The sequence below is a fragment of the Lycium ferocissimum genome, chromosome 4 (assembly GCF_029784015.1).
Source record: "Lycium ferocissimum isolate CSIRO_LF1 chromosome 4, AGI_CSIRO_Lferr_CH_V1, whole genome shotgun sequence".
Lineage (NCBI taxonomy): Eukaryota > Viridiplantae > Streptophyta > Magnoliopsida > Solanales > Solanaceae > Lycium > Lycium ferocissimum.
In genome coordinates, this window is record NC_081345.1 from 34,542,846 (window position 1) to 34,685,075 (window position 142,230).

General features: G+C 34.1%; 16 protein-coding genes, 1 long non-coding RNA gene and 1 pseudogene across 25 annotated transcripts in view; 14 read left to right on the top strand and 4 right to left on the bottom strand.

Moving 5' to 3' along the window:
• Positions 1–2,346: 2,346 nt before the first annotated feature.
• Positions 2,347–6,068, bottom strand: LOC132052502 (uncharacterized). The gene is made up of 6 exons (XM_059444070.1): positions 5,966–6,068; positions 5,810–5,880; positions 3,600–3,648; positions 3,377–3,484; positions 3,037–3,109; positions 2,347–2,838 (listed from the first exon to the last, which is right to left on the bottom strand). Exons 1-6 carry the CDS (start codon positions 6,012–6,014, stop codon positions 2,592–2,594), a joined length of 597 nt encoding a protein of 198 aa, XP_059300053.1. The 5' UTR covers positions 6,015–6,068; the 3' UTR covers positions 2,347–2,591.
• Positions 6,069–8,686: 2,618 nt separating this feature from the next.
• On the top strand, positions 8,687–15,659 carry LOC132052500 (phytochrome-associated serine/threonine-protein phosphatase 3-like). The gene is made up of 10 exons (XM_059444069.1): positions 8,687–9,040; positions 10,793–10,939; positions 11,061–11,128; positions 11,670–11,727; positions 13,187–13,297; positions 13,381–13,431; positions 13,682–13,825; positions 13,897–13,992; positions 14,103–14,174; positions 15,105–15,659. The coding sequence occupies exons 1-10, from the start codon at positions 8,960–8,962 to the stop codon at positions 15,186–15,188; spliced, it is 912 nt and encodes a 303-aa protein (XP_059300052.1). The 5' UTR covers positions 8,687–8,959; the 3' UTR covers positions 15,189–15,659.
• A 743-nt stretch (positions 15,660–16,402) lies between these two features.
• On the top strand, positions 16,403–20,178 carry LOC132052494 (uncharacterized). 3 transcript variants are annotated; one of them, XM_059444064.1, is made up of 4 exons: positions 16,403–16,755; positions 17,459–17,586; positions 18,705–19,040; positions 20,115–20,178. In XM_059444064.1, exons 2-4 carry the CDS (start codon positions 17,475–17,477, stop codon positions 20,132–20,134), a joined length of 468 nt encoding a protein of 155 aa, XP_059300047.1. In that variant the 5' UTR covers positions 16,403–16,755; positions 17,459–17,474; the 3' UTR covers positions 20,135–20,178. The 3 variants fall into 3 exon arrangements, with proteins under 3 accessions (XP_059300047.1, XP_059300046.1, XP_059300045.1); XM_059444063.1 differs by having other exon boundaries at positions 16,403–16,851; positions 18,705–20,178; XM_059444062.1 differs by having other exon boundaries at positions 18,705–20,178.
• Positions 20,179–20,591: 413 nt separating this feature from the next.
• On the top strand, positions 20,592–36,562 carry LOC132052493 (uncharacterized). 2 transcript variants are annotated; one of them, XM_059444061.1, is made up of 5 exons: positions 20,592–20,725; positions 24,881–24,920; positions 25,611–26,151; positions 33,232–33,587; positions 33,737–36,562. In XM_059444061.1, the coding sequence occupies exons 3-5, from the start codon at positions 25,681–25,683 to the stop codon at positions 36,039–36,041; spliced, it is 3,132 nt and encodes a 1,043-aa protein (XP_059300044.1). In that variant the 5' UTR covers positions 20,592–20,725; positions 24,881–24,920; positions 25,611–25,680; the 3' UTR covers positions 36,042–36,562. The 2 variants fall into 2 exon arrangements, with proteins under 2 accessions (XP_059300044.1, XP_059300043.1); XM_059444060.1 differs by having other exon boundaries at positions 24,881–26,151.
• Positions 36,563–37,188: 626 nt separating this feature from the next.
• LOC132052496 (alcohol dehydrogenase-like 6) lies at positions 37,189–41,511 on the top strand. Of its 2 annotated transcripts, none has more exons than XR_009413995.1 (10): positions 37,189–37,483; positions 37,593–37,729; positions 38,291–38,337; positions 38,530–38,852; positions 39,619–39,701; positions 39,810–39,885; positions 39,987–40,048; positions 40,741–40,840; positions 40,936–41,097; positions 41,201–41,511. XR_009413995.1 is itself a non-coding variant. In XM_059444065.1 (10 exons), exons 1-10 carry the CDS (start codon positions 37,429–37,431, stop codon positions 41,309–41,311), a joined length of 1,152 nt encoding a protein of 383 aa, XP_059300048.1. In that variant the 5' UTR covers positions 37,189–37,428; the 3' UTR covers positions 41,312–41,511. The 2 variants fall into 2 exon arrangements, 1 of the variants encoding a protein (XP_059300048.1); XM_059444065.1 differs by having other exon boundaries at positions 40,741–40,836.
• A 2,413-nt stretch (positions 41,512–43,924) lies between these two features.
• On the top strand, positions 43,925–50,619 carry LOC132052498 (uncharacterized). The gene is made up of 4 exons (XM_059444067.1): positions 43,925–44,114; positions 45,078–45,210; positions 45,322–45,436; positions 50,381–50,619. The coding sequence occupies exons 1-4, from the start codon at positions 43,957–43,959 to the stop codon at positions 50,437–50,439; spliced, it is 465 nt and encodes a 154-aa protein (XP_059300050.1). The 5' UTR covers positions 43,925–43,956; the 3' UTR covers positions 50,440–50,619.
• Positions 50,620–50,937: 318 nt separating this feature from the next.
• Positions 50,938–51,812, top strand: LOC132052497 (miraculin-like). The gene has a single exon (XM_059444066.1). It carries the CDS (start codon positions 51,012–51,014, stop codon positions 51,621–51,623), a length of 612 nt encoding a protein of 203 aa, XP_059300049.1. The 5' UTR covers positions 50,938–51,011; the 3' UTR covers positions 51,624–51,812.
• Positions 51,813–52,205: 393 nt separating this feature from the next.
• Positions 52,206–54,907, top strand: LOC132052499 (uncharacterized). Of its 2 annotated transcripts, none has more exons than XR_009413996.1 (2): positions 52,206–52,869; positions 54,512–54,907. It is a non-coding gene; the product is annotated as an uncharacterized LOC132052499 (long non-coding RNA). The 2 variants fall into 2 exon arrangements; XR_009413997.1 differs by having other exon boundaries at positions 52,206–52,856.
• A 1,636-nt stretch (positions 54,908–56,543) lies between these two features.
• LOC132053976 (kunitz trypsin inhibitor 5-like) lies at positions 56,544–57,254 on the bottom strand. Its single transcript, XM_059446061.1, has 2 exons — positions 57,028–57,254; positions 56,544–56,992 (listed from the first exon to the last, which is right to left on the bottom strand). The coding sequence occupies exons 1-2, from the start codon at positions 57,252–57,254 to the stop codon at positions 56,695–56,697; spliced, it is 525 nt and encodes a 174-aa protein (XP_059302044.1). The 3' UTR covers positions 56,544–56,694.
• Positions 57,255–66,230: 8,976 nt separating this feature from the next.
• LOC132052501 (kunitz trypsin inhibitor 5-like) lies at positions 66,231–67,033 on the top strand (annotated as a pseudogene).
• Positions 67,034–69,746: 2,713 nt separating this feature from the next.
• On the top strand, positions 69,747–70,419 carry LOC132053977 (kunitz trypsin inhibitor 5-like; the record flags this gene model as incomplete). Its single annotated transcript, XM_059446062.1, has 1 exon — positions 69,747–70,419. A coding segment is annotated over one exon (540 nt), but the record flags the coding sequence as incomplete, so codon positions are not given.
• A 4,103-nt stretch (positions 70,420–74,522) lies between these two features.
• LOC132054630 (kunitz trypsin inhibitor 5-like) lies at positions 74,523–75,275 on the top strand. Its single transcript, XM_059446606.1, has one exon. The coding sequence runs from the start codon at positions 74,615–74,617 to the stop codon at positions 75,269–75,271; it is 657 nt and encodes a 218-aa protein (XP_059302589.1). The 5' UTR covers positions 74,523–74,614; the 3' UTR covers positions 75,272–75,275.
• Positions 75,276–77,698: 2,423 nt separating this feature from the next.
• LOC132052503 (kunitz trypsin inhibitor 5-like) lies at positions 77,699–87,701 on the top strand. Of its 3 annotated transcripts, none has more exons than XM_059444072.1 (2): positions 77,699–78,251; positions 80,553–80,796. In XM_059444072.1, exons 1-2 carry the CDS (start codon positions 77,757–77,759, stop codon positions 80,658–80,660), a joined length of 603 nt encoding a protein of 200 aa, XP_059300055.1. In that variant the 5' UTR covers positions 77,699–77,756; the 3' UTR covers positions 80,661–80,796. The 3 variants fall into 3 exon arrangements, 2 of the variants coding, with proteins under 2 accessions (XP_059300055.1, XP_059300054.1); XM_059444071.1 differs by having other exon boundaries at positions 77,703–78,380; positions 80,687–80,796; XR_009413998.1 differs by lacking the exon at positions 80,553–80,796 and adding an exon at positions 87,658–87,701 and having other exon boundaries at positions 77,707–78,559.
• Positions 86,752–87,621, top strand: LOC132052504 (kunitz trypsin inhibitor 5-like). Its single transcript, XM_059444073.1, has one exon. The coding sequence runs from the start codon at positions 86,824–86,826 to the stop codon at positions 87,427–87,429; it is 606 nt and encodes a 201-aa protein (XP_059300056.1). The 5' UTR covers positions 86,752–86,823; the 3' UTR covers positions 87,430–87,621.
• Positions 87,702–89,381: 1,680 nt separating the features above from the next.
• On the top strand, positions 89,382–94,220 carry LOC132052506 (18S rRNA (guanine-N(7))-methyltransferase RID2). Its single transcript, XM_059444074.1, has 10 exons — positions 89,382–89,530; positions 89,647–89,722; positions 90,631–90,714; positions 90,802–90,857; positions 91,846–91,902; positions 92,275–92,324; positions 92,464–92,616; positions 93,422–93,557; positions 93,717–94,051; positions 94,085–94,220. Exons 1-9 carry the CDS (start codon positions 89,435–89,437, stop codon positions 93,879–93,881), a joined length of 873 nt encoding a protein of 290 aa, XP_059300057.1. The 5' UTR covers positions 89,382–89,434; the 3' UTR covers positions 93,882–94,051; positions 94,085–94,220.
• A 9,571-nt stretch (positions 94,221–103,791) lies between these two features.
• On the top strand, positions 103,792–108,383 carry LOC132054632 (uncharacterized). The gene is made up of 4 exons (XM_059446607.1): positions 103,792–105,354; positions 106,037–106,141; positions 106,864–107,038; positions 107,979–108,383. The coding sequence occupies exons 1-4, from the start codon at positions 103,943–103,945 to the stop codon at positions 108,195–108,197; spliced, it is 1,911 nt and encodes a 636-aa protein (XP_059302590.1). The 5' UTR covers positions 103,792–103,942; the 3' UTR covers positions 108,198–108,383.
• A 15,568-nt stretch (positions 108,384–123,951) lies between these two features.
• On the bottom strand, positions 123,952–125,395 carry LOC132052507 (E3 ubiquitin-protein ligase RING1-like). Its single transcript, XM_059444075.1, has one exon. It carries the CDS (start codon positions 125,277–125,279, stop codon positions 124,149–124,151), a length of 1,131 nt encoding a protein of 376 aa, XP_059300058.1. The 5' UTR covers positions 125,280–125,395; the 3' UTR covers positions 123,952–124,148.
• Positions 125,396–135,507: 10,112 nt separating this feature from the next.
• Positions 135,508–142,230, bottom strand: part of LOC132052508 (uncharacterized) — an 8,378-nt gene continuing 1,655 nt past the window's right edge. For both annotated transcript variants that reach the window (XM_059444079.1, XM_059444076.1), the window contains exons 2-10: positions 141,157–142,230; positions 140,714–141,062; positions 139,864–139,948; positions 139,682–139,738; positions 139,221–139,280; positions 138,920–139,138; positions 137,982–138,256; positions 136,679–137,861; positions 135,508–136,234 (exon numbers count right to left, since the gene is read on the bottom strand). The exon at positions 141,157–142,230 is cut by the window's right edge. In XM_059444079.1, coding sequence (XP_059300062.1) covers positions 135,770–136,234; positions 136,679–137,861; positions 137,982–138,256; positions 138,920–139,138; positions 139,221–139,280; positions 139,682–139,738; positions 139,864–139,948; positions 140,714–141,062; positions 141,157–142,230 — 3,767 coding nt within the window. In that variant the 3' untranslated portion in view covers positions 135,508–135,769. The remainder of the gene's footprint in view (positions 136,235–136,678; positions 137,862–137,981; positions 138,257–138,919; positions 139,139–139,220; positions 139,281–139,681; positions 139,739–139,863; positions 139,949–140,713; positions 141,063–141,156) is intronic.

Genomic DNA, 142,230 nt, shown 5'->3' on the forward strand with positions numbered 1-142,230 from the left:
CGCTTAATATCAAGAAAATATGATTCTTATTCTCACATATTATCCAGAAAGTTTAATTAAGTAGTATATATGGAGAATTTAATTTGTAGTATATGTAATAAAATAGCTTAGAAGGTAGCAATTACAATTTCTTTTATAACAACCGATAACCTATGATCTCTCTTATAAAAAAAGATGGTGTGAGCTGTTCCAGCAGGTAAATAAGTATACAGTGTGTTAAAAAAAAAATTATACATGTATGTATACAACTTAGTGAAACCTATCATCTATCGTCAATTATAGCGCCTTTTGCATCCGATCGACCAAAATCAAATGGCCCCATCCCATAAGCTTGTGGCTATATGTGTACAACACTTTGAAGATTGTGGCTATATGTGTACAACACTTTGGGAATGCTCCAACTTCTTTATCCGATAACTGACATCCCAGAGTTACACTTCAAATTGGCATCTCATTTTTCATTATATCAAGCATACTCTGTTGTCCAAATTGTATATCGTTTTTTGTCCTGGAATTTATTTATCTTTGTAGAGAACTATAAAGAAGCTTACTAGTAAATAAAAATTCAGTTAAACGTGTTTCACCAAGATGTAGGAAGTCGAGAAACGTAAACATACAAATAATGTCATAACAAAATATTAAGTTCTACAAAAAAAAAAAAAAAAAAAAATTGTCTACACTTAGGCCTGTTTGGAAAGCCACCAGGTAATTGAAATTGGGTGTAATTGAGTGTAATTATACAGTTTGACATATTTATTTGATCAAGTAATTAGTTGGTTAGGTGAGAATTGAGTGTAATTGAGAGGGTGTAACTATACTATCCAATTCTCAAGGGGGTTGAAAATTTGGTGTAATTACACCCTATAATTACAGAGATCCTTTTTAATTTTTTTTTTTAATTTTAATTTCTTTTCTTTTATAATTCATTTTTATTTCTATTATTTAATTTCTTTTTTATTTTCACTTTTAAATTATTTTTCTTTTTATATTATTTATCTTTCATTTCCTTTCTTCTCATTCCCAACACTTACTTCTTGTGGTTTCATGTAATTGCTTGTATTTTTTAATATTATTAAATTCTTTTAGCATAACTGTGTTATTATTCTAATTTTTTTAAACTACACCTCTTAATAATAAAAAGAATGAATTATTAACAAACTTGGCATATAATAAGTGGTGTTATTAAAGTACAATTTCGTTGTGAATAAGGTTATAGACTTATATTTTCCCTTTTTTTTGAATTATATTTACTTTAAGTTACGTTGGAACTTACTTATGTTATGTTGGAATTGACATAAGAGTATTATGTTAAACTTTTTCTTTTGGATTTTGAATTTAGATTATATTTTCGATTTTAATTTATTTGCATTAATATTATTGACTTGTTATTTCACATTCCATACTGTTTATTTTTCACTTACAATTGATAAATTTTTTTGGTCAAATATTTGATTAATGTTATGGCATTATATTTATAAAAATTAATTTTTTTTTGTCAAACATCCAATCCATGATGTTCTCACAAAAAAGTCTGCTTTTAATTTTTATAATTAATTAAAATTAAAATATAATTAATTTTACAAAAAATATATCAATTATTTTTTACAATATTAATTGCAAATATACGATTATTAATTATTATATTTTCAAGAAACAACGTGTCGTTAAATACCTAATTTAATATCATTTATAAAGGCACATAATTTTTCAAATATTAATTTTTATTTTTAAATTAAACTAATCGTAATTACACTTGTGCAACCAAATAGCACGCTTGTAATTACACTGTAATTACGTTATGACAAACAAACAGGTCGTTGCACTTACAATACAATAATTACCGGGTGGCTTTCCAAACAGACATATTTTTCATAAAGCAAAGATTGTACTATACCTCCGTAACAAAAATATCATTTGACCAACCACATTCCATGGTTAGATTATTTCACCCCGCTAACTTTCCAGAGATCATTTCCAGGAAAATAATCCCAAAGCTGCAGATACCTGCTTTACCGGTTAGCTTCTTCCCTCGACATAACTCTGCAGATCCATCCGCATCAAATTTCCTTGAAATCAGTAATCCTAGAAGCTCTTCGTGTAAAGTTTTGAGATATTTCCATATCTCTTCGGAAATCTATCGGCAGATGTTATGTTTCAGATCGAAGCTTCTTCTTGACAGGATACCACACTGATAACGATCAACGTTTTTCAATCAAATGATCCTTGAAAATTAATCCTGTAGCTTCATTTTGGATACTTCAGGAGTTCAATGTAGCTGATCAATGGAATTGATCTAAAAGTCCGTTGCGTGAAAGAAAACAGATTCTATGTGACTGAGAACTGATAGGTCAGCAATAATTCCATGCAAATTTTGGGCAAAACACTAACATCTCACGTCTCAACTACGACAAATTACAACATACAGTTTGTCGAAATTCACTCGTCAGCTAATTTATGGTAAGAAAATTTAGGCCTCTATGCGCCTGCTCAAAAGATCCTTGATCAAAATGGCCACATAACAAGTAATAGGATATTCGTTGATTTAAACACTATGATCTAAGCATCAGATGTAAATAAAAATCCATACAAAATCAATCTTCATCATCTGAACTCTCATATGCTGCTACCAAGCTTTTTATCGGATTATCTGCCTTTGTTTCATTTCCCATGTCATTTGATCTAGCTGGCAAGACCTCTTTCTGCTCCTCCTGATTGGAATCAGAGTTGCTACTTAGAGCACCCTGTGTACTTGCAGGGGAATTACTCCCATCAGACCTTGAAGAAACTTTCTGCTTCTTAGGTTTGACTTCTAAAACCCTTTTTAGTAAATCTTGCTGCCTGTAGACCAGTAAATATCTTAGTTTGACAGATTGCATATTTGGATACAAAAAAGATTACCAAGATGTAAAGATGACTCCCCTTGATTATTTGGGCACAAAACCAAATAGGTTTAGAAAAATTAAAAAAAAAAAGATGGAAACAAATAAGGAGGAATGCATGGAAGAATGGAAGTGTCTAAAAGTAAGTAAATTGTACCTGATCCCACTTTTTGGCTTGGGCTCAACACGAAGTGGCAGGGGAGATGCAGGTGAAGAATCAGCAACAGCTTTGTTTAAAATGGTTAAGCAATACATAGAAGATGTAAATGGTTATAAATTGTCCTTTTTGGGGGTTAAGTTATATGTGTCCTGTGCTTTTGCAAGCCATGACACATCCTCTCTGCTGGCAAAGCTAAAATCCATGAGGTAAATCATCAAATAACCCTTTGTAATAATTCTCTGTGTTAATGAGTTCAGTTGACATCAATTAGCACTAACAGTCACCATATAATATCATATGGAGGTAATATCAAATGAAGGAACAAACAAAAAGGATATCTTGAATGCTTGAAATGCACGTTTTTCAGTACGTCGCAGAAGGCGTTCAGCATCCTCCTCGGCTTCCATCTGCTCCTTGAGATAAAGCAAGTCATCGCTGTCCAAGGCTGCATTATTTTAACTTAAACAGGGATCAAGAAACTATTCCGCACTTCCATTATATGGACAGATTAATGTACCAAGAAAAAAGAGAAAGCAATTATTTTGAGCAAGAATCTATACCGCCTCTTCCATGAAGGTAACCTCCACGTTCTCCAGCAACCTCTTGCATCTGAACATATCAAGCACCCAGTAGGAAAAGCCAAGTTCCCTGCCAGGGCATGTTATCAGAAATTGGGGCATTTTATAATGGATATATTATAACATGATCTAACACTGAAATGACTTCAGATACATGCTTTTAAGACTTTTTTTTTTTTAAATCAACACATGCTTTTCAGACATATTTGAACTTAAAACCATCAAAAAATTTATTGTAGTAGTTAGTGGGCTAAACTTGTCCTCAATGTCTTTCTACATCCAAATATACTGCAAGGACCTCTTTTATCTAATGCTAATAGTTGGATAGAATATATCCTTTACTTCACTCCATAACTCTTTAAGTGTTTAAACATGATCTACTGACTTCATAACTCTTTAAGTGTTTACTTAAAACTTTTCTTGTAGGAATAATCAAAGTCACATCCCCCTTAACTAAATAGTTGGATAGAATATATCAACATTTTTTAATCAAGTCCCCCTTAACTAAAACTTTTTTAGTTTTACAAAACAAATCTGTAACTTAATGTTCAGTAGCAATAAGAGGAAGGACAGTGGAGTAAATATAAAGAGCAATAAATATAAAATGGAGTGGTTACAGATCCAGTCTGTTTTCTCAACCCTTCCAGAATTCGAAGAGGGGAAGTTTTTCTTTTCCTGTTTTCCATTAGATAGCTAGGGCAGGAGGAAGTATATTATTATATTAACTATTTCGTCGACAGGGTAAACATCAAGGCGGGAGCTAGGAGCGCAAGAGGGTTCATCCAAACCCGCTTCACCAGAAAATTACACTGTACATACAAGGGCATTTTTTTTTTCTGTATATGTCGTATATGTTTAATACCTTAGCTTCTTCGTGGATTTACTTTTTTATATAGTTTGAACAATTGCTCAGACTCTCCAAATTTGTTGCCACATCAGTGTCGGATCCTCCAAAAATACAATATTTTTGGAGGATCTGACACGCACCCGGCGGCATCTTCGGAGAGTCCGGGCAGCATAGAGTTTGAATGCCCTTAGTGAAAATCATGGCTCCGACACGGGTAAAAAGAACCCCCAACTATTCTCTACCCAAATGTCTGCACTTCCGCACTTTGCTCCTTGGTGACTCAAACTTCCAACCTCTTGGTTGGAGTGGAGTGCTGTCACCTCTGGAGCAACCACACTTATCATGAGACTAAGCAAATCCTATTTTAGCCTTGTGGAAGTAAGTTATCTAGTAGTCCCATCATTTCACAAACGAAGAAATTGAAAAGAGACTTGAAGTTGATTCAAGCAAATGGACAAATTCACAGACTATCTCTTCAAAATCAGATTGGCTGAAAATATGTTGGGCCAACAAAAGGTGCTTCAACATCATCCAGCATAGGACGTGGCGATTATTCTAACACACCCCTAATTTCAAAACTACAGTATCTTACACCCCATCTTCTCTAGAGTTCTTCAATCCACTACTATCATCTTCCCAAGATATCATTTATTTCCTATGCGGATGAAAAGTCATATACAGCTAATGGCCAAGTTTATGAGAAAATAAATAACGTCCGAACAAAAGAAATTAGAACCTCAAAAGAAGTCTTCCAAAATTGTAGGCATGAGGACAATTGAAAGATATGCTCTGCTGGAATTATAAACTTTTACTACAACAACAACAACAACAACAAACCCAGGGTAATCCCACAAATGGGGTCTAGGGAGGGCAGTGTGTACGCAGACCTTACCCCTACCTGGGGAGGTAGAGAGGTTGTTTCCGATCGACCCTCGGCTCAAGAAAAGCAATTCAAAGCAGTTCAATTAAAAGAAAAACAGAAGTGAAGAAGCCATAGCAAATAATAAGAAAAACATGATCCGAAAAAGGAACAATAACAACAACAAAATAATACAATAAGCGAAGTACAAGAAACAGCAGATATGGAATTATAAACTGTTGCAGAATTAGAATAAATAAGTAAATATGTCTCCTCCCCGACAACTTAAGTTTCTAAACAAAGCGCAACACAACATGAAATAGCTTAAGCATTTAAATGAGGTGGTTCACAATTCAACAGAAACTAAAAGTTTCTAAAAGCAGAGGGAAGTCAAATCAGAAGCACAATTAGTTCACTTGTATAACAAATTCAACATTGTGTTGTGTGTTATAAAGATATAAAGTTGGAGAAACGGGATTCGCTAACCTTGGAAACCATGCGTTGGAAAGTGACCTCCTCATCATCAATCTTGTCCTTTCCTTTCCCAAATTTCTTATCTGCAATAATTTATTTGCATTTACATGTTATAACCCTAAAGAGCAAATGAAACACCAAAAAACTAACATATGTATGACCAGTTACCTTTAGGATCGGTGAGATTGGTGTATTCTCGAACTTCTCTTCCAGCCATGGCTATTCAATTATGGTGATTGGAAATTGATGATACAAACCAGAAATTATTGTGCTTCTCGGTTTAGGGCTTTTGCATTCGGGTCTTTTTCTTTTTTATCCTCTTTCTAGATGCGGAGGAGATCAACAGTCAGCCGAGGAAGTTTATACTATGTCTCGCACAACCAACACTAGTTGTATGAGACCCTCTTGATTTTGACAAATCAAAGGTGCGCTCCGAACGATTACTTTTGATAAATACTCCTCGTCCCAAATTATTAGGGCCGGTTTGGCCACGAATTTTTTTCACTTTTTTCCGGAAGATATTTTCACTTTATTTGAAAACCAACATTTAGCCGTAAAAATTTTAAGTTGTATTTGAAATTTAAAAAATACCAAAAAATTTATTTTCACTTTTCTTCACATTCAAATAACCAAATATCTTTTGCAAAAACTATAACCAAACACAACTCCATCTTCAACTCCAATGTGAGGAACAAATACATGCAATGTGTAGTTTAGTAAATTATTCCCATTTATTAGATGCTTTTGGAAAATTGAACAATATTAAAAGAACTACTTCTTTGATAAGGGTATAGTTAGAAACACTAATTTCTGAGACAAATTTTTTTTTGCTAGGATGACACTTATTTTGAGGGGATGAAAAGTTTGCATTAGGTCTCACGCAATCAACGTCAGTAGTATAAAATTGAAATGATTAGTATCAGTCTGATTTACATAATGCACCAATATAAACTAAACTGAAGTTAAACTATTAGTTTCATATAAAAACTATATTAAAATTTTAAATTGTAAATTGTTAAGTGATTGTGAAAAGAAAGTTAAATAAGTATATTGCTATTATTAGTCAAATATAGAATTTTTTTTTGGATGTTTCAGTATATAGTTTTTTATAAATTAGGACGGATAAAATATTTAATGTCTTATTATTAGCAATAGTGTATTGATTTGGTTATTTATTTTCATTCCTCCGTGAGAGATGAGAATTTTTAATTTTAGAAACTGTCATTTCAACTAATGAAAATCATAATATTTACAACTATTCACAAAGACAATTGAGGCGGTCAAAGCTAATCACACTACGTGGATAATTTTGTATGATATTGAAGCTTTATTTATTTTTATTGAAATTAAGATGTTTGAATTTGAATATATATTTGATTATTAAAATGTGCATTAAGATTGGGATGTTTGAATATAAGTAATTAAATACACACTTGAATATTAAGTTATTGCATTAAAAATTTAATTTTTAAATAATTAAGATTGTTTGTTTTCTGAATATCTGAAATGTAGAGCCTTATTTATTTTAAAAGTGTCTCAATAAAAGAAAACACTAAAGTAATCTAATGCTATATTAATAAAATATTTTAAAACAAATATATGATGGTTGGTGACGATCATGGCTAGTACTGGTGGTTATCAGTATCGATTTGGGATCGTGTTGGTGGTGGATATTAGCTAATGGGGACGGTAGTTGACACTTGACAGTAGTGATTGACGTAGTGATAGTTAGCGGTGCCTGATAATTATAATGGATGATAGTAATAGCTAATGATGATGGTGGTTGTGCACTATGTTGTGTGATTGTTGGGTAATGATGGTTGGAGCCATCATTGTAAATGGTGGCTAAAGATGATGACGTTGGGACTGTGTGCTAATTGACAAAGGCGATGATTATGGTTAAAGACGATTGTTGATATTTACAAATTACTTAAACTGCCACTATAAATTACTCTATCTGTCACATTTTATGTTAATACACTTTTCTTTTTAGTCTGTCCCAAAAAGAATGATACATTTCCTTATTTGACCATAATTTAACTTTAAATTTTACCTTTTAAGCTTAATGAGATGATCTATAACCATACAAATGTCTTTGAATTGTTTTAGACCACAATATTCAAAAGTCTTTCTTTATTTCTTAAATTCCGTGTCCAGTCAAATTATATTACATAAATTGGGACGGAGAGAGGACAATAATTAATACTTAAAAGTATCTAAATAACATTTTTACAAAATTATAATTAGAGATAAATTCTTTGAAGATTTAAATATTAGTAGTATGATGAGATGAGTATATATCTTTTTATACCACTAAAAATTGAGATGAGATGATATCCATTCATTGTTAATTAGAGATTTCAAATTTGAGCTCTGAATATATAATTGTCTTTGATTCGGAGCAGCGACGATCCAGCCTTAATGTTATGAGTTCGGTAGAATTTAGTAGTTCTTACTCAAAATCTGTATTTTGTTTAAATTTTTTATTTAATTTACATAATAATTTATTCAGAACGTGATTTAAAACTCATAAACAAAAAACATACCTTCAACTCTGATTGAAAACACGTTAGCTTAAAAATGAAACTTTTCAAAATCAATGATTCATAGGTCACAGATTCGAGCCGTGTAAGCAGTCACTAATACTTACATTAAAATAGACAATGTAATTATATCCCATGCGTTACGGTCATTTCCCAAATCCTGTTAATACGAAATACTCTGTGCACTGAATTTCCCTTTCAGATGCACATATAGGTTAATCGTTACCCTAAAGTAGGAAAATACCAATAACAAAAAGAAAAATGCCTTTATATTCTGGCCACAACATCCACAAGTGGAAAAAAACTAATCGCACTCGTGGGATTTCTAAAAAAGGGTTAGGGATGAAAGGGTAAAACAGTCCCATCAATTTCTGGCCAAAATACCACTGTACGTAAAGTCTCACTTGGCCAGGGTTTCAAAATCAACTCCACCCGAAGGGATCAGAAAACTCTGTTTTCTCCGATTGGGGTTTTTGGGCAGAAGTATCCAATCAATCACGTAACGAAAGCTGAATCAATCGTCTCTTCCACATTACATTTCAGAAAAATCCTTACATTTATATACAACTGGTAGTTTTAATTGCAAGGAAGACGGAAGACTAGATTTAGAAGAAGGGAGATGGATTTGGACCAGTGGATAGCGAAGGTTAAAGAGGGACAACATCTGGCTGAGGACGAGCTTCAGCTCCTCTGTGAATACGTATGTTATTATACTATTATCCTTAAAAATCACATTACAAGTATTTTCCATGAAAGTAGTCGGAAAAATAGATGTAGAGGATTCCCATAGCTCAGCCTAAATAGGTAAGGTTTGAGAGGTTCATTGATTGATTTGTTGACACATGTCTAACTAGTTGTGTACTGTTTTTTTTGTAAAGTTATTTAATTCCTAGTAATAATACAAGTTATATTGATCTACTCCACAAAGGCAGGGGTAAGGTATGCGTACATCCTACCCTCCCCATACCCCAATTGTGGGACTACACTGGGTATGTTGTTGTTGTAATAGAAGTTATAGTGATCTTTCCACTTGGTTCATTACCCACGGGAAAGCCGTGATTTTTGTTTTTGGATTTTAGCTGGTAGATATTGTTGATATTGTTTTTAGGCTTGTGTGGACGGGAGAAATGTATGGGGATATTTATGTAGAGTGGCATTCAGAAGATTAGTCCCACTGTCACTTGCACAAGTTAATGGTTTTCTTAGGTGAGCTGCAAGTGGTTCTTTGGAGCTTGATTTAGCGAGTGTTTGCTCCTGTTCCGGGAAATTTCTGTTAAGAATTTTACTCATAAAATATCTACTAACTGTTCTTGTTTTTCTCATATCTCCATTTAGTAGACGTGTTTTATAGGAATCACATTTGCATGTTAACAAGACGTGTCCCCCACTAATTTCAAAAGAACAAAGTTCATTAAGTTTTGCCGGTAAAAACTTCATGTTGGTTGATTTTTTTTGGGGGGGGGGGGGGGGTGGGGGGGGGGTTGTAATACCGGTAAAGATGGCATCCAGAAGGAAAAAGTTTCACAGGCACTAATATGGTAGTACAAAATAAGTGAGAAATAGGTTATAAAGCATAATTAGTTTGTCACAGGAATCAATTTTGACTTACACAGCATTGGTTTAGGACCGACCTTTCACTGAAAATAAGAAATCATTCTCATTTTAGTGCACCAGCTAAGCTCTAAAATTCTGTCCAATCAAGAAATGCTGATTTGCGGATACTAATATGAATAGCGTAGGAAGGGCAGAACATCTACAGAGCAATATCATATAGGACAGCTGGGTGAGCCAAAATAATCGGCAATGGAGGATGAAGTTCTTACTGCAGGGAGGAACAAAGCCAGGAAAGAACAAAGAATAAGAAGAGAAATTTATTATTACATTTTATCTTCCTTGTTTATCTCGCATCTCCTCACCCTCCTTTTTGCCTTCTTCCTCAGCTGGATTATATTCGCATATAGCTTATAAATACTGGTTTTTGCAGAAGTGTGGGTTGTATCTCCTCCTCTCAAGTAGTCTTCTGACAAAGATTATTGCAACCTGACTTCGTGTGTTAATAATCAATCCAGCATAACATGAGCTTGTCTTCTTTTGATATGCATGATCGAGAGTCAAGAATAAAAAGAATGACTATCTGCAGTATGGCACATTACACAAATAAGCGTAGGTCTAAATTGCTTCTTCTATAGATATTATTCAGAGATGTGTTAGATTGCATATGGCACAAGATACTGATGGTGCATTAGTTTGGTATCTTCTTCCTGCACATCAGTCAGTCACATTAACAATAGTTATTGGAGTTAAAGGTTGTAGTAGGAGGATATCATGATTTGTCTTTTTTTGCGTTTGATCAATAATGTTTACTGCCTGCACTTCAGCATCACTTCTAGTTTCACTTGAGAGCATGAATTGTATTTCATTTGTGTCTAAAACATGTGACACTTTTTCACAGGTTAAGGAGATCCTGATTGAGGAGTCAAATGTGCAACCTGTCAATAGTCCAGTTACTGTTTGTGGGGATATACACGGCCAATTTCATGATCTAATGAAACTTTTCCACACTGGAGGTCATGTGCCAGAGACAAATTACATCTTTATGGTAAAATTCATATAGTTTATTCCTAGTCCATAGATGGACTTTTACGGATTATCTTGTTAAAAAATTTATGCCAGGATTCTAGTTCAGCCCTTCTGTTGTAAGATCTCTCATATTTGGGCAGGGAGATTTTGTTGATCGTGGATACAATAGTCTCGAAGTTTTCACAATTTTGTTGCTCCTTAAAGCAAGGTATGGTAAGAAAATTTTGTATAGAATTTGTATCACTTGTCTACTTTTTTTTTTTTTTTTTTAGATGACAATGGAACATGAACAAGGGAGACTTGTCTGCTTTTAGAAAAATGGCATCACTGCGTATCCATTACTGTAGTAGGATGAAGCATTGGCTTGACAAAATTGTTAATTGCCCTGTGAACTTTGTGATATGGACACGTATATTTTCATAAACGTTGTATTTATCTTTTCAGTGAAATTACTTTGAGTAATGTTTTCTTTTAAAAATCAATTTTGGTGCTCTCGGGAAGTGTTGAGCTTTTATCATATTCATGCTTTTGCCTATATGTTATAATGGTTCCCCTTCTCTTGTTCTCTATCTTTCCACTTTACCCAATATCTTCATCTTTAATGATTGACTCATTATCTTCTTTGCTTTAGTTGAACAAATTTGAATTTTGTATGGCACTGGTATCTGTTGATTTTCCTGCTAGTCTTTTGAAAGGTGATAGGGCATTCATTCTTATTTATCGACATTGTGTTTTTTATTTGCTATCAGATATCCTGCCAACATTACTCTTCTACGCGGGAATCATGAGAGCAGACAGCTAACTCAGGTATTAGATGTTATGAAATTCACAGATAATAGCTAGTTAAGAAGTGGGTGTTAGACGCAAGTAGCATAGATGTGCTTGGGTTTCTTTATTTTAATGATTATTTTGAAGGGAGCCATTCTTGCCCCCCTCTTCTTCCTCTTTCCTTCTTAAAGTAGCAATTGGTTTGTTGCTGTTATTGCAAAGGCCTTTGGGAGTCTGACTAATTATGGGGAAAAGCAACATTTTTCTGTTTTGTAGTACAATTATATATACCTAATTTGCATTTCCGGTGTAAGAGCTGTTTGCTAGAGTGTCCAGCTCAACTTTGGAATTCTTGGATTCTCTAATGATGTAATATAGGAAAGAGACTGCTACCCGACTTTTTAGTTTATGGAAGTACCAGCTTGGTACCATTATATCAATTAAACTACCTTACCTTATCCCCCCCCCAAAAAAAAAAAAAAAAAAAAAAAAAAAAAAAAAAGAAGAAGAAGAAGAAGAAGAAGAAAAAGAAAGAAGGCTCCCAAGGCCTTTGATCAGTATCAGTGGTAAGAATGCAAGGGGATGTGTGGGTAGGGCGCATGCCACATGTTCGAACCCTGGTGGTGGTGGTGGAAATCCTAGGCTTTAACTACTAAGTGGAAGCAAGACAAAGGGTCAATTCTTATCTGATCCTTTTTGTCATGTTTTTTCTTGAGCCGGGGGTCTTTTGGAAACAGCCTCTCTACATCCCAAGGTAGTGGTAAGGTCTGCGTACACTCTACCCTCCCCAGACCCCACTTGTGGGATTATGTTGTTGCAAGATAAAAGGTCAGACCTTACTCCGCCTAGTTTTTGAACTTGTGGGCCAATTGCAGTTGGGCCAGCTAATGCATGGTATTTCTCAATTATATATAAAAAAGATAAAGAGAAAATGAGCTGGCCATTATTCTCTGCGAGGGTTTCTTTTCTTGAACTCACGTCTGGACAATGTGTAATAAATTTTACTTTCTTGTGTTCTTAATGATTACTTGTCATTGCATTGTATGCTCATGGTAGTGTTGTGGGTTCTAGCCTTGAAATATCAGTAAGGCGGCTCATGATGACTGTTTTGCAAAGAGCTAACTGGAGTAGCAGTTAATGTTGACACTTTGTGGAGGGAGCTTACTTTGTGATCTTGCTCCTATAGACCTTATAAGAAAAAACATGCTCCTATAGAATGGAAAGATTTCTCTCGGCTCGATCTATCAGAGAAGTGATTATCAATATTTGCAGGAATAGATGTTTTGAATACATAACTTGAGTTTTATTCAATATTTGTTTATTAATTTTATTATTGTTGCTGCTGCGCTTATTTTTGTTGATACCTTCGGCTTCGTTCTGTTGTCACTTAGATCTCTTTGAAAATTTGCTTCTTAGGATGGATTTATGCATGGTATGCAAAGGACAAGATCTCCTAGACATGCTCTGATCTTCAATTTCTACCTTTTTTTGGTAATAGGTCTATGGATTCTATGATGAATGCCAAAGAAAGTATGGAAATGCGAATGCTTGGCGGTATTGCACTGATGTATTTGACTATCTTACCCTCTCGGCAATTATAGATGGAACAGTATGTTCTGTTACTCTTCATAAGACTATAATTGTTTGCCCATCTCTTTTGTATCCTATTAATCTGCCGATGTTGCATTGCAGGTACTATGTGTCCACGGTGGCCTTTCTCCGGATGTTAGGACTATTGATCAGGTAGGTGACTTGATTGTTGACGTGTTTGGGGTTCTGTTTGGGGTTCTTACTGTAACAAGTTTCAGATTGTTTAAGTGTCTGGATGTGATATATCTTCAGTTAGACAATGAAATCAATATGTGGGATCATAGAGAGCTAATGTTGCTTCTTGGTTGTCCACTGAGTTTGAAGCTAGAATATCGGATTTCTCGGTTAACCGAAAAAAAGAAAAAAGGAACTAATGTAGCTTCTTTTTTGTTATGACATGCAGATTAGGGTCATTGACCGTAATTGTGAAATTCCCCATGAAGGGCCTTTTTGCGATCTTATGTGGAGTGACCCTGAAGATATTGAAACATGGGCAGTAAGTCCTCGAGGAGCAGGTTGGCTGTTTGGATCCAGGGTTACCACAGAGGTATGTGGGTTAAAGATGTTAGATTTCGCTACAAATCCCTTTCTAACAATATTCTAATGCCATGTTTGCAGTTTAATCACATCAATAAGTTGGATCTAGTTTGCCGGGCTCACCAACTTGTCCAGGAAGGTCTGAAGTACATGTTCCAGGACAAAGGACTCGTTACTGTGAGTACTGAGTAATATATTTTTTATTGCATGTTTAACAGACGTTCTTTTAAACATGTAGTAGTAGTAGTATATATCTATTGTGTCACTCTTTCTTTTGAACTATGAAGGTTTGGTCTGCTCCCAACTACTGTTATCGCTGTGGAAATGTTGCTTCAATATTGAGCTTCAATGAGAATATGGTACAGTTGCTCTCTTTTTCATGCTTATTCAACTCCTAGTTAGCCTTTCTGAAATAAAGGGATTAGCTAGTAATGCCTTTCTGTTTGATTGTTGTTGTTGATCTTGCAATTCACTCGTTTCAACATGTTGTGCATTGCAATACATTTATATATATGTGTTACAATAGATTAATTGAAGTTTGCCTATCGTATTTAGATCATAGAAGGGTGTTCATCTCTAGGACTTCATTGCTAACTTTGTTTTCTTATTAGTGAATAGTTGATGGAATGTGGCAAAGCAATTGTTAAATACTTAAATCAAAATAGATCCTCTTAATTTTTCATGATCTAGGACGTATCACGTTCCAGTATAAAAGATTGGGAAATGTGATGCGAGATAATGATGCTGACTGTTCCTCTGTAAAGCTCTTCGTGGAACTGCTTTGTTGCTCTCGCTTGGTGAATCGTATTAGATTTAGAAGATGTCATAAGATTTGTCTACCACTACACACTAGAATTATAGATATACGAATCAACTGGACTTGTGCTTGCATGGACTTCAATCACTTCATAGAAGAGTTGATGGTTCATTATCAATGGATTGAATGGGGGATAGAAATTAAATAAAAGTATTAAGCAGGGAGTGGAACTGCAGAGTTGTACTGGCTTAAGCTATGTCGTTGGAAGATGGAGAAAACATTAAGTATTTTAGGCAGTTTCTCTTTAGAGCCTCCTCCCCTGGCACTTGTTCTATGATCTAAACTCCAGTCTTTTGGAACGTCTAGTGTTAGCTTTGCATCTCTTTGTATCTGTTTTTTTTAATTTATGTCCTTTATATAAGTTTCATTTCCCTCCTCTTTCCCAACAACATTTTTTAATATGGAATTTTTGCTGTCAGTTACTGTGTTCGGTAGAATCTTTTTTATTCTTATTTTTGTTTTGTTTTATCAGGAGAGAGAGGTCAAGTTCTTCACTGAAACTGAAGAAAACAACCAGATGCGAGGACCCAGGACAGGAGTACCTTATTTCTTATGAGTGGGTACTTACCTTCTTAATTGATATTATTTCTGCACTCCGTGCTGTCCCTTATTAGAGGGAAATTGAAGCAGAAACTGTCTAATTGGTGGGAACCAGATTGCTGTGTGGCTTGCTGCTCTCACAAGATGGCAATACACACCCTAGCTTGTTGGGCTGATCCTGCTTTTGAATAGTTTGTGCTATGTATTTACAATGGCCTTTAATGTTTGTTCCCTCTGTTCCATAATTATTCTTCCCTGTGTTATATTTTGAATTCTACCACAGATCCAATTACCAGATCTTAGATTTCTTCTTGCAATGCTAGAGTACACTTTTCTTGTCCTGTCAGTCTTCACTTGAAATATGAGTCCATTTACACTCAAAATGGGAGTATTAGAAATTAGTGCACCTGGTAGTTGTTAAGTATGGTAGTTGCAGCATCTGAGGTCAAGAATCAAGATTTGAGATTGACTTTTGTTTTGCTTCTCAAAGGAGACTTCATTTTTTCCTCGAGAAAGTTTTAATACGTTGCAGCTTCAGTGTACCAAAAACGTAGTAGTTGTTTGTGCAGCAACTTTTCACCATTATTTAACATCGTAACTGCTGTTGGTCTCCACTCTTCAGTTTTCAAATGCTCATTCGTTCCACCATTTCCGGAAGCAGGGAGAACGTAATAAACTTCTGGTTTCATTTATTTGAATTTACTGTGTAACAGTACGAGCAAGAGTTTGGGTGCTTATTTCTTGGTGGTTTAAGTAAAACTTTATCTTTGCCTTTGTTTCTTGTGTACGGTGTTTTCTTTTAGCCTTTTCTTTTTTGCTTTTGATATGATGGGTTTGGCAGTGAGAGTCTTAGTTCCTCTATATGCTATATTGAGGACATATCCGGGATATCATGTAGTAGATTGATAAGAGCATCAATTGTGCTGTTTGGGTCCAATTTTAGCGGGAAAGTAAATTGAGCTGATAAATGAGTCATGACTTCGTTCAAAATTTAGTTGAGTCCATGTGGATTGAGTTAAGATGGATTGGATAACAGGTCAAACTACAATCCTTCCAACTTGACCTATTTACTATTCAAAGCATCAGCAGTTCATCCTTCTGTGGGCAGCTCTATACTCTTATGGGACGGTTCACATATGAGTTATGCACGGATTAGAATACATGAATTGCTTAATAATGAAAAAATGTACAAGATTATAATGCATGATCCATAACCATTTCAAACTTGTGATCCCTAACTCTAAAAAAATCAGATCCAGCTACCTTATGTTTCGAGTACGTGTGTGTTTGAGAGAGAGAGAGTTCTAAGTTTCGAAAAAGTGCTACTGTATTACTTGTTCACAAAAGAAATTCGTCCAAGCAGGGCATAGTTGTCATTGTGCACGTGTCCTCTCACTACATTATCCTTCAGTAAAAATAGTTAGTAGGATTTTGATTAGAATTTTGAACATTTTATCTTTCTTAATAATACCCGCTATTTTTTTTTTTTAACCTTGTCAACACTATTTTGGAGAAAAGATTGGTGTAGGAATTCTCAGCTTTTGCCCTACAATCCCGCTTAGAACTCCGCAAATTGGATAAAGGTTAGTGATTGCGTTGTTTACTTTTGCGGCCTATAAATGTACTCTCTCGGCGCTTTCCTCATAGCCTTCTCTTTATTTGGTGAAATCCAATTGAAGGTACTACATTTTGTTGAATTGAATTCATTAGTAATTCTTAATGAAATAAATATTTGAATAATTCAAAATTAGATCAATATTGAAGTTGTGACTGGTTTACAAGTTAATCACTTTTAATCATTTGCTTGAATGTAAATAAAAGCACGAGAAAAAGGTGTTTCTAGTAAAAAGTAACTGTATATGCATTTCAATTCCTCATCAATATATGCAATTTTTTTTTTCCTCATTTCAATGTGATGAGTATTTTCGTTATAATAGATGGAAAGAACTATATTATTATAATGAAAATGAGACAGTACTGTATACATAATTGGATTAATATCTGATAACCAAACTTGGATAATTGCATAATTGCAGAAAGTTATTTTCTCACACTTTTCCAACAATCAAACACTAGACATAATTGAAATATGAAGTTTCATATTAGTAGATTCTACAGATAATTTATAGTGATAGTGAATTAGTATTACAAGGTTATCAAGTTTCAAGAGATACCACGTGTAGATATGTAGCTTTTATTACCGTAACTACAGCAAATTATAGTTATAAAAAGATTGTAGTCGTTGCGAAAGAAAACAAAAAGTTAATGAGAGAAAAATGTTCGCAGAAGAATTCTCCAAGCAATGCCCAAAAGGAGAGGAAGACCTCCCAAAAAGAGTCAAAAAATCACGAAGAATGCTAATCAGGAGACACATCAAGTGGAAAATGAAGATGATATATTACTCAAGCAGGAAGGTACTATTTTCTTGTGCATTTTGTTCTACTTAACTTGTGGATAATTATTATGTCAGTTATCTCTGAACTATGCTTAAAAGTAAAAAATGAACACAAAAAGAGTATCACGTACCTTTGAAAATCAAAATATGCTGAAAGCAAGAAAAAGGTAACAGTTTAATTTATTTTGAGGCACTGAACTACTCCTGGAGCAGAAACTGCCATGTTACCTGTTTGCCATTTCTGAAGTTATATTCCAAGTCGCGTGTTTTCTTCTCCATTTGTGTTTGTGCTTTGTGTTCATGCCATGAAAGAAATGCCTGCAGCTACTTGGTTCTTCCATTTCTTTCTTGTTGGATGCTGTGCCAGAAAGTAGAAAAAATTATTCATTTGGTAGTCTTGTATCTATGAGGCTCCTTTGATGTCAAGAAGTTATGGGAACAATTCTCCTAAGAAAAGCTATACGTAGGACAAGGAAAATATTTTGGTGTGTGTTGTTTGAACGGAGACTTTAAGATAAGAAGAATGCGGACTTAGGACCGACTATAGCGAGCTCGTGAATTCAATAACATGAAACAGTAAGCTCTCTGCACTATTTGCTTGTATCTAGAAACTTGTTTGGGTAAATTTTTTATTTCTTTTCTTCCTAGTTTAATGAGATATTGGGGGTTGGAGAGTGGAGAGTGGAGAGCTTGCTATTCCAAGCATCCTTCCAGAATTTTGCTTTTTCCCCATCTGCTACTTTCATCTGCAAGTTCCTTTCGTCTTGGTTACCTAATTATTGTTTAGTTTAACAGGGTTTTTAGCTACTGCCCATACATTCTGGAGTCTAACTATTCCTGTTTGGATGCAATTTCTCTCAAAATATCAAACAAGTACCATCTATTTTTCTCCCCAAACGATGTATTTCCTTTGTATACCGTAGGGATGGATGGTCCATTAGGAATCAGCCACTCTATTGAGTGTTCTTCTATGTCTGTCCGGCATGATAAATGACTGCTTAACTGCTATAAAGGCACATTTAGTCTAATTTTTGCTTTATCCTTTCTGTCCCTATTTTTTGGATTTTCATAAATTCAGCGCGATTGAATCTCTGAGATTATCTAGTACGACTCAATTGTTCTGCCATCTTTTTCCAGTTGAATGTCAAAGTGCTGCAGTGAGGGCCATTTGTAATTTGGAGATTAAAGAAGTACTATCTCTCCTGCGCTTGCTTCGGTCTAAATTCAATGACGAACAACTGCACATTCCGGTAATGCAATTCTTTATGGAAAACCTTCCAAAACTGGCAATTGTTAGAAATGAGGATGGCACTCATGAAGTGAAAAAGAAAGAGGCTGATGGTAATTTTAGCATGGACCAATTTGATGGAGGAAATCTACATGCTTCTCTTCTACGACGGCTGTCCATGGCTTACCCTGATTGCTCCAATGCCATCCCATCATTTGGTGGATTTGAATTTTCAAGCAAATCCGGTATCTTTAAGTCTCTCCTCTGGCATCCTTTTTCTGAAAATTCAAGGAGCTCAAGTTTATTTTCTCTGACTTGCTTCACCTAAATGTTGACAGTGAAAACAACTCTCTTTGGTGCTGAAAGCATGCAGATCAAGCAATTCGTATGTTATGCTGTTCATTTACTATTTGCTATATAATGGTCAATTGTCATGCCATTGATCTTGCAATACCATATTTCAAGTTGCTTTGGTTGAATACACGCTCTTCCATTTGGTTGATTATTTCTAGCTTTTAACTTGTAAGAAAACTAGTCGGTACATCTGGAAACCTTTTCTTCAATGAATTCTTTTCTTCTAAATTTTCTGGTGGAGGTGAGGGGAGGTTTAAAGTCATTTGTGGCCTTTGCACTGGCTTATCTCCTGGCTTTTATAGAGGTTTTCAGTTGTGGATCTTCCTAATTTTTCTTTGATTGATCAGCTGATGTGACCTTCTGACATATGATATATTTATCTTCTGGCTTCTTCTTCTTCTTATTTTAAGGACCCGTTTGGCCTTGAGAATTATGCATTTTTTTTTCCGGAATAATTTCTCACTGTATTTCAAAATCAATGTTTGGCCATGAAAATTCCAAATCCAACTCGAAATTGGATTTTAAATTTGAAAAACAGCTTATAACCTGTTTTCCAATTCCATCTTCATAATTCAAAATAAATTGCTCTCTTCTCTCCTTTGCAAAAATTATAACCAGACACAATTCCATCTTCAACTCCAACTTCATAAATTTTCAAATAAAGTGAAAAATATTTGGAATTATGGCCAAACGCCTAGTTAATAAACGTGGTAATGGGCCATCTTACGTGCACCTTGACTAATTCCACGGGTACCTGCTACCTCCCACCAACACAAGTATACAAGTAACTTTGTCCGCCAAAGCTTGGACAGAAGGTAGAAATCACCTAGGTTTTTTGCCTCCGCAGGGATTTGAACTTGGACCTCATCGTTCTCAACCCATTTCATTAACCGCTATGTCACACCCTTGTGTGCTTTTAATGCTTTCTTTCTTCTTATTCCTTCTTTGTCATGTTGCATTTGTAGGTTTTAGAGGAGCCATCTGACACTCAGATGTTTGAGCAGCAGGATACTCTACAGACTCCTGGTGTATGTAGCTTCAAAATACTTTTGCACAGTTCATATAGTTAATACCTTTTTGCTGTATCTTTTTTTCCTGTATTTATAGCTGAATTTGTCATTCAGTACTATCTAATAGGCATTTGGATAGAATCGTTAATATAACATGTATACTGAGAAGGCTAGAAGCATGAAGCATTGTCTTTCTTTTTGTTTTTTCTGCACCTGGACAACTGGACCAGTGGGTAGTATTTTAGATATGCCATCAGACTTCACTAGCATGTAGTTTTACGGAAAAAATGCTAGTAGCTAATATTAGGACTGCAGGTCACGGAGGATGCTTTCCGTGAGAAAAATGTCTGCAAACCTAACAATGAAACCAAGTTGTTGATATGTTGACTAGCATATATACCAGCATCCGCACTCTTACTATTTTGTAATTACAGGTGAATAACACCGGTTATCTGTTGGGATGACAACCAAAACTCTACGGCTTCCTAAGACTGGAGAAATGCTTCTATCGGTGCATGGCTCTCCTCTTGGTGTTTTCAAGGAGGACAGCATGGAACCAATACATGGTATGGTTCTCTTCTAACTTGATATTTTGAAGGATGAGTTTGTTGATAAGAATTTAAGTGCGTTTCATTTACCTAACTAGTTTGCTTTTTAACTACTTTGAGAGGTGAAAGACATATTTCTCTTATCTTTATCAAATTCCTTCCTGCCACATTTTCATTTCACAGTATTGTACTTGTGTTTCTTATATGTGCTTTTATTTTGCGCTACGGAGTCAGAAGATGCATGAATGGTGTGCAGTGGTTTTACCAGATTGGAGTAGAAGATGTAGTTCTTCAATGTAATGTTTTGTAACTCATCTTTAAGGTTCTGACACTTACTCTTAGTTCAATTTAGAGTGTCGTAAAAGCCATTTGCCAGCCGCCTCTTGACATTTCTTGGCCTCTTCTTTCTCTTCCCCCTTTTCCTTTTAGGCTAGAAATAGGATGGTATCTGACTACTTCCTGTGTAGGCTATGGGCTGGACAAGTCGCTTTTAATGTAAATAAATTTTAAGGCAGACAAGATTAATATTTTTGAGGTGTTGATCATGAAGATTTCACCTTATTGTGCTAAAACGCAGTATATCTGCATTCTTCTAGTTCTCTCTTTTCCTCCTTGTAGATTTAGTCTTCGTATTTGTTCATTCTGAATCATATAGTCAAATAAATGTCCTAGTAGAGTTGTTCGAGAAGATAGAACTGCAGATGACCATGATAGAAGCAAGAAAATGTATTAAGCTGGTAGACACTTGATTTGAGAGATCTTAGACAACCAGGAAGAGACAATAACAGAGCCTAAAAGTAGCCACATGCTTCCTATTGCCTATTATTGCCCATCTAAGTGAGCCTATAAGGTGCAATTTTGAGTGTCTTTGTCATGCACGTAAAAGGTTTTATCTTGTATGTTGTTTCACTTAATTATTAATTTTATAATCAACTTAGACAAAGGTATGGAATTAAAGTAGGGGAAAATAATTTATGTTTGTTTTTTTTCCCTTTTGCTATTAATTAGCAAGTTAAAAAAAAAAAAAAAAAAAAAAGATCAATAAGGAGATAGTGGTTCAGTTTTTTCATAAGGACGGACTAGGGACGATTGGCGAGAGACTCTTGGGATTAAGGGAATAGATTGTAGGCGGGTATAAATAGGCCGGGACGGGTAGGCGGGGATACAACAAAGCCTCCGGATAACACGTGGTTATCTTGGTCACTTTGGGTTGGAGGCGACGATCGACTGAGCGTGCTTTGGTAGCTCGTGATGGAGTACTCTGACAAACTTTGAATTTTAAGGGTAAAGTGCATTATTTTCAAAGTTAAGAATAATTAAATGAAAAATTATCGTTTTAAGTCGTATTTTCCCACCCATTTTCAATTATCATCGGATTTATCTTGAACTTCCACCCATTATAATGCGTTCCATTCACATAGGCAACTTATTTGCATTTTTATGTTTTACTACTATTCCATCCGTCTCCAATTATTTGTCGTGGTTACTAAAAATAGTTGTTTCAAATTATTTGTCGTTTTAGAAGTTCAAGACATAATTAATTTTTTTCTTCATTTTATCCTTAGTAGAATTTTGTCATTAATGGAGATTTGGAGCACTCTGATAGGCGTCGCGACTTTGGTTATTGTAGAAGTATAAAGGTTGAGGAGGTGAAGGGAGAGTGTTCGTAAGATGCGCGGGGGAAGAGCGAGGACTGACGAGATTCTGAAATTTTGGAAGAATGCGGGCGGGGTAGGCTTGGAGTGGTACGTTGGGTTGTTTAATGTCATTTTCAAGACAACGAAGATGCGGAAGAATGGAGGTGGAGTACGATGATTCCGTGTACGAAACAAGGAGACATTGCTACTGACAACTATAGAGGTATCAGCGCTAAGCCACCACTATGAAAGTGTGGGAAAGGGTGGTGGAAATGAGGGTGAGGAGAGGTGTGTCTATTTCGGAGAACTTAGGTTTGGATTCGTGCGGGGTGCTCGACTACGAAGCCATTCATATTGTAAGGAGATTGGCGGAGCGGCGTAGGGAGCGGAAGAGGGACTTGCGCGCCATATTTATTGACCTAGAAAAAGCCTACGACAAAGTGCCGAGAGAGGACTGTGGAGATGCTTGGAGGCTAAAGGTGTACTGTGGTGTACATTAGAGCGATAAAGGACATGTATGATGGAGCTAAGACCGAGGGTAAGGACGGTAGGAGGAGACTACGACAACTACTGTTCGATGGGGTTGCGTCGGGGATCGGCTCTTGCCGTTTCTTAGCCTTGGTGATGGATGAATTGACGCGACAAATACAAGGTGAGGTGCCTTGGTGTATGTTGTTCGCGGATGCATAGTCCACGATTGACGAGACTCGCGACGGAGTTAACGATAAAAGGCCCGGAGGGCGGGAGACGACGTTGGAGTCTAAAGGATTTAAATTGAGTAGGACCGAGACGGAATACTTGGAGTGCGGGTTCGGTGGCGTACCGCGTGGTGACGAGGAAGTGAGGGCACGGGTACCCGGAGCCGTTCAAAGAAAGGAAGTTTCGAAGTACCTTGGGTCTATTATACGGGGAGATGGGGATATCGACGACGATGTTTCACGTCGTATTGGTGCGAGGTAGATGAAATGGAGGCTCGCCTCGAGGAGTCTTTGTGTGATAAGAAAGTGCCACAAAAACTTTAAGGCAAGTTCTACAAAGTGGTGGTTAGACCGACTTTATTGTACGGAGCGGAGTGTTGGCCAGTCAAGAGATGTCATGTTCAGAAGATGAAAGTCGCGGAAATGCGAATGCTAAGGTGGATGTGTGGGCACGCTGGGAGGGATAGGGAGTGGGAATGAAGATATCCGAGACAAGGTGGGAGTGGCGTCGGTGGAGGACAAGATGCGGGAAGCGAGGTTGAGAGATGGTTTGGGCGTGAAGAGGAGAGAGACACGGATGCTCGGTGCGGAGGTGTAGAGGTTGGGGCGGACGGTTTCGCTTTCATGAGAGGTAAAGGGAGGCCGAAGAAGTATTGGAGAGGTGATTAGACGACGTGATATGGCACGGTTTCGGCACCACCGAGGACATGACCTTAGATAGGAGGTTGTGGAGGACTCGGTTAGGATAGAAGGTTAGGTGGCTTATCCTTTCACCATAGTAGTTGCAGTTTTGCTCATTTGTTTATTGCCATTTGATTTCTGCATTTGATTGTTGCTTATATTTTTTGGGCCGTTGCACTTTGATTATCTTATTTATCTATAGTAGTTAATACTCTTTTCTTTCCGGACTGTCCTACCATGACTTTCTCGCTTTTGTTATTCCTTGTTTTCATATTGTTTTCGATATGCTTGGCCCTATCTGACCTTTTGTCTTGTTTTCCTCTCTTGAGCCGAGAGTCTTTCGAAAACAGCCGCCCTACCTTTCAAGGTGGGGGTTAGGTCTACGTACACTCTACCCTCCCCAGACCCCACATGGTGAGATTATACTAGGCTTGTTGTTGTTGTTGTTATTGTTAGAGATGGTACATAAATAGAGTAAATATTTAATGGAGTGAGATTATAACTTAGACGTAAATAAGGATAAAATATGTCAAAATTCAAATAGCCCTCCTAATTAATATTTCTAAAGGGACGTGTAAAACAAAAAAACGATAAATAATTGGATAAATTATAATGTGTGTTAATTGGGGCCCAATTACAACCAAATGGGCCCATATTTGAGGTTCTTACCCCCAGTAGCCCACCTTCAGTTCAAAGTTAAATTTAGTTTTGTCTGTTAGCCCATTACACTTAAAAGATATTTTCAAACTCAGTTCCGTTACTTTTTCTTCTTTCTTCCTTCTTCTTCTTCACTGATTTCAACTTCAAAAGGTAAATCTCCATGGTCTATTACCTTCCCATTCTTCTTCTTTGTTGATCTATGTTTTCCTGTTTCGTCCATGTATATCCACTATCATATTTTTCCTCATTTTTTTTTATAGTAAATATAGTATTATTTTTGTTTGCTTTTTTGAGTTTTTTTTTGTTTCGATTTTAGTATGCATGTTCGTTTTTATCTTTTTTTTTTTTAATGGTTTGTTTGTGAATTTTGGTAGAATGTGGGTTGATTTTGGTTGTTTTCAATGGTTTGTTTCTAAACTTTGGTAGAATGTGGGTTGTTTCTTATGGTTTGTGTGCTGCATTTTGATGCCTAAATTTTTTAGTTCTTTTGATTGCAGAAGCAGTTTGCAAGGAAAGCTGGTTCGGGTACAATAACAGGTAAGTTTCAAAGTGTTCAAAACCATCCTCCTACAGACAGTTTTTTGTTTTTGAGTTTATTTACTCTTACTTGTTTGGGTGTTGGAATGAAATTAGCTAACCACAAATATTTTGAGATTGAAGTTTTATTATTGTATATGTAATGAATTGTTAACTGGTGCTCCCCTCCCATCCCCAAATTAGATGATACTAGAGATCCTTGAAAGGATGATGACGTAAATGATTTTGGCTGTGGCCTAAATGATGGCAGTAATTAGTAAATTTGATTTTGAAATAGTTTATTTCTCAATATGATTTTCCGAGTGGGTATGTGTTTGTGGTGTTAGTAGCAGTAATATTCGAGTGTCATGTGTGTTAGTGTAGATATGAAAACGCAACTCTAGTTTACAATATGAATTAACATTACTGAGACTTCTTGAAATTTGAGGCGAGATAGGGAGTTAATTAGGAAATCTGTAACATTCAGAAGTGGTTAAGCCGAAGTAAATACCCCTATGTTGTTTCTTAGTTCTATTATGTTGGAGAACTTTGATAGCCTTAAAGTCTATTTTGAGCCTCAGTTGTTCCCTTTTTTTTTTTTTTGGGTTTTCTTTGATGTTCTATTGCTATTACAGCTCTTGTTCATTATCATTATTATTGCTGCTATTAGACTTGATAGATTATTAAGGTCTTTGTGACTTCTGGTTTCAGTGTAGGTTCTATAGCAGGGAAGGTAGCGTAACCATGATCACTGGTCGAGGCCGCCCTCTAACTCTTGGTTATGGTCAAACTGGAACATATGCAACTCAGTTTTTTTCTAACTATAATGTTTACTTTTTCCCAAGTGAAAATGTATTCATCTAAAACTTGTGAGAAGATTGCTGGTAGAGGGATTAAATTCAATTCTGGCACATTGAGCAACTTGCCTTTGACCCTTGATCTTGCAAATGATGATGATTTCGAGTCCCCTATTGCTCCAACAATAAGTTGTCAACCAGAAAGCACTCGAATTATCCGCTCGCAAACAAAGAAGGTTGGTAACCTTGTTAAGAATATCAAGCCAAGGACTAAGAAATGTGGTCGACCTGAGAAAGCTAAAGTGGGGATGGAACTTGTTGATGAAGATGGTGCTGCCAAAAAGAATAAAAAGAGAGAGGTCGTTAATGTTGCTGAAGGTAGTTCTTTTACAGTATCAAAAGCACAAAGGATAGCTACTCGATGCAAATTTAAAGAAAGAAAATCTCGGTTGAAGGTATCCCTTCTAACACTTATTTGTCTAACATTTCCCTTATAACACTTATTTGTCTAACGTTTTTGTTTCATTTGATGTAACGTAATTTTAACTGGGGAATGAGTAGCAAGTAGTCAATTTGGTTTGCATATTTGATTTTAGTAATAACAAAAAGGTTTTATTAGTTAAAATTTGATGCGATTAGATAAAATGTGTTTTTGTATAGGCTTGTATAATTATGTATACGTACTTGGTTTTAGCAACAACAAAAAGGTTTTAGTAGTTAAAATCTGATGCGGTTAGATAAAATGTGTTTTTGTATAAGCTTTGTATAGGCTTGTGCAATTTTGTATATGTACTTGGTTTTAGTAACAACAAAAAGGTTTTAGTAGTTAAAATCTGATGCGATTAGATAAAATGTGTTTTTGTATGTATATGCTTTTTTGATATTTTCCTCAACTGTGTTTGTATCTCTTTTTGTTCACTTATTTCTTTATTCTCTTTTCTTTTTCATGGAGTTGGTGACTTTTATACAAGTCAATAACGATTTTCGACTAGGATTAGTTGTCATACCGAGACTAATATTATCGGCCTTTTGAGGGAATACTTGACTGATACGCAGCTTCAGATGTTCCGTGATAGTTACTTTGGATATTTCTTGGACATGCCTCCTTTTAAGATCCAGAACTAGCTTATACATTGCATGTTACTGAGGAGGTTGTCCCAGGTGTATATAGGTTGGATTAAACTCAATGGATGTTTATTGAGATTTGGTATTGGAGGAGTTCGATGTTATTACCGGTTTGAAGTCTGTTGAAGATGATGCAACAGTGTATGATAAACCAAGCGTCAATAAGTTGATGGAAACTTATTTTCTAGAAAACACATCAATAACGAGCTTTAATGATCGCTTTAAGGAAAGAATACGGAAGTGGGATGATGATGCGTTCAAGATATATGGCTCTGATGGTATTCATCCTCCATTTCTTATTCTCATATACCGATGATCACTATATCACCAAAGCAAATTTTGATATTATTGAAAGTGGTAAATATCAGAGTTATGCTTGGGGGAAAAATGTTTTGAAGAGATTCTCAAAACAACGAGGAATAAACAGTGTGAGTATTTGACAATGTACAGGCTTGGAGGGTTGCCGCACTACTGAACATGTGTTTTTCGAATCTTTGCTCTATAGTAGATAAAAAACTCGTTGTTCGTGTTGGCAATAATGTGCCACATATTCTTAACTAGAAAATGACTGATTCTCCGACGTATACGAGCTTGACTGACGGTGTGATCCTGCCTAGTATCGACAAAGTAAAATTCTGTACCTTTTTTTAGACTTCATTTATCCTTTTTCTTCAAACTCTCTGATCTTTTTCCATTTTTGTATAATCTTGTATATGATATACAAATTTAACCTATTTTTTTGTTTTGTAGTGAAGTACTGCAACATCTCTCCTACCAGTGAGGAAAAATCAAACTTGAACATTGCTGCATTTTTTGAAGATATCAATGCCAATTATGTTTCGTCACGGGGTTTGCCTGCTTTTCAAAATGATGATTCTAATATTTCATCCCCACCTCATCCTCGGAATATGGAGCAGCAGCCTAAACAACCTCATCCTCAGAATACGGAGCAACAACACATATTGAGACGTGATCTTTCCTGGAGCAGTGATGATTTGAAGGCTGAAGTTGATCAGTGGAGGGGTGACATTTCAAAGGTACTGCAACTTGATCTTTTTGTAGGTTGTCAGTTGTTTTTGTATACACATGGTTGTTAGTTTAATTTATGTCGTTTTTTCTTTTTCTAGCTTACTGATACAGTTGCGACACTCAACATTTACATCAAATCTTCCTTTGGAAAAATATTCGAGCATCTGAAAATTAAGCAAACTAGTGATGAGGTTCCTGGAATGTATATGAGTGCCGCAAAGGAAGATTTGAAAAAAATATTCGAGCATCAAATTTTCCTTTCAAAGATTTGCTTAATTTTCAGATGCTCGAATATTTTTCCAAAGGAAGATTTGATGTAACTGTTGAGTGCCGCAACTGTATGAGTAAGCTAGAAAAAAGAAAAAATGACATAAATTAAACTAACAAACATGTGTATACAAAAACATCTGACAACGTACAAAAATATCAAGATGCAGTACCTTTGAAATGTCACCCCTCAACAGATTAACTTCAGCTTTCAAATCATCACTGCTCCTGCTCCCGGAAAGATCACGTCTCAATATGTGTTGTTGCTCCGTATTCTGAGGATGAGGTTGTTTAGGCTGTTGCTCCATATTCGGAGGATGAGGATGAAATGTTAGAATCTTCATTCTGAAAAGCAGGCAAACCCCGTAAAGAAATATAGTCGGCATTGATATCTTCAAAAAGTGCAGCAGTATTCAAGTTTGATTTTTCCTCACTGGTAGGAGAAATGTTGCAGTACTTCATCTACAAAAACGAAAAAATAGGTTAAATTAGTATATCATATACAAGATTATACAAAAAATGGAAAAAGATTAGAGAGTCTGAAGAAAAAGGATAGATGAAGTCTAAAAAAAGGTACAAAATTTTACTTTGTCGATACTGGGCATGATCACACCGTCAAGCTCGTATACGTCGGAGAATCAGTCACTTTCCAGTTAAGAATACGTGGCACATTATTGCCAACACGAACAACGAGTTTTTTTATCAACTATAGAGCAGCATTCGAAAAACCATGTCTGTAGTGCAAGCGGCAACCCTCTAAGCCTGTACATTGTCAAATACTCACACTGTTTATTCCTCGTTGTTTTGAGAATCTCTTCAAAACATTTTTACCCCAAGCATAACTCTGATATTCACCACTTTCAATAATATCAAAATTTGCTTTGGTGATATAGTGATCATCGGTATATTAGAATAAGAAATGGTGGATGAATACCATCAGAGCCATCTTGAACGCATCATCATCCGACTTCCATTCTTTTTCCTTAAAGCGATTAAGTAACTGCTTCCTCGTTATTGATATGTTTTCTAGAAAATACGCTTCCATCAACTTATTGACGCTTGGTTTATCATACACAGTTGCATCATCTTCAACACATTTCAAATCGGTAATAACATCGAACTCTCCAATACCAAATCTCAATAAACATCCATTGAGTTTAATCCAAACTCTTGTAACACACCGGGGACAACCTCCCTCAGTAACATGCAATGTATAAGCTAGTTCTGGATCTTAAAAGGAGGCATGTCCAAGAAATATCCAAAGCAACTATCACGAAATATCTGAAGCTGCGTATCAGTCAAGTATTCCCTCAAAAGGCCGATAATATTAGTCTCGGTATGACAACTAATCCTAGTCCGAAAATGTTCATTCGGTTGTATATAAAAGTCACCAACCTCCACATGAGAAAAGAGAATAAAGAAATAAGTGAACAAAAAGAGATACAAACACAGTTGAGGAAAATATCAAAAAAGCATATACGCATACATAATTATACAAGCCTATACAAAAACACATTTTATCTAATCGCATCAAATTTTAACTAATAAAACCTTTTTGTTATTACTAAAATCAAATATGCAAACCAAATTGACTACTTGCTATTCATTCCCAGTTAAAATTACGTTACATCAAATGAAACAGCAATTTTAGACAAATAAGTGTTAAAAGGGATACCTTCAACTGAGATTTTCTTTCTTTAAATTTGCATCGAGTAGCTATCTTTGTGCCTTCGATACTGCAAAAGAATTACCTTCAAAGAACATTAACGACCTTTTTCTTTTTATTCTTTTTGGCAGCATCATCTTCATCCACAAGTTTCATCCCCACTCTTTCTTAGGTCGACCACATTTCTTAGTCTCTTGGCTTGATATTCTTAACAAAGTTATCAACCTTCTTTGTCTGCGAGCGGGTAATTCGAGTTCTTTCTGGTTGACAACTTTTTGTAGGAGCAATAGAGGACTTGAAATCATCATCATTTGCAAGATCAAGGGTCGAAGGCAAGTTGCTCAATGTGCCAGCATCGAATTTAATCCCTCTACCAGCAATCTTCTCACAAGTTTAGGGCCTATGATTTAAGACGGAGGGAATATGATTTTGTAGCCAAACAAATTTCATATTAAAAAAGTGTCACTTTTGGAGTTCAAGAAAGCATTAATTATTTTTTATTCAAATTTACCGTGCTCGAATAAGTGATTTTATGTACAATTTCCTGTAAATGCCTCTCAGCAATTATTAGGAGAGATGAATGATAATTTAGTCAACTAACGCTTGTTATTAATGTTATTGAATGATTTCTTAAATTATTATGCTAAACCCTCAGGAGATCCTTAAAATGAACCTAGGTTACAATGTAGTATTCTCTCCGTCTCAAATTATTTATCATTTTTTGGTGTTACACGTCCTTTAAAAAATATTAATTAGAAGATATATTTGACTAATTTTACCTTATTTATGTATGATCTCTCTCCATAAAATATTTATTCTATTTATTATCACCTACATTCAGTGACGAAGCCAGGATTTTCACCTAGAGAGTTTAAAAATATGAAGGAGTAAATACACGAAGAAGCGAAGGGGATTCCACATCTACTATACATACCTAAGAAAATAATTTTAACCTTATATATATATATAGTGTAATTTTTCGCCCCTGGAGCCTACCTAGCTCCGCCCTGCCTACATTATTGATATAATTCTACTAAGGGTAAAATGAATAACAAATAATTAAGGGAAAAGGGTCAAAAATACCCCTCTACTTTGGAAAAAGGGCTAAAAATATCCTCCGAACTTATTTTGGATCAAAAATACCCTCTCCATCCTTATATATATACGGAAATTATCCCACAAAATAATCCGAAATCATTTTTAAACCCGCCCATCATTTAAACCCCGACTCCAACTAAATAATAACCCATAGATCCCTTATTATCCCAATTCCCTCAAACTTCAAACCTACATATATTGGGGAATAAGGATCTACATTATTTAATGGATGATAGATGGGTTTAAAAAATGATTTCTGATTATTTTGGGCGGATAATTTCCATCAAGCGGTATATTTCAAAACTTTAAGATGAGTGACATCCAAAATAATGATATTTTTAGCCCTTTTTCCAAAGTAGAGAGGTATTTTTGACCCTTTTCCCAATAATTAATTGTGCCTTCAACTTCTAAAACGAAAAATAATTTGAGATAACTATTTTTAATAACCTCAACTAATAATTTGAAACAATTATTTTTACTAATTCGACAAATAATTCGATGGGAGTATTAGTTTGTTAAAAAATTGAAGGTTAACACTTTTTGCTTCTCCAGTAGAAAGTGAACATTTACTTTTGAGAAAAGATCAGAGTCCCGAGTTGGATTCGAGCATAAAAAAGATCCAGTAAATCTCGAACACCCACTTTCATGTACTTAATTAAATTTTCCATCTTGCCCCGCAAACTAATTTAACTTATCCATCTTGCCCCACAAACTAGTATTTCTTCCAGAAGATCCCCCCGTCTTTTGTTTTATCCCATCAACCATTCACTCTCCCATCTTAGGTGTAATTCAAAAACTACCCCCAATTCTAGGGTTTCTTTCACTTCTCAGTCCCGTCTTTCTTCTTCCCAATTTCCTTCCCCACTTCCATCTCCCTTCTTCTCAATTACACTTTCAGGTAAGTTTATCGCATTCTTTTAGCTCTCTATTATCAATTTAATTATGCACAATTATATATATAAATAAAATAATCTGCAGTATATTTTGGAATTGTTTTTTTTCTTGTTTTACTTGTCTTACATTGTCGGAAAATTCAAAGGGAACTGTCTACTTGAACGGAATCAGCTTGCTGCTTTTGAATTGTTTGTTTTATGTATTTGTATGAGCTATATGTATAAATTTCTATAGTTAAGGTGCCAAAAGTTTACTTTTTTTTAATTGATTTTCTTAGTCTTTTATTTTTTATGACAAGGAACCGCAGCCACTGCCCTTAGGTGCGCACAGGTTTGCGCACTGGTAAAACCCGCTCCTGTGCAACAGTATGCAAACCACACAGGAGAGATAACCCGCACTAGAATTGATTTTTTTTCAGTCTTGTCCTGTTTTCCTTCTTTCTGCCTTGAAAATGACAAACTAGACATTTAGATTATAGATTGAACTACATGCTAGGGGTAGTTTTATTTTTTTATTTTTTTATCAGCTGAATGGTGAATACAGTGAAATTTGCCTATAATTTATTTTTCTTGTAGGTGCATCATGAAATGGTAACATCATTTTCAAGCTTCCAAGTTCCAACTATTTAAAACTTAAAAGCAAAATGAAAAAAGTATAAAATTGTGACTGAATTTTCCTGAGATATCATTCCAGCTTGTATTTGTGTATTTGATGGGTTAAATTGAAACCCACGCTTTGACAGGAAAGTGGATAACTACAGATTTTTTTTTTCTTATAACCGTGGTGTCCGAGCCAGCTTGCGCGCACCTCAACTAATTCCATAGGGCTACCTAGAACTACTGATATTAATATATTATAATACCTCAGAATTTTTAGATTTGATTCTTTGTTAATTGGGTTATCCCTCTTAAACTCTTCTGTGCAATTATGTGAGTCGTGAGAAGCCTACTTCTCTAGATACGGAGTAAAGGAGATTCGTAATAATGTAAGATTATAATTTTGCGAAACTGTTTTTATTATAATGCCACTAAGGTTCTGCTTGATACTAACATCCTGATCATTCTAGATGTAATTAGTTTCTACAAGGAATGCCTGCATGCCAATTTTATTTTCAGCTTTCGCTGATTAAGTCACTCAAGGTTTCCACCAAATTCTTTTGGCTTTTGAGTACTTATTAAGAGATAAGTCTTTTGGTTTTTAAGTGGTTATCTGGATAAAGAGATAATAAGCAATATGTCTACAGACTTAAATTACATTGAATGTATGCGAATTCAAATGAGTTGAGCTCCTCATTTGAGTGCTGATGCATCATATTCTGTAGAATCATCCTTGCTTACACGGCATCTCACATGACGAACAAATAAGATATTTTTACTAGAGGACCATTTGATAGTGGCTCATTTTTAAGTTTTTTTTTTTCTTTTTTTCCTGACCCTTTTCCTGTTGGCCTTTGAAGATTTATGCCATGGTGAAGGGAAAGCTTATTTTAATTTGCCAGTCTGGTGGTGAATTTGTGAGTGATGCCGATGGAAACTTGTCATATAACGGAGGAGAGGCAAATGCTGTAACTATAAACCAAGACACTCCATATGATGATCTCAAGATAAAATTGGCAGAGATGTGTAATCTGGAGCTTAAAACAGTGTCAATTAAGTATTTTCTTCCAAGAAATAGGAAAACTCTTATTAATTTAAGGAGTGAAAAAGACTTCAAAAGAATGGTTGAGTTTCATGCTAATTCTGTTACAGCTGAGATTTTTGTCAGCGGGAAGGAAGGTTTTGATCGTGATGCATTGAACACGTACAATGACAGGTATTAACACAACCAGTTTTAATTATGTATTTACATTAGTTTTGGTTATTGATAAATGTGATTTAGTAACACGAGCCTGTTGCCAGCCACTCTATATAAATAAATAAAATCAACATTCTACTCTGTATCTCAATCAACTACACTTGCAGGACAATTGGCTTAAAACTGGCTGAGAACGTAAATCATCATGCCACACCTGATTCTGGTGGTCTGAGTACAACACCTTCTAAGGCTACCCCGTTAAGGACTGTTCGAACTGCTGCTGCCTCTCCTATAGCTATTCAAAGCGATTGTCTGGTCGATGTACATATCAGCTGCCAGGAACCTGATAGCCCCAGTCAAGCCACTTCTTCATCAAACTCTTCGTCTGGCCATTCTTCTGGCCATGTTGCTGAGGATGATTCTGTTGCTGAGGATGATTCTGATTACGCTCCACGCTCACGTGCTCAGAGCCCAATTAGCTTTGACTATGATGCTACCCCTGCTGAAACCGTGAAGAAGCGCAGGCGCACTGCTTCCTGGAAAATTGGTGCCAATGGTCCAACCATTGTTGTGACCGATAATGATTCTAAGGAGAAAATCTCACGAAAGAAGAAGAGTAGAAGTTCAACTGGTGTAATGGAGAGAAATGACTCGGTGGAGGATGAAGATAGTGTTCAATTACCTGATAATTTTGACAGTTCCTCTCCAATTGCTTTGCGTGATGAAGATCTGCCAGAGAAACTAGTTGCCACTTGGAAAGAAGGTATTACTGGTGTTGGTCAGGATTTTAAGAGTGTGAAAGAGTTCAGGGCTGTACTGCAAAAGTATGCTGTTGCTCATCGCTTTGTCTACAAGTTGAAGAAAAATGATGCTACCCGTGTAAGTGGCAGATGCGTGGTAGAGGGTTGTTCTTGGAAAATTCATGCATCTAGGGTCCCTTCGGATCAAATATTTAAGATCAGAAAGTTTAATGATTTGCATACATGTGAAGGCGAATCCTGGAAATCTGCTCATCGTACAAGGAATTGGTTGGTAAGTATCATCAAGGAAAGGTTACGAGATTCTCCAAATGACAAACCCAGGGAAATCGCTAAAAGCATTTTGCGTGACTTTGGGATTAAATTGAGATATTCACAAGTATGGCGAGGGATGGAAGATGCCAAGGAGCAACTTCAAGGTTCATACAGTAAGTCATATAACAGGTTGCCTTGGTTTTGCGAAAAGGTAGTAAATACGAATCCTGGTACTGTTGTTAAGCTTGTGCTAGACGATGAAAAAAGACTGCAGCGCTTCTTTTTCTCACTTCATGCCTCAATACATGGTTTCAAGCACGGTTGCCGACCCCTTATTTTCCTTGAAGCTACATCTCTAAGATCAAAGTACAAGGAGACTCTTATAACAGCAACTGCGGTTGATGCAGATGATGGTTTCTTTCCGGTTGCTTTTGCAGTAATAGATATTGAAAATGATGACAGTTGGCGTTGGTTTTTGGAGCAACTAAAATCTGCATTATCAACTTCTCAATCTATAACTTTTATTTCAGATCGAGAAAAGAATTTAAAGAACTCTGTGCTTGAGGTGTTTGAAAATGCTTCTCATGGCTATTCCATTTTTCATCTTTTGGAAAGCTTCAAGAGAAATATGAAGGGTCCATTCCATGGTGATGGGAGAGCTGTTTTACCTGAAATTTTCCTTGCTGCAGCTCATGCAGTCCGACTTAGTGGTTTTAAAAATTCGACCGAGCACATTAAACAGATTTGTTCACCTGCATATGATTGGTTGATCCAGATTGAGCCCGAGGGTTGGACGAGTTTGTCATTTAAGGGTCAGCATTATAATTATATCACAGAGAATGTTGCAGAACCGTACTCCAAGTTGATTGAGGATTCTCGAGGATCAACAATTATGCAAAAGATAGAAGCCTTAAAATGTATGCTTGGTGATCTAATAGATCACCGTAAATTGGAGTCAAATAATTGGTCCACCAAACTTACTCCATCAAAAGAGAGAAAGATACAGAAAGAAGCTGTTAAAGCCCATGGTCTAAAAGTTCTAATCTCGTCCGATGTCCTATTTGAAGTTCATGATGAGATGACTCACGTTGTGAATATTGAAAACCGTGAGTGCACGTGTTTGGAGTGGAAACAAAGCGGGCTGCCTTGCTGCCACGCGGTTGCTGTGTTCAACTATATTGGTAAATGTGTGTATGATTACTGCTCGAGTTACTTCACGGTTGAAAGTTACCGTTCTACATATTCTGAATCTGTAAACTCGACACCTGGGATTGGAACACCAGTTGAAGAAGATGGCGAGTCAGGTGCTGCTGATGTGTTACCCCCTTGTCCTCCAGAATCTCCGATAGAGGAAAAACCAGAGGAGACTAAAACTGTAGACCCAAATAAGAGAACAGTACTTTGCAGCAGGTGCAAGGAACCAGGACATAATAAAGCTTCATGCAAGGCCACCTTATAGGTCCTTTTTTTCATCTTGTACAGCTCTTATAATTTACATGGCAGTGACTTGTGATGTATTGCTCATCTTTGTAATTCGTTGCGCTCTGCATTTCTACTTCACAGAAAACAGTAACATTACTGATTTATTTCCATTTGGAAAGCCATAGTTTCCGAGTTTTGAACTCGGAAAGCAAGGTGTTAGAGGATGGTAATATTCGTGGTCTCAAGGGTAAGATGTTCCCGTAGCTTGTCTATTGCAAAAATGATTTTCATTCGGACTATGAATTGTTGGATCATTATGTTACATGACGTGTGATGGTGAATTCTCAGTTTTCTCGGATTTTGGACGACCGTTTTCTTGGTATTGTTTTGCTCAAGCATCTCATTCTTTAATGTGCTGAAGTTGAAAAGAGGGGCGGAACAAAAGAAAGTTGAGGGTTGGTTTACAATGGAATGCAGAGTGTCTTTCAAGATTTGTATATGTAAAAGAAAGATTTGAGTGAAAAGTTACGCAATTATGTAAATGAACGTTATTTGGTGTCTTTTATATGCTGATCCTAGCTGGGAAGAGTAGAAACATCTTGGATAGCGAATCTACTAAAGATTTCAGAAGTTAATTTCGTCGGAAAATCTTCTTTATTTTTTGGTTTAATCATTTGGTATTTGAATTGACTCGATTAATCCATATATGCGTCATGTAGGATCCATTTAAGGAGTAAGCATCCTCTCCACTAAGAATTTTTTCCTTTTTCAGGACTCGAGCTCGAATTGAAATTTTTGATTAAAAGTGAGAGAATTTTATCCATCCAACCACATCTCTAGAAAATCTTACCTCCAGGCTCCAAGTGCACTTCGCTTCTCTTCTTAGAAGTTAATAATGTCAAAGGGAAATCTTGTGACTCTTCTTTTCAAACTACTTGTCCTAGTAACAAGAAATGATAATGTTAAGCCAAAACTCAAACTCCATTAAATTATGCCTGAATTCTAAATTAATATTTATGCCTGAGTTCTAAATTAATAGGAATCAAGCAGCGAATTTTCTACAATTAGAACTATATTTTATTCAATTAAAAAATTATAATAATTTGACTATTTTACCGAAAAATTCAAGACTCGCCTCAAATAGTGCATTTGGAGATGGTCAGGAGGTGGAGAGACCTAACCAACCCAAAGTACAGTACCTAACTTCTCTGAAGAATATAAATTCACATAAAAAAAAAAATAGAAACCAGTTTTTGATTCATTACCTACCCACCCACCTACTCCCCCCTCCTTCACCTCTACTCTTTCTCCTTTCAAGTCTCACAACACAAAAACTAAGTCCAAATCTTTCATTTGCTCATTGCATTAATCAAAAGGGCTAAGGGATTGAGTCATTTCAGTACAAGTTGGGATTTTCAAAGAAAATGTCACTTACTGATTCAGTGCAAAACAAACAGCCAGGTGTCATCACCTGCAAAGGTTGTATTTTTGTCCATTTTCAATGCCCTTTATTTGCTTTTTCATTTCTTCTTTCCTAATCAAGAATCTGATTTTGAATGAACCCATTTATTTGTGTGTATTCATTCAGCTGCTGTGGCATGGGGACCAGGAGAACCAATGGTGATAGAAGAGGTGGAACTGAGTCCACCTCAGCCAATGGAGATTCGTGTTAAGGTTGTCTGTACGTCTCTCTGTCGTAGCGATGTCACTGCTTGGTCGTCACAGGTTTGATCTTTACTTCATCTTCTTTATTTTTTTCCTTTTGGGGTAGAAATTTTAGCTGTGCATATACTAGGTGTCACTTAAATGTCAAAAGAAAAATGCTGGATTGGAACTGTGTTAAGCTGTTGTTTTATGTACATAGGAGGAACTAATGGCTACTGAAATTTCAAAATTTGCTGATCATAATAAAGAGGAATCATTTTTACAAATGCAACATTGAATTATTAGGTGCTCAAAGTGTGCAATCTTGGACCAATTGGAGAGGGGCTTCTTTTTTCAGAGATATATGGTTTTTTAAGCATAAAAACCAGCAAGTTTTATGATATTGCAGTTTTATCTAATCTCATTTTGGGTTCTCCAAAGTAAAACCTTGGACATTTTACAGGGTGGAGGGTAGATGAGGACATATGAAACAGTACAAAAGGCTCAATCGTGGCCCCTTTTTGTTCCTTTATCTCGTCTTTTTTCTCATTTTGACTAGTTTTATTTTGAGGAATCTACCAGAATTACTTTCTTAGACCTTCAAATATTCACGCCAATTATGAAATTCTTATTCTTTTCCAGGCTCAGGCTTCTATATATCCACGGATATTTGGTCATGAAGCATCAGGGTCAGTTCTATTACCTCTTCCTTCTACTTGAAAGATAATGCTTTGGGTCTTTAATTTAAACATGTATGCTGCTGCTAATAGGAAGTTATCAAACACAACAACTACGCCTCAGTCCCAAACATGTTGACCGACTCAATATTTTCTCATTTCTGAACAGGGAATCAAGCTTCATTCTTGTTACTAATTTTGCAGGATTGTTGAGAGTGTTGGGCAAGGAGTGACTGAATTTGTAGAAGGAGACCATGTGCTTACCTTGTTTACTGGGGAATGCATGAGTTGCAGACACTGTACCTCAGGCAAAAGCAACATTTGCCAAGTTCTTGGATTGGAACGAAAAGGTGTTATGCATAGTGATCAGAAGACGCGGTTCTCTATAAAAGGGAAGCCGATTTATCATTATTGTGCAGTTTCAAGTTTTAGTGAATATACGGTTGTACACTCTGGTTGCGCGGTCAAGGTCACTCCAATTGCGCCTTTGGATAAAATCTGCCTCCTCAGTTGTGGAGCTGCAGCAGGTAATTTGTGGAGTACTGTTTAATTAAATCACTTTACTTCTTTACTACTACTGTTGAAATTTATGATTTCAAGACACAGATGTTTCTCTGTTTGGGAAAAAGATGTGATTTTAAGATTCTTTATTGTTAAAGACTCTTGAACTGATGATGAGGTTCGGCAACTTTTTTTATCTAAATGGTTTCCTCAATTTTATGCTTGTTATATATTCGCCCTTGTCATATAGAACTATAGGAGAGCTTGGAATGTTACTCCTCTTGCTTTAATGTAGGTCATTTGGAAGGAGAGAAATAGGAGAGCTTTTGAAGGGGTGGAGATGAGCTTTACTCATTTGAGTAGTCTCCGATCCCTTACTTTCTTTTGGTGCACCCACGTAGTTCATGTTTGTATAGAGGATTGGGTGTCTTTTGGAGAGAAACATATTTTGTAGGTTTCTCTTTTTTTGGTATACCACTTGTATACTGGCCAATGAAAAATTTTACCTGATCAAAAAAAGAAAAATTCACCATAGTCATATATGTATCATTTTACTAAACTGTAAAATGATAAACCTTTTCACATGGAAGAGGATTCTTTTGAGCTGAAAGATGATAGTACTCTAGCATACTTGATGGCATCGTAGACATTCTTTCATTTGAAATGTTTTCTTCAAATGGTTAAATCTCCTTCAGCTATTAGATGTTTCTTTCATTCTTAACCTATTTATCTTTGTATAGCTTAGAAACTAGCCATAATGTGGAGCCTTCACAATTGAAATGCAATTATCAGGTCTAGGTGCTGCTTGGAAGGTTGCAAATATCTCTGAAGGATCAAAAGTGGTCATTTTTGGTCTGGGGACTGTAGGGCTTTGTGTGAGTGCATTGATCCAAACTGAACAGCTAACATAATATGGGCTAACTGTTTTCCTGGAAAAACTTGACAATGATAATTAATAAGATGCTTAGATACTGTGTTAATAGGTTGCACAAGGTGCTAAAATGCGGGGAGCATCTCAAATTATTGGTGTTGATACGATGCAAGATAAATATGAAAAAGGTTTCACGTGATAAGACTTTTGATAACAGTTGAAAAGTTATCCTTGAACGTACAGTTGAAAAGTTTCCCTAACTTATTGTTGTTCTTCCATTATGGTGCAGCAAAGGCTTTTGGAGTGACGGACTTTTTGAACCCAAATGATACTGATGAACCCATTCCACAGGTGTTTTATATTTCATGAAATATACAACAAATCTTGTAAATTAGTTTCATTTTTCTCTCCCACCTAATTAGTCATCAGTCTTGCCAATCATGTTAGCTGTCTAAAACAACACATGAGCATTACAACAACTGCTACGTCTCAGTATCATGCTAGTTGGATCGGCTATATGAATTTTCAATATCCATTTTGCTGTATTTTGATCTGTTTCGTTGCAATATGCAATAATTAGGGGATTATCTAATACTATAGGTTTTCTTGTATGACCACATATCCATATAAACATCCGCTTTGTAAAATGCTCATCTTATGGAGGGTTGGGCATTAGAGACTCAACATTCACTCTTGTATAAATCACTGGGCTTACGTACAGATATTCTATAAAACTTGTCTCTCACTTTCATATGTACTTTCGCATTGCATAACACTTATGTAGTGATCCTCAATTTCAACATCATATTTTAATCTTATGTTTTATATCTTCGTCTATCATACCATTCACCTAGACCATTGAACTTATGTTTGAATTGTCTCAATTTATGCACTTTAATGCGGTCTAATCTCACCTCAATTTTACTCTTCTTATACTGGATAAATTTGCAGTTTACTTTGTAAATAGCATACAAATGGACTAGTTCTATTCATGCACAGACTATGTTCTCTTTTCATAAACTCCATATACTTTTTTGTTCCAGGTTATAAAACGCATAACTGATGGAGGTGCAGACTATTCATTTGAATGCATAGGAGATACAGGAATGATAACCACTGCTTTGCAATCTTGTTGTGATGTAAGTATTAAGACCCCATTTCAGTACTCTTCGGTATTCTCAGAAACACATCTCTCTTATTTATACCCCTAATTTTCTGTTTTCTCCTATTTGTATTAGGGATGGGGCTTGACTGTCACTCTTGGAGTGCCCAAACTGAAGCCGGAGGTAACAGCTCATTATGGACTTCTTCTTACCGGTAGAACATTGACAGGATCCTTATTTGGAGGATGGAAACCTAAGTCTGAAATTCCTTCATTAGTTGATATGTACCTAAAGAAGGTAGACTGTTACACTGTTTTTGCAACTTGATGAACCTTAAAACGTCGTGTTTATTTACTCCAAACGATTTCAATATTAAGCCATTGTGAGGTTTTGCTTGCAGGAAATCGAGATAGATGACTTGATCACACATAATCTGCCCTTTGAGGACATAAACACGGCTTTTGATCTGATGAAAAATGGGACTTGTTTGCGCATTCATACACATGCCTAAGTAGAAAGTTTTCCAATGGCTGGCAACTAGTTGAAATTATTTCACGCTTTCTATTACCGCGATGTGGAAACAGCCAATCACAGTGAACTGCCAGAAATTTTGATGTTGTAGTATAGTGTATGAACTCATTTGCTATCTTCTGTTGTTTTGAGAGAACAATTTGAACTTTTGTTCATAGAAGTGGAGTTTGCTATTGATAATTTTTTTTCATTATAAGGAAGAAACTTTGGATGGACAACTTTTCAAAGTGATTGATGTCTACAAGAATTGCCAAACACACGAACGAAGTCTGCAAATGTAATTCTCTAAGGATACCAAAAAAAAGGGTAAAAAGTTTGTGATGTTCTAGCAATTTTTTCCCACTTTCTAAAACAGGCAAAATTTCCCCTTTTTATTTCCAACTTATTGTATAGGGTAAAAAAAACTCGGCAGTTTGGTTATATTCTTAGTAAAAATAAAAACATGCCTAGTTGAGTACCCAATTAATAGTTGTATCTTTTTCCTACTTGAACTATCATAAAACATGCCTAGTTGAGTAGATGGTCATATTTTAGATAGAAAAAGCGAACACCTGATTGTTGGCTCGAGGTGTGTTTTTAATACAAACGACTTTCAAAAACAACGGATAGTCGGAGAGTAAAACTCGCGAAAAAATTATCCTTGAGCTTGTTTTTGACACATTAACTCTTTCTTAAAATAATTTTATATCTTTTATTATAGTTAATTAAAATTTACTTTCACTTTAATTTTTTACAAATTAAATCACTTTGGTTTTAAGTATTTTCTGTATTATTCGGATTGGGCTTTGGGATTAAAATTTTGGGAAGGGGGTAAAAAATGCCCCTTTACTTTGGGAAAAGGGCTAAAAATATCCTCTATTACACAATTTGGGTAAAAAATAGGTCTTCCAATGGCTATATATATCTTAAGGAAAATATTTTACGAAACGTCATAGCTTTTATATTTACAAAACATAAATTACAAATCCTATACAAAACAAGCTTTATATTTAAAAAAATAAAATATTTTTAAATTATTTTTTATTTTTTAAAAATCATTTTTTTAAAAATTATTTTTTTATTTTAAAAAAAAAAAAAAAATTTAATTTTTTTTTATTTTTTTTAAAAATTAATATTTTTTTTTTTGCTCAAAAACTGTATGAAAGTTGTATTGATAATTTTTTTTTCCTTAAAGGAAAATTTAGGATGAAAAATGTATGAAATGTGTATATCTCTAAGGCTTAAAAATCCGCTCAAAATTGTGTGTACGAAAACAATATGAAATTTGTATCTTGCTCGTATGTAAGGATTCCAAAAAAGGGTATAAAGTTCATGATGTTCTATAAAATTAATACAATTTTGTATATAACTTTGATAAAACAGGCAAAACTTAAAATAATCGCTTTTTTCCATGAAATGTGTATATCTTGCTCAAGGCTAAAAAAACTCGGCAGTTTGTTTGTTTTAATAAAAACGTAAAAATGTGTATATCTTGATCAAGGCTTAAACATTATGTTTAAAATTTTATGCATGAGAAAATAAATGTGTATATCTTTCCTTTCAATCAATAGAAAGCTCATTGTTTGTATATAAATTTCATATTAGGTTTAAGGAATTAATACAACTCGTAGCAGAACAATTTTCAAATTCAAGGCTAAAGTTTTCGGCAAAATTTTTGATATAAAAATTATATTAAAAATTTATCACTTGACATAAATTTTTTTTTTCTGAAAATATGAAATTTTTTAAAGGCAAAAATAAATAAATTAATATTTAAAAAAATATATATAAAAATTATTTTTTTTATAAAAAATATATATATTTTTCGGAAAAAAAAATAAAAAAGAAAAATATATATAGAAAATGTATGTTCCATTTGTAATATATATCGTTATGTTTTGTAAATAAGGAAAACTTAAATTCCGTTTCCAAATATTTCTCCTTAACGTATATATACGTAGTTTTCAAAAATATATTAAAATCGTGTAAAGTTTTTAAATATATCCCTAAATTGGGAAATTCCCAAATTCGTCAAAATAACATTTTTTTAAAACCTTTCGACCCAATTAAAAAAAAATGTATCGAAAACTTTTAGAGTCTAAATGAGTCACTATCACGAAAACATGCCCATATGGATTTTTTATTTAGATGGCCATTATCTTTGACTTTTGTTAAGACGTGTATTTAAAATACTTTAGGGGTGTTTTAATGGATACAAAAATAGTGATGGAATAAAAATTTAGTACGGATTTATCTTTTGTTTGGTTATTATAATAAGTTATGCAAAAAATAATGCGGGATAACTTATAGCTATCGGAGGGTGGAATATAATTTTTTAAAACGATAAAAATAGCCAAAAATTATATATATATTTTTTATAGTTAATTAAAATTTTTTTCACTTTAAATCAAATAATCAATAAAAAAATAATATCAAAATAACTAATCCCAATATAAATAATCCCAATATAATTAAGAGGAGAGGTATATTTTTGACCCTGTTCCCCTAAAATTTACAACTAAAAATACATATAAATAGGACCAAGCTGCTGAATGAATGTTGTGTCTTCTACTTTTCCGTCTCTTATACTTTCCGTAAATCACAGTTTCGAAAGAGCAAGCATTCGATTTTGAGTTGGAACTTTGAATGTCGACGGAGGAGGAAAACGCCATAGAGGCGGTGGCAGTGGCCCGTAGGGAGAGGCTGAGAGCCCTCAGAGAAGCTCAAGAACTTCTTCAAACCCCTGACAATGATGATGATGATAATAACAACAGCAACACTAACCAAGACGATGAAGACCAAAAGTATGCACTACCAATTTACTTTTTTATCCCCCTTCTTTTTAAAAGTTTATTTGAAGCATTGTAGCTTTACAATCCTTGCTCAAGTTTTTTGAATGTGTATTTTCCGTAAAAGACAAATCCTTTAGTATTGGAATGAAATAGGGCCCGAATAGGGGTTGAGGACTGAGTTCCGTTCCTTACATAGTTGAGGTGGAAGGTTCGTTACAAAGGCGAATCTAGTAGTTTTAGAATATGGGTGCACCACTAAAAAAAGGAAGGAAAAAATGTATTATGTGGGAATTGATTGCTAGTCCTCTAGGTAAATAATTCAACCTTCAACCAAGTACACCATTTAGCCTTCTTGTAGCATGAGTGCTGATAAATAATATCATACTAATTTTAGAAAATATATACATAAGCTACCTAGTTTTACATAGAGACCATGGGTTCTTGTGCCCCAAATTCGACATATAATCGCCTCTGGGTGGAAGGTTTAAACTATAACTTTCTGGTTCAGACGAACGCAATAACTTTGGTCCATACCATGTATTTGTCTTAAGAAATTCATTGAGTATGTTCAGTTAGAACCCAGATAGTTAAAAGGGCTAAAATACCAAACCCATAAGCTTAAAATTCCAAACCCATAAGCTTCAAATCCTGGCTCCCCCTCAGTTGTTTATTGATTTGTTTCCCCCTCCCCTGACGTAATTAAAAAAAAAAATCCGAATAGAGCAGAATAGAGAGTTTTCAAGTCCCTCGTGGCTTCCTATTTAGTGGTAAAAAGTGCAGTGCATAAGCTATTTTAGAGATAGGGGTGACAGACAAGCAGCCAGGTAAAAGATATTAAACCAGCTGACTAATAAGAGGAAAGAGGCAAGCCAAAACTGACTCCTAACAAGTAGCTGTCTTTTCATACACGCAGTTTACTAGATGACTGAACTGGACTAGTTTGGCATAGTATTGATTTATTGATATATATTTCAGTGATGTCCAAATGAAGTTCCGGAATTACCTGCCACATGACAAACAGCTTCAAGAAGGCAAAGTCGCTCCACCAGCACTCCCAAAGTTCGAAGACCCTATGGCCACTCTACCTCCACCCGAAGAGAAGAAAGAGGTGCTTGAGTGATTACATTATTTATTTCCTTGAATTTCGTTTTCTTCGTCATTTTGGATTTGTATTAGTTGTGTTCATTGTCATGACTTTTCTTTGGTTATATTTTACCAGGATCCGTTTTTAAATATCGTCCCCAAGAAGCCAAACTGGGACCTGCGAAGGGATGTGCAAAAGAAACTTGACAAGCTTGAGAAACGCACCATGAAGGCACTCGCTCAACTTATGGGTAAGTTATTTCTGTTTTCTGTTTATAATGTGTTTGTTGTTATTTGACTCTCAAGTATGTAATGGTCTTGTTCCATAGCTTGTTAAAAGTAATGGAAATAGAAAAAGAAAAACCACGGGATTACCTTTTGATATGTCTCTTGAAGTAAGTTTTAGCTGAGATTGTTCCCTGTACTTCTGCTGTAAGGAAGTGTTAGAACATCTGATGAAACAAATAGTTACTCCAAGATAATTTTTCCTTCATAAAAAGCTTTCATGAGTGGACCAATTTGTAATATCACCTGCAGTAGGTTGACTTGCAGTAGTTTGGACTTTGCTTAAGGAGGCTTTTAATTGCACCTCATGAAGGTAGATAAAATTGGTTGCACCACTTCAATGCTACTTTGTGAGTTTAGAAAACTGATCTGTGAAATTGTTTTGAAGTAAACTCTTAATGTTGTTTTCTGCCCTGCCATCTTCATCTGGTCTGGTCTCGTGAAAGTGATTACACTCACCTTTTCATTTTAGGGGGAAGAAGGTTAGTGATTGCCTCTTTACTTTTGTATGGATAAATATGGATGTGCAAGATGGTTCCCTTTTTAGGTTGAACAACAACACCACCACTCAATCCCGAACTAGTTTAAGTCAGCTACAGAAATACTCTATATCAACTCCATTTCATGTTAAGGTCAAGTTTCTGATTAGTTTTGTTTTTTTTTTTTTTGTTTTTTTGTTTTTTGTTTTTGAAACAGCTTTCTGACTAGTTTTCTTCAAAGCAAAAATGCAAAAACCGTGATGAAGGGCTAATTAGTAAAGTGAAACATTACATACACTAATAGATAAGGAATAAGAATGGCATGTACTTTGTTGGTACTAGTTATCAAATAAAATCCTTTATCTTGTCCCCCAAAAAAAAAAAAAGGAGAGACACGCTCTTATAGCCATAGGAGTGTCATGATATATTAATGACCACAAGTTCTAAGAATACTTTTGATACAATATATAGTCAGGTTATGTATCAAAAGTCTGTCTTTTCTTTCTTAAATTCCATGTTCAGTCAAACACCCGAAGGGAGTAGTACTTAGTAGGCCAGTTCCTTTTTTCTTTTTTTTTTAAATATATATAAAAAAAATTAATCATATCCTAATTATCTGGTGTGTTATAAGCTTATCCTGAAATCTAACCATCGGTTCAAGTAAGTCCGGTCGATAGGTTTGGTCAGTTTTTAATAATCTTTTAACGTCCCTAGCTACAGCTGCATATGGTTGCTCCTTATTTCCGATTTGTTTGGCTCCTTCGATGCTGGTCACTATGGATTCCTGCTTTATTGATGACACTTCTGTGTTGAACCTCTTTTTGATTTACCTCCATTGTGGTCAGCTATTTTCTGTCAGTGTCTATTATGTCAGCGTTTTGGGCTCCTGAACCCTGACAATAGGCTACATCTTTGGTCCCTCTTACTCTCCTTTGGAGCCCTTCTCTTCTAAGCCTGGTTGACCTTTCTAATCTTATCCTAGTTGTTTTAGGAAATTTTAGTTTCTACATAGATGGAATCTCATTTTTTGCATTTATAAGTGTATTAATCTATGTTCTTCTCAGGTTTATCAGCACCTTTTGAACCATGTTATCCCCAAACAGAGTAGTCAAATTCAAGCAGTGCACAAAAGTGCAAGTCTGTTGGAACTTTAAGCAAAAGCACAATTACAGAGTTGCCTTTAGCAAACAAAAGTGCTAATGGAAAAAAATAAATAAGTACAATTGTAATGCAAGAAAATATAACCAACATTTTTGATAAGTACAGGTAATTTATTAATAATAACTTAGCACCAACCTGGTAGTAAGCCAGTAAAAAATGGAAGCTGGATATAATGCTTCCATAGCTGCAAGGGTTCCAAAAAATCCAGCTTCGATGCAAGAAAATGTAACTATAAACACAAAAAGTATTCTTTTAAACAAAAGAATTAATGTATCACTTTGTTATTGATAGTCCTCGTATGCTAATTTCTTATTCATAATGTTTTCTTAATAATTAATGCATCACTTTGTTATTGTGGGATTGATTTTGTACTCCACGTCTGCCAATCGATACCCTTTTAGGCAATTTGCTGAGCAAGTCAACTTTGTAACTAAATCCTAGCAAGATTTGATCCTGATTGAAGTGCTTTAGGTGTATCAAATGAGAGTGCATGTCCAGTTGGAGACACTATTGACTTTAGAGATGCCATATGAAGCCAATATGGCCTTAACATTGTCTATCCAAATAATTCTGGACCACTCTCCGTTTTTCGGTATTTAAATCCTCTGTATATCAGAAGACCCTTATTTGTGCATTACACATTGCCAAAATCGTGCTAAAGACAAGAATATTAAAATCATCTTCGTACAAAAGAAAAGCATAGTAAAATCATCTTCGTGCATATGAAAGTCTAATCAACCAATGCAGCTGGTCTAGTCTTCCCACTGGAAAATAGCCTTTGAAAGGCTATTGTTGTAGGTCTCACACATCTTGCACCTTAGGTCTTGAATATGATTAAGAGAATTTACCCACAATGCCCAGTTTGCTTGTTGCTTTGTTATGTTTCTGCTAGTGTTTTAGTTTTGTTAGATATCTGTATGCTGGTAGAAAATATACAGAACTTCTAGTGCTTTTTTATTTTTATTTTGTATTAAATTGGATTGCGATGAGTTTAAATGGAGCGTCATGAACCGTGAGGATTCATATTGTCAGCCCCAACTTGTTTGGGACTAAGGCGTAGTTGGTTAGAGTTAAACTTGAAAATGAGGAACTTGTGAACACTGGAGGTGTATACTTAATGACAATATTCCTCTAGAGAGTATAGATTGGATGGGTTTGAGTTCCCTATCATGTTCCGGAACGTTTATTTATAGGATGGAGATATCCTTGCTTGTTAGACAAGGCTTTGGACCTACTACAATCTTAGCATGTTTTTATGGGTTGGATTTGCCTAGGATTCTGATGGGGTTGCATCAGAATCAGCTCTTACCCCGTTTCTATTCCCCTTGGTGATGGATGAATTGACGCGACAAATACAAGGTGAGGTGCCTTGGTGTATGTTGTTCGGATGATGACATATAACAACGATTGACGAGAGTCTTTCGCAGATCGGAGTTTTGTACTAATTTTTATTTTTATTTTGTATCGTAAAGTTGGATTTAAAATGTCTCTTAATTTTTAATTCAAAAGTAGTTCAAACGATTAATAAGAAATAACTTGAGTGGGCCTTAAAAATGAGGTGGCGTATATAAATTACATATATTGAACTTCATAACGTCGTTCATAAAGACTCTAAGGTATTCGGATTTCACTTACACAAGTCCTAGAGTTCAAACAATAACTATTCGCACAATTTTCACTTCAATTCTACTTAATGAAAATGGAGGAGGACGTTGAGGAGTAAGTCGCCCTCTAGCTCGTATCAAAGATCATACGACGTGCCAAGAAAAGAATATACCTTATATGCCCCTTACGCCTAGACTTCCCGTTTCGCCAAAAATGCGCGAATGGTCACATTGACGAAATTTATTCATGAGACTTACAATTTCCAAGCTTAACCAATATTGTTCTATAACAATTTTGGTGATAAAGATTTCCCCATAAATAGCATCCCCGAAAACTGAGGAACTACATTCTAACCTTAATGGCTGACATAATTCAACAACTTTAATATTCCAATAACTTACGGAGTACTTACATTCAAAGATGATTACAAACAATTCACAAAATTCTCCAAACAACTCAAACCATCTAGAGATTCTTATCTTCCAATGATTTACAACATTAATCCACATACTAACAATGCAATATTCATAAAGGTAAAAATTGCATAAAACTCACATAAATTCCCATCAACATAACATCATTCTAGTCAAACTTACATTTTTCCTTATAAAAATCAATAGACAATTTGTTCTTCAAGGCTACAGGAGGTGTGAGAGGATGATTTTCATTCTTTCTTCACACTACAACAACTAAAACATGCTAATTAACATTAATACATAGCTTAGACTGAGATACTCCATATGCTTGCATCCAACAACACATATAAACCATTTATAACACAAGAAAACAAGGTTGGACTCGTTTGAACAAACGACCTATCTTCCTTTCAATCTTTAGCATTTGTTTTTATTTTTTATATTTGTTGGGCCGAATAGTGTACTTTGTTTATTTTATTTATCTATAGTAGTCAATGCTCTTTCTCTGTTCCGTTCTTCCATGACTTTCTCGCTTTTGTTTATTCCTTTTTTCATATTGTTTTCAACTTTCCCAAAATGCTTACTAATTATGGAAAATTCCTTCAAGTGTTGTCTTGTTTTTCAAGACTTGTTTGCTCTCTTAAGTCTTTAAAACCACGAAGGTCTTCGGGATAGCCTTTGACCCTAACTTCTCATGGTTCACTCAAATTGTCCCGTTACTCAAAATACGGATACCTTCGAGGATTCATATTGTTAGTTGGTTAGAGTTAAACGTGAAAATGAGGAACTTGTGTATACTTAATGACAATATTCCTCTAGAGAGTATAGATTGGATGGGTTTGAGTTCCCTATCAATAGTTCTCAGGAAGCAGAATGGCTGGAGATATCCTTGCTTGTTAGACAAGGCTTTGGACCTACTACAATCTTAGCATGTTTTTATGGGTTGGATTTGCATAGGATCAAGCTAACTAAGCAGCTTGTAACATAGAGGCAAGGGTACTTTCCAAGTGTGATCAAGGAAAATACATCTTTGGCACATTGTGAAATAGTTCTCTTGAGAATCTAACTTTAACTGACGAGAATGCTTCTAATCTTATCTGGATCTTTTACCTAGTTTTGAATTTTTTGGCCTTCTTTTTTAATAAATAAATAGGATTGAAGCACGTTTATTTTACTAATTTTGAGGTAATCTGTTTCGTGTGTTAGTTTTGTGCCAGCTACTTGACTTGATTACATTGATCTTTTGTAGAGGAAGAAGAAAAGAAGAGGAAAATGGCTGAAGAGGATGCTGAAAATGGTGAAGAATAGATGGATCTGCACCAGTAATTCAAAACATTTGACGGAATTATAAATGTGGCTTTGCGGTTTTGGATAAGGCTGTATAACCATTACTTTTATGACATCTAGTCTTTGACTGTGAAACATTGTAGTGAGTGTTGTGAAGATTATGAATACAGGCATATATATCTGCTTGCTAATTGATGCTGAGGTAGTTGTTACTAACATCTTTTAAACACGAGAATTTGCAAAACAGAAGGACCTATATTCGTAGTATCTCTGTTAGATGACATCAAGTTGACATCTCTTGTGCCGCTGGTTTCTTATAGAATTATTATCGATCAAAACAATCAGCTAGGAACTCGTTGAATTGCTCATTGGATATTGAAAAAAGAAAAAGGTCAAAATCCTTTGAAAATACAAATGAATCTGGGGTCAAACACCGTCAACCTTCCAAGTCACCCCAAGTTTTAATTAAACCAAAATCCATGCAATGTGCTATTTTTCTTATATAAAACACTAATCGCATATGTCCCTAATATCCATACAATATTCCCCCTCACAAAACAAAAACAAAAAAAGACTGACAGTTTCACTGCAAAATGAAGGCGGCTTTGCTATTACTTCTTCTTTCTGTCATTACCACCTTCGCAAATTCTGCACCTTCACTTGAACCAGAACCAGTTCTTGATATAAATGGCAAAATTCTCCGAACACACACAACATATTTTGTAGTGCCAGTAAAACACGGAAAATATGAGGGGATTTCTTTAGAAAGCACTGGCAATGAGAAATGTCAACTTGGTGTCGTACAACAATTATACGGCGGGCACGGAAGTCCTGTGGCATTATTCCCAGTGAACCCTAAGAAAGGCGTAATACGCGTGTCTACTGATTTAAACATCGCGATGTTCAGCACCCACGAGTGTGATCAATCCACTGTGTGGCAACTTGAGAATTACGATTCGAAAACTGGCAAGTATTTTATTAAAGATGGTGGTGTTGAAGGAAATCCTGGTCCTCAAACTATAAGGAATTGGTTCAAGATTGAGAAGCATGGACGAAGTTATAAATTTGTTTATTGCCCATCAGTGTGCAGTTATTGTAAAGTCATTTGCAAAGATGTTGGCGTTTATATGGTCAACGGACAGAGACGTTTGGCACTCAGCGATGTCCCTCTTGTGTTCAACTTCAGAAAGGAAGTTACTCCTTAAGATCGAATAAATAACAAATAATAACAATAATAATTAGTATAAGGACAATAAGTAGTTCTATAAAAGAACAATGACGTAATAAGGATAGTTCTATAAAAGAACAATGATGTAATAAGGAGTGCCTAAGCTATGCTTTTATTTCTTCTTGGTGTTTTCATTGTCACTGAATAAAACATGTATTTTGCAATCCCTTTTGCCTTCAATTTGAGCTAGAATTATTACGAGCTTTGTTTGATGTACACGGGCTAAAATTCGAAAATAAAACCTATTGTGGTAAATGTTTTTTTAGATAGATTATAGTGTTATACTATACGCCCACGGTCTACCTCAAAAAAACATTTATAAAACTCTCTAGTCTTAAGAGTTAGGCTTGTCTTTGCAATAGTTCCATTAAACGCTTCCTATTTTTATAAAATCAAATGTCCCATGTGGCCATTGCAAGTCCAATTTTTTTTTTTTTTTGGTTGCTTCGGAAGCCATCATATCATATCATATATCATCTATCATATATATATATATAAAAAAGAGTGATCGCTTCTCCAAATGCAAGAATCATATTTATCTTTTTTTACTATTTTTTGACAAATTAATCTCCTATCAAGCGTGAAATAGAAACGGTGCGACATAAAAACACGACCCTTCGGCAACCTAAACTGTTAAAACCCCTTCGCTTCCATTCCTCTCCTCTCTGCCCTTTTCTTTCGTCATTGGCACTCTCATAAATCAACAGATATATTTTCATAATTCCATGGTTCTCCACCTTTTTCCTCTGATCAACATTCAATTATTAAATTTGAAAGAATAGGTTAAATTACCGCACGGCTGCCCCATAGTAATAGGAAAACAGAGAACGCAATCGTTTCACAATTCTCTTAAAATCGATTCAACTCAAGATTTTGACATCTTCAATTCCGATTACACCAAATACAAAGAAGACATCAACAGAGTAGAAGAATTCAACCCGACAACCGTTGATTTTCAATTCCTGTTTCACTCGAGGAGAAGAAGTTTATTGGTGAGATTTGAGAAAGGTCTAAAGGTACAAATATTTCTTCTCTCTCATCATTGCGCTTAATTATATTGGTTTTCCATAATGATCATCGGAGTGTACAGGTTCTCTACCGGTATTCAGATACCTAAAGTGGGAAAAAATTATAGGTTTTCTAATAACTTTAGAAGAAGAAATATATAACTCTACAATGGCCACGTCGAGGATGCTCTTACACTGCCAAAGTACGCTTCTGAAGTATGCGTTTTCTTTTTCTTTTTTGGTATTTTTATTATTACTTCATGATTTGTGCTGTAGTTTTGTCTTTGCTGTAATTGCTTTATATTTATTCTTAAAACATAATCCTTAAATTTTTGTGCGACAATCTTTTTGCTACTACACTATTCTGTTCTGTCAAACCTACTTTTTTTTTTTTTTTTAAAAAAGGTATCATTGTTACGCCATATTCTGGATCTCTACTTGATTTGTAGCAATAAAATTTTCATCTTTTGGTTATTTTGTCCTCCATTTCGTTAGATTTGATTAATCTTAAATGGGTATATCTATTATAATTTTATTTATTAAAACTTTTACACATATAAAATATCTATTTGTTCAATCAGCTTCTTGATCTCTGCTTGAATGTAAAAGTGCAAATGCTTGGATAGTGGAACATTAGATTGAGGTCATAAGATCAAGGTGTCCTTTCGGTTCTCACTTTAGATTGAGGTCATAAGTACGAAATTTAGTCGGAGCAATAGTGGAACATTTTGATTATTTATTTACATTAAAAGGAAGATACTTGAAGGGCTCTTTTAGTTAGATCTTTTTCCTATAATATGTTTATGTTGGATCTTGGAGTTTGTTCAGTCAATACCATTAGAACGGGAGAAGGCTATTTAGATATAGTAACTGTTTTGAGACAATTTTGAAGTGTTGCTACTAATAGTGAAGCAGCCACACCAGTGACAGTGATCAACTTCTATATATGAGATTAAATCAATTTACCTGCTAATAAGAACATGGGAATTCTAATAGTAAGTTTAGATATTGTCGATAATATTGTTTTCATTGTTCACCTCTAGATGTTCAAGAAAGCCATTTATCTTTTTTCTCTTTTTTTTTTTTTTTTTTTTTTTTTTTTTGCATTTTTCTTTCATTTCTTTTGAATTCTGCCTAATGCGTATTTATTTGCTATGTTAGAATCACGCCTGTTGAGTAGAAAACATCCTTTTCTGTCATCCTTGACCTTTTTTAACATAAATGTTAATAGTTGCCTTTGACTTTAATTTCTTAAGAACTATAACATCTTTTCCCAAATGGCAGCACATAATTGATAGTAACCACTATCGTTAATTATTATGGTGATTATTACTTACTTTATAAATATGCCCTTCAAATTTTCTATTAACCCCTAAATCAACCTCCGTTCCTTGACTAATTTTTCCTTCAAAATTTGGTTGCTGCAACATGCAAACCTTCTTTCCACAACACCTTTTCACCATCTTGCACTGATATGTATTTCCAGCATCTATGTAAGTATTGTTTTATCTAATTTTATAAAAGAAGATTGTCATCTGAAATTTTACAAAAATTAAATCTTTTTCAAGCTATTCCTTCATTTTACAGACTGCATGACTAAATTTCTTTAAATTATGATCTCTGTCAAAATTACCAAGTGTAAGATTATGAAAATTGCAAAAGGAACTTGGTGACGTACTATTTTTAGTTCATGTATTTGTCACCATCAAAATACATCTTTTTTCACTAGAATCTTTTAGTTGCTTCTTATTTGATGCCTACTTCAAAACTTACCACACTTATCACATCATCCATGCAGTAGTCGAATCATTATGAGTTGACAGAGTATTTTTACTATATATATTTGTCTCACTATCAGAGGAAAAGGATAGGTGATGGGTAAGGAGAAGCGACAAGAACGGAAAGGGAAAAAACAAAAGGGAAGGAAGAAATTGGAAGAAAATGAAGAACCTAAAACAATATTAGAACGAGGAGCAAGAACCAAATTGGAATCAACACACAAAAGTGTATTTGTTTCACAGACTGAGCACATATATTGTTATATTATCAATTAGATCCCTTTTAAAAACATTCAGAGGAATTTTTAAGAATAAGAAGCAAGAGCTATTTAAAGCTAACACGAGCTTATATTTATTTCCCTGTCTCAATTTTGGACAATTTTTTTAGAATGTTTTGCTGGAGATTTCAAAAAATAATTTGAGTTTGAATAGTTTAGGTTTTACCAAACAATAATGAATTTTATTTATTTGGAACGTTTCTTTCGATTTATGAAAATATTTTGGTTTCGTGGCCAATATTATAACAATTTTATGGTTTACAAGCATTTTCTTCTTGCTGGTCCTATCACCTAAAGGGAAGGACGCTTGCTTTTTTTTTCTTTTTTTTTTTGTGAAATAGCAGCAAATTATGTTTGAGTCAACGAGTAACGTATCGAAAACTTACTCAGAAATTATTCATTTGATAAAAAATATTGATTGCTTTTAATTGAAGTGCTAATACAACATTAATTTGATCCCAAAGGTTAAGACCAGGAAATTAAGAGATGTAATTAGTATCAAAATCTGCTTAAATGGATTTTTTTTTTAAATTATTTTTATCAAATACCATGTAGCTAATGAATTGAACTCATTTTGATTGAGGTGAAAAAGGAGGGATACTTTATGCCAAATAAATAAATAAATGGATTACCCCTTTATTTTTTCCATTTCTTTTTAAATCAGACATGGTGTGAAAGAATTAAAAAGTCCAAAATTAACTCTTCACTACATATTTTTGGCTTTTTAATCATTTGAATGTCAGAAAAAAATTGTTTTATAATTATAATGAGAATGTTTTATATCCGCGCGAAGCGCGGCAAGTTCACTAATTTTTTACATTATCTAAACATTACAATGAGTGATCCTTCTCCTCAATGTCTGATTTGAAAGATCATTTACATAACAGTCATAAACAAATGGAGGCAGAAAAATAAAGCGTAGTCCAAACTATTCTCTCGATGTAATTAACCAGCAAGTTGTATTCCAATGGATGGTTGCTATTTTTGTTTTTCTCTTTGCTTTATATCATTATAAATTTATAGATAATGTTTCTAAGTGTTACCGGTTTGCTATTCAAATGTATCCACCATATTTATGAGCATAGAGAACCTCTAATTAGAAGTATTGTTCAATAAACCAACCAATCAATTACGCCTTAATCTTTAATTAACTAAGATTTGTGAGAATCTGTACATATTCTGCTTTATTCAGACTTATATATTTCGTTCCACTGCTAGTACTCTAACCTGTGAACAAATTAATTAGAGGTTCTTAAAAATCTTTACACTTATCTCTACATGAACTTAACATAACGAGTAATAGATAACTACATCTTACTTAACCTCGATTCATCGAAGGAGGTAAAGAAAGAGAAGGAGGTTGGGACACTTTCAGATCAAGGCGAAAGGCTATGGGGAGATACCGTCTGTGATCCATGGATCTCCCATCGGGAAACCATATCCAAGCTTTGTGGCTAGTATAATGTGCCCTTTGAACTTCTCAAATTTACCGAACTGAGGACACTCCAACATTCATTTCAATTTTCCTTTTGTTTTTAAGTCTATTGGCCGACTTAATGATCTTTCCGTTTATTATTTGTTAAGTCTAATTGCTTTCTAGCTAGAGATTCTACAGACGAATTTCCTCCATGTAGTCAAATCTATCTTGATCTTTTTAACATTTTCAATCAACATAGTACCACAACATTAACTTTAATTTTGTATTAGTACCAAATTGGGAAAATAAAACCGGCCTTTGCAACTACTTGGATAAGTAATAAAATCGATGATAAATTTTTTCGTTCAATCAAATAAAAAAAAAAATAGTGGATACATGTAATAATTAGCAAAAAAAGAAGAAATAAAAAGCATAGTTTATTAGGAAATTAAGTGCCTGCATATTAGCAAACGGCACTCTTATTACATCATTATTATTTGAAGGACAAGTTCATTATCATCATCATTAGTACTATTATTTTGGTAGAATAAAATTAGTTCAAGTAATTTCAACGACCTATAAGAATTTCCTTCTTAAAGTTGAACACAAGAGGAACATCACTGAGCGCCAAACGCCTAACTCCCTTGACCATACGAACTCCAATATCTTTACAAATTACTTTGCAGTTATTGCACACTGGAGGACAATAAACGAACTTATAACCTTGCCCATACTTCTCAATTTTGAACCAATTCCTCGTACTCTTAGGACCAACATTAATAAAATACTTCCCTTTTTTCGAATCATACTTCTCAAGCTGCCACATTATCGATGGAAGACAATTTAAATCGCAGACACGTATTAACCTTTCTTTTATCAATATTTAAATCGTTCGACGTACACACGTATTACACCTTTCTTTTTATCAATTGGGATGAATTCAAGGGCATGTGGTTCGACGTAATTTTTTTGCAGGACACGAAGTTGACATGTCTCGTTGTCGATGTTTTCGACAGCAAGGGCACCGTATTTTTCGCCGTTTATTGGAATTATAAAATACGTTTTTTCTGTTCGGAGAATTTTGCCGTTTATGTCAAGAACTGGTTCAATACAACGGAAAAGGGTCATGTAAAAGTGAGAAGATATTTTAGCCTCAAAAAAAATTTATCCCTCAAAACTTCATTTTTGGATTTAGTTCACAAAGCCAAGAATTTGTGAAGATAGAAAAAAAGATGGAGAGAAGCAATACTCCCTCCATCCATTTCTCTTAATTAATACTACCGTTTAAGCTCAAAATAATTGTTTCAAAATAATTAGTTGTTTAGGAATTCAAGATTAAAGTTGGCAATTATTAATATATATATATATATATATATATATAAAAAATAAAAAATCCGAATAAAAAGTAGTTCTTTTTAATCGTGCCAAAATTGATAATTACATAACCGAAAATTGCGTGAATTCCCCAAATAAACATTTTATTTATTCATTTAATAAATAGGAATAATTTAATAATAATTATACATTATATTTATTTAGTTGTATTTCTTTATAATGGCAATTATTCTCAACGATATCCTTAAAATTGAAGAAGTAGTTCAATTCTCAAAAATATTTAATAAATAGGAATAATTTAATAAATTAAACCTTATATTTATTTACTAAACTATATCTAATAAAACTTGATTTGTTTGCTTAAAAAAGGACGAAGGAATTGGGGGAGAAAAAAGATTAGGGAGCTCTGGACCAAACAATTGATTTTGCAGGCTCAACGATATCTTCCGGATAGAGAGAGAAAGGAGAGTAATTTGGGTGTGGGTAAAAATGTAAGTCAGGCTAGTTTAGAGTTAAAAATGGGGTTGTTTTTTGGTTCAATAAGAGCATGACACTTGACGTTTTAAAGCAGAAAATGAAGTTTTAACAGGCGAGTGGTAAATATAGTCAATTTTAAAAGTGAGAAATAAATATAGCTCTAAAGTATGACTGTACGGCGAGTCATGTTTGAGAATTGCCCACTAATATCACTTTTGTTTCTTTTAAGACTAGAAGAATATCATCCAACTTGTTATAAAATAATAAAGCAAGCAAGAACAATATTGTAGACAAAAAGAGAAGAGAGGAATTCTTTTATTTCTCTTATTAGGTATGATATACAATGAAGAGAACATCTCTATTTATAGGAGAAAATTAACTTGGTGCCAAAGTTAAAAACCCTAAAGTTTCTCCTAAAGATAGACATCCATACTTAAATAATATTTATAACACTCCCCCTTGGATGTCTATTTGATAGATAATGTGCCCCGTTAAAACCTTACTAGAAAAAACCTAGTGGGAAAAAATCTAGTGAAGGAAAAAGAGTACACATTTATAATAATACGCTATTTGGTTGCCTCATTAAAAACTTTACAAGGAAAAACTCAATGGGAAAAAAACCTTGAAAGGGAAAAAGAGTACAACGCGTATTAACTCCTCCTGATGAGAACTTCAATCCAAAAACTTGAATCTTCACATCTTCATTCGAGAGTTGCAGTTGGTATAGACTTGGTGAGTAAAAATCAGCCATATTATCACTCGAACAATTTGTTGCACCTTGATATCACCATTCTTTGGAGCTCGTTTGGAAGAACAACTTTGGTGAAATAGAGCTTTGTCCTTTTATGAATCCACTTTTTTTAGTTGGACTATGTATGTCGCATCTTGCCTGGATAGAGTTGCATCGGCATATAATATTGTTCAAATCACTCCAAGTGCAATCCCGACTTGCTTTATAAACAGATGTTATCTTTATATGATTTGACTATCATGTAAAACCACATCGTATGGCCATAATCCCTCATAGTCATAGCAAAATATATAAATGCATCAATTGCATAAAGATATGGCACTTCAGGACCAAAAAAATTCTCAAGTTTCTCATTTCAACTTCTTTTAGTAGATAATCTATTTCTTTTGAAAACTCTTCAAGAGTTTCAATAATTCTCAAGTCATCAACTTGCACTAACAATATGACAGATTTTGATTTCCACAAAGACATAGGGATAAATAGACCCGTAGTCATTAAACATTCGTTAAGGTGATTAAATTACATTCACCTTTCTTGACTTAATTCATATAAGAATAATGAACATAACGTCTAGAACTTGTATATGCTTCAGGCATTCAAAATTCTTCAAGAATTTTCATATAAATTTTGTCAAGTGACAATATCCATTAATATTTAAAAGAGTGGCATTTTCTGTTGTCTGGATTGCAAGTCCAATAAGCTTGAAGCTTACCAAAATGCATCATTTCACTTGGTAATAATGTTTATGTTGGCATGCTTTATAGACATATATTTAGATCCTCACAATTTTTTTATAATATTGCGTCATATTGTCCCAAAGATATCGTCGACGATATATCATTTGTATCGATTCACAATGTGACATAACTTATACATAACTTATTGAGATTTCATCACTTTCATTATTTTAGGTACCTAAACCTCTCATTAGGTTTCATGAAGTGTTATGTCGTATGCTTTTCAAGAGCACATTGCCTCCTTATTATGACCATTTTGATCATTTGCTCCTCTCCATTTTTAAGGGTTACTTCATTTGGAACCGATTTATCTACCATGCTTCATGCATGTTGTATACTTTGTCCTTCAGGGACATTAATATTAATAGGAGCATTTTGCAGCTGAAATATGAAACTAGTTTTGCACCAAAGAATGCTTCTAGCATTTAACTTGAATTACCTTTTTGAATGAGGATCATTTTAATGGTAATTCAAGACATATTTCCAAGCTACTTATTCTCTCCCCCTTATGTTAGAAATACTAACATATATTTCATATCCTCTTTAGAGGAATCCATCTTTGTGCATCATGGTAGATTAATCAATCATATACCACACATAAAAATTGTTAGATGGAAATATCTGGTTCCTGACCTTGAACCAATCGTGGGGGGAGAATTTATCATAATTCTTTGGTCTGAAGCATATAAATGTTGTTGTATGCAATATATCATATTTCAGATCGACACATGAAGCTTTGTTATCATAAGCAATGGTTTAGCTATTTAGTGGAGGCATTTAACGCCAAACCAACTTGGATATAAACCAGCACTATCAAGATGGATTGTCTTGATTACATAATCTGAAAATTGTGCTTTCTACTCAATCATTTTGAGCAAGTAACTTTGCATATGTCAAACTGCAGGTTGACGATAAATGCACATGTTACTGTCTTATCAATGCATCTATTTAAGAAATCATATAACAAGTGAATTGGCCCATATTCACCTTTTATATATTTCCAGAATTTAGGGAATTCAATTCCAATATTGACCAGTATAATCAACTTATCATGAGAACAAGCAACACAATAAATTCTTGAAGAATCTTCTAGTTCTTCAATATGAATACTCAATCTGCACATCATATTTGAATCGGGATGGCCAAATTGCTCATGCCAATCGATAAAATTATTTATAATAGTAAACTTCAAGTTTACCATGCCATGTGCTATTTATTTTAGTAAACTTTTGATTTACTATGACATGAATTCTTTTTTTGTATCAAGAAACTTCTAGTTTACTGTGACATGTGATTTCATCATGCATATATATGTATAGTATAACTGGGGGAATAAAGAGGGTAATCTTTAACATGCATATTTCATACCCACTATGATTTTGAAGATGTTTAATCCTCCCATCATTTATAGCTTTAATTTGATAGCCATTTATCTTAGTAAACTTTGGGTTTACTATAACTTGTATTTCGATCATAACAACTTCATCTAATACAATCTCGAACGAATACCGTAATAGTATATAAGCTCTTCAAGAGTCTTTAATTTACTCTTCAGGAGTTTTTTTTTTCTACAAAGTGGTGGTTAGACCGACTATGTTGTATGGGGCGGAGTGTTGGCAAGCGATTAAGATCTCTCACGTTCAAATAAAAGTTGCCGAGATGAGAATGTTGAGATGGATGTGTGGCTTTAATAAGGATATTCGGGACAAGGTGCGAGTCCATAAAGACAAGATATTTTTTGGGCATGTGAAGAGAGAGACATAGATGCCCCGGTGCGGAGGTGTGAAAGGTTGGCCATGGATGGTTTCGATCGAGGTAGGGGTAGGCCGAAAAAGTATAAAGGTAATTAGACACGACATGGCGCGATTACGATACACGAAGGACATGACCTTAGATAGGAGGGTTTGGAGGACCCGTTTTTGTAGTCTCGTTATCAAATAGTATTATTGCGTATAATTTCTTTGCTCGATTTATGCTATTATCTTGTTATTTCGAATTATCCTATTTTATCTATGTCGCTTTCGTTATTTGCATTTCCATATCGCTTTGAATCTCTTAGCCTTATCCGACCTCTTTTTATGCTTTTTATCGAACCGAGGGTCTTTCGGAAACAGCCGTCCTACCTTGGTGTCATGAGATTTCAAACAAATATTTTTTAGACACTATTGGTGTCATAATCTTCTAGATAAATAATCATCTCTTCTGGAGCCCTTAATTGATTTTGTTCTTTCAAATATATTTTAGATACTGCTGGTATCATAAAAGAAATTTTAATTAAACGCTATTGGTGTCATGAGATAAACAATAATAGAGTTCAAAATTTGCCACTTCGAGAGCAGATTTCAGAGTTTACTACTTCAGGAGTAAATTTCAGTGTTTACTACTTCGGGAGTAAAGTATAGAGTACTTAGAATATTTCTTCTCCATTATTATATTTCTTCTAGAGTTGGGGTGTGGTATTTTCACAACAACAGAAAAAAACACGTATGTATTTATATTCTTTACTAAATATCATCACATTCACTTTAGGGAATGGATCTGTATTTGTAATATTTATCAAAAGTTCTCATTCTTCAGGAATGGAACAAAATCATCTTTACGTGTTCTGAGCATATCATGATAGCTTAATACCTCTTTTAAGATGTTGTTACTTTTGGAGCAAATCAAGGTATCCATATAACGTAGAGTATTTTTCTCTAATATATCTTCAATCATAATCACAACAAATCTATGAAAATATTTATCATTTTTGTTGATTATATGCATAAATAAATCTAGTCGTAACGTGACTTAAAAAAATATTGTCACTTCTGGTGATCACATATTTATTGTAAATTCTCACTCTTAGCCCTTCCACAATACTGTTCTTCAAGAACAAAGTTGAGACATGAACGACCCAGTGAACTAATTAAGTTACTCAGATCCGATAAAAAAAAAACGATACTGTTATTAGCAAAACAAAGTTATCATATATATATGAATGGAAGACTAAACTTTTAGCCAATCACGCAATTATATTACCTTCGTTCTTACTTTGCAAACATTAAAAGAAAATATAACGCAAAAAGAATGCCACTCCTCTGGCTAACGATACAATGATTTTTCTTTCTTTGGATCTTTTTAAAACAAGTGTTTAAAGAAATCAGTATAACATGTCAACCACTGGCATTAGACATAAAGAAGATGAACTATTAGTTTTCATCAATTAATTGATTGTGAAATTGTAATCTTTTCAATATAAACTAACAGCAAGAGTTTGAAAGCATACCAGATCACTCGAAAGTGAAAATAGAACTTATGGCATTGTCATCCATTGACCAATACAAACCAAACATTCGTGAAAGGACTGTCCAGACGTAGTAGCAATATATAACCTTTCAAGATAGTATAGTTTGTATACTTGAATCAGTGTATTGCTATTAAACATCGTTATAGAGACTCGTGCTGATAACATGTTATAAAATAATAAAGCAAGCAAGAACAATATTGTAGACAAAAGGAGAAGAGAGGAATTCTTTTATTTCTCTTATTAGGGATGATATACAATGAAGAGAACATCTCTATTTATAGGAGAAAATTAACTTCGTGCCAAAGTCACAAACCTAAAGTTTCCCCTAAAGATAGGCATCCATAATTAAATAATATTATAACACAACTACAATAGTTTTCTTCAAAATATACTAAACACACAAAATCTCCCTTCTCTCCTAGTTGACATGCCATGTCACATTAAAATTCTATTTTTTTAATAATAAATTTATTTAATCTCATCAAACTCATTTAACTCCATCTATTTAGGCATGACAGGGACTTGAAGTGAGAGTTTTGTATACTAAAGAATTTCATATTAAAAACGTGGTAATATTAATGTTATTTCCTGTGTGAAGAGCGAATCCATGTCTTCGTAATTATTGTAGCGGTTGTGATAAGGTACATTTTCTTGGCATTAGATTATCACTGTTTATGAATGTACACTCTTTGTGTGCTTCTCCTCTCTTCTTCATAGGCAACAAATACATAATGGTTCTATTTGACTGACAAGCATCCGGTGCTTGTCTGAATTGTGTTCATATGTTGTATTCTTGCAGATCATCCTTGTCACACATCCTAGAACTGGTGATCTAACGGAATCTTTGAAGTATATTTATAACTTGTATGTTGAATATGTGGTGAAGAATCCGCTCTACTCCACAGGTCCTCATATTAAGTGAGTGCTTAATCTATACAGGTCCGTTAAACCAATCAATGTGTGCTGGATTTGTTTGTCTTATTACTGCTAGAATATATTATTCTTGCAATAAATTAATTGCATTTTCTGCTTAAATAATGAACTGTTTGATTAAAGTGAGTTTGTTTCTGTAGTTCTTTTTTTTTTTTTAAAAGGGTATAAACCAAGGGTTGGGTTGGTTAAATTGATTTGAGTTGAATGGTTTTGATGAGTTCAATAAATTTATTTTTAAAAAATATAATTTTAATGTGACATGGCATGCCAACTAAGAGAGAAGGAGGGCTTTGTATGTTTAGTATATTTTGAGGAAAATAGTGATAGTTTAGTGATATTCCAGTCCTAAAAGAAACAAAAGTAATATTAATGAGCAATTCTCAAAACATGGGTGACTTTTAGGGAATTTACTCTTGTAGGGCTATATTTGTTGGAAAGTATAATCGCGGGAAAATATGTTTTATTTTTTTATTTTTTATTTTTATTTTATAGCAGGGGCAAATATGACCCTTTTCTATAGATGCAATTACACAAGTATTCTAAAATAGTACTAGTACTATTGTTTGGCCATACAATTACACTGATACTCGTACACATACCGTTCGTAAGGTATAAGTTTTTGTTTAACAATCTGATTCATTATTTCAAATTTTAATTTGAAAAAGAGGATTTGACGTTAGAAAAACAGTTTTAAAGAGTATTAAAAAGTTTTTTCTTCACAAAACTATAGGTTTTTTTTAATTCCAAGTAAAATTCGTGTTTAAATACAAACACAAAACTTTCAAATACTTTTTTCCAACTATAATTTAATTTCAAAAACTCTAATTTTTTTTTTTCGCTTAACATAAAATGTATCTGACGATTTTTTCATGCCTAATTAAGCTTTAATAGGAAAGTTACTCCATATTTGTGTTAGTAAGAGGTAGTAATTTTTCGTTAAAATACTCGAAGCGAAACTCAAATTCTTCACACTTATCGTTATTGAAAAAAAAAAAAAAAAGCAGATTGAATAATACTACTACAACTACTTATATATTAACAATAAAAATTAACCTTTTAATTTAAAATAGTAGTATAAAGTGCAAAGGCGAGAGTATGAGCCTAATAGCTGGCACGTTGGTCTTTATTAATTACCACTTAGCATGTCTCACCAGTTACCACCTTACCGACCATGTGCCAATACAAATTGAAATTGTCAAAAATTAAAATATTGAGAATTAAATAAAATCATGTGACTGTCACTCCATTCTGCAATTTCTCATGATTCAATAGGCAAATTGCGTTTAAATTATGTAACACAATTCATACGACAGTTTCATTACATATTTAATTAAAGAGATAGAAGAATTACTATGAATTTTTGAAACATATTTTGCCCGTAGAATTTTAGTAGCTCAATCGATTGACTATTTGAACTTTCACCTTGTTGATGACGGTTCAATTCCCCGCCTTTTAATTCCCTCCCCTACCCCCAATTTAAAGAAGAAAAAAAATCTTTTGCGCACTATAAAACTAACAGTTCCTATACTTTTATATGACATCTAAATAAATACTAATAACTTTAAACATTTAAACGTTAACAAGATTCGACCTTATCCGAATCCTTACTTTCATTATGTTTTTTTGTGAGTGTTATTCCCTATGCGAATGAACTCGTATCCTCGTAGTTATATTAAATGTTACCAGAATAGTAATAATTCATAAAACCGCATTCTCTTCTTCGCCACAACGTGTTGAACATAAAATAATTATATACTCCCTGTCAAAAGTAATAACTTTATACATTTAAACCTTAACAAGATTCGACCATATCCGAATCCCTACTTAAATAGGCTTTTTGGATTTGATCATATAATGACTCGATCCTACAGCAAGTTAATTAAAACCTTGTTTGCAACCGTGGACTCTACATTGTTGGTGGCACTTGATCTTCTTATATATATTGGAAAATTCTTACATTTATCTTTTGGCCATGAATTAGGTTCAATTTTATTTGTTATATTGTAATAGTTGAAATTTATATGTAATAAAATAATAATAATAATAAGGTACAAATAATTAACTAATATTATAATAGTATAGTCATACTGATGATAGGTTTTGTTTTTATAATGGTAAAATTTAATGATATTACTATGTGACATAGAATGAGCGAAATTTAGTTACATTAAATGAGAAAAGAAAATAGTTTTGTACTGTTAGTACTATTATCGAAAAAATTTAGCAAGTTGTATTATGTAATAGGCTATATAGTTACTTTAATAGAATAGAAAATAATTTTATATCAACATTTAGTGATTATACGTGAAATTAGCAATAAGTCACTAACTTAGATCTACTAATTAGAAATTATCTAACAGAGATAAATTGTCTTGGCCTCATAAACGATATGCTTCTCATACATAGTTTGCCTTAGCTTGTCGTGATATAAAAGAAATATTATAGTTTTTAATATTGTACAAATAAAGTTCAATTACATATTGTGGTAAAAATAATTTCATATGTTTAGTCTTAATTAACGTGAAAAAAATTGGAGACCCACGTGCAAGTCATCACCGTTCCCCTTTATAAATGGACTCCTACATCCCAATTCAACATACCAGGGTGCTTATTAATTCTAAACAAAAATGAAGAGTACTATCTTTTTCCTCTCATTTTTCCTTGTCCATTTTGCCTTTTCTACAGCAAATCCCTCAGAAATCTCTGCAGGTCCTTCACCATCTCCAGTTCTTGACATCAATGGCGATAAAGTCCGAGCTGGTTCGAACTACTTTGTATTACCAGTGATACGAGGAAGAGGGGGCGGGCTTTTCCCATCCAACGTTAAACAAAACAATACTTGTCCTAGGGACATTATCCAAGAGGCCAACGAGGTCCAACAAGGATTGCCTGTGGTTTTCACCCCAGTGGATCCCAAAAAAGGCGTAGTTCGTCTATCCACTGACCTTAATGTCAGGTTCTTTACTCCAACTATTTGTGCAAGAGAGACTATTTGGAAAGTTGGTGAGTATGATGATAAGTTGAAGCAGTACTTTGTGGTTACTGGTGGAGTTGAAGGGAATCCAGGGCCTCAAACTGTGAGCAATTGGTTCAAGATTGAGAAACTTGGATCGGATTATAAGTTTGTGTTCTGTCCAAGTGTGTGCACGTTTTGTAAGGTTATTTGCAAAGATGTTGGTATTTTCATTCAGGATAGTGTTAGGTTTTTGGCTCTCAGTGATACTCATTTAGGGTCATGTTCAAGAAGACTTTCTGATCCAATTTACCTTTCTGTGTTTTCAGTTTTATGGCGTGGTCATTTTCCTCTTATTTAGTTTCTGTTGTAATCTCGGTTGCTTTTCGGTTGGTGATGCAACTTAATTAGCTGTTTGATTTTCCACTCCAATAGTGTTTCTTCGTTCTCTTACACCTTTGTTGTTCCCACTAATGCATTTTTTTGCCCCTACTTATGCACCGCTAGCTTTCTTGAGCGGTTGGTCCATTGGGCTTTTTGCCCCTGCTTATGCACTTTATTACCTGAAGTGCAACTTCTTTCAATCATGCCAAGTTTGAGTCAATTTTTATGCCCAAAAAGATTTTGAAAATGTTGATGCCATGTGACTAATTTGGTGAAAACATTGTGGAGCACAGTATTCAGATTAATTTATTTTGTCTTTCTTTACAAATCAGCTTTGATCATTTTAATCATATATAAGAAACGCTTTATTAATTTGTATTAATGTAATAGCATGATTGTATATAATTAACATATTTAAATCAACATATAGACTGTCCATTTTTTAAAGATCATCTAAATTGATAAGTTGTCAAGAAAGGAAAAATAATGCAATTTTTCCAAAACTGAACATAAGAAATATATTTTAAATTTTAAGAAAAAAGTCATCCGATAGCATACATTTTTTTATGGAAAAATTAAGTTTAGATTTAGAAAAAGTTTGAAACAACATGTTTCACAGAGAATTTAATATTTTCACTCTTGAATGCTATCCTTATTTATAAATCATCTTTACTAATTTCATGTACAATAAATATATCGGATAACCATTTTTTTTTTATTTAAATTATGCATAAAAACAATGGAATTTATATTCTATACAAATCTTTTAAACTTAGAAATGTCTTTTTTTCAATAATTAACACAATATTATGAAACAAAGTCTGTTTGCAAAACACAGAGACATAATGCTATAACATATTGTTTTTAGTCTGATTCAATATGAAAAATAATTTCAAAAGAAAATTAGAAAAGGAAAATGGTTACCTTCGATTATTAGAAAAATGACTTACATTCGTGCCTCTAATTTCGCTAAAATAATAAAAGTTGGAGATAAATCGTTGAAAAAATGGTCATTGCACTAAGAAAATATAATTGGGGATAAATTATGCTCCATATTTATTGCGAAGTGACAAAAAAAAATACGAATTTGGAACAAATAAATTATTATATATGATTATGTAGCAAAAAAGAATTCTTCATTACGCAAATATACTTAAACTACATACACAATCAATGAAATTTAATTTGGAGTATGGAGTTAGTTACCGTTTTATCTTAGAAATTTATCCTTAATTTTTTTAACGTTTCTATTTAAATTACAAAATTCATTTAAATTTTCTTATTTATATCTGAAGTTATTATCTCTTTACATATATAATTATTAAAATATTGAGAATTAAATAAAATCAAATCAATTTATGTGTTAAAAATGTTTCACAGTTCACACTACGGTTTTATTACATATTTAAATAGATAAAAGAATTACTATGAATATTTTAAACATCTTTTACCCAGTTGGAAAAAAGAGTGAAATATGGTAAAACAAAAATAATTAATTTTAAAAGCTTTCTTTCTAATTTAACATTATTTATGTCTAAGTTATTATCTCTCTACATTAAATGTTCAAATCAATTTATGTGTTAATGAAGGAGTTTGTAGTCTTCAAGAAAAATTCTACTAAGAGTGAAATAGGAAAACAATAATTAATTTTGCCTTGAACTCCGATATTTTTTAGAATGATGAGATGGAGGGAGTATATATTAAACTAAAAATTACCAAGATTCGACCTTATCCGAATCCTATCGTACATTATGATTCTTTGCGAGTGTTATTCCCTATGGCTGTGGGAATGAACTTTTATCCTCATATTCAGCTACTATTTATCAAATTAAAACAAGAAATATTAATAATCTCATAAGCAACCGCATGGTCTCTTCTTCGCATTACACAACATGTTGAGTTTTACATCACGGGACTTTGTCCTTTTGTATAACAATTTTGTCTATCATAGATTGTTCAATAAGGGCACAAAATTCAACCAACATTTCTAAAATCTTTTGTCTTTTTAATATAATATGAATAGAAAATTAAATTTAATTCATGTACTAGTTTTTAGGGTAAAATTAGACTCAGTGCACATGATTTCTTATCACAATAGGCTAACTATGTTTGAGAAGCATATGTTTATGAGGCCAAGGATAATTTATCTTTGTTGAAGTAATTCTCAAATAATAGATCTAAATTAGTGAATTTTCCCTAATTTTACGTACGATCACTAAATTTTTAACATGAAATTATTTGTATCCTATTAAAGTAACTAAAATTTATTCACTACATTAATTGTACTTGCTCAATTTTCCCCATAATAATACTAACAATACAAAAATATGTTCTTGTCCCATTTAAAGTAACTAAATTTCACCTGCTATATATATCAGTATACAACAAAATCTACGGGCAGTATGACTACAGTACCATTATAATAATATTAGTAATTATATATTTATTTTATTATTATAGCATGTAAATTTCAATTATTATAATATAATAAAAGATTAATTATATAATCATAATATTATAATGAATAAAGTCCAATTATGTATTGTGGTAAAAATAATTTCATAATTTTAGCTCTAAAGTGAAAAAAACTGGAGACCCACGTGCAAGTCAACACCGCAGCCCTTTATAAATGGACTTTTACGTCCTCAATTCAACACACCAGTCATCAGGAGCTAATTAATTCTAAACAAAAATGAATATCCTTTGCTCTCATTTTGCCTTTTGTATAGTAAATCCCTCAGAAATCTCGGAAGGTCCTTGACCATCTCCAGTCCTTGATATTAACGGCGATAAAGTCCGAGCTGGTTTGAACTACTTCGTATTACCAGTGATACGAGGAAGAGGGGGCGGGTTTTTCCCATCCAACGTTAAACAAAACAATACTTGTCCTAGGGACATTATTCAAGACGCCAACGAGGTCCAACAAGGATTGCCTGTGGTTTTCACCCCAGTGGATCCAAAAAAAGGCGTAGTTCGTCTATCCACTGACCTTAATGTCAGGTTTTTTACTCAAACTATTTGTGCAAGAGAGACTATTTGGAAAGTTGGTGAGTATAATGATAAGTTGAAGCAGTACTTTGTGGTTACTGGTGGAGTTGAAGGGAATCCACGGCCTCAAACTGTGAGCAATTGGTTCAAGATTGAGAAACTTGGGTCGGATTATAAGTTTGTGCTCTGTCCTAGTGTGTGCACGTTTTGTAAGGTTATTTGCAAAGATGTTGGGATTTTCATTCAGGATGGTGTTAGGTTTTTGGCTCTCAGTGACACTCCATTTAGGGTCATGTTCAAGAAGACTTTCTGATCCAATGTACCTTTCTGTGTTTTCAGTTTTATGGCGTGTGGTCATTTTCCTCTAATTTAGTTTCTGTTGTAATCTCGGTTGCTTTTCGGTTTGTGATGCAACTTAATATTAGCTGTTTGATTTTCCGCTCCAATGGTGTTTCTTTGTTCTCTTACCCTTTGCTGTTCCCACTACAGCATTGTTTTATCTGACATTTGCTAAATTCGCGGATGCATTGGGAATTTTAATAATTTTACTACATAATTAAGTTACTTATTACATAACATTTATTTATTTAGAAAATTTACTAATTAAATGTTAGAGGATCAAGCGCTTACCATCGTGCCAAAAGTTATAGCTTATAGCAAGGGTGCACTTTATTTCTTAACTAAGTCCACCAAGCAAGCGTCATTCATGTTCGATCTTGACTCCGACTCGGGCCACCCTAGCCCCCTCATGGGCCTTGCCATAGGAAGGATGTTGGCGTTACCCAATAATCTCCCTCCCAATCCTCACTTTATATCTTAACTAAGCTCACTAGGCAAGCGTCATCCACGTTCGATTTTTACTTCAACCCGAGCCATCCCATCATCCTCGTGGAACTTGCCATAGGCAGGATGTTGGCGTTACCCAACAATCCCTCTCCTAACACCTGCCTCAGGCAACATTTTGCTCTTGGGAATCGAACTTATGACCTTAGCTCTGATATCACTCATTAGGATCAAGCGCTTAATTAGCATTGCGCCAAAAGCTATAGCTTATAGTAAGGGCACAACTTTATTTTTTAACTATGCCCACCAAGCAAGTGTCATTTCGATCGACTCCGATCCGGGCCACCCCGGCCCCCTCGTGGGCCTTGTCATAGGCAGGATGTTGGCATTACCCAACATTAAAATTCAAAACAATACCAAAAGCATAAGTTGCAAGTCTTCTCATGTTAATATGCGATGAAATACACATTTTAAATTGTTGGTCAAAATTTACATGGACTGTATCAATATTTATATAATTAAATCATCTAAAAGATAAATAAGCATAATAATCTATAGTAAAGATGATTCAAAAATATTTCAAGATTCTACCTTTAAAGTTTTTAATATTGAATTTATTGTGATTTCAAAATTATGCGTCCAAATTTAATATTGTTTAAAATTGTAATGAATTCTTACATAATCCTTCCTCCACATAAAAATTAGTGAATTCAAATACTGTAACTGTAAATCAGTTGCCGAATAACTACATCCACTACTGACTTGCAAAAAATGTTAAATTACTTGGCGTAAAACCAAAATATGTAACTCGCTTTATTTTTTTCAAAAAAAAAAAAAAATGGTGAAATTAAACTCGTGACCTTCACTTAAAACTCCAATATTGAGGGTGAGGTGTACCCACTACTCAAGTCTCAAGGAAATATCAGTGAGCCTCTTCCCACATTGACAAAACGAGTGTAATGATATCTAAACAATAGCACCACCACTTCTCTAACAGAGTATGAAATGCGTGCAAAATCGATTGCTTTCAGCTCTCCACGTCTAGCCACGTGGGCGTGAGGTGATACCCAGAAAATGCTGACTATGAATTCCATTGCAAATAATATAATGCGCATTCAGCAATTTATATTGTAAAAATAAAAGAATTAGACAAAACATAAGCGTCCATTTCATACTGTTTCCCTCTCGGTATTCTACTAGCAAATTGGGTGTTAAAAACATTATCCTCGACCCCTTTTTATACCACATTGTTATTACTTGTAATTTTAAATAATATTATCTCTCGGAATGACTTTCTCTAATACGTATGGTTTACAATACATCTACTTTCTTAAAATCACGATCTATGCTCTGCAATATTTTTATACTTAATTTCAACAAATCTAGTAATTGCAAACATCATTCATTTTTGACAGAAAGAGTCATTTTTTTTATGAGGTGGAACCACTTTAACCTCTGTTTCACTAATTTAAATATTAAATAATGAGAATTAAATAAAACCATATGCCTCCATCTCATGATGTCTCTTCGCTCTACCGAACAGGTAAACTAGGAGTCCTATATTTCAAAAGATATCATATAATATAAGTAGTCATCACTAGAGTAATTTTCCAAATTAATAAACCAAAGTTGCATCCAAATGCCAAAAAGAGGTCCTCCACAACATAATTTTTTTTTTCTTTTCATAATGTTATTGTCCTATTTTCTCAATACCCGACCTTTTTCTCTTTCCCATGAATAATTTTCGTAAAATAAAGTTACAGCACTACCAAGACCCATTTGATTTTAAAACAATTAGTTTCAGCTTTTGATGTGTCATGTTAATTATTCTTCAAATAATAAAAGTAACTCTAGTTAAGGTTTATCGAAGCACAAGCAGTAAACAATTTTTTTAAACTTTTTGTCAAAAAATCCCCCAAACACAGATAAAAACCAATGCCAAAAAGTCAAACCCCAACCTCATCGCAGATATGTCGTTCTAACTTCTAACCATATCTTTTAAACGCGTTAAGCCCTTTGACGGGTTGCATTCCATTGCAAAAATGACTACGTACTTAATTACGCATGTATTTGACGAAAGCCGCATTTTGTTCCCTTGGCGCGCGTCGGTGGCAAATTACAAATTCATTCATATTTTAGCATTGAATTGGTCAATATTATTTATACTTCTCTGTCTAAAATTATTTGATGCTTTTCACTTTTCAAGAAACAAACTTTGAAAATTTTGACTAATATTTGAAGACATATTTATTATCAAGTTGACATGAAAAGAATTACTACTATTACTTATAGTAGTACTTTTTGCATAGTTTTATTTAATATCTAATTTTAATTTTAAAATATTAAATTTCTTTTGGCCAATTTAGCTTCGAAAATTAATTTGATTCTCGAAATGAAAAAAAACGATACTTATTTTGAAACAAAGGGAGTATATGAAAAATAAATATTTCCTACGTCCCTATTAATGTGACAGTGTTTTGTTTTATTCAGTCCCAAGAAAAGACACATTTTTATATTTATTAGTACTTAAAAATTTGTTTTTTAAATATTCATTTTATTCTTAGGCATGATTTATAGTCACACAAATATTTATTGCTTTTTTAAAATTATTAATTTCAAAAACCTTCTTTTCTTTTTAAATTATATGCTCAGCAAAACATGATAGTATAAATTGGGACGGAGAAATAAAGCATGGGTGGCTCAACAGATCTCATGACATAAGACAAATCATATTTTGAGGCTCGTAGATTTATTTTATAAAATTTGTACGCTAACAAAAAAATATTTGCTTTCTAAAAAATAAATTAATCAGTTAAGACAAAAATAATGAATTTAAAAAGGAAATAGGGAGAAGAGCAAAAGAATAAAGTGATGGATTATCGGATGTTGAGATCTTGGACTCAAAGCGAAAATTTTGATTTGACTATCATCACAAACAAGAAAACAAATGAACGTACATAACATAATAGTTTAAATTATGAGCATTGACAATGTCAAAAATATTTACACCTTCTGATCAATTTAAACGATAATTGTAGTTTATTCTATTAAGTATCACTCATTGGTGAATATCTAAAATATATTGTAAATAACGTTGAATTACAGTAGAAGAAAAAGGGTGCATGAATGCTTTAATTTTGTGTTCGCGATATTTCAGAGAAGATTGTAAAAAAGTGCATTATGTTGGCGATGCAAATAACTTGATTCCTATATAAAAAGAATAAAATTAAAATTGAAGAGTGAATCAAATACACTAACTAATGAATGAAGAAAATTATCGCATCTTATGAACCTATTGATATAAAATAACCTCAATCAAACAACAACAAAAAAATATTGTAACATTTTTATTCATAAAAATTATTTATATAAATTATATAGTATATAATAATAATAAGTAAGTAAATTTAGGCCCTTCAAACGCTACTAGAAATAGAGTGTTTTGCTACTGACATTAAGTTGGAAATGTGTGTTTTTAGATATGATTTTTTCACCTCATTTCCACCGAACGTGCTCACTGGGAAAACGCATGGTGAGAAATAAGTTCTCATTAAAACGTTCGGAAACATCATAAATTTTTCACGTGAAAATAGTACTATTTCAAGTTTTTCCACCAACATACAATACAAAATATTCACTAAAAAATTTTCAATGAGAAATTAGTGAGAAAATAAATATTTTTTAGTAGTGAAATTTTGGGTCCTAAGACAATGGCTTGACTGACCTATCCTTGGAGCCGCCCGTGAAATAAACAAGTATGGAAATTGGAGATCCACCCGCGTGCAAAAAACATCACCGTATCCCTCTATAAATTGACATCCACTTGCCCATAAGCACTCATATCAACTGCACACTGAAATGTATCTCAATTTTAACGAAGAAAAAATGAACACCCTTTTGCTACTCCTGTCACTTTCAATTATCCCTTTCACATTGTGTGTACCCAACCCCTCAAGACTCTTAGCAGGTTCATCACCATCTCCAGTTCTTGACATCAATGGCGACAAAGTCCAAGCGGGTCCCAACTATTTCATCTTACCAGTGATCCGAGGAAGAGGAGGCGGGCTATACCCATCCAACGTTAAACAAAACAACACTTGTCCTAGAGACATTATTCAAGAGGCCGCCGAGGTCCAAGAAGGATTGCCTGTGGTCTTTACACGTGTCGACGCGAAAAAAGGCGCTGTTAGTTTGTCCACTGATCTAAATGTCAGGTTTTTCACTCCAACTATTTGTGCTAGAGAAACTATTTGGAAACTTGGGCCTTATGATGAAGAGTTGAAGCAGTACTTTGTGGTGACTGGTGGAGTTGAAGGGAACCCGGGTCCACAAACTGTGAGCAATTGGTTCAAGATTGAGAAATTTAAGAAGGATTATAAGTTTGTGTTCTGTCCAAGTGTGTGCAATTTTCGTAAAGTTATTTGCAAAAATGTTGGGATTTTCAGCAAGGATGGAGTCAGGTTTTTGGCTCTCAGTGACACTCCATTTAGAGTCATGTTCAAGAAGACTTTCTGATCCTGCATTTGTAGATCTCCAGTACTTCTATGGTTAATTGGGAGCTTGCAATAATGTTCTGCTCCCTCTGATGAATGTTGCTTGTGTTCAATTCGTTAATTGAACATGGCTTAATCTTTTTCTGTCGAATTGGTGTTAATCTTCCCGCCTTGTCGATCTCTTTTTTTCTTGAAAACACTGTTTATCTTACCATGTTTGCTAGTGTCTCATCTAATCAATAATAACATATTAACATTGCATCAATTTCAAAACAAATTGTGGTTGCCAACATGAATCTTCTCTTTTCATTATTAAACCAAATAATAGAAATAAAAGTTATAATGTCGCGTTTAATCGATAACAATATTATATGAATCGCGTGAATCCTTTCATAATTGAAAGAGAGAGAAGTTTTAGGTAATTCAAACTTGGATATTTGGCGTAGAACTTGATAATTTTACCTTACATACTAGCTCCGTTCACGTTTACTTGTTCACTATGGATTTTGTAAACCCTTAAAAAATAATAAATGAAGTATATATTTTATCATGATAGCCGTATTAATTAATGTATACTCTTAAAAGACTTGGAAGATGATTTGAAATGAGTAATTAATGTTAAGGATAAAACAGAAAAAAAAATATTTTTCTCTTAATATGCTAAAATTGACAAGTAAAAGTGAATATCTATTTTTAGAATAGTAGATAAGTAAAAGTGAACGGAGGGCGTATAACAATTCAGTGGTCAATTTCCTAGAAGATAAAACGAGTGAAGTATTTGGTAAAGTAAGCCTGGTATTTAATAATGTCTAAGAAAAAAAAATCAATTACAAGTAACCCTTCATTTTTCATTTTATCCATAACTAGAATTAGCGAAGGTAATCGAGGATCATGAAATACGATATAGTATGACTGAGTTCTTTGCATACTTCACATTAGAAATATTCATATTGTTTACACGGAAAATCGTTAAGGTTGAATTTGTGTATGTGATTAAGGACACGTGGATCCATAAATTAAGCAAAATAATTACAAAGAAAGCTAAAGGAATTTAAAGTAATAGCCTGAGCCTTGAATAAGCTTTTGAGCTAGAGTTTCTGGGCAAGCGAACAATCAGATCTTAGCTTAGTTGAACAAAGGCAATTAGGAATAAAGAGCAAAATAAGAGTAAGGTAATTCTTGTATATATTTTCAGATGATCCTTACAATGAGATGAACACATCTATTTATACTAGAGCTATGGGGTGCATGATCCACAAATCATGCCTCTTCATTACCAATATTAATGCAAAAGGTAATAAAATGTAATAAAGAAATTTAATGCTATGACAATGAAGGGCAATAATGCACATTTAAGACCGGAGGAAGACTTGGGGCTTCTTGTAACAATTGCACATTGAATGACGTTTGACTGGTGAGTTGTCATGCTTTTCCCGACACTTTGCGGTTCGTACTCCCAGAGTAGTGACTGCATTCTTACTCTTCGGAGCGTCGTTATCTTTTCCCGAGCCCCTCTTACTTCAAATTTGACGTGTAAACCGCCATCGCGTCATCCTTTGATACATCCACTTGGTGTCAACAGATTTTACCCTAAACACATATTTAGCTTTAATTCACTTGCTATAAATAGAAGTAGGCTTGACATAAATCTACCGTTAGCTATATATAAACGAACATGGGGTAAAAATTCAAGGTCGTTGGATACTGGCTATAATAAATCAACTCTTGGAGATGGCATTAATTAGATCTGTCAATTCTTAGATACATTAAAATCCACTTCTCTAGCAATCCAATCAAAATATTGCCTTTATTATTGACCACGTATGTCATGCTCCATTTTCTGAATTGGGTAGTGATGGCGCTTCACACTTCAATATTGTCTCCACCATAATTGGCTCTTCTAAGTACTCTAGAAAACTTTCCCAGCCACGTGTTTCTAAAAGTGGGAAGAAGCTTAAGTTGAAAGAGGAGGAGATAAAATAAAAGTCAATATTAACTTAGAATTAACTCTCAATATTCACAAGTCATAACGTATAGGTCCGCCATTGTTCAAGGGGCATACAGATTTAAAATTTACACGTTGTGACTTATGACTTATGAATATTTAAGTCTCCATTACTTTATCTACTTTTGAAGTCAAATATTATTATTTACATAATTTTTTTAGTATTATTCATATAAATATATTCACTGAGCATCCAATTTTAATACGTAATTTTTTTAGTATAATTCATATAAATATATTAACTGAGCATCCAATTTTAATATGAATTTTAAAATTAAAAATTATTGAGCACCTATGAATTAGGACCGCCGCTATTTTTTTTTTTGAAAATAAACGAGGAGACCCACGTGCTAGTCAACACGTTTTTTTTTCTTTCACCACCAGCAGAAAGTATCTTTTCCCTCTAGGCTCAGGCTATAAATTGACATCCATTTCTGATCATTCAACACACCAAGGACTCATATCAACTTCAGTACAAGCATCTCAATTTCTACAAAGAAAAATGAACCCCCTTTTGCTACTACTCTCACTTTCAATTATCCCATTTATCTTAGCAGGTTCATCACCATCTCCAGTTCTTGATATCAAGGGCGACAAAGTCCAAGCGGGTCCCAACTATTTCGTGTTAGCAGTGATCCGCGGAAATGGCGGCGGGCTTACCCCATTCAACGTTAAACAAAACAATACTTGTCCTAGGGACATCATGCAATGGAACGATGATGTTCAAGAAGGCTTGCCTGTGGTTTTTACACGTCTGGATGCCAAAAAAGACGTTGTTGGTCTATCCACTGATCTTAATGTCAGGTTTTTCACTCCAACTATTTGTGCCAGAGAGACAATTTGGAAACTTGGTCCCTATGATGACAAGTTGAAGCAGTACTTTGTGGTGACTGGTGGAGTTGAAGGGAACCCCGGTCCACAAACTTTGAGCAGTTGGTTCAAGATTGAGAAATTTGAGAAGGATTATAAGTTTGTGTTCTGTCCAAGTGTGTGCAAAGTTTGTAAAGTTATTTGCAAAGATGTTGGCATATTCAGAACTAAGGATGGAGTCAGGCTTTTGGCTCTGAGTGACACTCCACATGGGGTCATGTTCAAGAAGACTTTCTGATCCTACAATTTTTCTCCAGTTTTATGGTTAATTGGGAGCTTTTCAATTTCCAATAATATTCTGCTTCCTCTGATGTAATCTTGCGTGTGTTCAATTCGTTAATTTGAAGTATTTTGAACATGGCTTAATCTTCTTCCCTATTGGATTGTTGTTTATTCCCACCTTGTCTCTCTTTCTCCATTTTGTGAAATTGGAAGGTGAAGCTTCACAGTGGGTGCTCCATTATGTTTTAGAAAGTGGGCATAGCTTGGAGTCCGGAGCCTAAAGGCACATTCTTTTTACCCGAAAGACCAAAGGGGTAGACATTTTCATGATAAATAAAAATGGGTTTATCGTGGACTGCCCCACGTTTTGCCGCTCCTTTAACGGATTGTAACGTCCCCAATTTTTTTTTAAAAAAAAAATAGTAAGGTAAACCGTGGACTGGTCGACGAGTTGTAAAAAAGTTATAAATGCTGCTGGACTAGTAACAAACTATTGTTTAGCTGACATTTAAAAAAAAATTTGGCTTATTTAAAAGGGCAAAAAACATATATGTACATCATAAGAGGGTATATTTACAGAATATGACGATATTTTTTAGTTTACAAAATATATCAACTGATACTTGTTAAAAATCTATACGAATTAGGTAATATTAAAAAAAAGCAAATAAAACACATTAAATAAGGTAAAGAAATCGTTTTACTTAATTTATCCACTTTTCTCTCTCTATTCAAAATTTAGAGATATAGTTCCCTCCAAGTGTGTTTTCTCCAAACTTTTGCTTCCTTATTTCATCCACTTTTCACTCCCCATTCAAAATTAAGAGATATTGTTACCTAATTTTTTTCAACTTTTACTCAAAAAGTCCATTATAGTCGGTAATTTTTATGTACAAAGTTCATACACCAAAAAACATATATGTATAATTTTCATATGCAATATGTATAACTGTATAGATTCTTATAATTTTTATATATGAAATATGTATAAAAACTGTATGTGTATTTTGATTATTATAAAGTACATATAAAATTGTATAAAATCTAATCAAAGTATATATAAATTTTGAGAAAAATATGTATAATAAACTTGTAATTGATACAAAGATAAAATACAAAGTTCATATACCAAAAAATAAATATCTATTAATTTTTGCATGCAATATATATATAAATTCATTATAATTTCTACGTATGAAATATGTATAAAAGCTGTTTGTATATTGTGATTATGATAAAGTACATATAAATTGTATAAAATCTTATCAAAGTATCTATAGATGATGAGAAAGTATACATGGTGTCTATGTCTATCATAGGGGGAGAAAGAGAGAAATATTTTTAAAAAGAAGAAGAATTTGAATGTAAGTGTCCTAGAATTAAGTCCACATTTAAAATCAGATTTTCTTCCCCTCAAAAAAAGCCTAAAATCGTGGGTATCCCAAAAAGCCCAAAAAAATTAATGTTGAATGAACTTTTGTAATTTTGTTGGTATGTTTTGTAAATAAGAAAAAATATCCTTATGTTTTGTAATACAGAGTCTTAAATAGGTATTATTAGGTCAATTTCCCTATTTAAAACCCTGCTGCTCACAGGCACTAGTAACAAACTATTGTTTAGCTGACATACGTGTATGTTGTGGCCAAAACAAAGTTTGCATATCAATACAGCAAGCAGTTGTATGTTTTGCAAAACTAATCAGCTGGATCATGTTCCATCTTCGTTGTCCAAAATCAAGCAGTCTTCTATTTGCTCCCTGAAAACAAGATTACACATGTCGATGTGAAAAAAGGCGCTGTTAGTTTGTCCACTGATCATAATGTCAGGTTTTTTACTCCAACTATTTGTGCTAGAGAAACTATTTGGAAACTTGGACCTTACAATCAGTGGCGGAGCCATGATTTTCATCTAGGGAGTTCAAAAATTCTAAAAGGTAAATACACGATGAAGTCAGGGGGTTCAACATCTACTATATATACATAATAAAATAATTTTAACTTTGAAAACACACTGTAATTTTTCGCCGAGGGGATGAACCCCCTGGAGCCAATGTGGCTCCGCCCCTGCTTACGATGATAACTTGAAGCAGTATTTCGTGGTGACAGGTGGAGTTGAAGGGAATTCAGGTCCTCAAACTATGAGCAATTGGTTTAAGATTAAGAAATTTGAGACGGATAAGTTTGTGTTCTGTCCAAGTGTGTGTAAGATTTGTAAAGTTATTTGCAAAGATGTTGGGATTTTCACTAAGGATGGGGTCAGGTTTTTGGCTCTCAGTGACACTCCATTCAGGGTTATGTTCAAGAAGATCTTCTGATTCTGATACTTGCAATTTTTCTACAGTTGTATGGTCAATTGGGAGTTTATTCTGCAATAATATTCTGCTCCTATGATGTAATCTTGCTTTTGTTCAATTCGTTAATTTGAACATGGCTTAATCTTCTTCTGTTGAATTCTTGTTGTCTTTATCTTCCCAACTTATCTCTGTTTCTCTTCAAACATTAATGTTTATCGTACCATATTTGCTAATGTCGTATTTAATCGATAACAATTTACATATATATCCATGAATGGCATAAGTTCTGAGAGGTTAAAACTAGTGAAGCATTTGGTAAAGTAAGCCTGGTTTTAAATGGAGTACAATATCACATATGGTCACATGACTATCACTTTTTTCACTAAAGTCATTTAACTATATTTTCGAATACAAAAATCATATGGCTATCACTTTTTTCACCAAAATCATTTAACTGTATTTTCCAAAGATAAAAATCACAAAACTTTGAACTTACTAACACAAAAGTAACTTCTGATGAGTAATATTTTATTATTCTTTTTTTACTACAGAAAACACAGCATTTGGATCATAGTATAGACGCTGTAGCTGTTAGCATCATAGCAGCAGCCTAAAAATGGTAACCACAGCTGGCCAAAGTATGGCACTCTGAGGGCCTCAAATTGTACCAAGTATATTTGACACCTCCTTGCTTAAATGGGGACATACGGGCTTAAGCCAGTGGTGGAAGTTGGGATAATTACCAAATTACAAGTCATACAGCTTTATAGAATCCATAAAACACACAGCTAATGATGCAGACACAGGCATGCAGCTTTGGGGATTCCTCACATGCTATTTTTTACATGATATCTCAAACATCACAAGTAAATGACTCATATTTATCTAAAGCAGACAATATGCAATATGTATTTAGACAAATTACAGACTTAAACATACATATGTAGATCAATTTGAACACGCAGATCATATTTATGACCGTGGACATGTACATGACCTTTCACAAGTTGATTCAACTTCAGCCAACCACAGGAAAAACCAAAATTTATAAGCAAGTTGGACCTAGAACAACGCAACTGGTCATGTATGAAGCATACAGCAGGTTTGTTTAGAACAAAGAGCCTAACTTCAGTTTAAGGATGATTGAGATCAATCTCATGTATAGATAGGCAGTCAGCAATCATCAGGACACAAACAAGCTGCAAATATAGACCTAATACATGTTTCACAAGTTTCCAGAATACTAGATAGATTCATGGATGCTACAAGTTGCATCTAAAATCCTTTAAATCTTTCTACACTCATTCAAAACCAATCAACCTAAATTCATATCATGGACTTCTTAATCTGAAACAGAACCAATAAGGAGCATACAAAAGGCTTGGTCACTTATTAAATCGAGTGATAGGTTACAAACCAAAACACAAATCCCATAGTTTGAAACAGGGTCATAAAAAGGAGACACACAGAGGCTGTGGTTACTTTCAAATCAAGCAAATGCCATTTTAGTCCTAGCCAACTCATTTTTTTTTTTTTTTAATATCATAGGCTTAAGGGCTCTACTCGTTATCCATAGAACACTATGAAGACATTATTGAACTCAATACACTGTGAAGAAAAATAATCTCATTGTATCCAGATAGAGATCATTAGTGATTTTCAACTCAAGCACTTGAACAAATAGATAGGGATATTTCAGATACTACATCAGTCTAACGTGCTATTCTGATCTAAAAGAATTAAGTGTACTAATCATACTGCCACATAGAAAGATTTAGGAATCAACTTATCATATATTTAGATCACAGGTAGCAGACCAACATGAATGAAGATTTAGCATAATCAGACAGCAAGATAATCAGCCATAGGGGACTTAACTGTATCAAACCTACTTGGCAGGATAAGTACCAAGATCGAACTGAACCAAACTATCACAACATGCTTGGTTAAAACATATTAAGCTATACTGACCTATTAGGCATATTTAACTGAAAATCAAACTGAACTAAGGCTAATACACCAACATGTTTCACTACATTAAACTACTAGACATACTTATCTAAATAAATTAAACCAACTTGACATAGGAACATACTTAACCGCATAGGCTAACTGAATTAACACATAACCTGCTTAACTAAGCTAAAATTTATATCAACAACTAGGCATAGATAGTTTAAACTGGAAACAAAAATGCAAGAAAAAAAATGAGAGGGACAGGGAAATTATTGCCTAAATTAAACGAAAACGAACTAGGCTAACCTACGCGAACTCGAAACAGCAAAACTAGGAAATAGGAATGAAAGGGAACTTAGACATCTAAAATGAAAGTGGAGCTAAACTAATTTACTTGAAACACAGGACTAAGAAAATAGGAATATTGAGAAGCAAATTACCTTCTTCGTGTGCAGTGAGCTGAGGCTTCGGGTCTCGGATCTATACTCGAACGCGACGAACCCCAAATTCACTCGAGTCTCTAATCAAAAAATAGAATAATTTTTTCTTGACTAATTTTTTTTCTGGCTTTCTTTTTATAAGGCTACGGCTATACCCCTTTTCTTTTGGATCTGATTTCCTCCCTTCTCGAACCCTTATGACCTGAATAAGGAAAATATTGGGTTTCTATTTTCAACAACTACAGCTAGCTTAAGGTTCTTTTTTTTAGAGAGGAACCATTGTTCCAGAAAAAAAAACCCCTTCAAATGACGGAAGAAGCAAGTATTTATAGGAAAGTTCTAGGGTTTTGGGGTTCAAAATTGGGCGGGATTTTGAATCCGATTTCAAACTCACGGTCAGAAAAACCTTTGAACTCGAACGTTGATCTTTGGAAGTATGTGATCTTCACGTGATTCGGTCAGATTGTTGCCCGAAATGGTGAGACCTTCAGCAGGATAGGGAGATTCAACCACCTTGAAGCGTGAAAATGGAAACATGATATAGAGGCGTCTGAAAAGCGTAACAAAAATAGCAAAACAAAACCTTCATTTCGACTGATGGAGTTGGCAATATTGTGAAAGGGGAAATGAGAGAGAAAGAGAAAGGAGCGCCGCTTGATGCAGCTAAAGAGAAAAAAACATTAACCTAGTTGCTCCTCCCCCTTTTTTGGACATGTGGATCGGTTGAAGCAAGGATTGGGCCGTATATTGGGTCCAATTTTTGGGCCTAAAAATGGGCTGGTACCCTTTAACCTCGTGGGCTTCAAATAATGATTTAACATCCCTTAAGAAATTATATACTAACAAGTGCTTAAATGTATAAATTATGCAAAGTATAATTACCAGTAGTTACATGACAGTGAAAACTATACGATATCATAATAGTTGCGGGAAGTAAGTAAATGCTATAAAATAAATGCGATGCGTCATACATAAGACGGTAAAAAGTGTTAAAAGTGACTATCGCAATTATAATATTAGGTGCTCGCAGTATGATGAAAAAATAATAATAATAAATAATAATAATAATAATAATAATATTAATGACAATGACAATAATAATATTAAGGCGGCGATTACAATAATATTGATAATTATAATATTAAGTGCTCGCAGTATAATAAAATAGTAATAATAATAATAGTAATAATAATACGTTAATAACAATAAAAATAAAAATAATAATAATGACGATAATATTAATAATAATAATAGTAAAGAATAGTAATAATAATAGCGCTAATAGGTGATGACTAAGTTGGACAGTGGGAAACGACCAGACTAATAAAAAGCAAATAATCGCAGTAAAGCATACATAATTATTCGCAAATACAAATTTCGAAAAAGGGGCGGGACAAAATCGGGTGTCAACACGTCTTACTGCATTTTCTGAATATTGGAGGTGATGATGCTTCACACTTCATTACTGTCTACCATAAATGGCACTTCTAAAGTAGAAAACTTTCTCAACGATACTAGTTCATGAGGCCCGGCCATAAATTCTTAAACATTTTACCCGTCATTGCTAATGAAATTATTCATTTTTTTGTGCCGATTGCCCTTCAAAAGCACTGGTCTTTAATTTTTGTCCCTCAAATTGGTGGCCTTTAATTTTGCCCTTCGCCGAATACCCTAAGGTTCTGAGTTCGAACCCCAGCTCAGTAAAAAAAAAAAAAATCGTAAGGCAGAAGTTTGAATTCGCAAGGCAGAGTTTTGCTACTCGGCCTGCACGTAAACTTTTGCATTTAAAATTCTGCCTGAGGCCTAACTTTGCTAAAAAACTCTGCCTTGCTATTTTTTTTTTTTTTTTTTACTGAGCCGGGGTTCAAACCCCAAACCTCATGGTATTAGGCGAAGGGAAAAAATTAAAGACTACCAATTTGAGGGGCAAAAATTAAAGACCAATGCCTTTGAAGGATAATCGTGCAAACAACCCTAAATTATTTACTTCAATTCAGATGTAGAGTCAACATTTGAAATTTATGGGTTCTGACTTCTTAGTTTTTGAGTTATTCATTACTAAATTAATAATTTATGGTTCAAATACAAAGTTTGTGAACCAAAGCGTCAACACTCTAGCTCCGCCCCACTTCAAACTCATTTTGCACTTATCTTGAACCCATTCAAGATTTTAATAATGTATTTTATTTTCACCTGTGTTAACAAAGCTCATGTTTTCATCTTCTAGAATTATCTACAACAACAAAAAATTTCAATAACTTCAAATCTATACTACAATAGTTATAACCTTCGTTTAGAATCTTTACACATATTAACCTAATGATCCTACAAGAATATTAGTAAATAATACTCCATCCGTTCCAAAAAAGATTGTCATGTTTCCGATTATGAGACTCAAACTAACTAATGTTGGTGTGACTTCGTACTTAGATTCTTTAATTTTAAAAAATAAAAATCACATATTTAAAAACCACATAAGAAGTACTATAAGTAATGGTTAACAATTCAAAATATTTGAAAAAATTATGGTCAAAGAAGATATCATTTGACTCTTGTAATCCGAAACATGCCAAACTTTTTGAGACCGAGGGAGTAATTAAAGTACATTAATAAAGTAAAAGATTTTAAAAGTATATTTAAAAATAATTTTAGGACAGATCTTTATAAGCACATATGAGGCCACTAAAGAAGCAAAATATTTGACGCTTAAGGATAAAAGATATTGTAATACCTAATAAATGTTTCAGTTGTAAAAGAAAATTTGGCTCCAAAGTTGCCCGAATTTTACCAGAATGTATAAAGACAAATAATATATTTTCTTCGTCCCAAAATATAAAGGCAATTTAACTAATTTCAAAGCTAAATTGAGTTAGATTAATTTAATATTTTAAAATTAAAATTTAGATATTCGAAAAATATATAGAAAATACTATAAATTGCAACTCTCTTATCAATATAGTGAAAAGATTCTTAACATATTTGTTAAAATTTATGTAATTTGACCCTCAAGAAGTGAAACGTAACAAGGATTTTGAGATACAACAACAATAACAACATATCAAGTGAAATCCCACAAGTGGGTTATTTTGAGATAAAGGAGTAAAAACAAATTCATAAAAAGTTACTATAACGTTAACCAATTACAAAGGCTTAAGTGAAATATCATTAAAAGAAAAAAAAGAATAATTGTAAAAGTAAGAATATGCATTATGGAAAAAAACACAAAAGCCACATGCAAAAATTTCATTCAATCAAAGTTCAATGTGAGGACTACAAAACTTTTTTATTCCCACTTATGTATAGTATTAATGCTTCTAAAAGAGCGAAGAAGTTTGTTTGAAAGAGGAGGAGATGAAATTAAAGTCAAGATTATTAGTTTAGAATATACTCTCAATATTCACAACGAATAAATTTTAAAACCGCGTGCATCTCGGACAATGACAGACCTACATTATGAGTTATGAGTGTTCAAGCTTCTGTTACTAGTGGAGTACTATTATTCACATATTATTATTTTTAGTAGTTTATATAAATATATTAACTGAGCAGCTGATTCAATTTTCAAATTAAAAATCATTGAGCACCTATGATTTTAGGACCGCCACTATTTTTGAAAATAAGTTAGGAGACCCACGTGTAAGTCAACACGTTATTTTTTCTTTCACCACCAGCAGAAAGTATCTTTTCCCTCTAGGCTCAGGCTATAAATTGACATCCATTTCTGATCATTCAACACACCAAGGACTCAATATCAACTTCAGTAAGCATCTCAATTTCTACAAAGAAAAATGAACCCCCTTTTGCTACTACTCTCACTTTCAATTATCCCATTTATCTTAGCAGGTTCATCACCATCTCCAGTTCTTGACATCAATGGCGACAAAGTCCAAGCAGGTCCTAACTACTTCATTTTACCAGTGATCCGAGGAAGAGGAGGCGGGCTTACCCCATACAACGTTAAACAAAACAATACTTGTCCTAGGGACATCATGCAATGGAACTATAATGACGAACCAGGGCTGCCTGTGGTTTTTACTCGTCTGGACGCCAAAAAAGGTGTTGTTCGTTTATCAACTGATCTTAACGTCAGGTTTTATACTCCAACTATTTGTGCTAGAGAAACTATTTGGAAACTTGGGCCTTATGATGACAAGTTGAAGCAGTACTTTGTGGTGACTGGTGGAGTTGAAGGTAATCCGGGTCAACAAACTTTGAGCAGTTGGTTCAAGATTGAGAAATTTAAGAAAGATTACAAGTTCGTGTTCTGCCCAAGTGTATGCAAAATTTGTAAAGTTATTTGCAAAGATGTTGGCATATTCAGGACTAAGGATGGAGTCAGGCTTTTGGCTCTGAGTGACACTCCACACAGGGTCATGTTCAAGAAGACTTTCTGATCCGACAATGGGTCATGTTCAAGAAGACTTTCTGATCCTATAATTTTTCTCCAGTTTATGGTTAATTGGGAGCTTTTCAATTTCCAATAGTATTCTGCTTCCTCTGATGTGATCTTGCTTCCGTTCAGTTCGTTAATTTGAAGTATTTTGAACATGAAATCTTCTTCTCTATTGGATTGTTGTTTATTCCCACCTTGTCTCTTTTTCTCCATTTTATGAAATTGGAAGGTGAAGCTTCACACCCTTCACAGTGGGTGCTCCATTATGTTTCAGATAGTGGACATAGCTTGTCTCTTACTACCTCGTTCCATTTTATTTGGTCCTTGTATTAAAAATAAAATTTTCATTTTATTTGTTCATTTTAACAAATTAAGAGAATTTATTATTTTCTTCCAATATTATTCTTATCAATAATTATTATATAAATTAAAATTTCTAATTTCTAATGTTAGTGTTGAAATTAAAATGTTCCTACAAATTTCTAATGTCATAACTCATAATATCTCTATGTACGTACGTACGTACTATTAAAAAAAACTCTTTAGACTTATATTTGAGTGGATTCTTTTAAATTTCTTTGTCTGACTAATGCACATCATATTATAAATTGAAAAATTAAACTAAAATTGATACTCTCTCCGTCCCATAATAAGTGTTACTTTAGTTAAAAACACGCATATTAAGAAATTAATAATGCAATGTGATGTTTACTAAATTACCCTTATACAATAAAAATAATTTACTTTTTCCTCTTGATTAGAGCATGGATGGATAATTATTATTTTGACATTGGGAATTCAACAATACTAAGTTACTATGTAGCTTTTCCAATAATCATTTAGATGTTACTTTAACTTGTCAGTTTTTATCTAAGTGTAGATTTGGAAAAAACTAGCCAATTTATGTCTTGATTTCCTAAGGTGACACTTATTATGTGATAATTTGTTTTGGCTAAAGTGACACTTATTATGAGATGGAGGGAGTATAATTATAGAACTAGTGCGGACTCATCGTATCAATACAAGTAATTGCTTCACGTTTTCAACTAAGCCGTTTGAACATGGTTTGAAACCATAGTTTCAAAACATGATTTGAAACCATGTTTGGACATATAATTTGAATATCTTAAGTTATATTTTTTCTTATAGACATAAAAACCCCACAAGTTGTGAAAACTATCAAAACATTCTCAATTCTTATACAATCTTACCAAATGAGCAAGTCATAGTTCATAACAAAATTAATATGCTACTAGAAGGCCTTTCTAAAAAATATAACATCAATTGATCAAACTTTAGTTCAATAAAAATGAAAATTTAACATGAATAGTAATGTAACTACTCTTTAATATAATCCTCCCACATGGTAGACATAAATAAATGTTGGTGGAAGTTAATGAGGCTGGTAAATGGTTGATGGGAGTAATTATTAAAAATATTTACCAATTTATGGGTCTTCTTTTTTTATAAAATATAAACTTATGGGTTAAGTTTTATATTTAAAATTTTTTAAACCATGGTTTGAAACTTCAAATCATTTTGGATGATTTGGGGTTTCAAACCATGAGATGAAATACATGTCCAAACGCTGATTTCATCTCATGGTTTCAAACTGCATGTCCAAACGCTTACTAAATGACAGGTGCCTATCTAGAGAATATTATGTAAATCGATCAAATTGAATTTAAGGTTATCAAAATCTTGTTAATTAACAATATCATCTCTTATGGAAAAATAAAATAAAAATAACCCTCATACCTCCAATTAACCAATTTTATAGTGGTTTTAACGTAGCCCCACTACTGAAGGACGAAAAAAGTAAATATTCCATCTATTAACGGGGCAATCAGACATAATTAAAACCAAGGGACTGATTTCCGGACATAATTCATAAATTAGGGGACTAAATCAAAATTATCCATAAAATTCGCTGGGCTTTACTAGGGTTTAACAGAGACAAAATTTTAGGCCTTTCTTGTTGGGGAAAAAGGAAAGCAAAATTAAAAATGTCAAGACCAGAACTCCTAGCACCACCAGAAATTTTCTACAACGATGATGAAGCTCGAAAATATACTTCATCTTCTCGAATTATCGACATACAGGTATATACCCTATTGTAATAAACCATTCTTTCTTTTTAATGACATATATTCATGGTACTCATTGCTGAGGCGGATTTAGGATTTTAGTTCTGACGTTTGTTTGTATTTTATGAAAGACACAACTTTCGGAGAGAGCATTGGAGCTTCTTGCTTTGCCAGATGATGGTGTCCCAAGATTACTTCTTGATATTGGTATGTCTATATATGTTTGCCAGATGAATTTTTTTAATAAAATGTTGCGAAGGTGAATTTTATGGGTTAGATTTAGCATTAATTTTGGTACTTGTAAAATGAAAAGAAACGGAATGTTTGTGCTACCCGTGTAATTAGCCGAGGCCAGGGACACCACGGTTATAATTTTTTTGAGTGCAGGAAGGTTGAAGGAGTAATTAAATCATGTTTCATTTGATTACTTACCTTAATTGCTAAGGCGTGAAAGACATGAACGAGCATTTTGCGCTATACATTGCTCTTAAAGATAGTTTGATAGGACTAGCTTGTGGCTAGTCTATTTCCTCTAATAAATCCGATGTATGTTGGTATCCATATTGATATTGTAGCGAAAAGAGAAGGTAACCAAGCTGAGAAATCTCTTTTTACCCTATATTTCTCAAAGTATGGTTGGTCCTCCTCATTAATAGTAAAGGTTATTAGGTGTATATAGTCTAGTGCTTACTAGGGAAGAAGAAGAAAGGAGTCTCCATAGTTTTATTGGTTTATTTTAAATGGCAAAAAACCAACTGTTTAGCCTTCTTAAATTGTTGAACAATCACAGTAGAATAAAGTGCTTGATTGGCCTTTTATACTGTAGAATGAGAAAGTGCCTCAATGTTTACTGGTGTAAATTACGCAATTTAGCCAGGTTGCTTCTTGTGCTTCTGAGTTCAGTTAGGTAAAAGAAGTCATCATGTAAACTTGAATGATTGTAACTTCTGGAATTGCACTCATGGATCCTACAGCTGTAATTTCAAAACAAAGATGCTCGTTTTTGCATTTTCAATTGTTTAGTTTGAGATTTCATGCTTATTTCATCATATTCAATTAAACAAAACTGCATGGAAAAATGATGATCTTTCATTCTTTTTTTTTTTTTTTCAAAGGTTGCGGATCAGGTCTAAGTGGGGAAACACTCACTGAGCATGGACACCAGTGGCTTGGTTTGGATATATCAGAGTCAATGCTTGGTATGTAAATTTCTTCTTATGCGAGTAAAAGCTTTGATCTTGCTATCATCATTATCAAACTGCTAAATGACGGTTTTCATTGTCTAGACATTGCATTGGAGCGTGAGGTTGAGGGTGATGTGATTCTGGCTGACATGGGTCAGGTAGGTTACATAGTTTACTCTGATTGCTTCACCCTACTCTCAAATGCGATTATAAATACCAGATGTACCTTGTTATTATTCTATATTCCTATTGCCTGGGTCTAATTTCTGTAAAGTTGTCAAGACTGGTACATGCTCCACCACCCAGAGTACATATCTTACTAGTGAGAAATCTCATAGTGCCCAAAAAAAAAAAAAAGAAGGAAAATACTGCACATGACTGTAGACTAAGCATGCTTGCTTCTCGTGAAAACATTAAGCTTACTAATGTACCTATCAAAAAATATTACAATGTACCAAGTCATGGAAGCAAGCCTTCAGCTCCACCCAGTAATTCGCTAAATATGATAGTGCATTCTGCATGATGTATCTTTCTTCTCTGGTTTGACGACAATTGGGTGATGAATTTTAGGTTACAAGTTTATGAGCTGTAATGCTACACTCAAATTGAGAATAGAATGTTCCACAATAACATATCATATTTTTGCCAGTAGGTCATCTATATATTAGGTGGATTTTTCTATAAATACCAGCCCATGTACATTTCTTCCCTCATATATACTATGACTATAGACATGTTTATCAAAAGAATAATCTGCCTATAACTATCGTCTATAACTGGGATTTTCTAGGCAAAGGCATAGTAGGCATATTCTTAGTCATTTGGATATGGTTTTCCTGGATGATTTGTCTGCAAGGTACAGCTGTTTCTTTTGTGCTAAAATGAAATACTGGAGAAGATAAACTATCATGACATGTGACCATCTATCTTGGTTGATCGTGCACACAATTGAGATTACTTATCAACTGAGTTGTGCGAATACCTTGTAAAATAGCTATTTTTCTCAATGCTCTTGATAGAACTTTTACGTTGATAGAGAAGTTACAAGTTGTCAAATAATGGGTAGTTCAAATTTGTACCTGCTATCTTTTGTTGCAACATGTCCTTTTATAGAATGGCAGAGATAATTGGTTGCATCTGTCGTAGGGCTTAGGGATTCGACCTGGTATTCTGGATGGTGCCATCAGTATCTCAGCTGTGCAGGTATTTTTTTTTTCTCTACTTCGTTGAGATCTTCAGTTTCGTAAGCTGATAATGATGATAGTTATCAGGGGAGCCTTGACAATTTAAAATTATGAGTGAAATGTTATCTATTGTTCTTTCATAATCAATTTTGTGCATTTGTTATGAAAATAATTAGCCTATGCATTACTTTCAAGTTTCAAGAGGTACGGCTTGCCATACTCTTCATAATCTCATCATCTTCTTGCAAACATTCTCTGGTTATGACTTAATTTGGTTCATGTATGAACTACTTTTAGATGGTTTTTGGTGAATTGTCAGTGCACACCAATTTGTATAGCCTCTTGCGGCATAGTGCTAATCAGTTCTGATGTATGTAATTTGCCCAAGCAGTGGTTGTGCAATGCTGACAAATCTTGTCATGAACCTCGGATAAGATTGAAGTAAGTAGAAAAATCCGTTCTTATTTTTTAGTTTGTCAGTTATTAATCTGCTCAAGATCCATTTATGATGTCATTGTAGTATAATAATTTCATACTCCTAGCTATCTAAGCACTATGAATTTTGCTCATAACTCTGCAGGGCTTTCTTCAGTTCCTTGTATAGATGTTTGGGAAGGGGAGCAAGAGCAGTACTCCAGATCTATCCTGAAAATATTGCTCAGAGGGAGCTGATGCTGGGTTTTGCCATGCGAGCTGGATTTGCTGGAGGCATAGTTGTTGACTACCCACACAGGTTTGGAAGCTTGTAGACTTGTTTTACTGTCATTTTCTTTTTCCTATTTTGTTGTGAAATAGTATGAAAATTAGCATTGGTTGACCTGATTGCAGCTCATTCCTCAAAGGTCGACCCCTGAACTTAATTTACCTGGCATGTACAAAGGGGACTGTTTCTACTAGGACGGTTTCGTTATCTGGCCATTATTTCTAGCTAGGTGGATAGGCTTCTGACTTTTTCTTTGGGGCAGGGGTTGAGGGGGTAAGATTCTCTTCTTTTCAACTTAGGACCGTTTCATCCACCAATCTGGCCAGTATTCCTAGCTTAGGTGGATATGTTTCGTGCTTTTCAGAAGAAAAGATGCAAGATAGCATTTAACAGTTTCTAAATCTAGCATGTTTCTAGATCCTTCGTAACTACTTCTGAAATGTTCCATCTCTTTTAGTTTTTTTTTTTTTTTGGGTAGAATCTACAGTAAGTGCAAATTGATATCCGTGTGTTTTCTTACACTCTTAACTGTGGTCTCTGTAACTTTCTCTTTAAGGTCTAATGGAATAACGGAAATTCCACAAAATGATTGAATTTTTAGCGCAAAAGTTTTTAGCTAAGCTTATCCTATTGATGCCCTTAAGAGGTTGTGTGTGCAGCCCCACTTCTTAACCACAAAGTAGAACCTAGGAAGCTGAATTTGTTGGTGCTTGAGATGTTGCTAGCTATGCCCAGCCCCCAGGATATGACTACAATGCACTTTCAAGTGAAGGTTCAATTTTTTTTATTTGGTTGCACTCCTTACACAAGATTGTACATTCTTTTGTTGTCGCAGTTCTAAAAGGAGGAAAGAATACTTAGTTCTCACTTGTGGTCCGCCGTCTCTCAGCACCACCACTCCCCAAGGAAAGGGTGAAGATGGAGAGAGTTGTTCTGATGAAGACAGTAGTGAGGATGAAGAAAGCCAAACAGTAAGTAATTCAAACACACCTAACTAAACCGTGATGAAGCTAACCAGTGTTTTTCCTCCTCCCCCACCATCTCTTCTTTTTTATTTTTACTCCCATCTCCCTCTTTCTTCTGTTACTATATTTAATCATCCCATTTCTTTATTTCACCCTACCGTGCAGGTTTGCATATCTGACAGGCGTAGACCTAGAAAAAAGCAAAAAGTGAACAAGAAAGGCAAAGGAAGGGATTGGGTTCTGAAGAAGAAAGAACAGATGAGGAGAAAGGGGAATGCGGTTCCTCCAGATAGCAAATACACGGCACGCAAAAGAAAAGATCGGTTTTGATCCATTAGTAAGATATATGCGGGTTGATTTATTTGTTTTAAACAGAACTTCAACACAAGGACTTTTTTTTTTGGGAGTGTATTCTTTAAAGATTCTGGGATACAGTTTTGTGAGACCTGGATAATTCTTCAGCTGAGTTCAAGAGTACAAGATAGTTTTGTAGTTTTGAGGTTTTCTTGGTATGATAGTTTTGTAGTTTTGAGGTTTTCTTGGTATGTTTTACTTTTTCAGTTAGAGGGTTTTCGAAGAAATTTGAAGCGTAGTTTGATCATGTAGCGTGTATTAACCCCATTTTGGAGTTAATTATTGGTTGAATACATTTACCTTATACGGTACAAATGTGCTTTTATTTATCTTTCAATTGCGGGATTCATTGGCCGTTTGTTTTCCCTTATTTTACCATCTATGTTAAAAGTCCAATGTAGTACTAGTTATGAATCTCTTAATGATAGTGTTTAAATAATTTCACTATACAATTATGAAAGAGGGGTACGGGAAAGGGTTGTTGAATTCACTAGTAAGAGAGAAACTACTGGATTTAAGTTCTCTATGAGCATTTGTAGTCTTGGCATCTAAAAAACTTCTGTTGCTGCCTTTGTCCTCAGGTTGGACAATATTGAAGAGCTAAAGGCCCTTAAGTCTATTTCGGCGTGATGTGTTGGTCAAATGCATGTAACGATTTCGAACTTTTTGGTAGACAAATACATGGTATTTGAGTGGAAGGGTAGAATCGTAGAGGGATGAGCTTATTATGCAATGGGGTTCAAATTTTGAGCTACTTTTCCTCGGATATTTCTTGGTTAAAATAATGAGATACAAAAGAATTTATTTATCTGATGTAAGAATCAAATATGACAAAATGAAATAGCCAATTCAGTGAGTTATAATTAGAAAGTGAAATCGTCAAATATTATTCAAATATGAAAATAATGAGTGCGTATCGAAGAGGAAAAATTGGACGTGAAGTGGAAAATAAATATACTTCTTATTTAATTTAAGGAGAGAGAAAACTTGTCGTTATTTAGTCACCATTTATATAACCTCAACAATTAGAAAGGTTAACTTTTGATTTTTTTTATTAATAATATTAACATAAATTATATATAATAATAATAATCTAATGCTTAGTATTTCGGGGGCCTAAGGCAACACATTCATTTGCCTTACCTTTAGGCCGCCCTCAGATATATGAAGAGGAATCTCAGAGCAACGGTAAATTGTCTATGGGTGATCTATAATTCATGAGTTTGTGTCGTGAACCAGGGGCGGCTCAACGATATATGTAGCCTAAAGCGAAACTTCAACGAGAGGCCATAAGTTTTTCGGTGCGAGAATAAAAATTCATATATAATTTTATTTAAAATTAATTTTTCTAGGTTTTTGAAATGCAAAATTATTATAATAATTTGTTTATAATCAATTTCTCCAAATAGTTCATTTTCAATTGATAATATAGCTAATTCACTGATTTTCTTGAAGATACCTGTTGTTTTCTCACTAACTTCTTCTTCTTCTTGTATTTTATTTTATCGTCTAACTTACCTTTATCACCAATTTGCTTACTAAAATTTATTGAGGGCTCCATTTTGAGATTGTATTCAAGTTTCAACTCCATTTTGAGATTGTATTCAAGTTTCAATCTTTCTCTTTTTTGGAGTTTTAAAGATCCAGATTCATACTTTCTAGATGACATATTTAAACTTTAAAAGATAACTAAAAAGATAATATATATTATGAAGAAAAAATATAAAAAATAACAAACTTAACTGCAAAATAATGAAATATAGAACAATCAAACCTAGTTCAACAAATATAAAACTTGATATTATTTTCACTACTTGGGTACTCTTGATGCAACGCTAGAATTTGAGAAAAAAACAAAAGAATTGGCAATTGACTTTTTTTCAATGAAAAACAAGACTTGAAATCTGGAGAACGGAGAAAGACCAAAGTGAAATATAAAAGTGAAAGTGAGGTACAAGCAGAGAGAGAATAATAATAAAGGATAAAAATAATGTGAGCCCTGTGATAATGATGATTGTGCACAAATGAAGAAAAAAATCAATTTACCCGTAAGGTTATGGGAAAGATTCCCCAAAATACTTTCACTTTCCAATTTTTATGAAAATTGTGCTTTGAATTGTTTTTTTTTTTCAAAAAAAAATAAAAAAATAACATGTACTAATTGCAAGAAAATTTTGGCCCCCCACAGTGATGGGGCCTAAAGCAACCACTTGGGGCGCCTTACCCTTGGATCGGCCCTGCATAGAACCACCATTGATGCTTGTGTCCGGATATGCTGGCCGTATCATACCGCTTCTTTTAGAATGCGATCCTTTTCCAAACGTACACCGGCGGCCTTTTTTACTCATCAAATACACATGCATACCCATTTTGGAAAATATTGTTATTTCTGCATTTACATTGAATCTCGATTTTGTTTTGTGACATTCAAAAGGTAAAATCAAGGCAATAATTACGATAAACAAATACAATGCACATCTTTTAGGTTGATAATACTACATTTTACCTCCATCATGTTCCTCAGTTCCCTTATTCCATAAGCAGAGACATTCATGCCTAATTTGACATCCACTGGAAAATGTTGATATATCATTATTCAGTAGTAAATGTGACATGTTTTTCGTCTTTCTTGAAACCTCCATTGATTGATTGAATCTTATACTTAAAATAACCATAGCTCTACTTTTGCAGCATGTACAGTACAACTTACACATATAGTTGCAAATATATCATGAGAATTTATAATTGTAATTTGTAAGTATGTAAAACCAAGAGCTTGCTAGGTAACAGTTAACATCTCCTTCTCTCTTTTTAGTCCTGACATGACATTACAAGTGTATATTTTTCGTTTTCTCGCGAGTCTTTTAGTTTGCATTAGTCCTTTCAATATATTTGTTTATGTACTCTTTTTTAATTAATTAAATTCCTTATTATTGCTAATAATGTTAATTAAAAGTTACGTTTTAAGTTTCCTCACTCAAATCAATAGGTAAATTTTTAAAAATTAAGGTCGATGAAACTGACTTGTTTTTTTTAAAGTGTTGTAATTTCGACTTCCATCATTTACTTACTTCAATGGCGTCTGTTACAAAATAGAGGTGGAGAGTCTTAGCAAAGAATAACATTAATAAGGATACCTTGGTCTAGGTAGGGGCGGAGCTATGTATTATTTTTGATGCTTGAGTATCCATTAACTGTGGCGAATACTCTATGTAGACATATAGAAAATATTGGAATTTTGGTATAAAATAATACATAGCACCAAGAAGCAACAAAAGATCTTGGTGCTTTGATTAAAAGGTGGTAGGTTTTAGGCTAAGGCATGGAGCAGCCTAGTTCGAATCCTACTCAAAGCAATGCATTTTTGTCGATTTTAAGGTGAGCACCCAGGACCATTGAATCATGGGTCCACCACTGGGTCTAGGTTCATGTATGGATCATCAACGAAAGTCGTCCAGCTCAATAAATATCAACACACAATATCCTAACTCGTGTAAGCCCCAAGATATGAGGAGTAAAAGCCCGTTTGGCTTAGTTGATTTAAAGTAGCTGATAAGCATTAAGTGCTGATAAATATTTTTAAGTGTTGAAACTGATTTAATAAATAAATAGTTACTCGTTTGGATAAAATTGCTGAAACTGATAATAAGTTGCTGAAGTGTTTGGCAAAAAAGTGCTGATAAGCATTTTTTCTGTTAGAATAACTTAAATACCCTTAAAGTTGTTTATACTAATATGAACGTAAGTTTCAAATTAATTCAAATACAAAATAACTTATGCCTCATTTATTTTTAATGCAAAATTGATTAGATAAAATTATTTCTGATGAATATAAATTATTTTATGATAAGCAAAACTACAATTATAAGCTTTAATAAAATACTTAGTAATTATACTAAAATTTGTTAGGATAACATACTCAAATAGTACACAAAATATTTGAATAGAAGAAACGCATATAAAATTAATGAAATTTTGTTTGTTGCTACTTAAATTAAAATATTCAACCGTAATAAAAATTATGAGCAATCAAATCACAAGTTGCTGGGTTTTAATTTTTAAAGACTTAGGGTGAGGAATGACGTGATGGAGAGGGTTAGGGGTTTTGTTAGAGTAAGGGTATTTCAGGAATTACAAAATAATATTTGGGATACAGTAGTAAAAGTCTTGGTCAAACAAAAAGTGCTTATAAGTTAAGGGTATTTCAGAGATTACAAAATAATATTAGGAATAGAATAATAAAAGTCTTGGTCAAACTAAAAGTGCTTATAAGCTAAAAAATCATAAGTTGGGGGAGACCAACTTATGACTTATTGCTTATTTTAGCTTATAAGCACTTCTATTTTTTCCAAGCACGCAGATAAGCCAACAAGTGCTTATAAGCTGGTTTGACCAACTTATAAGCTTAGCCAAACACTCTCTAAGTCCTATGGATCTACAGAGCATATCATTTTTATGCACATAAATTCCCAATAATAAAAAAAATTATTACAATTATTATTTGAAAAAGGTAACAACACAAAAAATGATATGTAATAGCATAGATAATCTTTAAAATGAAATCTTCATCAACTTCATCATCAATTTCACAATTATTAGTCCTTATTTTCCGCCCTCAACTAATATTTGCACTAATTTTCATTTATATATTTCAAAGAAGGAGAAGGGTAAAAAGCGTAAGCGCAATGACAACAAATGGATAAAGTTGCTTCAGGAATATAGTACTATAAAATATCTATCCTATCAACGTTAGACATAATTATCTAAAAGACTATTTATGATAGTGTTATTTTTAATAAGAGTTGCTTTCTTTATTTATATATTTTAGGATAAATCACTACCACATGAAATCGGAAACATAAAGTATAAATATCATTACACGAATAATAAAAATCATAATCTATAGCAAAAATACTTCTAAAACGAAAAAACAATCAAATTTAATGTCCGGGCGTATGCTTTTATGCCCGGAGGTTATGCTTTAGCGTCCGGGACTTGCGCTCCAAATTTCAGGGTGTACGCACTGTGGATCTACGCCTTTTATTTGTGTCCCGGATCGTTTTTGGTATGCCCCGCCTCGAGACTATCCCCAAAACTTGCCCCGAAAATGCCTTTGAGAACACTGACCCTACCTGCTTAGGCTTAGTTTATTTGTCATAAAAGAAAGTTAGTTTGACAAATTCATTGCTTAGTAAACCTCCGTTGTTGATAAAGACGGGACCGTCATCGTCCGTCTTAGGTTTGCCAGCCGATAAGATCTCTAATATGATTCCTAAAACGAAACTCTAAGAATCCCGTATTGTATCAATCTCTGAGATCGACTAGCCAATTAGGTTGATTTGGTTATTCTTTTCTATTAAAAAGGAGTAGATCGAAGGCGCGAATTAGGACGACACGACATTTTTGCAAAACAACTCCATTTTTCGACCAAAAATCATACATTTGGCTTTTGGTTGGGAACCATAAACTGAAATTTCTTTTGGCAACAACCCTTCTTCAATTTTTTTTTTCTTTGAGACAAATGCCAAGTATCACAAAGTAAAGAGGAGATTAATAATGTTAATTAAAAATTACCTTTTAAGTTTCCTCACTCAAATCAATAGGTAAATTTTTAAAAATTTAGGTGGATGAAACTGACATATTTTTTTCACTTTCCAAGTGTTGTAATTTCGACTTCCATCATTTACTTACTTCAATGACGTCTGTTACAACAAAAAGGTGGAGAGCAGGGGCGGAGCTAGGTTGGGTCCAGAGGTTCATCCCTTCGGTGAAAAATTACACTATATATACAAAATTAGAAATATTTTTTATGTATCTCTAGTAAATGTTGAATCCCCTGGCTTATTCGTGTGTCTATTTCTTTATATTTTGAACTCTCTTAGTAAAAATCATGACTCCATCATCCACTGATGGAGAATCTTAGTAGAGAATAAAAATTCAAACACTATAGTTAATAAGGACACCTTGGTCTAGGTTTATGTATGGATCAATCAAGGAAAGTCCTCCGACTCAATAAATATCAACAAGATATCGTGACCGCTTATGCTTAGTTTGTTTTATCATAAAAAAAAGTTGGTTTGGCGAGTTCATTGGTTAGTACACCTCCGCTGCTGATAAAGACGGGACCGTCATCGTTCGTCTTTGGTTTACCAGTCGATAAGATTTCTGATATCGACTCGCCAACTAGGCTGATTTGGAAAAGGAGTAAGTCGTCGTTGCGAATTAGGATGACGCGACATTTTTTTCAAAACAACTCTATTTTTCAACCAAAAATTCTATTAGAGTATCCTGCTTTCACGCAATTCACAGGGTTCAATAAGCAATCAATATTTCACGATCAAGGGTACCGGTGTAATACTGTTTGTAGCAGAGGTCCTTATATATCATATTAACAATCGAAATATAGTCTTTTGTTTGGGTTGAGAACCATAAACTGAAATTTCTTTTGGCAACAACTCTTCTTCAAATTTTTTTTTTTTTTTGTTGAAACAAATCCCAAATATCACAAAGTAAGAGGAGGTAATTGTAATTAATTACAGCAGTTAAGCATTACGTACTTTCGTTAGGAGTTAGGACAGTGGCAGTAGTATAAATACTACTATTCCTCTTGTCTGATCCTACTCATTCATCGTCCAAAACAAACCTTTGACACACATAGACCAAAGTTTCAGTGCTGTCAACCCAGTCCCCCCAACCCACCCACCCCGCCGCCGCCGACCCATTACTCCTTGAGGAACAAAATCAATCAGAAAAAAAAAACGTAACAAAGACAGGTACAACTTTGCTAACCACGTGTTTTTGCATGCAGAAGTCTTGAATTTTATGCTAAAAGGTTTGATTTTTGTATCTCAATTCTTTGTAAGCTTGTTTGTACTTTTTGTTTGAACAAATCATGTATAAGGACCAAAGAACCGAAAATCAAGAAGTGAAAAGAAAAAAGAAGTAGAAAATTCGTTATTTTTTCTCAATTGTACTTCAGTTTTTATTAGAATTTTGTTTGTTTTCCTTTGATCATGATAAAGAGGTGAATGGTAGAGGTTTTAGAAAGTTAAGGACTGTTCTTGACTAACAAAGCAGAAATTTAAGGACTTTTCTTGGCTTACAAATAATACCAGTCTGCTCCTGAAGTCCAGAATTCTTGATTGATTAGTTCCTTCTTTTTTTTTTTCTTCTTTGTTTTTGCCTTTTAAACAAAATATAATTTTGTTATTATAAATCGTGTATTAGTTCAGTAAGGGGTCGTTTATTTGTGGTGTTGGATCAATTAATACCAGCATAAAATAATTCATTGTTTGTTTGGCCGCATAAGAAAATCATCGCCGTTGTGTTAAAAATTACCCCTTTGTTAGTTGCGCGGGAATCTATGTATCAACCCACATTATTAGTTGCGCGGGAATCTATGTATCATCTTATGTGAGATAAAATGTGGAATAAGAATAGGTGTATACATGCGGGGATCCAAATATAATTTCGGTTTTATAAATAGTGGATTAGTTCAGTCATGGGTCGTTTATTTGTGGTGTTGGATGAATTAATACCAGCATAAATTAATTCAGTGTTTTTTTGGCCGCATAAGAAGAAAATGATTGCCGTTGTGTTAAATAATACCCTCATTAAGTTAAGCGGGAATGTCTGTATCATCTTATGTGAGATAGAATGTGGAATAAGAACAGGCATATCAATCCGGAGATTCAACCTTTTAAAGGCAAAATTGCCCCTTTAAAGTAAGTAATTCATGTAAAATACAGGGGTCGGTTCTTTGGTTGGTATTCGGTATTAGTTTTTTAAAAGTTCGGTTTTCAGTTTTAAGGGTTTGATATTTCGGTTATCCGAAAAAACCAAACTACTGTGGTACATGTTTCGGTTCTTCGGTTTTTGTATCTTGATATTTTATGTTTAGGTACATTTATGTCCCCATGGCCTGACTTTGCCTCATGTCCTTCCTTTTTCCCGTCCCCGAGTGCCAAAGATCAGGTCTTATCAGTTGAAAGAACTCTTCTTTAGTCAATTTATACAATGACACAAGTTTAAATTCTATATATTACATAAACTGTCAATGTATATGTCTTGAGATACTGCTTTTTATGAACTCGAGCTCGAGGTTTCAATTTCTTCATGTTAGTACCCCCATTGACCTCGGCTATACTACTAACTAAATTGGCTTTGCTGGAACCCATATCGTAACTAGCATTTACTGCTGCAGAATAAACCAATTTCAAATTGGGATAACATGCTCGATAAGGCATGAGTTCTACTATCATAAGCTTTTCTTGATAGGAACATCTGCGAATTTGATCAATTATTCAAGTGGCTAATAATATAGTTAAACTGGAGACATAATCTTGATATATCTTCTATGCTTGTTCTATCCTCTTTGTAAGAAGAATATCAAAAGGTTATGTGGTACATTTTTCAGGGACCTGAAGATTGGTAGATTTGCAGATTAAAGATAGAAAATACAATGATGAAACACGTAAGATACGCACATGCAATTTTAGCGGCCTTACTGATACACTAAAACCTAACCTATTTTAGAGGAAATTCAATGATTTGTATAGATACAAAACATTATTTTACCTTATTTACACTATAATTTTATTTCGACGAAAAAGAATCAATTATAGAACGTCGATTTGATGCGTTAGTTTTCCAACCGTCAGGTCCAACCGAAAATAGCTTATTTTTATCCATACTGTAGAACCAAACCAAACAAGAAAAACCGAATTGATAAATTACAGTTCGGTATATACATTAGAAAAACCAAAGGAAGTACCAAACCGGAGTTCTTAAAAGCTGAACTGGTGTACTATCGTCTACCCTGAGTAAACAATCCTTTGGTTATTACTAAATGCATCTACAATCCATCCAATATTTTAATCCCTGCATAACTAGTAAGTGAACCAAACGATCCCTGGGTAAAATCTTCATGATTGAATTAATCTATTTACTTTTGCAGTGATAATACTCTTCTTTTGCGTCTCTTTCTTGGTCGTTTTTATTTATTGATATGTGACTTTTAGCTGTAATTAATCAAAAATAATGATTAAGGATGACTTAAATTGAGTTTTGCATATATTTGTTGGTCTTCTGTTTTTATTCCCCGCATTAGGGAGGTGTGCAATTTGAGTTTCACGTGCTCATTGGGTTTTCTCTTTTTTCTATTGATTTTTCATTCATTAGTCATTGGTGAGGATTCATATAACCGACCTCAACTTGTTTGGGATTGCGGCATAGTTTTTGTTGTATCCTGGAAAGTTAAGTAGAAAATTCGCTTTGGATTTTGTCCTCGGAGTAGTCGTATTTAATGTTGTGGTTTATCCTCAACTAATTGTTTATAAATTTTATCCTCTTATTTCTTTCTGCCTTTTTTTCTTTTCATTGTATTGTTCAATGAATAATTACCTCCAATATACATTTAACACTATTTATGACTTGCTAGAATTTGGGATATTGTTTAACTAGAACTTACGGCGTAATTAATTCCAATAATTTGGTTTCACGTTCCTGCTAACATAACTTTTGTTATTGAACTAGTGATACTTTTGGTAATTGCTTACAAAGCTAATGTAAACTTTCGCTTTGATAACGTCAAATTGAGCATCTATCACATTGTTAGTTGTAGAATTAAGTGACCTGTAAAACCATAAAATATCTTCTATATTACTTCGTTTGTATCATGTTAACTTCAGTTGATCCTTGTTTCTCCTAAAATTGATAGATTTAAGTCTGTGAGATCTCATTCATCATGTGAAATAAATCTTTGCTACTTGTTTCTCGTTAGACATGTTTTCTTTCTGTTTGAACCTTATCTTACAAGCTTCACTTTATTATTTTTCTTGCCTAATGGAGCTCCCAACTTTATTTAGAAATTCACTGATGGGAGTTGCAACTGTGCGAGATAACTACTTTGACTAGCATCGTCTTGAAGGAAAGAAAGTTTTTACTCAGTGTTTAACGATTCTTTGACGATGGGGTCGAACATTTCTTCTACTTGAGATATCTCAAACAAGAGGAAAAACTGTCATAGTAACATACACATGACGCGAAAGAGTGATAACTACGCGGGGAAAGTGCCAAATGATTCAACTGTCCATGCAGCTAACGATGCTGGAAACCTGAATAGTCATGCTGGGAATGAAAATTATAAATGGAAAAGAATTCAGAAGAACAATGCTAATGCAAGCAATTTTGACTTGAAAAACTTGGATTTCTCACAGATTGATGATGAGTTAGATGATGATCCCTTGAATAAACAGCTTCCTAGTGCTGTTGATGTGATTTTATCATCGAAATCAGCAGATACCAATCAGGAAATACTCGTTTCAAAGGACCTGGGTAGAAGTAAGAGCCCACTTTCACAGCAGGAATGTGGGATTGCACAGGGATCCCATATCAGTCGAGCTCGTTTGAATTGTACCCCGCAATCAAATGAGGCAGTGGGTTCCGCTGGCAAAATTGCTGGGATAAAAAGTTTGGGAAGTGCCTCAGTTTCTCATACTGGGAATAATAATCTTAAGAGTAGATATCAGAAAAAGAATGTTCAGCCAGCATCTGGAAGTCAGACCTCAAATAATATAACGGAAGAGCCACCGGCTGCTAAATATCAACCTCCTATATCGTCTTCATTGAATGTGGTAATAAATGCAGGTCATAATATAGAAAATATAAAAGCTTTACCAGGTGTTCCGGAGGAGGACTGCAAGAATGCTACTGCTTCAAAGTTGATGATTCATGGAGATAAAGCCCGAGGCCAAACATTTTGTGGTCTTCAAAATGATTTCAGAAGCCTTTGTCGGGCAGTGAGTGAGGCCCATAGGACACAACTAGCTGTTGAAGCTATTGAGATGAGTAAGGGCTATCCTGTTGCTGAGTTTGAGAAACTTCTTCATTCTGCCTCTCCAGTTATATGTCCTTCCGTTAACATCCGTACTTGTCAGGGTTGCGTCCATGGTTTAGGTGCACCTCTATGCAGGCATGAGATACCCAATATCTCTTTAGGGAACTTCTGGCAGTGGTATGAGAAAAATGGGAGTTATGGTTTAGAAGTAAAAGCAGAGGAACATAAGAGATGTAAACAACATGGTTTTGATCGTCTTAAGTTTAGTGCATACTTTGTTCCATATTTGTCAGCCATTCAGCTCTTCAAGGATAATGGAACTCTGGGGTCCATAGATGTGGTGGACTCTGGGAAAAATAAAATATCTGAGAGTTCACCCAGCGTAGACTTTCACACAATATTTTCTACAGTTATACCTAAACCTCGTATTGAGGACTCAAGCTCTTTGCCGAGAAGGAAGGTTGTCTCCGACTCCGGGTCATCTTCAAAGTACAGCGATACCGAATTGCATCATCCACCAGTTGAATATAAGTTGTCTGATGATAATGTGGAGCTTCTGTTTGAATTTTTCGAACGGGATCAGCCCCAAAGTCGTAAACATTTGTTTGAAAAGTAAGTGGCACATAAGTTATTTCTTATCGTTTTAGTTCTATTGTTTGTTAGCAATACGAGTACTTTTCGACTTTTTGTGGTAAAATTAATTGCAAATGGGTCAAAACTAAACTTTTACCCGAGAGGTCCTCCTATAATCGGTATTGTTTATTACTAATCTTTTGTAACTTTGGGAAAATATGAACCAGTATTCTAAGGCAAAAATTTGCAGGAAATAATTTGAATAGATCTTTGTAAAAACATATAAAACCTTTATTTAGATAAAGGGGAAGGGAAATGATGTTCAGCCCATATGCTTTGCAACATTGACAGGACTTGAACGAGGTTGTTGATAGTCATCTGAATATGCATATCTGAAAGTTGACAGAGGTTATTTTGTAATGCTAAAAGAATTTGTTGATTATTGTTTCGGGCTGAATGCAATATAGGTCATAGAGGCAGGAGCGGAGTATGTTGTCTGTATCATCAGACTCTCAATTTATATTGCATCTGAGAAGTATGTTATATTTAAGTATCAGATTTGTATTTGGATTCTGGCACATGATTTATTCTACCAAGATTTCCCCTAACCTCTAGAATAAAGAATTTATGAGCAGAGAATTCCTAGTTTTATTGATATCCAATATGATTTTGGTATTGCCAAAATGTGTTTCTTGGGCTTACAACAACTACTATATTGTAGGATTCGGGAACTTATTGCTGGTCGTGGGCCTTCAAGTGGTGGAGTGTATGGAGATCCATCAATCTTACAGTCCGCACGCTTACCTGAACTGCACCCTCATTCGTGGTTAGTATGGAAAGGCTTCTGATATGATTGTATTTATTTTTGTGAATATGTGAAGCACAATCCAGGCTTGCGTCCTTTCTTGAGAAAAAGGAAATATGGGGAAAGACAGTGTTTAGGAAGGCGAGCGCCTTACGCCTTTTGGCGTGAGGTGAGGCGTGGCGAGCCTTCATCATCATTAACAGCCAAGGCGTGGCGTTTTTGGAAAGGCAAAGTTGAAGCAAGAAAGGCGAGCATGGCGAGCTGTGGCGAATGGAGAGCATGGCGACAAAAAAAAAAAAAAAAGCATGTGTAACTTAAACAAAACGGAAAAAAGACAACAAAAGATTAATTTTTACCTAGGGTTTCACTTTCAGTTGTCTCGCCTTCCATATGACTTACTATTAACTATCTAGTTGGAAACTTTTAGACTTTAGTATCAACTATCAACTATCTACTTTTAGTTTTTCAATTGAAATATTTGCTAGTAGTTTGTTGAGTATTTGAGTTTTTGGGTATTTATATATGCATATTTAATATTTTAATTTTTTGTGTTAATTCTCGCCTCACTTCTAAAAGGCGCTCACCATGGCACGCCTCGCCATGAGGCGTGAGGCGAGCCCTTGTCGCCACGCCTCGCCTCTCACCATCCTAAACACTGGGGAAAGAAGTACGCGAAAGTATAATCGTCTTCAAGTTCTAGAGCACAATTCTCTGTAGATCTAATGGTAACTTTGTATTTGCAGGTTTTCTGTTGCATGGTACCCCATTTATAGGATACCAAACGGCAACTTCCGTGCTGCTTTCTTGACTTATCATTCACTTGGCCATTATGTTAACAGAGGCCACGCACTTGGTGCTCATCGTTTGGATACCTGCATAGTTTCCCCAGTTGTGGGTCTCCAAAGCTACAATGCTCAGGTTCGGTAACTGCTGCAACACCCCTTTGAAGTATTTTGGAAAGTTTATTGTATAACATAAGATACATAATGGCTATGTCTATGCATAATCAAAATTGTCGATGTACTAAAGTTTGCATTTACACTGCTTTTTCTAACTATGACAAATTTGCTTCCGAGAAAAATAACACATTTAGAAATAGCCCTGCTAGTATAAATAAACATTGTCCATGACTTATAATGGTTGATTTCTGTTATTCCAGGGTATCTTTCGCATTTGCAAATGAAAATTAATTCCTCTTTTTTCACAATAACAATTAGAATCATTATGCTTAGAATGATACTTATTAGAAATAAAAATTATAATAAAATACTGAATCTTGGGTGTACAATGTACATAGAACTCACAAAATACTTGGGGAATTACTGCTGAGACAGAACTTCCACAGCTGTGACAGATTCTCCTTTGAATTCACGCACAAGAAGTCTCTCAAGTTCTGCAAGAAAAGTAACATATTTGCTATATTTAACTGATGGAAAGTCAAGCATTTGCTGGCTTAGATCAAGCAACTGCAACTTTAGAACTAAAACTATATATACCAACTCACCCTCAGTATACAAGCCACTCGGGGATCTTAGTAGCTCAGTTGGTTGGCTATCTGAACTTTCAACTAGTTGGTGAGGTTCGATTCCCCACCTTGTAATCACCTCCCCCGTTTCCCCTTCCCCTACCCCCGTATAATAAAAAAAAATAAAGAATTTAACTCGCCACTGCATTCAGCCAAGTCTTTTGCATTTTGCTTCTGTATGCATTTAAGTTCACAATTAATACTGTTTGTATAAGGACTAAATTACCTAGCTATTTCTTCAATGCCTTTCTGGTTCTCTAACATGTACATTGGTATCCTGTCATTCATAATGATGATATTGCATGTTTTCTTTTTTATGAATGGTTAAACTAGGGTGAATGCTGGTTTCAGCCAAGGCACTCCACCAACCACCTGAAAGAAGTGACCTTGGATTCGGATCCACCTTCAGTTTTACGAGATCGACTAAAGACACTAGAGCAGACTGCATCTCTTATGTCACGAGCTAAGAAAACGAATGGTACAGAAACACTCGTGAACAAGCACTCTGATTACGAGTTTTTCCTGTCCAGGCGCCGTGTTCGATTACCTTGATCTATCTCGTTTCTCAACCATATACAGTTCTCATCAAAGGTTTTGTTGTGTGTTTCCAGCTTATCTGAGTCCAACTATGAGAGGCTTACATCCATTTTGATACTTTTTAATTTTCTGGTTTGGAGATTCTTGTATTGCATTGAAACTAGGTACAACCCTTTTCTGGATTAAAATAGTGTCGGCTTGTCTGGCTCATCTGGTGCTTGTTTAGTTTCTTAGATAGCTGATAATTTTAGCTTTAGGGTGTGTTCGGTATGGAGGAAAGCTTTTTCATTTTCCATGTTCGGTGGGTCAAAATTTTCGGAAAACATTTTTCCTAGAAAAACAAAGTTCCTTAAAATATAAGGAAAATGACTTCCCTAGTGGAAATAGTGGTCTTCCCCATTAGTTGGGTTTTCCCCACTCTCCAACACACCTCATCTTGACCCCTCACCCCGTAGGGCTTCATGCCCACTATCCCACACCCCTACTCCCACCACCCATAGTATTTGTCTAAATTATATATAAATGTTAGGATAATATTTTTCACTTACTTACCGAACACAAGGAAACAAATAAGAGACCCAACTTATTTTTCTGGAAAACATTTTCCTTTGTGTATTACCGAACGCACCCTAAAAGTTTTGTTATTTATCTGTGTAATTGATACACTTCTCTGCTTTTTGGAATCAGTGATTCCGAATCACATCCTGCAGCTAATACCTACATGTTACACGAATCTTTTATTTACTGACATACATGATATAGATGTAGGTACTTTATAGGCCTCAAGGGATTGGCCTAATAGTCAAAGAGTTTGATGACGTTGAGAACCAAGGTTTGAATCAGAGACGATATTGAGGGAATTTTTCCCATCTGCTTAATTTTGATGAGCAAATTACTTTGTTCACTGTGCTAATGGAAGATTGTAGGTAACCAGTTATAATTAATTAAAGTAGACGCAAGTTGGTCCGTACATCATAATTATAAAAATTAAAATTAAAAAGAAGAAGAATCTAGAAGTAGGGACTTTAATCTTTGAAATACTCCAAATGGGGCAATGCCTATGAAGCTCCGGCAGAACTGGAAGGCCTGCCAGATAGTATGCCCATGGGTGCAGAATACTTCGAAGAAGTGCGGCCTGAATTGGATACTTGTGACTTGGCTTAATAATGAATAAGGGGAAGCCCTTTGAGCTATCTCTGTCAGCGGGTTAGGTTATGGTTAGCCTTATAAAGCTCGCTAAGCCTTGCTTTCTTCTGTCCTTCACTTATTAAGTGAAAAATGTCGACATTCTATAAGCGATTTGATCGAGTTTACGAAGCTAAAAAATTAATAAAATATTAAATTATTTCAGTTACCCGGATGATGGTCATTAATTTGTTGCCATCACTAACTTGTTTCTGTTTACCTTGATATATTTCTAAGGAACTCTTAACACTATCGATACAATTTAACTAGCTATAATTTACCTATGGTTGTAGGTTAATTTAACTTGATGGTATAAAAAAATCAATAGTCAATATACAAAAGTAAACTCGTATTTCACCCACAAGTACAGTTCATTCACCTCTATTTTCTGTCTATGATGTTTTTAAGTACTTACTAAATAAATCAAGATACATGGTTCATGAACTTAATTCATATAGGGCAAACTACATAAATGACAAAGATTTGGGCTTAACTCAAGCCACATAGCATATGTTTCACTAATTACATTTTATAGCAACAATCAGGATCCATGCGCGTGTATACCAATTCTTATTCGTATACAATAATTTTTTTTTCTTCTGTTTTTCACTGTATTCATGAAAAATGATTATATGTATTCATAATTTGACTTGTTGTATTTATAAATACAGTGAGTAACAAATGAATACATAAAAACATACATACACAAAAAATTAACAAAATCATATTTTCTGGTATTGTATACAACAAATTCAAGGCATACAACATAGATACACCAAAAAATTAACATTGTATACAACATATGTACACCAAAAAATTAATGAATACACTCAAATATTGAATACAAGAAAATAAAATTGACTGTATTCATTTGTATACACTTCAAAATTCACTGTATTAATTTGTATACAACAAGAGATCTTTGAAAAAGGCGAAAAATATTGTATACTAGTGTATCACTATATGTATACACAGATCTGGAAAAATTTCCGGTCAGATCTGAAAAATTCTGGTATCTCTACGACAAATACAAGCGAAAAAAACGTTGTATACAAGGTAAATGCAATAAAAAGCGAAAAAAACATTATATACAAGGTATATATAAAAGGAGAGTAGTCTAGCTTAATATTAAGACAAGTGGCGTAATATGAACAAGCCACTTGACAACAAATTCTATTTGCATTAATTATTAAAGAAGTTATTAATTGTAGTTCAAAATATTACCTAATTTAATAATCTACTACTACTACTAATAATAATAATAATAATAATAATAATAATAATAATAATAATAATGAACTCACGTAATATACTTATACGATATTATCAACACATAGTAGTAGAAATTGTTAATAATAATAACGAAAATAATAATGAACTCACCTCATATACTCATACGATATTATCGACACATAGTAGTAGAGTTGTTATAATAATATATATATATATATATATATATATATATATATATATATATATATATAAGGAGAGTAGTCTAGCTTAATATTAAGCCAAATGGCGTAATATGAACGAGCCACTTGGCAATAAATTCTATTTGCATTAATTATTAAAGAAGTTATTAATTGTAGTTCAAAATATTACCTAATTTAATAATCTACTACTACTAATAATAATAATTAATAATAATAATAATAATGAACTCACGTAATATACTTATACGATATTATCAACACATAGTAGTAGTAATTGTTAATAATAATAACGAAAATAATAATGAACTCACCTCATATACTCATACGATATTATCAACACATAGTAGTAGAGTTGTTATAATAATAATAATAATAATAATAATAATAATAATAATAATAATAATAATAATAATAATAAAATATTTGAATTAAAAGGTAAAACATGTGCAATTCAAATATCATCATATAAGGAATATTAGAAATTTTTTTCCCGTAGATTGGGTTATCTTTGTAATGAATTTATAATACAATAAAAATTTAAAATTGATTATACCCCCTAAAATTTAGGTAACTGATTATAAATTCTAAAATGTTTAATTCAAATTCTGAATTTAAAGTAGTTAGCCATATATTTCTATGGAAAAATGGTTAAAAAATTATCTCCTTTTTCGGCTTTATATTTTTATATTTTGCATTCTCTCTTATTAATTTGCTATATCTTATTTAAATAAATAATAAAAAACAATCACTAATTAGAAAAAACAACCGATGCCTTATATGAGTCCAAAAAATCTTCCCCAATAAGTTACATATTATCAAATCATAAAATTAGGAGAGATTTAAGGAGAACTTCATTAAGAAAGATTTGAGTGAAAGTTACAAAAATGATGAAGAGGGCACATAAATAAGGTATGAAATAATAGAATATCAATCAATAATGATACATAATTATGGTATATATATTTCTGTGCAAATTACTAAGCAAAAAAAGGGTGATAAATTTTTGGAGTTGTTCTATTTATGCCATCAACCAACTCTCCAAACATCCTCCTTGCTTTTGCTTTTCATTGCTTAAAATTTTCAATGTTTATAATCTGTATTACATGTGTAGTTTCTTGATTTTAAGTTGTTTTGCATAATTATGATATAAAGGTAATTGACTTTCTTGATCTTTTTCCTTTTTATCCTTTCAACACCAGATTTTGGTAGAGTAGGAGATCAAGCATGTTGATGAGAAGTTTTTTATCAAGCATGTTGTGAGAAGTTTTCTCTAGGACATCACTAATTCAAAATAAGAGCTAATGGAGGTTGAACGCTGCATTCACAACGTATGTTTGGAACAAGAAAATTATTTGTCGCTAAGTTGATAGTTGGTAAGTTGGTGAATGCTTGATTTGGATACAAAAGTTTATACTTTCTTTGTCCCAATTTATATATACTTTTCGCTTCCCAACATTCAAACTGCATGAATTTTGATCATCATCTTGAGATATTTTTTTTTACCAAATTGATATGATAAAAGTTATAACTTATTTTTCATGTAGTTTTCAAATAAAATATTAATTTGCTCCATAGATGTGTTGTGCTCTATATTATTTGTTTTTCATATAAAGAGTTCTTATTTCAACTAAATAATATTATTACAATTGTTAAGAAATTTAGTTGCTATAAATAAGTAGAAAAAGAGTATAAAAGAAGCCGAACCTAAGCAAAAGACCTTAATTTTCTCTAAAGAGATCTTGACAGAATGAAGAAAACAAAAGATATGCAGAGCTTCAAATCAACATGTAATTTGATCAGTATTTCTTCATCCAGTTTCTCACTTCAGAAGCTTTTATATATGAATTCTTTTGACAAATTCTTTTAGCATTTTGGTCAATTCTAATTAAGTTCTTTAGAGAATATGAATTGCATTTTTTTCAGGTATTACTGAAGGAGAAAACTTCTTCAACTTTAATCCTTAATATAGATCATATGTTAAAGGTCTGAATTATTCACAGTTAGTTTCATTCCTTTAAATGTCTCTACCTTTTGCGTCTGGAATGATATTTTAAAAATCATTGTTCCTTTCATGATATTGAAGGTAAATTATTTTCTGATTTTTGCATGGCGTATCCTATTATTATCTTCTCTCGATTAGTTTAAGGCGAAGTTATATTGCATAAATTTATTAATTTATACATGTCAGTGATAATTTCTTAATTGTATTAAAGAAATAAGATGATAATTTTGTATGATTAGTTTCATTTGATACCAGTGGCGCATCGCGGGGGTACGAAAAAAAAGACAAAATCAAGAGTCAAGTGAATCAAACATATTTTTTTTTATTTCATCTTTTTATTTAGGAACATCGATTCAAAAAGATTATTAAGAGGAAACCCAATTTATATGTTAATTGTTTTCTCAAATAGATTCTTTGGTAAATACGACATGATTTAATAAAGAAGTATAAGAGGATGATGTTATTTATTGAGAAAACGATTAAAAAAAAAAGAGAACGAGAATGCGTTATTGTTCATACTCCACTCAAATGTTTGCCTTAGTACTTTTAACAGATAAACTCTCAGAATATAAACTTTATTAGCATTTGAAATAAAAGATATTTTAAATTATATTATAATAAAAACTATGTAACGGAAGACTTAATAAATAGAACCAAAATTAAAAATATTGAATATAAAGAAATTCAAGTACCACACAATATTTTTAAGAATATAAATTTAATTTGTCATGTGTAACTCTAACACATAGCATTCGTGAGTTCTTTTGCTTTCCAAATCATATTAAGAAGTTAGTTACTTAACTAATAGTTAAGTCAGACAAATCTTTTAATTTATCATGATGTGATTTTTTAAATGTTATAGATAAAAAATTAATCAAGATTTTATAATGAACAGGGTTAATCATCACAAGATCTAGATGTTGTTAAATTAATACATATAAGCTAATGTGTTCAAATAAGAAAAATTATAATTAAATGTTGCACAAATTTATTAATTATATATGTCAATAATAATTTTTTTTTATTGTATCAAAGAAATCAAATGATAATTTTGTATGATTAGTTTCATTTGATACCCTCTGCGCATCACGCGAATACGAATACTAGTATATTTATAATATGAATCTAGACATAGACTATTAATGGAAATATAATAATTACTGTACATTTTCCAAATTTGGAGATTTTCTGATAGACACATATGTATATATAAATACCAACTCTCTGTTCTAAATCACAATCACTTTGAGAAGAAAAAAATGTTTCTAATAGAAGGAAGCGTAAGTTTTGCTAAGAAGGTGATGGTGATTTTTGTGCTTATGGTCATTCTGGCTATGCTGGAAGGTGCTTATGGAGGGGTGCCAACCTGTTGCAGATGGAACCCTGATTGCTGTGAAGCCTCTCTTCAACAAGGATTACCAAGGCCATAGGCATTGCAAAAATGGAATTTATTCAATCGAAAAACACATAGGTCTTCTTGTTTTTCTTAATAGAACTATATGGACATGGATCTTTTTGTTCTGAATAGAACAAATATGAAATAAATAAACCTTTTATTATGTACTTTTTGCTGTTTGAGTGTTTCTCTGTCTTATATTAAAATAGATAAAAAGTACTTTCTCCTGATCTATGAACACGCACACACACATGAATTTGTTCAAGTTTAAGGAGGAGCTTAATACAACAACTATGCGTCAATTTCAAATAAAGTTGAGGTTAACTATATCAATCCTCACTGATTATGTGGTTTGATGTACAGTCAGACCTCTCTATAACGTCATTCGCGTACAACAGCACCTCTCTATAACAGCTAAGATTTTTCGGAACCGATCTTTTATGTTATATTTTACTTCTCTATAACAACATTTTACTTATAACAGCAACGGCCAACTTTATGACAGTGCGCTCTTTGTAAAATTACCCCCATATAACATTTATCGCTTTTCGGGTAATATAGTAGTTAATTATCTTTATAAAAAATAGAATATATATGGTTACCAATAATAAGTGTATAGATTTTGATCAAATAGTTAATTTGATACTTTAATATACTATATTTATGACGAATATTACATATGAATACATATTTGTAATCTAAGAGTATCATTGTCTTCTATAACTTTATTTAATATACATATGAATATCATTGTTTTATTACAATAAATAAAAGAGCTTCATGGAAAAATATTTAATTTGATATTTTAATATACTATATTTCTGTAGATTTAAAATGTCTACATTCAGTTATGAATTTATTGAAATTGTATTAACTTTCTTAACTGTTTAGTTAGTGAAGTATTCATATCTTTGAGATTTAAATTTTAAATAATTTGTTATTTTTTACAACATCAAAAATAAAAAGCAAAGGTTTTATGCATCTTTTTGGCCTATAACAGCCACATATTATTTTAATGGCAAATGCTGTTATAGGTGTATAACAGTAACTCTCTATAACAGCCAAAAAATTTCGGACCCAACGGTGCTGTTATAGAGGGGTTTGACTGTATATTACGCTAATGTATTAAACAACATAAATATAAAAAGTACTGAAAGTTCTTTGAACATTTCAACCCAAAGAACGATTTCCCTTAGTGTTAAATTTCGGGTTAAAAATAACCCCACCCACCCCCCCCCCCCTCCCCGCCTCACCTCCCCTTTCCTTTCCACCTATAGGCCCCCAGTTGCTCTTTACGGTTAAGAGTGACCTTCCTTTTAACGAATTTATAAAATGGCATATGTGGAGCTTTAATTAAATAAGTGATACTAATTTATTGATCCATATGGTGTTATACCTAACCTATAAATAATTCGACCCATTCAAATTTATTAGTTCGGAATTATTGGGTTGGATTTCTAAGTATCTACCATTGGGTTGAACCTTGATCTGGAATCGATTAAAACTTGTTGCATCAGTTTTGAACCAAAAATCGTAGCTTCAAACGAAGAAGACATTATTATCTTTTAAATCCATTCATTCCCAAAATGCGAAATATCGAAGAAATTGGGTATGAACAAATGGTTTTTAGTTGTTTTGGGGGTAAACTGAATGGTGGGGTTATTTATGGCTGACCATGTAAATCAATACATCAGTGCCACCTATTTAATTAAAGCATATATGCGTCATCTCATAACTCCGTTGCCATCTCATAATTCCGTAAAAAGAAGGGCATTTTTAATCCGAAAATTAATATTGAGGGCAATTGCGGTCTAATGGATGGAAGGAGAGGCATTTTTAACCAGAAAATTAGCGTTAACGGCAATAATGGTCCAATAGATGAAAAGGAGCACAAATTCAAATCATTTTCAATACGTTAGAATTACCTTTGACCAGCGCACAAATTTAAATCATTTTCGACACGTTAGAATTTACCTTTGACCTTTTACAGTATAATAATTAATGCAGATTTTGTCAATCTTCTGAGATTTTCTAATGGATACATGTGCAATAGCATATATAAATACCCGCTCTCAATTACTTGAGAAGAAAAAAAGTTTCTAATGGAAGGAAGCATGAGTTTTGCTAAGAAGGTGATGCTGATTTTTTTGCTTATGGTTATTCTGGCTATGCTGGATGGTGCTTATGGAGGGGTGCCAACTTGTTGCAGATGGAACCCTGACTGCTGTGAAGCCTCTCTTCAACAAGGATTCCCGAGGCCATAGCCTTTGGCAAACGGAATTCTTTTCAATCAAAAACACCTAGATCTTCCTGTTCTTAATAGAACTATAGTGGTGTTTTCGATTCTGAATAGAACAAAATATATATGAAATAAATAAAACTTTTGTTACTTTTATTGCTGCTTATTAAAACAGATAAAGCATCTTCCGCTCTGTATGAACGTACACACAGACACACACACACACACAGGCATACTGCACACGTATATAATTTCTGCTTTTATCGTCAAGTGCTCAACGATAGGCGGAGACGAATTCAGGATTTTAACTCTGTGGGCTCAATTTTCAGATTTTAGCATTGAACCTATTATATTTTTAAAGTTATGGGTTCATATCTACTATGTATTACAATTTGAGTAATTTTTTACACATACATTTATGGTCTGCATCGAAAGTTAGGGTTCAATGAGTCCAATAGAAACTAGAAATAAATGAGGCGGAATCAGTAGCTAGAGATAATTGATTTGTACACAAACCAGAATTCCTAAGAACTAGTTTTCTCCAATTCATTCACATTAATAGGCTTGTCGACAAGACACAGTTTTTGTTCCAAAAACAAATCCTACGTCAACTGATATTAAAAGGACGTAAAATTTCGATATTCTTAACTAAAAGTCTCAAGTTTGAGTAGTAAGACTAACGAAAGGTCGAGTTTGAGTACAGAGAATCGAAACCTTTTGTTAGAACCAGTGAATTTCAGACGACTTCCGATACCGACATTGCTTGTGACTGATATGATATAGCTAGATGGAGTTGAAATTGAAAACAAGGACATCAAGCTTGAATACTTGGAAGAGGCCATCGAATTGGATATTCAGAATTTATAGAGTCAAACCACTCGAAAACAGGTGGCAGCCAGAGTTTCTGTTCTAAAACAAGCCCCCTCTCGCTTCAACCTAAAGTATACGGTCCCTTCTTTTCCTGGAAAATGTTCGAAAAAACCTGCTACAAAACTACCTTCTCCTAGAAAATGTTCGAGAAAACTACCGAAGCTATGATGATGAGTGTCAATTTCTCAAAGCATTAGATGATATCATATACTATTTTCTCGCGATGTTTGTTGCTGCAGTTAAGTTCTTTTTTGCCGATTTTTACTAGATAACTTGGGTCGTCCATTTTGGACGAGTTGTAAAATTTTCGAGTCCGGAGCCTAAATGGCATAAATTTGCCACAAAAAAACCAAAATGGTATGCCTTTTTTTTTTCAAACCAAAATGGGTATTTCGTTGGATAACCAACGAAATACCCGCATCTCTGTTCATGCCCGAATTATTTCGATCAAATTTTTTTTTTTTTTTTAATTTTGGTGCATTTCGTGAAATGCTGAACGAAATGGCATTAAAATTTTTTTTTTTTTTAATTTCGTTTTTGTTAGCCAAATTGTTAGCCAAATAAAAAAAAAATATATATATATGCTTCAAGGAAAGTACGCCCCCTCGTGACTTTTAGTTGTGTTCAACTAAAAAAGTCTACGGAGGGAGCTTACTTTAGTTGTGTTTAAGTAAAAGTCTGCCGGAGGGGGACTTTTAGTTGTGTTTAAGTAAAAGTCTATGCCGGAGAAGCGGACTTTTAGTTATTCATACGGAACCATACATATTGCGGACAAACTATAAGATTTTATTATAGCCAACCAAACCAAACACGTAATGTTGATAACCAAATTCATATCAACTTTTCAACATTATTATTATTAAAATTGTACTTTCGGTTCTACACGTAATGGGCATAAAAGTTTGCCCATTAAATTTTGCTTATAAGGCAAACTTTTGTTATACCTTAAGGAAAACTTACGCGTGAGGCATCTTTATATATATGTTTTATGGGGCACACTTTTAGCTGGCATTACTAAAAGTTTGTTGTGAACTTGAAAAGTTAAAAAAAAAGATATATATGCTTGGGGAAAGTTTAAGCAAAAGAAAAATCAGGGGGCGGACTTTTAGTTATGTTCAACTAAAACATATTGCGGACAAACTATATATATATATTTCATTGTAAATAGGATGAATATATATATATTTTTGTTTCTTTTGATTTAGTATCCACCTACATATAAAGATTGAAATATTGTAAAAACATGAAGTACTTTTAGTTGAACACAACTAAAACACAACTAAATCTGCCGGAGTTGAACACAACTAAAAGTCTTGTTTCATTGAGTAAGTACTTTCCCTCAAGCATATATATATTTTTTTTTTAACTTTTCAAGGGAAACTTTTAGTAATGCCTTAGCTAAAAGTGTGTCCCATAAAACATAACTAAAAGTATGCCCCATAAGCGCGTAAGTTTTCCTTAAGGTATAACAAAAGTTTGCCTTATAAGGAAAATTTAATGGGCAAACTTTTATGCCCATTACGTGTAGAAACCGAGTACAATTTTAATAATAATAATGTTGAAAAGTTGATATGAATTTGGTTATCAACATTACGTGTTTGGTTTGGTTGGCTATAATAAAATCTTATAGTTTATGTCCGCAATATGTATGGTTATCGTATGAATAACTAAAAGTCTGCCCCTCCGGCGACTTTTACTTAAACACAACTAAAAGTCCGCCCCTCCCGTACTTTTATTTAAACACAACTAAAAGTCCCCCCCCTCCCGCGACTTTTAGTTGAACACAATTAAAAGTCTCCGGAGGGCGGACTTTTCCCCTGAAGATATATATATATATATATTTTTTTTTATTTGGCTAACAATTTGGCTAACAAAAACGAAATTAAAAAAAAAAAAAAATTTGTCCTATTTCGTTGGTAGTCCAACGAAATAGGCCAAAAATATTTTTATTTTTACTTTCGTTTTTTTTATAAACGAAATTAAAAAAAAAAAAAAAAAATTTAATGCCATTTAAATTCAAAGATTTCACGAAATGCACCAAAATTAAAAAAAAAAAAAAATTTGACTAGAAATAATTCGGGCATGAACAAGATGCGGGTATTTCGTTGGTTATCCAACGAAATACCCATTTTGGTTTGAAAAAAAAAAAATATACCATTTTGGTTTTTTTGTGGCAAATTTATGCCATTTAGGCTCCGGATTCTAAAATTTTCGCGATTTCTGAGTTAGGAATACAGTACAAGGTAAGTAATATCTTAGAGAAAATCATCAAATGCCCCCTCAACGTTTAGTCGGATTAGTTATGACGTACCCAATCTTTACGGGTGACCTATTAATTTGACGATTTTGAGGGGAATAAGACCAATTAATTTTTGAGAACTTAAACACACTTCATCGGCCAAAATCCATGATTTTTCTGAAATTGTTTTCAAGAATAATTCTGATATATAACACTTCTATATCCATTTCTTAAATTTCTTTTCGACGACTGTTTTCGAAAGGAAAAATAAAATCAAAACCTGCTCCAGCTGGGCAGCTACTATCAAGAATGCTGGTGCCCATTGTTCCTCAAAGCCTCAAACCAATTAGTTTTCAAAAAATTACGCCGATTGCCCCCTTCATAGTTCATATGGACTGGTCTTTAATTTTTGTCCCTACTTCTCATTTAATAAAAAATTGTTGGTCGAAATACCCTTATTCGCTGGTCTATGAAACCAGAGATTCGGGTTCGAACCCAGCAGAGGCAAAAAAATAAAATAAAAAATTGCAAGACAAAATTTCATAGCAAACTAAACTTGCCTATTAGGGCAAAAGTTATGCCTTAAGACACAGTATGTAGTTCCTTTTCCGGCATAGTTTTGTAATATAGCTTAATTTCTACTAATTATGCCGGAAAAGGCATACTTTACATAGAAACTATGCCTTAAGGTATAACTTTTGCTCAAATAGGCATAATTTGCTATGAAATCTTGCCTTGCGGATTCTTATTTTATACTCTGCTGGGGTCCGAATACAAAATCTCAAGATATTTTCGACCACTTAAAGTGCCTAAGGACTAAAATTAAAGAACAACAATTTGAGGGGAAAAAATTAAAGACCACCCCCAAAATAGGGCATTTGTGCGAATGACCCAATTTGGCAAATCAACACAATTGCCCTTATTCGGGGGTGGTCTTTAATTTTTTCCCCTCAAATTGCTGGTCTTTAATTTTTTTCCCTTCGCATAAAACTTCTAGATTCCGGGTTCGAAGCCCCACTCTATCAAAAAAAATTTAAAAAAATCGCAAGGCAGAGTTTGGAATTCGCAAAGCAGAGTTTGCCTGCAAAACTCTACTTAAGACAGAATTTCAGACTTTACCTTAAGGCAGAATTTGCCTCAAACTCTCCCTTATCAGGCAGAGTTTTGCCTTCAGGCATAAGACAAAACTCTACCTTAACGTAGAAATTTGCATTAAGGCAATTTTTTTTTTTTTTACTCAGCTGAAATTTTGCAAAACTCTGCCTTAAGGCCTAACTTTTAGCCGAATAGGCCTAATACGAAACTCTGGCTTGCGAAATTTTTTTTTTCGACTGAACCGGGATTCGAACCCCGAACCTCAGGTTATTAAAGACCAGTGCCTTTGAAGGGCAATCCGCTCAAAAAAATGTTTGATTAGTCCCTCTTTTTAGCCCACTGAGACTCCAAAGACTGCCGGGCAATTTGCACGATTGCCCTTATTTGGGGGTGGTTTTTGATTTTTGTCCCTCAAATTGATTGCCTTTAATTTTTTCCCTTCGCTACAAACCCCTTGGTTCCGGCTTCAAACCCCCCTCAATCAAAATTTTTTTAAAAAAAATCGCAAGATAGAGTTTGGACTCGCAAGGCAGAGTTTCAACCTTTACCTTTAGGCAGAATTTGCCTCAAACTTTACCTCATCAAGCAGAGTTTGCCTCAAACTCTACCTCATCAAGCAGAGTTTGCCGGGAAACAAACTCTCCTTATCAGGCAGAGTTTGATTGCAAACTCTACTTAAGGCAAGGTAGAGATTTGCATTAAGGCAAATAAAAAAAAAATTCTTTTTCACTCAGTTGAAATTTTGTAAAACTCTACCTTAAGGCCTAATTTTGCTACGAAACTCTGTCTTGCAATTTTTTTTTAAATTTTTTTCACTGAGTCAGAATTCGAACCTCAAACCTCATGATATTAGGCGAAAGGCAAAAATTAAAGACCACCAATTTAAGTGACAAAAATTAAAGACCAGTGCCTTTGAAGATAACTTGGGTCTTCCTAAATGGACTAGTCGTAACACTCAAGCTGCTTTGGTTAGGAATACAGTACAAGGTAAGTAATATCCTATTTGGGGGAATAAAACCAATTAACTTTTGAAAAATCAAAAGCACTTCATCGACCAAAATCCATGATTTTCCTGAAATTGTTTTCAAGAGTGATTCTGATATATAAACACTTAAATCCATTTCTCAAATTCCTTTTCGACGACTGTTTTCAAAAGGAAAAATAAAATCAAAATCTGTCTGCACCAGCTAGCAGCTACTATCAAGAATGCCAGGTGCCCATTGTACCTCAAAGGCTCAAACCAATTAGTTTTAACATTTCATACTAGCTACTTGATGAACGTGGATAAAGAACTGTCAGTATCACAATTGAACCAGAATGTATGTGTGTGTGTTTTAACTACAAACTAAAGGTGCATCAACAAGACGTTGCAAATGAAATGATCACCCAAGGGAAAACAACTAGGATAATATGGACTACCTTATTTGGGGTGGAATTACCCCTTCAATGTCTAGACTGAATGATGGTTGTTGATGCCGCAAATCAATTTGATTAATCCCACTGAGACTCCAAAGACCGCCTACCATTGATTATGTAGTTGCTTAATCACCTTAATTAATAAAACCCTTCACCCGCCCCCCTTTTCTTTGGCTCCGTCAAGAAGGCTAATACTGTATGGTAACCAAAGTACCAGCATGACTGAGGTACACCCTCTTTGGCATTCATCTTACATGATCTAAATTTAGAGTCACCTCAGCCAGAAGCTACCAATACAAAGATACTGTTTAGTCACTGGATCACTGTACAACTTGCTTTTCAGAGTCACATACAGTAACATATGGCTGTGGATCAGTAAGAAAAAAACTTAACAAGGGTGCAGAAAGCAGATATGGAAAATCACAACCCATATTAGAGAAAGACCACCCCATGCAGTAAATTATTTTGGCTAATAACTACGTCTGATATTAGACGGTTTCCTGTCAACTAAGAACCTGGCTAATGTCATTCTCCCAAAAAAAAAAAAAAAACCAGCCAATGTTACTGGGTGGCAAGTGCCAGGACAATTCATACAATATTAGATTAAAAAAAAAACTTAAGTATAGCTGGAAATTATGATCTCATTCTCAAAAAAAAAAAAAAAAAAAAAAAAAAAAAAAAAATTATAAATGGAAAAGAATTCAGAAGGATGCTAATGTAAGCAATTGTTACTTGAAAAGCTTGAATTTCTCACAGGTTGATAATGAGTTAGATGATGATTACTTGAATAAAAAGCTACCTAGTGCTGTTGATTTTATTTTATCATCAAAATCAGCAGATACAAATCAGGAAAAACTTGTTTTAAAGGACCTGAGTATAAGTAAGAGTCCGCCTTCATTGCAGGAACGTGTGATTGCACAAGGATCTCGTATCAGTCAAGCTCGTTTGAATTGTACCCCGCAATCAAATGATGCAGTGGGTCCCGCTGGCAAAATTGCTGGGATAAAAAATTTGAGAAGTGCCGCGGTTTCTCATACTGGGAATAATACTCATAAGATTAGATATCAGAAAAAGAATGTTCAGCCAGCATCTGGAATCTAATCTTAAGAGTATTGTTCCCAGTATGAGAAAAGCAAAAGGCATATCGCGCAAGTTTGTTAAGGTTTTCAGCACCAAGCACAATTAAACGCACTAATACAATAAAAATAACTATGAACCCGAACAACAATTGTATCAACAGAAGAATTCAAAAAACTTCAATTAAGCGATATATATGAAGTCAAAATCATGCCATCGAATTCAAGTATCAGCCTGGATTTTTTGTTCAAATGTATGTATGCAGTTCTAACTTTCTGGCACAGGTACAGTGATTGTTTTCTTACACTAAGTTCAAATTTTGTATTCCTACTTATTGACATATTTGTCCGTAAGTTTCTCTAACAATTAATATATCAGCTTGACAGCTATATTTAGTGCCATCCAAGCAGATCCTAGGCAATGAGGGTCATGTCTTATTGCCTTGGTACTTGCATGAAACCACTGCTTAAGCGCTGAACTAGCTTCAACGCTTGAATGAGCCTAAAGCGAGCCTTCAACAACACTAATCCCCCCCCCCACAAACCCCCAACACACAAAAAAAAAAAAAAAAAAAAAATCTCTATTATCCTTTAGGTGGATTTGGATAGGAAGCTCTGGATGCTACCTTGTTTCCACCAAACAATAGAAGATAGAAAAATAGTGATAAAAAACAAACCGAGGTAGATATAAGTAGCCTGACAACTTATCCCCCCTCTGGCCGCCCCTTCGTGCAGATAGATAACCTGGATGGTTCCAGTTAAGCATAAGCCATAAAAACAATTTTGTTCTCCAGATCAAAGGAAATAAAACCACAACGATTATGAAAAGAAACTCTGCACCTTATATAAAGCAAATGATTGGAAACTCAAGCAATCTACAAAACCATTTCTTAAAATTCCACTGTAATCTCAAGTATACGCGACTTTCAATTCTCCGACAGAATTATACAAAACACCTAATTAAACAATTATCAACATAGCAGATTTGTAAAAATTCAGAACTATGTTACATACTTTAATCAAGATCCTCCATCCTTGTTTGTCCTCCAGAACGTGGATTCGACTCCCCAGGAGTGTTACTGCTACTACTATCATTGTTGCTATTGCTTCCCCCACCTTGACTGTCGCTTGTCTCGGCATGCGATCCCAACCCCCTTAACAACCCTGGTAACGAAATCCTAACCCTTCTCTCCACGGTTCTCGGTATTAAACGATTCTCTTGATTTCCTATACCTTCTAAGCCCAAAGAAAACCAACCAGCACCAGCATTGTTATTAGTATTAGTATTCCTACTAGTATTTCCAGACCCCACTCGTGGGATTACATTGGGTATGTCGTTGTTGTTATTCCTACTAGTATTTCCGGACCCCACTCGTGAAATTACACTCTGCATGTCGTTGTTGTTATTCCTACTAGCATTTGTCTGTTGTTGTGATGTTTTCATATTCTCATAATCAGTATCATCAGTTGGCAACTCATACCGACAAACCGGGCACGAATTATGCAATTCTAACCAAGGTAATATACAATCTTTATGGTATATATGCTTACAAGGCATTTGTTTCACCAATTCATTCACTTGAAAACAATCTTTACAAACAGCACATTGTGATGAATCTGAATTCAACAATTCATCACTAACCTTAACATCAGGAAGCCCTAAAACAACTGATTTCGCTGCAGGTGGTGGGCCGGACCGGTTCGGGTCATTCTCTGCTAATTGTTGGATCAGTTGCTCCAAACCCGGCCCAAGAAAATAATCACCAAAATTACCCGGTAACCCTAACCCAAACTCATTATTGTTTTCAAAGACTAATTGAATATTTGCATCACCAACAGCAGCTCTTAAATAGTTATTAAGAAACGCAAACGGGTCGAATTCATTAGGTGATCGGCCCGAAAAAGCGACACCACCGAAGAGGGCAGAAAGGTCATTTTCGAAGGGATTGTTGTTGTTGTTGTTATGGGTAATAGGATGATGTGGAGGTGGGGCCGGGGCGGTATCGGATTGTTCTAAGAATGTGGAATTGCAATTAGGGCAACAGAGTTCGGAATTTGTTGGTAAGGTGACAGTGTGTTGACATTCGTAGCAGTAGTAATTTTGAGGTGAATTTCCGGTAACGTCAAGGTTGCCGGTTGATGACATTGTATTGTATATAGAGAAATCTTATGTGTGGGTTATGCTGTGGTGGAGGGAGGGAGGGAGAGAGATGAGAAGGACAAAAGAAAATTTATATGACCCACTTTTTTAATGTCACAATTTACAAAGAATTTGATACCTATCTTTTTTGGTTTTCCAACTCCATATCCAATTTCTTTTCAAGTATTTATGATATGTTTTTTTTAATATTACAATCCATAAAGCATTTTATATCTTTCTTTTTTTGATTTTTTTCAGTGTCCAATACATTTCTTATATATATATATATATATATATATATTTCATATATATATATATATATATATATATCAGGGGTTGTTCAGATGATAAGCACACTCCAACTCGAAGTTGTAATTTTAAAAACGGAAAAGGGCCAAATATACCCCTATTTATACTTTGAGTTCAAATATACCCCTATCGTTATAATATTGGTTTAAATACACCCTTCCTCTATGAAAGTTGTCTACCTTGGACGTCTTATCCTATGTGGCACTGGCATTTGATGAGGTGAATGCCACGTGGCATTGCCACATCATCACCCATAACTCATTTTACTCCTCCTCTTTCCACCCTTCCCCTACACAACCATTGACACCAAAAGATAGGACAGTTCCTGGATAGAGGTGATAAAGTCTAAGATTTCTGTTGCATTGATGTATGAGTTACAGTTAAGAAGTTCGGAGTCCAAATTGCATTGATGATGAGGATGCTAGACAAGTATTTGCTAATCGGTCTCAAAATCATCTCATTAATGGAGTTGATATCTCTGCTTTACACGTGGCTAGAGGATCCTACTTTCTTTGTCATCATAATAGTGATATCTACCAAGAGAAACAAAATGATGGTAGGCGCTCCAATGGCTGGTTAGATTTCTTGTTCTAAGGATTCTGAAGAAGATACAAATACAGATGTTGCAGCTTCTGATTCGATGCTAAAACAAGGAGATGATAAGACGTTTCCATGAATCCCCTAGTTTATATTCATCTTTTCACGGAGGTAATGGTGACAATGATGGTGGAGGGGTGGAAATTTTAGTGGTGGAAGAGGGAGGAGTAAAATGGGTTAGGGGCGATGAGGTGGCAATGTCACATGGCATTCACCTCATCAAATGTCAGTGCCATGTAAGATAAGATGTTCAAGGTGGACAACTTTAATGGAGAAAGGGTATATTTAAACTAATAATATAACGACAGGGGTATATTTGAACCCAGAGTATAACTAGGGGTATATTTGACCCTTTTCCAATAGTACAAGAGTATATTTGATCCTTTTCTATTTTAAAAATCATCAATGAAGCAAAAAGGGGAAGCTTCTAGGGTGAGGGGTAAAATATAAAATAAAAGGTCCATTATCCGAGAGAATCAATCACCTGCCAAATCATTCTCATGGCTCGAATACTTGATATCTATGATCTCTCCGTTTCAATTTATGTTAACCTATTTTCGTATTAGTATGTGTCAAAAAGAGTGGGCCCTTTCTAAATTTGAAAATAATTTATCTTTATGCAATGATTTATATCACATAAAATGTATGTAACTCATTTAACGCCACAAGTTTAAAAATCTTCTCTTTTTTCTTAAGCTCTGTGCCCAGTCAAATAGTTCACATAAATTGAAACAGATGAAGTAGTACTTTTTTAAATAGTATAATTATTATTAACTCGAACATATTTAAAAGTTAAGATTCATTTAATAGAATTTTAAAATTTGACGGGATAGTCATATCAAATTTACTTCTAAATACTTACACATTTTTTTACTATTAAATTTTATATTGGATTAAAGAGATGTTGTTGTTGTTGTTGCAAGCAGCGAATGCTTCTTCTCTTGATTAGATGACTAGTAAATTTGTCGGCGCTTCGCGCGGTAGTAAAGAATTATATAAATATAAAACAATTTTACTCCCCAAACATCATAGTAAAAAAATATTACATGAATCAAATAATTGCAAATTGATACTACCAGATAAATTTCAAGAAGTTTCAAAACAAATAATTTATTGATTTTTTACTAATTTCAGCTTTTGATCTATAGTATTAAACTAGCAAACTATGCCCGTGTGATGCACGGAGCCCAACATGATTAATTTGGTTAATCACTTTAGTTAGTTTTTATGGTTTGTATATTTTACAAAGGATGCCGCGATTCTCCTTAGTGAGTCTCCATATTTTGTTTCTTTTCCTCTTATTTTTCCCCTTAATTTCTCAATTATTGTTAAAATTTATCTTATTTTAGTTATGTCCGCCTCTTTTTATATTTAGTAAGTTGACAATTCAAATATCCTAGTTTATAATCACAAGATTCAAAGGATATTTTATTATATTATACACATTTTTAATTTAGAGCCACAAGATTCAAAAAGTCTATCTTTATTTCTTAAACTCGTATCTAGTCAAACTTAGACGGTTAAATTGAGACGAGAGGAGTATATGCCAAATGAAGGAAATGAAAGGACAATTGAGACATTGCGTTAGATCTAATTAACAAAGAAATTTGTAGAATAAACTCACCAAAATTAATAGCAAAACTCTAATTTAAACAGGAAAAATTAAAACAAAATCTCAAATTCAAAGTACCAACTATATGAACCACCAAGCAGTATTTTGTTTCTTTTCCTCTTATTTTTCCCCTTAATTTCTCAATTATTGTTAAAATTTGTCTTATTTTAGTTATGTCCGCCTCTTTTTATATTTAGTAATTTGACAATTCTAATATTCTACATGTCAAGTTTATAATCACAAGATTCAAAGGATATTTTATTATATTATACACATTTTTAATTTAGAACCGCAAGATTCAAAAGTCTATCTTTATTTCTTAAATTCCGTGTCTAGTCAAATTTAGACACTTAAATTGAGACAGAGGGACTATATGCCAAATGAAGGAAATAAAAGGACAATTGAGACACTGCGGACACGTAGGGACTTAAAAAGTAAACACACAAGAGATAGAATTAATGTTAAGCTTTTGAAATGTACACATGTTAGTCCCTGCTTAGTAGGGCTGCTTATCGGGCGGATAACTACGCTTAACGGTTTGGCTTAACGGTTATCGGCTTTTAAAAGTACTAATCCGCTAGCCAACCGATAAGATATCGGTTGGTTCGGTATCGGGTTAGCAATTATCGGACGGTTATCGGGCGGTGTATCGGTTAAATTACGTAACAACTATTTTATTTTATTTTTGCCTTGAAAGACAAACGTTTTATTCATAATTTAACTACTAGGAAGTCAATTAAGCCCCATAGCCACAGGGCAGGACTTAACAGTTAAGAATTCACAAGTTTAATCTCAACCCTTCCGATGGTGATCACTTCACCACCTTTCTCTGGAACCACAATTATTGCAATAGTAACTTCCAACACAAAATAATAATAATAATAATAATAATAATAATAATAATAATAATAATAATAATAATTTATGGTTAATGGAAGAGTTTTCATCAAGATAATTATTCTGATGGTTCAGACTTTTCACTTTAGTGCTTTAGCTTTAGATTTTAGTGTTTTAGGTTTACAATACATATTTTATATGTTTAGGGGTAAAAATATAAATATGATAAATTCTTAACGGGTTAACGGTTTGCCCAATAAGAAAATTGTGTAATCCGCCCCCGCACCGATAAGCCGTTAACTACAAAATTTTAATCTATTCCTCAACCGCTAATCCGATAGCCCACTACCAATAAGCCAATAAGCCAATTTTACGGTTGGGTTATCGGTGGCGGTTCGGTTTTGAACAGCCCTACTGCTTAGAGTACAATTTCATGTACTTTCTATAATAAAGTAATAAAATAAAGTGTAGAAGTAAAGAAATATGATAACGTAAAAGTGGAATACACGTATACATAGAATAGGTGGCAAACCAAGTAGTACTACTTGTTAAATGAAGTGGACCCACAACGGGAAGAAAAAGGAAAGAAACCAAGTACAATTGAAATAAGTCCAAATTTAGTGTACAACTCAGACAGTTTTTTGTACAATTTGTTGTAGCTGTGTTCCCCCCTCTTGGACACTTATATATATATATATTAGAAATTTTTAGTAATGTGGCCAAGTAATATGGGACGGAGGGAGTACTTCATTTATTAATTCTTAAAGAACGTGAAAAGTCAAAAGGGGGGGGGGGGAAAAAAGTGAACAAGTAAAAATGCACGGAGGAAATAAATGTGTCGGAGAATTAAAATTGAAGTGCATACGTGTATACATGAGAAGAGAATAAATATTCAGTACTATGACATATGTCCTCGTGGGATAAAAAAGTAGTTGGTTAAAGTATACAATTTATATAGCTTTTGCTACAAGTATTCATTACTGTGTTAGTCCCTCTTGGACACTTCTATATAATAGAAAAATAAGCAAGAATTTTATTAATTAAGGATAGTTTAGTCAAAATACCTATTTTTTTTGTAGAAGCTAATGTTTTCTTAAGAGATGTGAAAAAGACTAAGTAAACAATTATTTCGAATCGGAGAGTGTAAATATGGGTCACTCAAAAGAGGAGGATTAGAATGAAGTGCATACACGTGTATATAGGACAAGAGAATAAATATTCAGTATCATGATATATGCCCAAGTGAGATGAAAAAGAAATTTGGTTAAAGTGTACAGTTTACTAAACTTTTTGTACAAACACGTGTCCATTCATCATTAATGAAATTGGCAAAATTTATAGTACAATCTAACATGTTCTTCACCAGTGAAATAGGGTACAATATGGAATGCTTTATGTACAATTTGTTAATGTTGTGTTGGTCCTCCTTTGGCACTGATATATAATAGAAATATAAAAACAATGGAGATAATATAAAGAAAGAATAATTTTCTTTAAAAAGCCAACATTGCTATTGTACACACCTACCAAACAAAAGCTATTGTGTACACGTTTCATTTTCATGCCAATCTCACATAATTAGTCTCAGAAATTAGTTGTTTTTCCATGTCTTAATTAATTACTCCAAATTGACATCAATTTACACATGCATCTCGATAAATTTACACATGATTATGCCATACAAATTTATTGAAGCGCCCTTAATTTTTTAAAATTAATTGGTTCTTCGAACTTTATACTTCACTAAAAGGTACACAAAGCTATATAAAACTTACAACGCCAACTCATAAAATCAAAATAAAATTCCTAATTTGATTATTCTCACTGTTTGTTGGAAAAAATATTAGTCGGATCTATGTCATAGGTTGGACAGAAATTCACCAAAAAATATTCACATAACCATCACTTTACACAAACCAGAAGATTCTAAAGAGCATATAGAGAATTGGGCATACCTTTATCGGATTGGAAATTATGGAAGCGGTTACAACAACCTGCAGAACATATTAATATAAATATTTTGTAGCTATCATCGAAGTGTTCTTAAAATTAGTTAATAATCTGTATTTTTTGGCAAAATAACAAAAGATTAAAATTCAAACAAATATAAAGTTATACCAGATCGTGTATATAAGATAGACAAATACCAAAATATAGAATAAGCAACAATTTATAAGATTATACAATTAAGTATTTCACGGGAAATTTAGAACATTTCCAGTATAGCTTTTAAGAGATTTAGCATCCCAAAAAAAAAAAAAAAACATTGAGGAGAAACTTGCATCCTCCGTTTCCTTAATTCCTGAACATCTTGTATCAATCATATATTTCTTCTTTTCAGCCCTATAGCAGCATCTGCAGCCTAATCTTCTTCCTTGGATCTTCTAAGCCATATTCTTCTTAATTTCCTCATTTTTTTCATTGATTCTCCTCATTCTCACAGGAAGCAACACCTAAATACTAAATATTGAATACCTTAGTGGTTGAGGAGTTACAAAACCCATTAATGACAATGACTTTTGGACTTTCTAAACTGAAAAAGAGTAATTAAGAGAATGTAATTAAGATAAATATGAATGGTGGTCATATATAGGTGCCACATCACCTTGTCTATGTCTACCTTGTCTATGCCTAGCTTTATATTAGATACAGGGGCGAATTACATATAAAATTTGGATCACGTGAATACATGGTCACTTGACTTAACTCGATATATTATGTGTATAATTTTGAAAATATATCTAATATTAACTGAAGGAACACATAGTCAAACTAGATCAAGTTGAGCATTGGTTAGGGGTTGTATTTATTTCCTTAAGGTCTTGGGATCGAACCCGAGCTCCTGCATGTTTTATGCTTTTATTTTATAAAACAACCTTTTAACTTTCTTTTTATATTATTCTAAATCCTTTTTCTTCTATAATTCTAATTACCCAAAAGTGAAAAACGTGTTTTTTTTATATTACATCTAATGATGTCTTTTTCTCCCTTTATTTCTAATTACCCAAGTCCCAAAAGGCAAAAGAAATAAAAAAAAAACATAGGCGCTGAGCTACAATGAACCAAAGGCAAAAAAAATCAAAAAACACCATAGCCAATGATGAACCCATCCTTTTGAAATTCTGAATTCACCACTGATTATATATAGATATAGAATTAGATTAGATGCTATGACTTGTCCTCTAAATATATGGGCCCCTGGCTACAAAGTGTAAGTTGTGACAAGCTAGGAGAGTAATTGAGAATCCATATGCAATTAATGGCCAAGTTTTACATACTTGTCTTCGTTTAAAGCTTATGACTAATCCAACCTTTCCTTTTTAATGTACATTTTTTTGCGCGGATTGTCCTTCTTTTGGAGTGATCTTTAATTTTTGTGTCACGACCCAAACTGGAGGGCTATGACCGGCACCTAACCATACTAGTCAAGCACCACTTGACATATATCTGTAACATCAACATAAACATAGGTGGGCCGATAGGGCCATCATATGACTCTCAATAAATTCACAAGGAACATGCATGTATCAATCTGTTCTGAAAGACTCATCTGACTGTACATCATCTGACTATACTGGACATCATCTGACTGTACATAACTGTCTACAAGCCTCTACTGGAAAACACAACACAAGGTGGCCAGGACAGGGCTCCGCCACACACACACACACACACATATAAATATATATATATACACATACGACTATGCTGACTCCTGGCATCTCCGAAACAAATGGAGTGCATCAACCTCATCCGCTGAGCTGACATCCTAATAGATGGATCACCAACCTGTATCTCAGAACCTACGGGCATGAAACGCAGCCTCCCAAGCAATAGGGGAGTCAGTACGAATAATGTACCGAGTATGCAAGGCATGAAAACATCATATACGTAAGAATCATGAAAAGCATCTGAGATATATGAGTTAATTTGTATATCTGCATGTATCTGTGTGACTGTATATCTAGAAATATCTGTGTAACTCTGTATAACTGGAAGTGCCTCTGAGGGCGTATGACATGCATGCTTTCTTTCAAAAATCATATACATAGGTCATAGTATAACTGTTAGTGTTGTGGAACGTACAGCCCGATCCATAATGTTAGTGCTACGGAACGTGCAGTCCGATCCATATATCATATCGGCCCCTCTGTGGGCATCATCATCATTGTGTACCAACTGATCAAGTGGTAATGTGTATATAATGCCTATCTCTTTCCCCATACCCCACATACATATAACATACGAGTATATAATGCCTTCTGGTCATGGGTCAATGTGCATATGTATAAATGAATGCAATGCATAAGTAAGCTGAATAAATAGAACTCTCAGAGTGACATAAAGTCGTGCTACCTTCGATAAACATCTTTGAGCTAACACCGTCAGTATACGTAATCTCAAGACCCATGGACAGAAGGAATAATCATAAAAAGGGGTACAGGAACATCAAAGACTAGAGTACTTCTAATAATTCTAAGAGTAAAGTAATATGGAGGTTCATTCATTCGTTCATATCATAAGGATCATGCCAAAATGAAAAAAAAAGGATAACCTTAACATACCTGGATAATCTCCTTCTCAATCCACAACAAAGCTTAACATAATCCTTTTACGTCTACAACAAGTGAAATGATATCGTCATTAACAAACAGTGTCGCACCTATCATACTTTGCTAATCTTATAACCTATGAAAAATTGGGCAACACCTCCCCTGTTTATACTACATCCCAAAGACCACTAAGGGTCATCAAACAGCCCAGCAACAATAACAACAATAGCAACAATAACAATGATTCAATATAAGCTTCTCCAATTACCTTAACAACCATATTGAGCGGTAAGCTCGTTTTATAAATAACGAAACATAATTTGAATCCAATTCTAGTTCCATAAATCAGTATACAACCTTCAAAAAATCATACTTATGCTTACCATATCATTTTGAGCCCAAAGCATCATAAAAACAACCTTCAAAACAGTCCACACGCCAAACACTTCAATCTTCACTTTTAATCTTAAGTTTCATATGTTTCATTCATCAAGTCACTTGATAAACATATAGAAATGCATAACAACAGCAACCATATCATAATCATGTTATATTCCATATTTTTCAGCCACAAGAAGTCATGTACATAGTCTTAAAACAGTCCACAAAGAGACAACAACACCCTTATGCCATATCAAGTTCTATCTTGTGGTTTTGCACCCAAATAACACACCCAACATAGAATTAACCTTAAGCACAACCAAGAACATACTTTACTTACCTCAAGCAGTAGATATGAATCGAAATCCACAGCTAGTTCAGCTCACAACCACCTTAATCACACCACAACACCATAGAGCAACTTTTTGTAGTCTTCAACACTTTGGTAGAGGTTTTGAGTTGTTTGGCTTTGAATTCACCCTTGAGCCTTTGAGAACTGTTAGAGAGGGTTAGGAGGAGTGTATGGACGAAGTTGGATCGAAATATGAGAAAAAATGGTCGTCCAAATCATTTTTAAAACGAAGTAGGTCGGCCACCGCCTAAGTGGGCCCCAAACTGGCTGACTGTGCAGTCTCGCAAAAACGCAAATATCTCTCTATTCTGACGTCGTATGGACGAACGGTTTAATGCATTGGAAACTAGACTCGTAGACCTTAAATTTGATAGGTGGATCACCCCGTAACTCCAAGTATATTGGGAGAAAAGCTCAGTGACATTAGACCCAAATTTCAGCAAAATTTATGAACGTAACTTGCGCTACTTTTCGCCAACTTTTATTTTGCAACTTGCTTGACTTCAAAACTTAAGATACGAATGTTATATGACTCAAGTACCTCAATACACGACCTCCTTAGTATATTAAGCACTCCTAGTTTGACCCCGAAGTGCGGGTTATAAAATTCTCAAACTTGCCGACTTTCGACAAAACTTATTCTTTCCGATTCATTTGGCGTCCAACCTTCCCAACACTTACCAAACATGATTATAAACTCTCATATACATAGGATGATCATGTAGAATCTCTTATGACCTCGACGAAAATTTTGCTTTCTCAATCTACGTCGATTAACTCACGACGAAACTCAACGTATAAAAGTACGGGGTGTAACATTTTGTCCCTCAAATTGTTAATCTTTAATTTTTCTCCTTCGCTTAAAAAAGTGGCCGAAAATATCCAGAGGTTCTGGCTTCGAATCCCCGCTCAATCAAAAAAAAAAATCGCAACGCAAGGTTGTGGGAAAAGTTTGCCTCATATTAAGGCAACCTATGCCGGATCCGGCATAACTTTAGTTATGCCTTAAGACAACCTATGTCGTCTCCGGCAGAGGTTGCCTTGACATAACTAAAAGTCTGCCATATAAGGCAACCTCTGCCGGATCCGGCAGAACTTTAGTTATATCTTAAGGCAACCAATGCCGCATGAGATAGACTTTCCCAAAAGCCTTGCCTTGCAATTTTTTTAATTTTTATGCCTGAGCCGGGGTTCGAACCCAGAACCTCAGGATATTATAGGTGAAGGGCAAAATTAAAGACCAGCAATTTGAGGGACAAAAATTAAAGACCAACCTGAATAAGGGGCATTCCTGCGAATTGCCCTCTAATGTATATCCCCTCTACCACAATTTATTTTTCCGAACATGTGCACTATCTTTAGTTGGAGATCATATAATGTTATGGTAAAAAAAACAGAATGTATCTAAACTTGATATGTAAGTTTATTTAGTAGTAGTATACACCCAAGTATAAACGAAAGCTAACAACGTAGGAATCAATGCCATTATGTTCTTTAGTGCTTATTCTCTGGTGTCAACTTAATTCAGTTGTATTCAGCTGTTTGCATCAGGAAAAAATATTTTCGTTTTGGTTTTTAAAAAAATTGATTCAATTTCATTTCGAGAGTCAGGCCTTTTTGATTTGTTAAAGTCAATAACTAGTTAACGACCAATGTTATGTACAAAATACATTCATTTTTCCTTTTCCGGAATAGAATATTACAACTGCATTTGCAGAGCTTGAACCTTACCAGAGCATCAAGAAAACTTCCAAAAAGTGGGGGCATACCACCCTCCCAGCCCTAATATGTTAAGTAAAATTAATACACCCAAGAACTATACCAACCCTATGACTTGGAGGTTACAGAAACTAAATTAACCAACTTCATCTTTCTTAGTACTATTTGGACTTTCCACATTAGTATCAGCAATTATGTTTGTGTCTGTTTTCCTTGAATCTGTTTTACGCGCACGTTTTCTGGACTTCCTGTGTGAAGAAACAACAGAAGATTGGTTGTCCTGTTCTGGTATGTCAGAAGCAGACTTCTGTACTGTAGGGTGAACTCTGTTCCGCCTTGCATTCTTTCCATACCTCTTGGAACTAGTAGGATCTTGGGCTTTGCCAGCAGAACCACTGGAATGTCTAGACTTAGACTTGACTTGGGGAGAAATAGGCCTTGGTGAATTCAAATTTAAGCATAGGGAACTGGGCTCATCATCCGTTGCTCTGTCAAAAGTAGTCTGGCCTCCAGAAATGCTACAAGGATTGTCTGTCGAATTACCATGTCTATTAGGTACATGTTGATCATTAGAGTCGTCCAATGCAATTTTATCCATCTCCTGGCCAAAACACAGTTATTGAGCAAAACAAAAGTCAGCAGAAAGTTGGTACAAGTCACATAAGACTGCAAATTCTGAAACTTCTTATGCTTTTTTTCGTTTGATGAAAAGATAGAGAATGATGCTTCTTATGCTTGTAACTTAGTGTTGATGCAGTAGTTTCTGGGTGCCCAATGTGTCCTAAAGTACTAAGGGCACACTATGCATCATAACATTATCACTTGGGCACAGATGAAAAACAAAATTATCAAGCTTGTGAAGTAATAACAAAATGATTGGCACTTCACCGCTAATAATAGAAACACAAGGAATTTCCCGAAATTTTTTAGAAGAAAAAAAAAAACATTACAGACAGAATAAATATTTTGGGAAGATATAACTCTGCCTTAATAGAAATCCTCGTAAGAATATTACCAGTTTAAGAGAGTTATTTTCAAGAGATACCTCATTTTCATCATTAGTTATCTCCTCAGATTCAAGTATCTCCTCTCCTTCTGAGTCCTCCATCTCCTCGCACTCAAACTCTACATTTTCTCCTGTTTCTTCCTCTGAGTCACTTAGCTCTTCCTGCTCCATCACAATTTCTGCAAGAGACTGGTCTTCCAAATCATCAACGTCATTTGCAGTTTCTTCATCGCTGGACAAAATCCTTGCAGTGGCACTTGAATCACGGTGCTGGGTGGTTCTATTTGGAGTTCCATTGTTTTGAGGATTTTGATCTCCAGAATCTGAAGCACTAGTAGGTGATCTTCCCATAAAATGGTCGGCCACCCCTCTGCTCCCAGTGGCTTTTTGTTTTCTAGACGTGAAACTCAAATGCATCTCCAAGTCAACCTCATTGCTTTTCCCTATAGGGCTAGAGGGTATAGGACATGCAACATTTGAGCTACTATCGACAGCATTCTGAGCTTGAGTGCATCTTCCTCTTGATGATTCTGAGGTACAAGAGGGTCGTGCAACAGAGGATGCAACTTCCAAGTCACAATTTGCATCATCAGTTCTTTGTAGAAGCGGATGAAAGTCAAAACCAGATAATATTGAAGTTTTATCCCTGGGATTAGAAGACTTGTCAAGAAAGTTAACAGTATGGGCTGATTGGCGTGGATGATGAAAGAGGCTAAGATTTAGTTGGGGTTGACAACCTGAAAAGAAATTGAACGAACTGGATGTACTAAAACTAGAGTTAGACTGATAATATGGCAAAGGGCCTTCTTCAGGGGCCCGGAAGAGCAAAGGATGCATCTTTAGACCTGATTCGTCTTTTTCTTCTGTAACATTCTGATTATCCTTTGACACACTGGTTTCCTGTAGATTCTGATTACTTATATTGTTCCTCCCAGCACTACTGCTAAATGGTCCATCTTTCACAAAATAATTGGTATATGGCTTTGCAGCATTTGCAATTTTTGGGACTGCATTCTCTCTCACACCATCACCTATAGAAGCATCCCCACCAAAAGCCCTTGGATATGTTCCAACATGGTAGCTTTTAAAAGCCGACTGAGACATTACTCGAACAGATGGAGGAAGATTAACAGGAGGCAGACCTGGAGCTAATTTAACTAACTGCCCATTGTTAAATTTACGGGCTCGGTATGGCCGCGAAAAGGACTCGGTTTCTGGCGACCTTCAAGTCAGATGATAAGAATAGTGAGTCAGCACAATGAGGAATGCAGAAGACTGCAATCTTGAAAACACACGCATGAACAAAGGAGCAGAAAAAAGAGTACAAATATGCAATGAGTACCTCAGGGAAACGGGGAACTCGCTGGAGATGTGGGATTGCCCATTTCTAGAACCACTGATATTCATATGTTCAGCAACTTGAGAACTCTCCACACCCAATACCTGAGGTGGAGGAATTTTCTCTACCAGGTCTGACGTAGAATGATTCACTTGGATGCTGGATACAGCAGGCCTCCAATCTGCCAGAAAAGCCTCATGAACATAAGCTTCCTCATCTCTGTCTGCACAATTATCTGCACCACAATTTTCTTCCACAGCGCTGTCAGCAACATCATCCTGCATTTTTTTCATGAGCAAAGGCATTATAGTTTATATATAACTGCAGAAATTACAGAGCATTGGAGTTAAAGACCTTCTCAAAAGTATCAACAAAATCCATTCATCAATCATTCACTTAACTCTGCCTCAATCACAAACTAGTTGGGATCGAATGAATCTTCTATATCCATTCCGCTCTATTCGGGATATTTTATTTTACTAAAAGAATATTTGACTTTTAAGAAAAATTAGAAGTTCTTTAAATATTGATCCAACTTCTAATTTCTAAAATTCTTAGCAGATTTCGCAGTCGTGACCATATTTCAGAACAAACCTAATTAAGTCTCACATGCATAAGAGTCTCTTCCTATTTCTACCAGCTCCATGCTCCATATTTGATGGTAATTACTAGCAATTGGCTAGATGACATTTACTAATATGGTGATATGGTAATAAAAGGAGAAGAAATATATCTAACTGCAGGTGAAATATACAATTCTTGCAATAATGAATTTCTTTTTGATAAGTAATAGGAAATGTCAGCTAAATAATGATTATTAAACTATTCACCCAACTGTGAAAGAACATACTGGCGAGTTAGATACTTCTTTGACGCAGTACACTTTTCTGATATCGAAAATGGACGCAAAACAACAGTTTGAATGAAAGATGCAATCTTACCTCCTTCGAAGAAATATGCCAAGTTTCCAAAGAAGCAGCTTTTAGTTTTTTTCTCTCTAATTCATATAACCGACGTTTTGCCCTCTTACTAGCATCAGATTTATATGATTTCTGAGTTCCAATAGCAGTGCGCCATTGCCGGGGTAACAAGGAAGGATCTCTATAAGGAACAATAAACTTCCACACGGACATCCAGTCAAGCTTGAACACCTTCAGGCCCTGGGGGACCATAACCAAGTAAATAGTGAAGCAGCGATAACAGAAATGATGGTACTGTGGAAATGTATGTATGTATGTATACCTCTTCAATACGTGCAACCTCTTCTGCTGTCAAAGGAGAGTTTTTCATCCTCCGAACAGCCTACAAGATTCATGACAACATTATTTACCACGCTCAATGACCATGATAATCAATCAAAAAATCTGAATGATACTGGAAATAATCAATCAAAAAAAATATATCTCTAGCAACATGTCTTGAAAATACTGAGTAACTGCAGGGAAAGGTCATGATTCATGGATGCATTGTGATTGTAACTTGTAATTTGATTTGATGAATCGAGAAAATCATTATAGAGTTAAAAACAATGACAGTTGAAGGAGTGGTAGGAGATATTATTTATTTCAAGCTGACTTAAACATTTCCAGCATGTCGGTGAAGTGGTTTTGCTCGCACTTCTGAGGCAGTTAAAAACTTAAAATGGAACCATAATGCTAAAACTACGACTGTTTCTTAATGTTCTATGCACAATAGTAACAAACCTTTATTGGATTTTCAGGTGCTTTAGATGATGAGCGATTTTTTTGCCTGACAAAAATCTGCAAAAAGGGTCAAGTATTTCACCAAGTTAAGCATAACGTTAAACTTTAAAAGGACAATGAAATCAAGAGGGCAAATAACTGACAACACAGCTGTTGCAATTGGAAGGGCACATAAGAATCACCTGATGCTTAGATTTGCAAGGAAGATACCGCTGCTGAATCGCCTTCCAGTCTGTATTATACTCCATCAAACCCAATGCTAATAATCTGTACCGCATGTCAAGGTTATATTACTACTTATCAACAAAGGTAATAGCAGAACATTAACATATAGGTTAAAATGAATATCATCCATAATATTATCACTTTAAGAACCTTGTAGCAAATTGATGAAACCGACTAAGTGGAAGACGAATAATACATCGTATTTAACAAAAGCATAATGAAATGACTAGTGAAATCTTTATTTCAGAACAACTGCTAGGCTCTCACAGATATAGGTAATTAGCTTCATCCAATTGTTTTCATACACAATAGATGTAACAGAATTCTTTTTCGTTTTATGAAAACACCTAATGTTGTATCATGCTGAGGAATAAGTTGTAAAGATCATTTATTTGGGAGAAACTTCAATATGCATTAATTTTTCAGAAGATGTGAACTCCAACTTTCAACTATGAACCCTAAATAAATTCACTACTTTCTCACTTATCTTGCTGAGAAATAAGTTGTAAAAGAGATCATTTATTCGGGTGAAATTTCAGAATGCATTATTTTTTCATAATATGTGAATTCAAACATTCCATCTTTGCAACTCCGAACCCTAACTAAATTCACTACTTTCTCTTTTCTTCCTATAGCAAGGATTTTAGTTCACCACCTATCACCACGGCAGAGACTGAGCAATACCAACTAACAAAAGCAAGAAAGCTCAAAGTTGCCATAATTTTACAATCACGACCTAATCAGTAAAGAAACTCATCTCATAAGAATACTTCTGCCACCCAAAAGGTAAAGAAGAAATAAACTCACTCATCCTCTGCATCAGTAAAAAGCACCCGGTTTGCTACCGCTGCAGGGGGTGGCTTATGGGGATACAGCGCAGGATTAAACAAAGGATAGAAGCGCTGAGCTAACTTAGCAATCTCATTTGGAACAGGAGCAACAGCCTGTTTTTTAGCTTTTTCTACTAATACAGCAGCCATAGTCTTCTTTGATGTTCGAAAACTTGATGAAGAAGAAGGCACGGCGTTTGTAGACAAGGAAGAACGACCATCAGGTTCAGCGGTAAAATGAATATTCTGCACAGGAAACAAGGGTTCCTTCTCAGAGCTTATGTCATTTAAACCTCCTACTTGCCGGCTTCGGTAATCTTGCACAGCTGTCAATAAATATCACCAGTGATGAAGTAGTAAGTATCATAAACTGAACAAGAATAAGAAATAAAATAAATTTAGTGCTCTAACATGATATACCATGAGAAACGTCATCCATGAAGTCTTTAACTAACTTGATTGGAGCCACATCAAGAACAGATAGTATTGGACCGCTTATGTAAGGTACCCAGGAGCCTAAAGGGCATCCCACCTGATTATTTTTAATAGCTTCATGCCTTCCCCTTGAAGGAGAAATTCTGTCAAAAGGCTGCACTATGTGAAGTCCAGACGAGCAGTCTCCCTGCAAATCATGTGCTAAAGACATTTTGTCGGTAGTTTGGACACGAGAAGTAGGCAAAGGTTCATCAGACACGGAGGGACAAACATATGGGGAGAAGAAGCAAAAACTGGGAAATGGCACACTCCTACTTGCTAATACTTCATCACGTTTATGAAGCATTTGGGAAATCAACTCCCCAACATTAGAAGCAATGTGCCGTTTGGCAGGGTCAAGAACGCAAACGGCAAAAACCTGAATAAGAAGTTGAACATGCTCATGTATCAAACAATGTAATTGTCCTATCTGATGGGGTGTAAATCCATTCACAAAGCCATCATTTGCAGGCGGCATCATGCTTTTTGCACCATGTACTGAGTAAGGAGAAATGGGAAGATATGGTAACAAAGGGCGTAGTGGCCTATTTGACAATCCTAAAATCTTCTTATTGTTCTCAACGGAAGCTCTTTGGCGCCTGGTTTGCCTAGTCTTAGGTCTTCGACCAACAGCCTCGGACTCCTCTTCAATATCATCCTTCACGTGTTCATCAAGGTCACTCTCCAATGCCTCCTCAATTTCAAGCTCAAAATCTGCATCATTATCTTCATCTTCATCATCGACATTTTCATTATCTTGTATATGTCCAGAATTTCCATCTCCACCCAGTAAAACAGCTGCAAGAAACTTCCTGTACTCCTCTTCATCGTTGGCATTCTGATGATCATCCTCATCATCTGTTTCCTGAAGAAATGTCTCAAGTTCATCAAGTGTAAAGCTAGCAAGTGAGTAGCGTGCTCTAGTGCGCTTACATATAGCATCCTCATTATCCATATCTATGATGGATCTCCTTGAATTTACTATATTGTTACACTCTCCAACTGAAAGATCCTCAACGC

Excerpts from the sequence above, each read along its gene's own strand:
- LOC132052502 (XM_059444070.1), bottom strand. The coding sequence starts at position 6,014 with ATGGCTGGAAGAGAAGTTCGAGAATACACCAATCTCACCGATCCTAAA. Across the intron at positions 3,485-3,599 it reads TTACCTTCATGGAAGAGGCG|CCTTGGACAGCGATGACTTG; the intron begins GTATAGATTCTT and ends AAAATAATGCAG. Across the intron at positions 2,839-3,036 it reads AAGCCAAAAAGTGGGATCAG|GCAGCAAGATTTACTAAAAA; the intron begins GTACAATTTACT and ends ACTGGTCTACAG.
- LOC132052500 (XM_059444069.1), top strand. The coding sequence starts at position 8,960 with ATGGATTTGGACCAGTGGATAGCGAAGGTTAAAGAGGGACAACATCTG. Across the intron at positions 13,826-13,896 it reads GATCCAGGGTTACCACAGAG|TTTAATCACATCAATAAGTT; the intron begins GTATGTGGGTTA and ends CCATGTTTGCAG. Across the intron at positions 13,993-14,102 it reads AGGACAAAGGACTCGTTACT|GTTTGGTCTGCTCCCAACTA; the intron begins GTGAGTACTGAG and ends TGAACTATGAAG.
- LOC132052494 (XM_059444063.1), top strand. The coding sequence starts at position 17,475 with ATGCCCAAAAGGAGAGGAAGACCTCCCAAAAAGAGTCAAAAAATCACG. Across the intron at positions 17,587-18,704 it reads TATATTACTCAAGCAGGAAG|TTGAATGTCAAAGTGCTGCA; the intron begins GTACTATTTTCT and ends ATCTTTTTCCAG.
- LOC132052493 (XM_059444060.1), top strand. The coding sequence starts at position 25,681 with ATGGTCAAACTGGAACATATGCAACTCAGTTTTTTTCTAACTATAATG. Across the intron at positions 26,152-33,231 it reads AAAGAAAATCTCGGTTGAAG|ATTTATGCCATGGTGAAGGG; the intron begins GTATCCCTTCTA and ends TGGCCTTTGAAG. Across the intron at positions 33,588-33,736 it reads TTGAACACGTACAATGACAG|GACAATTGGCTTAAAACTGG; the intron begins GTATTAACACAA and ends CTACACTTGCAG.
- LOC132052496 (XM_059444065.1), top strand. The coding sequence starts at position 37,429 with ATGTCACTTACTGATTCAGTGCAAAACAAACAGCCAGGTGTCATCACC. Across the intron at positions 37,484-37,592 it reads AGGTGTCATCACCTGCAAAG|CTGCTGTGGCATGGGGACCA; the intron begins GTTGTATTTTTG and ends GTATTCATTCAG. Across the intron at positions 40,049-40,740 it reads CTGATGAACCCATTCCACAG|GTTATAAAACGCATAACTGA; the intron begins GTGTTTTATATT and ends TTTTTGTTCCAG.
- LOC132052498 (XM_059444067.1), top strand. The coding sequence starts at position 43,957 with ATGTCGACGGAGGAGGAAAACGCCATAGAGGCGGTGGCAGTGGCCCGT. Across the intron at positions 44,115-45,077 it reads CAAGACGATGAAGACCAAAA|TGATGTCCAAATGAAGTTCC; the intron begins GTATGCACTACC and ends TATATATTTCAG. Across the intron at positions 45,437-50,380 it reads GGCACTCGCTCAACTTATGG|AGGAAGAAGAAAAGAAGAGG; the intron begins GTAAGTTATTTC and ends GATCTTTTGTAG.
- LOC132052497 (XM_059444066.1), top strand. The coding sequence starts at position 51,012 with ATGAAGGCGGCTTTGCTATTACTTCTTCTTTCTGTCATTACCACCTTC.
- LOC132053976 (XM_059446061.1), bottom strand. The coding sequence starts at position 57,254 with ATGACCCTTTTCCGTTGTATTGAACCAGTTCTTGACATAAACGGCAAA. Across the intron at positions 56,993-57,027 it reads AAGAAAGGTGTAATACGTGT|GTTAATACGTGTCTGCGATT; the intron begins GTACGTCGAACG and ends GATAAAAGAAAG.
- LOC132054630 (XM_059446606.1), top strand. The coding sequence starts at position 74,615 with ATGTATCTCAATTTTAACGAAGAAAAAATGAACACCCTTTTGCTACTC.
- LOC132052503 (XM_059444071.1), top strand. The coding sequence starts at position 77,757 with ATGAACCCCCTTTTGCTACTACTCTCACTTTCAATTATCCCATTTATC.
- LOC132052504 (XM_059444073.1), top strand. The coding sequence starts at position 86,824 with ATGAACCCCCTTTTGCTACTACTCTCACTTTCAATTATCCCATTTATC.
- LOC132052506 (XM_059444074.1), top strand. The coding sequence starts at position 89,435 with ATGTCAAGACCAGAACTCCTAGCACCACCAGAAATTTTCTACAACGAT. Across the intron at positions 89,723-90,630 it reads AAGATTACTTCTTGATATTG|GTTGCGGATCAGGTCTAAGT; the intron begins GTATGTCTATAT and ends TTTTTTTCAAAG. Across the intron at positions 91,903-92,274 it reads TCAGTATCTCAGCTGTGCAG|TGGTTGTGCAATGCTGACAA; the intron begins GTATTTTTTTTT and ends TTGCCCAAGCAG.
- LOC132054632 (XM_059446607.1), top strand. The coding sequence starts at position 103,943 with ATGACGCGAAAGAGTGATAACTACGCGGGGAAAGTGCCAAATGATTCA. Across the intron at positions 106,142-106,863 it reads GAACTGCACCCTCATTCGTG|GTTTTCTGTTGCATGGTACC; the intron begins GTTAGTATGGAA and ends TTGTATTTGCAG. Across the intron at positions 107,039-107,978 it reads TCCAAAGCTACAATGCTCAG|GGTGAATGCTGGTTTCAGCC; the intron begins GTTCGGTAACTG and ends TGGTTAAACTAG.
- LOC132052507 (XM_059444075.1), bottom strand. The coding sequence starts at position 125,279 with ATGTCATCAACCGGCAACCTTGACGTTACCGGAAATTCACCTCAAAAT.